Raw genomic sequence first — 144,179 nt, 5'->3', positions numbered from 1 at the left:
CAACCGGTTCCACAGAGACAAAGCAGAATGGTGGTTTCCGAGGCTGGACGCGTGGAGAATGGAGAGTTAGTGTTTAAGGAATAACAGCATTTGGGAAGATCAAAAAATCCTGGCCACGAATGGGGTGATGATTGCATGACAAGGTGAATGTAATTAATGGCACAGAACTGCATACTAAGAATTGATTTAAATGGTAAATGTTCATGTGATGCGCATTTTACCACACTGAAAACAAAATTAAATAAATACTGGGAAGTAAAAAGCACACTAGGTACTACCCAATAACTGAGTTAGCAGGGTAGATGACGACTGCATGATGATGCCAAAAAAAATTCACATGATGAAAGAAATGAGAGAAAAGATGAACGTGTGAAATGAAGTCCCTGCTATGTAGTGAGGAGGTGGACAAGGCAGAACTAGCAAATTAAAATAGTGGAAGAAAACAATGAAGCAGAGGAATTTTGCCGATTTCAGGAAGAACATCTGCATGGGAAATGTATGTGTAGGCTCTTTAAGTAGGATGAATACAGACAATGGCGTATGTCTTAGTGTAGTTCTTTCTGAAGTCCATTCAGGAAAATACTAGTCCTATTTGATACTCAGGGTGAAAAGAAAGGACAACTACACATGAGCAAATTTTGGAAATAGAATGAACATTATCATTTTCTCAGCGATTTGTGAAACCTATGAGCCCTGAGAAGGCCTGTGGTGAAAAACATCATCTTTATCTAAGACAGTATCTCCCTGGTTTGTTTCTTTTTTTTTTTTAAAGATTTATTTATTTATGCATACAAGAACTGGGATACAGGCCAGTGGTGTGGGGGGTGAGAGGATTCACCAGAGACAGAGTGGGGAACAGTACAGGCAGACTGACTGAAATCCACTGCTGAGGGCAGCAGCAGGGAGACAGGAGAGGTCTGTTACATCATATGGGTAGCTCCCTGGCTAGCTGGGGATCGAACTTGTGCTGCAGAGGCTGAGGACAGCTTCATAGTGCTGTGTTTAACCCCTTGTGCCATCAGGGAGGCCCTCCCTGGTTTATTTCAACAGAAGACCTATGCATGTCTTAAAACATGTTTTGAAAGACTAGTATGATTGAAAGTACATGGGATTTTTTTTCAGTTGGGGTTCCTGGACTGGGAGTGCCAGTTTTCTGAATCTCACTTCTCTTCATTATAAAACAAAAAGAGTAATAATTATTATTATTTTTTAAAATTTTTTTAAAATTTTTTTTATAGAGGCATGTTTTATTTATTTTTATTTGTTTGTTTGTTTGTTTTTTTGTTTATACATGCACTGGGTACAGTCAGAAGTGCGGGAGGGTGAGAGAATTCACCAGAGCCAGAGCGGGGAGCAGAGCAGGCAGAAGGACCGAAGTACACTGCTGAGGGGAGCAGCGGGCGGCAGGAAGGTCTGCGCACCATGCGGGACCCTCCTCCCGTGGCCAGGAAGCAGCCGGGGATCGAACCGGCGCCACTGAGGCCGCGGGCAGCTTCGCAACCCAGCGCTCAACCACTGCGCCACCTGGGAGGCCCAAGAATAATAATTATAATAGCTGTCTTATAGGATTGATGCTGGAAGTTATGACTGTTTGGCAAAGTAATCCATTAGCTAACTTAACTAATGAGTGAACGAACTAACTAAATAACTAAGTAACCAGTTAACTAACTAACCAGTCATCACTTATTGTGATACTCATATAGTAAAGTCAGATCCTCAAAGAGTAAGATTATGAAAGGACACAATTTGAGGGGAGATAAAAGATAAAATGAGGCATAATTGGGACCCTGGTTGGCCATAGTCATGTTTTATCACTTTGATACCTGAGAGTTAGCGTGTGTGTGTGGGGTGTGTGTGTGTGTGTTGATGATGAGTTGCAAGAATTTCCTTTTTTAAAAATTTTTTTTAAAAAATTATTTTTGTATAGAAGAACTGGGGTGTAGGCCAGAGGTACAGGGGTTGAGACGTTTCACCAGAGACAGAGTAGGGAGCAGAGCAGGAGAAACTACTGAGAATCTACTGCTGAGGGGAGCAGTGGGCAAGACCAGAGAGGTCTGCTGTGCCATGTGGGATGTGGGTCAGCTCCCTGGTCAGGGATAGAACTCAGGCCATTGTGGTAATAGTGCTGAGACTTAACCCCTAGGCCACGGGGGATGCCCAAGAATGTCTTAATAGATAGAATTAAAGACACATTTGGGGGCCTCCCCATGGAGCAGTGGTTGAGCGCTGGGCTGCAAAGCTGCCCGAAGCCTCTGCAGCACCAGTTCGATCCCCGGCCCCTGGGCGAGGATCCCACATGGCGCCCAGATCTCTCCTGCCGCTCTCGCTGCTCCCCTCAGCAGTGTAGTTCGTCAGTCTGCTTGTTCTGCTCCCCACTCTGGCTCTGGTGAATTTTCTCACCCTCCCACGCTTCTGACTGTACCTAGTGCTTGTATAAATAAATAAATAAATAAATCTTAAAAAAAAATAAAGTCTCCTTTTAAAACAATAAAAAAAAAATAAAGATACATTTGGGATTAACTGAACTGTGAGGCAGTGAGGGATTACTCTTACCAATAAAATAACCCCAGTGATCTCCTGAAGCCCAACACTAGCCAGGGAGAATAATCTGCCTGGATCTTTGTTTCGTTAATTATGTTCCTATATAAACTGCTAGAGGGATCTAATCTCTTTTTTGAATATGAAAAATTCCCTTTGCAAAGTAAAATTCAAAGAGGACTGTAATCTTGCTTGTTGCTATTCATCAAAAGATGACCTTGTCAGTACTATTGACCTTGTGAGTAACACTGAGATAAGGATTTTTAAGAATTATGCATACCCTGGGTTTTTCCTAAATGCATATAAAATAGCTCAACATATGCAGATAACCTTGCTTAATTTGATAGACAGCATCTGAAATTCTGTCCTTGAGTTATTATGTGAAAGTCCTGGTCTTCAATCTTCGTGTGGTTTGGTCCTTGAATAATTAAAATGTCATTGAATAGTTATCCCTGGTGGTCTGTGTTTTCCCAGTAGATTTTTCTGGGATCTCACCTACAAATAAAGTTTTACCTTTTGCTGTCCCTCATCTTGCCACGTTAATAGACGTGAGGCTTTTGCAGAAGTGTTGGCCCCATGAGGTGGTCCCTGATGCTGTATCAGTCGATTTGAACGGATTACCCTGTTGAAAGACTCACCATTGGCAAAACACAGATATTCATTCTATTGTAAAAACAGCTTCACAACATAACAAGTGGAATTCTACAGCTTGTTGTGTAATGGATTACACATATTCATAGTTCACATAATCATAAATATGGTATAGCAAGAACTGGTTACAATACAATAGAGTACTTAGCTCTTACGCTGTACTGATATTTCTCAATTCTAGGTCATAGTCAGGAAAAGAGAACCCAGCCTAATGGAATTATCCCCTGGGGTGACTAGAAATCTCTCTTAGCAAATGGTTTCGATTTGGGAAGTACAGTTTGTGAAATATAATAGCTCTATGTTTTATAAAGATGGCCCTTGGCATTAAAAGGAAAAAGCAGAATATATCTAAGAAAAATCCTTAAAGGATTAAGTATATACATATTCATGCATCTTAATTTTCAATGCTCTATCAGTTTAATGTTTTCCAGGTGTTGTGGATATAAGGTCAAATTTGATCTTGGTGTATAAGAATATGAAACTTGGGGATACGGTGTTTTCTGAGGTAGCAATTGTTTTTGATGCTCGTGTGTTCAACTTTAAAAGATCCCAGACAAATAATTGCAGACAGCACAGTTAGAAGAAAGCCAACTTCTGAATAAACAGATGGAGGTTTTGCTGAATTATTCCCATATTCATAGTCTCAGATCAGGTTTCACGTCTTCTTAAATGTGCATTCTTTGAATACACAAAATGTTATGTCCTTTTGCACCTGCATCCCTATGTTTATAGCAGCACTATTTACAAAAGCTAAGCTATGGAAACAGCCCAAATGCCCAAAAATAGATGACTGGATCAAGAAGATGTGGTACATATACACCATGGAATATTACTCAGCAATCAAAAAAAAAAAACACATGCAGTTTGCAGCAACATGGATGGAGCTAGAAGGGATCATGCTCAGCGAAATAAGTCAGAAAGAAAAAGAAAAATACCAGATGGTCTCACTCATAGCAGGAATTTAGAAAACCTAAATAAGGGATGAGGAAAAAGACTAATTAATACAAAGTAAAAATCAAAATCAACAAGCAACTATAAACCAGAGACACACTGGGGGGAGAGAGGGGCAGGGAGAGGAAGGACTAGGGTCAAAATAAGATGGGGGTGCAATTGTGGATGGAGCAATTGGACGGAGCTAGAAGGTATGATGCTCAGTGAAATAAGTCAGAAAGAAAAAGAAAAATATGGACGGAGCTAGAAGGGATCATGCTCAGCGAAATAAGTCAGAAAGAAAAAGAAAAATACCAGATGGTCTCACTTATAGCAGAAATTTAGAGAACCTAAATAAGGGACGAGGAAAAAGACTAATTAATACAAAGTAAAAATCAAAATCAACAAGCAACTATAAACCAGAGACACACTGGGGGGAGGGAGAGGTGGGGAGAGGAAGGACTAGGGTCAAAATAAGAGGGGGGTGCAATTATATGGGGAATATAACCAAAATGAAAATGCATACATTGTGCAAAAATGAAAAATGATGTAAGAATTATATAAAATAAAATATTAATTAAAAATGTTATGTCCTTTTATGTTATGCAAAATTAAAAAAAATCAATAATGTAACTTGAAAATTAATATAATAGTAAAATAAATTCTATATCTAAAGATGTTCTTGCTGCTACGGGTGATAAAATAAACTTGAGTCTTGACTTGCTTTTCTATCCAGGGGAAGATGAAAATTTGAGCAGAGAATAGGTCAATTTCAGTGGTAAGCTTGTGGCAAAAGAGAAAATAATATTTATATCTATAGTAATTTTTAGCAATTAGCTAATGTGATCGAGCCAAACTTGATTTTAAAAAAGTCCCTTAGGGAGAGACTGGAAAAGTTTGAAAATCATTACGAACACAGTTTCTTGTTAGATTCAAGATGGAAAATTTTGGCTTCATCACAGGAAAATGCTGCTGAGTTCAACTTTCAGAAAAATTAATTATGATTCAGTGATCCCTTTGAAAAGGCTTTTCACAGAATATAGAACATTAGCACCAAGTCTCAGAGTTATAGTGAGTTTTGGATGATGCCAATAAAAATATGTCTCTTGGACACTTGTCATGTGACACTCGGCACTGTATTTTGCATTAATTTTGAAAAAATGCAGACATTTGACTGATGTGGATTTTCTTTTTCTTTTTTTTTTTTTTAAAGATTTATTTATTTATGCATACAAGAGCTGGGGTGCAGGCCAGAGGTGTGGGGGGCGAGAGGACTCACCAGAGACAGAGTGGGGAGCAGAACAGGAGGACTGACTGAAATCCACTGCTGAGGGGAGCAGCGGGCGAGACAGGAGAGGTCTGCTGCGCCATGTGGGTTTCTCCCTGGCCGGGGATTGAACTCATGCTGCAGAGGCTGCGGACAGCTTCATAGGTTGCGTCTTAACCCCTTGCGCCACCAGGGAGGCCCTGATGTGGATTTTCTAATTTAATTCTCAGAACAACTAAATGAAGCACTGTTGTCTTGAATGGAGAGATAAGATGTAGGCATAGCTTAGGAACGGAGGCCGACCCAGATCAAATCGCTTGCCCAGGAGGAACAAATCCAGCCAATGAGAGACCAAGTATTAAACCAGGAGCTGCTGCATTCAAAGCTTTCTGGTCCTGATCAGAATGTCACAGTTCAGTACCACGAAGCAATGATATGGTGGTTATTCCTTCTATTAAAGCATTAAAATGTATGTCCCTGGGAAATTTGCCAGACTCTTCTGAAAATTACTTTTTACACTTTGCAGTGGTAAAGCTTTTCCCCTGGTTTTCACCAAGGAGATGCCACTGCCTGTACCTCGAAAACCTGACCTGGTCTCTGTGCAAGAATTAAACATCTTACTATAGATTTATTCTTTATCTGCATTGACAGGCCAGTATTCTCAAATAAAAATTGAGAGAATCCTCTACATTAAGTTTCTTCATTGAATTTTCCCAAGAATATTGATCATAAAGCCTGAATTTCTGGTGTAGTGTCAGTAAATATTCCAATCATTTTTCCCCACTTTATTCACTTGAAATAATTTTGACAAAGCTTCAGATATGCTATGGGACTTTGACAGCATCCTCCAAGACTGCAGAAATCTGTATGTATTTTTCCTTTCTGATAATGAACAAAATGTGGAGTATAATTTTACTTCAATAGACTCATCACCACTAGTTGCATAAAGGATGATATTTTTTCTTTGTAAATTGTAAATTTAGTGTTGACGCTAAGTCATCATTTTAGCATTTAACCTGGAATCAAACAACAGATATTCTGAAGACTTTTCATTCAGACTCAGCCTTATTGAGAAGCTCCAGTTGTGGCATTTCATTCTTTTTTTTTTTTTTTTTTTCTAACAAGCTCAGTGGTTAAAGGAGGGGCTTCATAAGAAATTTCCATAGACTTTGTAGTTTCTTACCTATATTTCTAACACCAGCTGATCTTTCACAGTGCAAGCCCTGCTTTGCAACAAAGCATGGAATTACAACAGATCAAACAAAAATTCCTGCATAATCTTGGTTGTGAAAAAGGCTTGTTTGAGTTTTCATTAGAATTTTGTTGCACCAAGTGGGTCACCAGTGTTTCAGACTCAGTGTCCACTGCATCTGCTTCTTTGCTGGTTGTGACTGACCACTGATGGCCTGAGCAATGGGCAGGCAGATTGCAATCCAGTGTCTCTGGTTCACACATCCCAAGCTTGGCCAAGCTGTTAGCCTGGAAGATGTCCCCCAAGTCTTGAGCACCCGTTTTTTATCAATAATTTGTATCAATAATTCATTCCTTTTTTATTGCCTTACAGTGACCCAGGGCATGGCATGACTATGTGTGTTTACCTTGAACTCATGCAGAGTCTGTGGTTGTTCCACAGTTTGGATAGTGTGACTAAAGTCACTATGACCCTAAGTCATAAGACAGATGACATAGTCTATGGACATAGAAGTCTATAGACACTATAGATTTTTGGCTCCTATCTGCTGCCAGAAAACACAGTTGCTGGGGTCCTCACTGGTGGCCTAGGGGTTAAATCTCAGTGCTATCATCCCTATAAACTGAGTCTATCCCCAACCAGGGAGCTGACCCACATGGTGTAGCAGACCTCTCCTATCTCCCCTCTGCTCCCCTCAGCAGTGTATTCCTTTTTTTTCTTAGCAGTGTATTTCTGTGGATCTACCTGTTCTGCTCCCCACTCTGTCTCTGATGAATCCTCTCACCTCCTGCACTTCTGGCCTACACCCCAGTTTTGTTACACACACACACAGGAAAACAACTGCTGGGTCATAGGGTAGTGGCACGTTTTGTTTTATAAGAAATGACCAGTCTTCCAGAGTACCTGTCATATTGTACACTCCCCCCACAATCTAGAAGTTTCCCCACATCCTTCCCAGTGCTTGATGTCAATAAGTTTGATTTTAGCTGCTAAGGCAGGTCTATAGCAATATGTCATTTTTGTTAGTGTGTTTTTAATTTGCATTTTCCTACTTAGTTGACTCATGGGGGTTAATCAAATTTCCATGTGCTTATTTGCCATCTGTCCACTCTCTTCAGTGAAATGGCTTTTTTGTGTCTAATACCCATTTTCTTTATTTTAAAAAAAGATTTATTTATTTATGCATACAAGAGCTGGGATATGGGCCAGAGGTGTGGGGGGTGAGAGGATTCACCAGAGACAGAGGGGGGAGCAGAACAGACAGAGGGACCAAAAATACTGCTGAGGGGAGCAGTGGGCGAGACAGGAGAGGTCTGCTGCTCCATGTGGGTAGCTCCCTGGCCAGGGATTGAACTCATGCTGCGGACAGCTTCATATTTTGCATCTTTACCCCTTGCACCACCAGGGAGGCCCTAACCAGATTTTCTTTAATCGTAGCTTTGAAAAATCTTTATATATCTTGATAATGGCCATGAGTCCATGGCTGGATTTGTGGCTTACAAGTATTTTCTTCCACTCCGCAACTTGCCATTTCATCCTCTTACCTGGATCTTTCACAGAAAGATTAAATATTTTTAATTTTGATAGGGTCTCATTTATCAGTTTATTGACTGTACTTTTGAGGTCAAGTTGAAGGACCCTTTGTCCAAACTCTAATTTCAATGATTTTCTTTTAATTTTTCTTCTGAAAGTCATACAGTTTCACATTGAGATTCCTATTTTATTTTGAATTAATTTTGGAATAAAGTGTGAGATTGAGGTTCAATTTTTGGGCTCTGGGAGGTCCAATTGCTCTAGTAAAATTTAATTGCTTTTCTCCTCCTTCCATTAACTTGCTTTTGCACCTTTGTGAAAAATCAGTTGGGTTTATGTGTGTGAGTTTTTTCTGGGTCCCTGGTTCTGTTTGAGGCAATCTGTGTGTTATCTCCCCATCAATACCACCCTCGCTTAATTACCATGACTTCATAGTAGCCTTGATATCAGATAACAGAGTGATTCCTTGTACTGTAGGCTTGTCCTTGGAGACAGTCTAAGCTGTGCTAGAACTTCACACATAAGCTTTAGAATAAGCTACTATAGTCTGGAAACTTGCTGATGGTTTGGTAGAAATTGCATGAAGCCTGTAGCTCAATCTGAGAAGAACTGACATCTTTACTGGAATTGCCTCTTCCAATTCATGAACTTTCATTTTTAAGTTTTTTTAAATTTCTTTCACTAGTACTTTCAATTTCAATATACAGATATATACATAATTTACATGTAAATCTAATTTTTAAACTTTATTTGGAGCAAGTATACATGATAATATTGTAACTTCAGTTGAATTGACTTTCGTGCGTTTAGATGATTTTTTTAAAGATTTATTTATTTACACATATAAGAATTGGGGTGTAAGCCAGAGGTGTTGGGGTGAGAGTATGCACCTGAGGGAGTGGGGAGAAGAACAGGCAGATAAAGGGAGCAGCGGGAGAGGCAGGAGAGGTCTGCCTTGCCATGTGGGTTGCTCCCTGGCTGGCCGGGATCGAATTTGTGCTGCAGTGGCTGGCAAAAGCTTGATAGCACTGTCTGTAACTCCTGCACCACCAGGGAGGCCCGAGATTATTTTTAAAAAATTGTTCCTTGTTTAAACATGTCTTGTGGTATTATAACTATTCTTTAGTTGCTTTGTTCAACACATGTGTCTAGGAAACTTCATGTGTCTAGAACTTTCTCAGTGATGGGCACAGAACAATAAGAAGAGCAGATGATGTTCTTGGCACTTGTACTTACATTCCAGCATGGGGACAGGATGGGAGAGGGAGAGGGAAAGGGAGAGGGAAAGAAACATAAAATGAATGTATAATGTACCAAGTGGTGATAAGTGCCATTCTGAAAAATACTGCAGGTCAAAGGCAAAATCACTACTATATAACTTGTCTCTCAAACTGGGACACTTTCAAGGGTGAAAGATGACGCTGGCCAAATGGCCGTGATGCCAGGGCTGTGAACTGGGGCTTCCTCCACAGATAGGCTGTGCATTTGTCTTGAAATCATGGACCATGCTCACTGGGTCGGTGGCTGCTGCTGACGCCTCCTGGCAGTCCGCAGGGAACACATCTGTAGTTGACCATTTCGGTTTGTGAGCTCGTCATGAGGGAGACAAGTGAGAAGCACATCACAGAGAAGTGTGGGCTGTCTCGGCAAAAGGGAGTTATGAGGGGGCTCATTATCAAATGTGAGCTTGAGTGAGGTGCTTTGGGGGAGTTTCAAGGAATTATGGTTCTGCTTTGGATTGGGTCCTATCAGAAGGTTCACACAATGCTATGATTGCCTTAGTAATCTTAATTTTCTCTTTTTAAAAAAAGATTTATTTATTTATGCATACAAGAACTGGGGTACAGGTCAGAGGTGCGGGACAGGGGGTGAGAGGATCCACCAGAGACAGAGTGGGGAACAGAATAGGCAGACTGACTGAAACACACTGCTGAGGGGAACAGGGATGAGACAAGAGAGGTCTGCTGTGCCATGTGGCTTGCTCTGTGGTAGGCCGGGGATTGAACTCATGCTGCAGAGGCTGCGGATAGCTTCAGAGTGCTGTGCTTAACCACTTGTTCCACCAGGGAGGCCCAGTAATCTTAATTTTCTATGTAAATTGGAGGAAACAAAGTGGCATAAGGCCAAAGTGGACATGGGTAGAATCACCTTTCAATATTTATTTATTTATACAAGCACTGGGATACAGTCAGAAGCACGGAAGGATGAGAGAATTCACCAGAGCCAGAGCGGAGAGCTGAACAGGCAGACTGACAAAGTGCACTGCTGAGGGAAGCAGCAGGCAGCAGGAGAGGTCTGCGTGCCATATGGGCCCCTTGCCTGGTGTCTGGGGATCAAACCGGTGCTGCAGAGACTATGGACAGCTTTGCAACCCAGCGCTCAACCGCTGTGCCACCGGGGAGGCCCAGAATCACCTTTCAAGGTAGCAGGAGCAAAGACAGTGCTTGAGAGAGAACCCCGCTCTGTCTCTCTCATCTGCTAACAGAGTGGTCTAGCTTTGTGTACAGCAGACTTGTCTAATGTTGGTGTTCCAGAAACTTTATATTCAAAAGAGAGTGCCTTTGCCTGCCAGTTTCAGCCAGCACAGCTCCGAGCCCACGGCAGACAAGGGTTGCTTTTTCCTTCCAGCATTTCATGTAAATTTGTCAAGACTTCTCACAGGAGAATAGTTGACCAGAAGCCTGAAGGATGTGATAATGAGCCCCGGGATGCACTAGGGGCACAGCGTTTCTGCATGGGGAGCAGCAGGTGCTGGGACTCTGAAATGGACATGTGCCTGGTACGTTCGAGAACATGAGGGAGATTGTGTGTGGCTGGAGAGCTGAGATGCAGTGTTAGGAAATCAGGTTGGGGGCTGGTTGTGGTCCAGATCACCAGGGGCAGGGGGGAGGTGGTGGTTTGCAGGCATTTGGAGGGGATTTACCTATTGTTGAGATAGGAAATCTTAGGATTATTTTGGGTAGATTTAGTAAAAATGAAATCAAATCCTATTTCAAACTAAAGAATATGCTCACTGTAGGGTAAAGAAAATATCAGGCTTTTCTGCCCTTCCGCCATCAGGATAGATGATGGATCCTTGTCCTGAATGCATGCCTGATGGCGGGCACCTGGAATAGGGTGTGGGCATAGGTAGATGGGATTCAGCTGAGCTAGGACTGTGCTTTTAAGGGCGGCGTCACGGGGGGACGCCAGCAGCCCCAGCAGCAGCAGCAGCAGCAGCCGCAGCCGCAGCCGCAGCCGCAGCCGCAGCCGCAGCCGCAGCCGAAGCCGAAGCCGAGAAGCAGCAGAACGAACGCTAGAGAGCCCAGATAGAGTGAGGACTTGCTGGGGGCTGGGAGGCCTGCCAGCCTCCCAGCCCCCCAGCCAGCACCCCTGCCTGCCATATGCCTGGTGAACCCCAAATAAAAAACCTGCAAAACTACTGAGGACTCTGACTCCTCCTTTACCCGATCTGCATGGGATCAGAAAACCTGCACAGTGTCCTGTCCTGCCCCTTACAATTGGCGTAAGTCGGCAAGATCCATGCAGACGGGTATTGGAGCCCTCCGAAGACCTGGAGGGACTAAGGAGAACAGACTGTTTGCCTGTGATGACGCTGGAGGCGCCATGGCGGCACAGAAGGTGAACAACGCCCACGAGCTACAGGACGAGACCTGGCGTGAAGGAGACGCCCAAAAGGACCAGCCAACGACACCGGAAAGGACCAGCCACCAACACCGGAAAGGACCAGCCAATGACCCCTGAGGCAGCAGGCCGTTGCTGACGCAGGGAGAGGCCAATGGACTTGAACTGATGGACTGATGGACTTGGACTGACAATCCCGCCAGAAGGCGGAGGACCTTGCAGGTTGATATGTTTTGGGACACTGGGGGTGGCCAGTGGGCCTTGATGGCCAAAAGCAGCCTGTGTATGCCCAGCAGCCAGGTGGAGGAGAAAAGCCAACTAAGAAAGCAAAAGCTGGTACTGATGATAAGTTGAGAAGCCCTGAGCGGCTGTTAAGCAGCCTGGGTATGCTGAAGAACTGTGAGTCTCGTAAAATCACCTGTGGGTGATGCCCTGGTCATTCTTGAGCGAGGGTGAGGAGCTGAGGAACCTGTCCTTGGGGGACGGGTGGGGAATGTGGCTTGGGGTGGAGCCCAAGCTGAATGCAGAGTTTGGATCCCCAACCCATGTGATTGTGCAGTGGGTTGGCTTGAGTGCAGGGGTCTGTGAGTCGCATTGGTGGCCGTGAAGGCCGAGTGTTGGAGCGACTGCAGACAGAAACCCTGAGGGTTGGCGATTACCCCCAACAGAATAAAATTGCCAATCCCAGAGCTAGTGCATCCTGGGGGTGGATGCTGTGTGTGCCTTGTAGCCTAGACTACAGCCAGAGAAGGCCAGGAAGCCTGACGGCTCCTGGTATGTTATAGCAGATGCCGTGTGTGATTTCCCCTCCCTCGTATGAGCAGTGCCTTTGGCAGCAGATTTGGTGGCTCATCTGCTGGTACCAATGATTGTCTTTTGCACTTGGTTGGTGCCCTGCCTGGACTTATTTGTGTTCTGTTGTATTTTGTTATTTGATGTATTTGCTTTTGTGGGCCATGGCTGCATTGTTTGTTTGCTTAGAAAATTGTGTATATATGTATAGACTGTATGGCAGAAAACCCTGAGGGGGTGGACTGTAGGGTAAAGAAAATATCAGGCTTTTCTGCCCTTCCGCCATCAGGATAGATGATGGATCCTTGTCCTGAATGCATGCCTGATGGCGGGCACCTGGAATAGGGTGTGGGCATAGGTAGATGGGATTCAGCTGAGCTAGGACTGTGCTTTTAAGGGCGGCGTCACGGGGGGACGCCAGCAGCCCCAGCAGCAGCAGCAGCAGCAGCAGCAGCCGCAGCCGCAGCCGCAGCCGCAGCCGAAGCCGAAGCCGAGAAGCAGCAGAACGAACGCTAGAGAGCCCAGATAGAGTGAGGACTTGCTGGGGGCTGGGAGGCCTGCCAGCCTCCCTGCCTGCCATATGCCTGGTGAACCCCAAATAAAAAACCTGCAAAACTACTGAGGACTCTGACTCCTCCTTTACCCGATCTGCATGGGATCAGAAAACCTGCCTTGTGCCCTGTCCTGTCCCTTACACTCACCTTCAAATAGAAAACACATGATTAGTTATGACATCCACTGATTTATTCACTCAACAAAAATTTTGTCAGTACCTGCTGAGGTCCAGATGACTGTCCTAGGTGTGGGTGATTTGAACTGGCAACGGCACTGCGGGCAGTTTCTGGACAATTTCAACAGGCTTGTGTGGAGACATTTTGCACTGACAAGCAATTCACAGACACCAGCAGGTGTCAGAGAATTCAAGTCCATCTGACACCATCTACACCAGAGACTGTGTCAGGTTTCACGGGGGAAGGGAGCCCCCCCACCATCCCCCACTGCAGCTGCCCACAAGCAAGCCCAGGGAGCCCCCACGGCTACTTGGGCTTCTGACCAGCTGGCTACGGGTGGGAGGTTCCCACATCCCTTCTCAGATTCCTGGTGCTAATGGTTAAACCCAGATTATTATCTGTGCTTCTGGCCAACTGGCTGTCGATCAGAGTGCTCAGTCACTCACCTCAGGTTCAGTTAATTTGCTAGAGAGACTCACAGAACCTGGGGACCCTGTTTACTCACTAGATCACTGATTTATCACGGATACAAATCAACAGCCAGATGGAGGGGATGCACAGGGCAGTTGGGGAGTGGACACTCCCCAAATTTCCATGTATTTGTGAACCCAGAAGCTCTCACCTCCTGGGCTTGTATGGAGGCTACATTGCACATGCACAATTGCTATTTGATTAAATCCTTGGCTATTGGCAATGGAACTCAAACTTTAGGCTTTCTCCCACCGCCTGAAGTCAAAGGGAAGATTGAATATTCCCCCCACTCTTCAGGTTGGTTCCCTAGCAAACTTATGCTTCTCAGGTGTCTTTCAGAAGTTACCTCATTAACATAACAAGACGCACCTTTATCACTCACCACACTTAGAAATTCCTAGGAACTTTTTTTGGAAGCTGTAAGCTAGGAACTGTGGGTAAAGGCCAAATATATATGAGAGCTCTATTTTGGCACCAGAATGATCAAATATAGATATTTTCTATAAATCACAATATCACAAAGGACAAGGTGCTTCCTGTTACGGAGTTTATATTACAGTAGGTGAAACAAGCAAAAAAGAAGAGTAATGTGGATGTAACCCTGGGGCTGAAGCCAAAGGCTATTTTTTTTTAAATTTTTTTTAAAAGATTTATTTATTTATTTATACAAGCACTGGGTGCAGTCAGAATTGCAGGAGGGTGAGAGAATTCACGAGACAGAGCGAGGAGCAGAACAGGCAGATGGACAGACGTAGTACACTGCTGAGGGGAGCAGCGGGCGCGGCAGGAGAGGTCTGCATGCCATGAGGGGCCCTCACCTGCAGCTGAGGATCGAACCGGTGCTGCAGAGGCTGTGGGCAGCTTTGCAGCCCAGCACTCAACCACTGCGCCACTAGGGGAGGCCCTGAAGCCAAAGGCTATTACAGGTGGCATCTCCAAGAGGGGGGGCGCAGGTGAGGATGAATAGCCCCAGGCGGAATATGGACAAAGGATGCTGGGGGTGGAGACCTGACAGGGAAGAGAAGGGACTGCAGGGGCAGCCCCCCAGATGCAGTGTCTTGGGATTTTAGCATCTTGGGATTTCAGCATTTTGAATCTTCAACAATTGCAGGGCCATCCATTCCTGCTGTTGTAGGCCTCCGAAGAACATGGAGATGCTCCAGCAGCCAACCTCAGAGGAGAAAAGTTCAGAGGCTTTGCAGGTAGCTGAAAGACTGAAACTATTCCCATCGTTGCTGCGGGTACAGCCTGGCAGGGACGGAGAAGACCCGGAGCTGGGGCTTCGCTGAACTGCGTGTAAGTGAGGCTGTTTGTTGGGTCACTTAGCCGCTGCAGCTGCTGTTTTGAGTGTTCTTGTCTGGTGTTGCGCTGGGGCATCTTGGTAGCTCTGGGAGCATCTTTTGTTGTGTCTTCTGCTGTCTCATGGGTTGGACCCTGGCCTACAGTCTGACTGCCATGTGCCCCAGGCCCCAGTGGTGGGAAGACGCCATCTTGGGAGCCTTTTGTTTAGAACTTCAAACACTGGACTCGGCTTCAGGTGAGGTAAACAGTCATTTGTGGCCTTAGTGACTCTTTGTTTTCCCTGCTTTGTTTTATAAATCCCATTATTGTTGTTCTCTGAGCCTGAGTAGTCTTGCAATTGTGCACAAAGGTGAAGAACTCAGTGGCCCATAAAATGTTTGGGCATGTCCTTGGCCAATTTTAGTGCCCCTTGCTGTACTGTATCATAATTTCATATAGAGGTGATAGATCTCAGTACAATGAAAATAATGTGGGGTGATGACGTACAGTATTTGAGTGGGAGCGTGAAGAATTACTCATGTAGGATTGTCCAGGAAGAATTTGCTAAGAAATGATATTTGGGCGAAACCTTTGAATATTGCAAAAGAGTCAACATTTTAGGGAGAGTATGTGTAAAGGTCCTGAGATAGGAAAACCTCAGGCATTTTTGAGCTGATATAAAAGCCAGAGAAGTGTGAGAACCATGAATAAGTGGGGAGCATTGGGAGGTGACAATAGATCCCAGTGAAGAGAGAAGCCACTGGAAGTTTTTAAGAAATGATATAAAGCTTTCAAAAAGAGAAGTGATATTGAAACTGGAGAGTTGCCTTGGGCAGTGCAAGCAGCAGCAGTGCTGGGCATTTTACTGCCCACAACAGTGGCCCCACTGGGGGTCTGTCAGAGACTTCTGTGCACTCTGTCACTTACCTCTGCCAGCAGTGATGGTGGACAGCTCTGGTTCTCTGGATAGCACCTCAGGGCAGGCAGCCCCTGGCTCAGGGCTGCAGCGGGAAGCACGGGGTCCTCTGGGGCCAGCCATAGCACTGTGGTTCCTCCAGCTGCAAGCAGTGGAGAGGCCCATGGCTTTGGTGCCTGGAGCGTGGAGTGGACTGTCAGGTATGAGTTGTGAGCTGATTGGTAAATGGTCCAGTCAGACTGGTAGGCGAGGGGTTCTGGGAGAGGAGACAGGGCAGGACAGGCATCAGCATGGGAAGGAGCTCGCTCACTGGACTCTCACAATTGCTGGATGAACTGACTCCTGTGCTCTGAGACTTGCTCGCTTGCTCAGACTCCCTGAACTCAGTCTGTTAGGCTGGACACTTGCTCTCATACTGGATGCTCTCACACTCGTCCAGCAGCTGAGCTCCGAAGGAAGAGAAGTTGAAAAGCTTTGCAGAGACTCTAAAGAGCTCTGCGGAGGCCAGGGCCTGTGGCCTGCATCCAGCCTGCCTCTGAAATTGTCTGAAAGGAGCACCCAGCCCCAGGCCTGTTACCTCAAAGAGCTGTTGTTGTTGGTGTGGCCAACGACCCACAGAGAGCTGTAATGCAGGTGATTGGCAGTGTCCAGGCCAGCTCCAAGAGCTGTTCATTGTCCATGCACCTCCCGGTGCTCTGTTGTTTCTGGTCCAGTGTCCAGTGCTGTCCATCCCAACATTTAGATGGTGGCTTCTGCAGCATCATCTCAGTGGCCCCACCTGGGGAACCTCCAGCTGTGGTGAGTTGGACCCTGGCCTGCTGCTTGCCACGAGAGCTCCAGGCCCTCGTGGGCAGTACAGAACCATCTCAGATGAGCGGCCTTTTGTTTAGGACTTCTGGACACTGTGGACACTATGCAGAGTGAGACGGCCAGTTGCTTGTGGCCTTGAGAACTCCTTGTTTTACCTGTTCATTAAATAAACCCTATTGTTGTTTCCTGAACCTGTGTGGTCTCACAATTGTGCGCACGGGTGAAGAGCCCGCAGTGACCGCCCTCTGCTGGGCACTGTCCTTGGGCACTGGCGCCCCATCGTCCTGTTTCAATATCATCTGAGTTTTTGAAAAGATCGCACTGACTATGGAGCACAGAATGGATGGTGGGAAGCTAAAGTAGTTGTGCAGGTAGGAGACGGAGATGTATATCTGGAGCGGCTGGTGGGTTTGTGGGAGATACGTAGATGCAGGGTAAATTTTCGAATGTTAGCTCTCAGGACTTGCTGTTGATTCCATCTTCTCTGCTGGGAGGGGTTTCCTCACTGTAGTGGCAGGAAGGGCGCAGAGCAGGATCTCTGTGATCTGAGCAGACAGGGAAAGGAGAGTCCTGGAGCCCTCGGTGGCTTTTTCAGGCTTTCATTGAGCTTTTAGCAGGTACATGGCAGGCAGGGTCCAGCCTCCTGGTTCCCCACGAATCTTGACTCTTACTGGGCTCTCTGGCATTCTCTTGTGGTCTTTTTCTCTCTCTTCTGCTTCTCTTTCATTCTTCTCATTCTCCTGCTCTTTCTCCTTTCTCTTCTGCTCTCTGTAGCCATGACGGCACCCTTATAAGGCAGTCTCAGCCCAGGTATGCCCACCTTTGCACGCCCACATCCCACTCCAGGTGTCCGCCATCAGGCACTCATGCAGGTCCACAGGGATCCACCATCAACTCTAATGGAAGAAGTGTGGAAAAGCCTGATAATCACTTACCCTACACTCACCCAGCGGCATGTGGTGGTCAGGACTAGGGAAGCGCCACTCGCTGTGGAGTCCAGAGCTGCTGCTGGACATGAACAGGACAGACCCTAGCAGGGACTATTCAGCCCCCAATGTCAGTGGTGTCAAGCCTGAGAAACCCTGGATTAGATGTTCAACTAATGGGATGGGAGGAGAGAGGAGGAGCAGTTTAGCATCCTGCCTGTGGTGGGCAATTAAGTATCACTCTGGGCAAGGGTAAGTGTAGGTATTTCTCTGTGGTTTTGCCATGGTGCTAGATTCTTCTTTCTTTTCTATACCTGGTTGCTCCTTATGTTAAAGCCAGTTGGGCAGACACTGGGGATTAGTAACAGGTTACTGTTTCACCCAAACCCAGAGAAGTCAAGCAGCTCCGATTTTCACTTGCAGGGCTTCCTGGGGCTTTCTAGGGCCTAGTTAGGGTGAGGGTATCAGAAGTGGGTGAACCTGGGCTGAAAGGCTGGGCATATAATGGTGGCGTCATGGGGACGCCAGTGGTAGGGGAAGCAGAGGTAGCAAAGAAACAGACCATGAGACAACACCAGGGAGCCCAGAAATACTGAAGATTCACTGGAGGCTGGGACGCTGTAGGGTAAAGGAAAAATGTCAGTCTTTTCTGCCCTCCCGCCATCAGGATAGATGATGGATCCTTGCAGTCCTGAATGCATGCCTGATGGCGGGTACCTGGAGTAGGGTGTGGGCCTAGGTAGATGGGATTCACCTGGGCTAAGACTGTGCTTTTTAAGATTGGCGTCACGGGGATGCCAGCAGAAGCCAAAAAGCAGCAGAACGAAAGGAGGAGCAGAGAAGCAGAGAGAACGCCAGAGAGCCCAGATAGAGTGAGGATTTGCTGGGGGCTGGGAGGACTGCCAGCCTCCCAGCCCCCCAGTACCCTTGCCTGCTGTGTACCGGGTAAATCCCAATAAAAGACCTGCAAAAGCCACTGAGGACTCTGACTCCTCCTTTACCCGGTCTGCATGGGATCAGAAAACCTGCTCAGTGGTTCAGTCCTGCCTCTACAGAGGCCTACCAGCCTCCCGGCCCCCCTTTGACCTTGCCTGCCATGTACCTGGGTGCCACACTGCAAATGGCGTAGAAAGATCATTAAAAGCCTAAAAAAGCCACTGAAGGGCTCCAGGAGCCTTTACCTGTCTGCCCGGATCATAGAGATCCACCTGCTCTGTGCCTACTGGCGCTACAGAGAGGTGTGGGTAACGACTCCTCTCAGGAGAGGAGATGCTACCTGTGTCCTGGAAATCCTCCTGGGAGGATGTGTCATTGGCTGGCATCATTCTTAGGTATTCTGGGGGACAGGAGGGAGCACAGAAATCAAATCAGCTGACAATGTTTGAGGCTCTAGTGCGCGGGAGAACATGAGACTAGACTTTGCAAAATGGGTTGAGGGAACAGTGAATGAACAAACAGACATGTTGGTGAGGTAATGTTAGTGAGAAGAATGTCTGCTCTAAATGGGTTCTGCAATCTGCCACATAAAGATAATACATATTCTTAGTGCATAAGTATGTCAATAGAAAATAACTTTAATATAATTAGTATGCAAAGGAGAAAATATAATTAAAACAGTTTCCAATTAAACACCCAAAGTTACACATCTCCAGTCAAACAGGGTTGGCCCAAAGTAGGGCCACTGAGGCCTGAAAATTTGCCACAAGTCTAAGGCGCCTTCTGACCCATGGGAAAGGGGCAGAAGGGACTGGGCAATTCTGAAAGGGAAGTAGCAAAATCAAAATACAAGTCAAGGTAACAGCTGCCCTGTCAGTTTCCCACGGGTCTCTCACCCTCCACTCTTTCAAGTGTCTCCTTCTGTGTCCCCCACATCCCTGGTGCAAATCCAAGGCCAAGAAGCAACTGTGGCTGCTTCTTCACAGGTCTCTCTGCTCCACACGCCTCCTCCAAGCCTTCTTCCTCCAGTCTTTTCTAGCTTCTCACAGCTCAGGTCCACCCTTCCTTGGGAGGGGCAGGGAGGCTGGAACCTCCCCTTTCTATGGAGGTTACAGAAAGAGAAAGTAGACAAGGCAAATCACAAGAGCCCGTAGGAGATGTTCCAACTACAAGGTGCTGGAAGTTTTTTGAGCAAAAAATTCACCTGACAGTGACATTTCCTTCCTGGAATGTAAATAATAAGTCTAACTGGGAAATTCTAGAAAATGGGAAAATGAATGTTTTTCTCTCCCTCTTCTCCATTCTGTTTTGAGCTTATGAAGGTGGAATGAAAAGATTAGATATTTGTGCTCTAAGTATCTGAATGATGTATTTTGACTTCATGTCTTGTGACTTTTTGTTTTTATTATTTTTTAAAAGATTATGCATATAAGAACTGGGGTATGGGCCAGAGGTATGGGGAGGGGGTGAGAGCATTCACCAGAAGCAGAGTGGGGAGCAGAACAGGCAGATCCACTGAAATCCAATGCTGTGGGGAGCAGCGGGGAGATAGGTGAGATCTGCTGCACCATGTGGGTCAGCTCCCTGGTTGGGGATTGGACTTGTGCTGCAGTGGCTGCAGATTGATTTATAGTGCTGTGTCTTAACCTCTTGTGCCACCAGGGAGGCCCATGTCTTGTGACCTTTGAAAGCTGACTTTTTGCAGTAAATAAACATGACCCTCCCCCTTAAATAAAGAATACGTAGACACCATAAGCTAAAGTCTGTGACTTTTGAGCTGCAATGAGAATTTTGGAGCTTTTGATATTTCTGTGAGTATGAATTAGATGATTGAGAAATCAATAGTGGCTGAGATTTCCCTTCATTCTGTTGTCTATGTCATGTGCCCTGCTGGAGAGGATACTAGATTGTTTGGAGATTGTTAAAGGGAGTTTTGAATCTTTCTCCAAGTTTAGAAAGGCTTATTATACACAGTTCCTTTTAAATGTTAGCTCAGACTGATGAACACCCCAGGCCATTCTGGAAAAGTTCTGAGAGGTCTCAAAGGCGGCTTTGTTTCGGCCATCTCCACCTCAGGAACACGTAATTCATCACGAGGGTATCAAAGGTGGTATATTCTGTCCCTGTAACTTAGCTTCCCCCAGCAGGCACCAAATGCACATTGGAAATGACTGATTCTCTCATAGGTTGAATTGTGTGCACAGATACACACTCACACCCTCACACTCACACACCCTCACAATGTGTTCTGAGATTTGCTGCAGAGAAGTCTTGAGTTCTGTGTCAAGGTTGCTGGTGAGTCTTTCTGTAAATGGCAAGAGATAATGCAAACAACAAAAAGACAGAGACAAGGAAACTATTACCTGATAGGGTCCATTTTTTGAATTCTACGAAAGGGCTTTCTGGCTGTTTTCCACACAAACTAATCAAGGCTTGTTGAGAAAGACTATTCTCAGAGCACATGTCCCTTAAACCATTTGACATTTTTCCCAGTATGTTCTTTCCATTAGGTTTGCTTTTACTTGTCTTTATCAAATATAATGACTCTTCTTGAAACTGCATCTTTAAATCACTGATGTAAATAGTGTATATAGAATTAAAACCCCATGGAAATTGGAGCAAACTGCTTATTTAAGCATATTATATGCATATCAAAATTTATCATGAAATCCAAACTACGAGTGTCCCGAAAGTTGATCATGTGTTAAGAAATATCTATGGTGCCTCATTTCTTTCTTTCTTTTTTCATTTAAAGATTTATTTATGTATACAATAACTGGGGTGTAAGCCAGAGGTGTAGGGTAAGGGGTGGGGTGAGAGGATTGATTTGCCAGAGAGAGCGAAGAGCAGAACAGGCAGATACACTAAAATACACTGCTGATTGGGGGGCAATGGACGAGGCAGGAGAGGTCTGCTGTGTCATGTGGGTTTCTCCCTGGCCAGCGGGGGATTGAACTTGTGCTGCAGTGGCTGGTGATATCTTGACAGCGCTGTCCTTAACCCCTGTGCTACCAGGGAGTCCCCTGGTGCCTCATTTCTTAAAGCTCATGACTATTATCCTGAGTGCACAGCAGCAGAAGACTCAGGTTTTAGTAGCGTCTGGTGTCTCTGTACCTCCCCAGACACTACGTGTTCCGGATGCCTGCCCATTCCAGAGAGAATAAGATATATTGGTTCTGCAGTAAGATACCAGAAGCTCTGAAAAAGGACTCATGTGTATGTTGCACGTCTCATTGGTTTTAAAAAAGACCCACTGTTCTCCAGAGCTTGGGCAGGGCAGCAGAGGAAGGGCCTGCTGGTCCAGTTACTGTTAGATTAGATTAGATTTGATTTGATTTGATTATGAGGAAGTAAAATAGGTCCCAGAATATCCTTCGGGGTTTCCTGTCTTTCTGTGAACCTCACTGTTTCCCCACTTGAGCAAAGAAAGGCAGGATTTCTAGCTTTTCTTTTCCCCAGACTCCCCTCTTCTCCACCCTCTGGTTGCATTTCTGTGCCCATGGGATGCAGGGTGACTGTCACTGCTTCCTTAGCCCATCTCAGGCACTCTTGTCACCTGGTCCACCATGGACATGTCTACCACCAGTTAATGTGTGTAGGGTAAATGGATTAATCAGGCTTTTTATGTCACTGGCCTCTATAGCTATCCCTTGCGGCCTTGAGCATGTTGTTGCAGAAAGCACTTGGGAGTGTGAGCTTGGGGCACATATGCTTGATTGTGGACACCTGGAGCATGGGTATGCACATGTGTAAGTGTGCATACCTGATCCTAGAGGCCAGGGCAGTAAGGGCAGCTTCTGGAGGACGGCTACGAGAGGACGAGTAACTACAGAAGAGGCAAGACCATGAGAGAGCCTAGAGAGAGGCCAGAGAGACCCTAGAGAAAGAGTAAAGATATGTGGGGGTCTGGGAGGCTCCTTCCTGCCTGCCTCCCAGCTCCCTTTCCCTGTCCAGGCCTGCCTCCTTGCATACCAGCCTCCTTGCATACTGCCCGGTGCACCTGTGTGCCTGGTTCCCGGAGAGCATTAAGGCCTGAAAAATCCACCGAGGCCTCCTGGACTCTCCTTATCCATCTTCCTGAATCCATAGTGAACCTGCCCTGTGCCTGCTTGCACAACAATGCGGATCTAAATTTATTGTGCTAGAACATTCTGTAAGTTTCAGGTATGCATTAGACATCAATGCCTATATGGACCAATGCTAAGTGCATGTCTTCCAAAGAACAAAGCCTTTGCTTGGAATACTCTTCAACTTGATACTTATTGTGATAATATTGTGTGTGTGTTTGTGTGTGTGTATATAATCACTGTATTTTCATGTTAAATTTACACAGTGTTATCAATCACAGATCAATCTTGGGAAAAATAAATTCAGTAAGCTGACACAGTACAGTCCTTGAAGGATCTGTCTCTTGGTGGTATAGAAATTTACTGGATATTTCTCTTTCACAGACCCTGGCTTACAGTTGCAAATTATAAAACATATACCTGAAGCCTGCAATCTCTTAAAAGTTAACTCATTGTGTTCACTTTCTTGATGTGTCATATGACCTGAAAGAGTGCTCATAAAAATACTGAAAAAAAAAAAAAAAAAACCAAACAACTCCACAGAAAGTTCAGAGTATAAGCATTATCTAGACTAGCTCGTTTCATAGCAACTATATTTATTACTAGTGTTTATCCAGTATTGACTGAACATGAAGCTCCAATATGTAACTTTCTGAAAGTTTCTTTAGAAAAAGAGAAACAGCTGGAGATGATAAATCCATAGTTATCTAAATGTTTTAACATAGAAGTCACTTGTGGAAAAGTAGGATGTCTTAAAAGTTCCTCTAACCTTGGACACTTGTTCACTATTTCAGAAACCATCAGAAGAACAGGAATGGCTAGTAATTATTTAAAATGATAAATTCAATGTTAAGTGTTGGCTGGTTTAATACTCACTAATAATGGTGATGACAATGATGAAAATGGTGGTGATTTGATAACGTGATGATAAAGGACACTGTTAACAGTTTAAGAACTATGAAAAATACACTCTACTAATGTTCCCATGAAAACAAAATGTTTTAATTTTAAAATAGTAAAAATAGATCTATCATATAGCCAACGATCGTCCTCTGATCTGTCCAAGAACAAACTCTCATTTTAGTGCGTTTCTACAGCCCTATGTCCATTGCAGCACTATTTACAATAGCCAATTTATGGGAACTACCTAAGTGCCCAAGGACATATGAAAGAAAGGATAAAGAAGATGTGGTGTAGAGACACAAATGAATACTACTCAGCTATAAAAAAGACGAAATCTTGTTATTTTCGACAATGCAATAGAACTAGAAGGGATTACTCTAAGCAAAATAATTCAGAAGGAGAAAGACACGTTTCCAGGATTATGTGGAGTATAGAGAAACACAGATACACTCTGGGTTCCAGTCAAAGCCATCTCTTCCCACTCCTTCTGTTGCCTCACACAGAGGTCTAGTAATTAAGCCGATGTGAGGAATCCAGATTCCACAGGAACCTGCTGGCCGGAGAGGCCCAAGGAGTTCTAAGCTCTCGGAGTGAGACTGGGAGCTGTGGAATTGTTGTGCCCCTTCACCAGTGATGCCTGTTTCCCTGTGATACTGAGCTTTAGATTGAGAAATCTGTCTTTTTGTTATGAGATCAATAGCCTTGTTTTCCTCGATTGCTCAGTTTTAGAATGGTGTTTTGGTTGGAGTCCCCCTTTGTCTGGGCTAGCAGTAAGAACACATGTGAGTAGGTGTGAGTAGGGGAGCAGCCTGTTTACAGCTCTTGAATCCTGAGCAAATCTGTATCCCCTTGGGTATCTGAACAGGAGACAGGAGTGTTACCTGGGGAAGGACAGGTGTCCATGGATCAAGGCTGGTTTGGCTCCTTTCAGGGTGTCACTAGAGGACTCTGGGGTGTAAATGAAAATACACGAGAGTCTCTTAATTTCCACCAGGATAATGAACTTGCTTATTGCACAGTGGCCTCTGGACTCCAACACTGCAGGGTCTTTCAAAAGAAGAGGGACGTGAGTTTCCATGAAGTTGGGGTCTCTCTCCAGAGTTTCTTGGGAGTCCAGGAATCTGGACTCTAATTTGGAAGACCATGTCCCTTCCTTCAAGGGGTGAGAAAAGTTAAGAACGAGATTTCCAACTGAAGGCAGGGGAGGCTGCGTTGCTCAGTCTCCCATCAACTCCCCCAATAGAACTTCTGGTGTTAGAAAATGGACCCAGTGGTTTAATTAAAACCCAGTAAGTGGTAACTTATCTGGGACGAGTTGAGGGACTGAGTGCCACTTGGAGAGTTGCCGAGATTTTTATGATGATCTGGGCTCCTGCTTTTGCCTTCTTCAATCTTGGTACAAAGATAAAATCTTGCCCTGCCTCCCCCCATTAAAAGCAACCAGGCTTCCCTTTGCACCAGCCTTTCTCCAAAGCCCTGCAGACACCCCCCCTCCCCCCACCCCTTTACAATTTCATTCTCCTGTCCTAGCCGTTTGCCCTGGAGCCACACTGAAGATAGCCATTTCTTTCTGTTTCTCCAATGTGCCAAGTTTGTTGTTTTCCCACTTTAGGACCTCTTAAGTGGCTATTTCTTTTCTTTCTTATCTTCACCTGCCAGACTCTATCTTGTCACTCTGACTTTAGCCCCCAAGTCCCTCTCTGAGCAGCTTCAGATGGCTGTCAGGCAGGAGCCTTCCAATCTCCTAGATCCTGTTCAGTGGTTTTATTTCACATACATTACACTATTTTATATACTTTTCACTTTCTGGCTTCTGTTTTCCTGGTGTGTGTGTGTGTGTGTGTGTAGACACATGTGGATGTCTCCTGGGCCCCTTCAATTTCCACTTCAGGATAGCAGAGGCCTGTCCTGTTCACAACCTTCCCCCAGTGGCAGAGGCCTGTCCTGTTCACAACCTTCCTCTAGTGGCGAGCGCTGTGTCCCACATAGAGTAGAAACTCAGTAATTCATTTATTAAATTAACTGACTGCATATAGACTGTGCCAGTATTTGGAATTCTTTACAAGTTATCAGCATTCCATTCAAGCCTTTCATTCAGAAAGCCTTCATCCCTCTCCTAATCTGATAAACTAATAATGAATAAAACTTGCTGAAGCACTAAAGTATCCTGAAAAACATTAGTATGGCTATATTTTTTTCTCTCACATACAAACATTTCCTCTAAGACAGCTCCAAGCTTCTACCTGCTTTGGGATGAAGTGGGGATTAGGTCTTTAGGGAAAGAAAAGAAAATCATTTACATTATGACTTTCAAATAGAATCTTGCAGCAAACCAGTGGCTTTAAAAGCCAGAGACTGATGAAAGAGGAAGGATTTTCTAGGTACCCACAGCTCCCATTTAACAGTGAACCATTTCACAGAAGCTTATACGTGGGCACTGACTGTGAGGGACAAGAAGGGAGGTAAATGAAGCTCACAGACTGCCAAGGGAAGGTGAGGCCAGGCCAGGCCAGGCTTTCTTTTCTGAACACGGCTTTGGTCTGAACACGGCTGCAGAGAGCACATCACCCCAGCACAGGGCACGCTGGGCTGCTCTTTTTTTTTTGTGCTTAGCCTCTGTGTGTGGGGTGTGGGGTCTCCCACACACAGACAGAATGAAACCGGTGGCAGGCTCAAGGGGGTCCCGGCTCCAGCATAACCCGGCTCCAGCATAAACCTGCTCTAGCTCAGTCCTCGGGACACAGGATCTCAGGGGGCAGGAACTGGCAGAGACAGGGCAGGTGTGCAGGGCTAGCCCAAGGGCGCTTCGAGGAGGCAGCACGAGCAGGCAGAGCTGGGCTCCAGCTGAGTGGAGGAAAACACTCCAGGTGTGTGAACCAGATGTCAACCAGAGTTGATGCCTGCAGAAGGTTCTGGAAAAGACCGGTTTGTGATGCTTCAGGGGATCCAAGAAGTGGCACAACCTCCTTCCTTCCCAACCAAGAGATTATGTGAATCTTCCTGTGCCCTAAGTGCCATCTCTGTAAGGGGCGAGGAGTCTGAGGCAGCACATCTGTGTCTGTGACACCCAGGGCCTGGACTAAATTATGGGCTGGGGGGTCTTACACTGACTTGGGCTCAATATCTCCCTTCCCTGGCCCCTCTCTTCACCTCCGCTGCCCTCCCTCCTTTCCCCTCTCCTCCTTCCTTCCTTTTCTTTCACGCCATGTTGTAGGCAAGAGATTTGAGGAAGGTCAGTTTAGTTTTAGACAATAGTTTTAGACTTAAATATCAATCTACATTTTTCTCTGAGCATAGAGTGAGTTAATTGTGTAACCTATTTAATAATGTTGAGCTGAAAGTCATTCTTCGTTTTGATGCCTTCATGCTCACTGAACACAAAATACCTTCTCTGGAAAATATGAGACTAATAATACCAGCATAGAATCTGATTTCTTAAGTTTATCACTGTTTTGGTGAATATAAACATGTGGAATAAATTCAGAAAGACATTTAGCTATTGAAGCAAAATATTCAGCTTAAGAATTCAAGGTTATGCAACTGAAGACTATGTATATGCATGTATATATTTATGAAATAGATTTTCTGATTATAGAAGGCATGGAAATTAGGGTGATTTGGATCATGGACCAGATCTTAAAAGAAACAGACTTAGTACAAATTGTTAGCATTTTGTATATGTTGTTCTTTGTAATCGGGCATTATTACATGTTTGATGTCCAATACACTTCAAATATTCATTTAATTGTATTGAGAACATTTTCCATTGCATTAAAATATCTTCTAGAATAGTTTTTCCTGTGTGTGTGATATGTAACAATGTATACATTTTCTGATATTCGACCAAATCTCTAATGATGGGTAATAAACTTACCAAAACATTTTTTTTCTGCTACAAATCTGTTTACACCTAAAATTTTTTTTAACATAATAAATTTTATTTTTATATTCCCCCATACAATTGCAACCCCCCATTCTGACCCTAATCCCTCCCCTCCCCCACCCCCAAAAAGTGTCTCTGGTTCACAGTTTTTTGTTGATTTTGATTTTCACTTTCATATAGTTATTCATTTTCCTGGTCCCTTATTTAAGTTTTCTAGATTCCTGCTATGAGTGAGACCATCTGGTATTTTTCTTTTTCTTTTTGGCTTATTTCGCTGAGCATGATCCCTTCCAGCGCCATCCATGTTGCTGCAAATTGCATGTGTTTATCTTTTTTTGAATGCTGAGTAATATTCCATGGTATATATGTACCACATCTTCTTGATCCAGTCATCTATTTTTGGGCATTTGGGTTGTTTCCAAAGCTTAGCTATTGTAAACAGTGCTGCTATAAACATAGGGGTGCAGGTGTTCTTTGGAATTGATGTTTCTGTGTCCTTTGGGTAAATCCCTAGGAGTGGAATTGCTGGATCATATGGAAGCTCTATGTTTAGTAGGTCAAGAAATCTCTACACAGCTCTCCATAGTGGTTGGACCAGTTTGCACTCCCACCAACAGTGTAGAAGAATTCCTTTTTCTCCACAACCTCGCCAACATTTGTTGTTGCTAGTTTTTTTAATATGTGCCATTCTCACTGGTGTAAGATGGTGTCTCATGGTAGTTTTGATTTGCATTTCCCTGATTACAAGTGATGTTGAACATTTTTTCATATGTCTGTGGGCCATTTGCATTTCCTCTTCAGAGAAGTTTCTTTTTAGCTCTTCTGCCCATTTTTTGACAGGATTATTTTCTTTGTTGTTGTTGAGTCTCATCAGCTCTTTGCAGATTTTGTGATCAGTCCTTTATCATTAGAGTTGTGTGCAAAAATGTTCTCCCAGTTGGTGGGGTTTCTCTTTGTTTTGGTTATTGTCTCTTTTGCTGTGCAGAAGCTCTTTAATTTGATGTAGTCCCAGCTGTTTATCTTCGCCTTCACTATCACTGCTTTGGGTGATGTGTCTGTAAAGATGTCTTTGATGTGCAAATCACGTAGTGTTTCGCCTATATTTCCTTCTATGTATTTTATGGTTTCAGGTCTTATGTCTAGTTCTTTAATCCATTTTGAGTTGATTTTTGTGTATGGTGTGAGGTAGTGGTCAAGCTTCATTCTTTTGCATGTAGCAACCCAGTTTTCCCAGCACCACTTATTGAACAAACTTTCTTTGCTCCAGTGCATAGTCTTTGCTCCTTTGTCAAAGATTAGTTGACCATAAATCTGTGGGTTTATTTCTGGATTTTCTATTCGATTCCATTGGTCTGTATGTCTGTTCTTGTTCCAATACCATGCAGTTTTGATGATTATGGCTTTGTAGTATAGTTTGAAGTCTGGGAGTGTGATGCCTCCATTTCCTTCTATTTTTTTTCATACACCTAAAATTTTTAAATCAGTCAGTCAAAAGATGGTAACAGGTGAACTAGCTTACATGAGGCTGAAATTTATACTATTTGTTTTTTGCATAGAAGTGCAGGGGTGTAGGCCAGAGGTGTGGGTGGGTGAGGGGATTCACAAGAGACAGAGTGGGGAGCAGAACAGGCGGATTCACTGAAATCCACTGCTTAGGGGAGCAGGGGGGAGACAGGAGAGGTCTGCTGTGCCCTGTGGGTTTCTCCCTGGTCGGGGGTGGAACTCAAGCCATAGCACTGATAGCCTGAAACTTACCCCCTAGGCCATCAGGGAAGCCCCTGAAATTTATAGCGTTAATGGATTCACCTGCAAACAACATGCATTTTCTCAAAATGTTTAGAAGCATCTGCTTTAAGCTTCCATATAAAAGCAATGAGATTTGACATACTTTAAATTTTGAAATTAGTCATAAATATGAGTCTCTCCACTATTTATATAATTTGTTTTTCAAATCAAACTTCAATATGCCTTGTTAAAATCTTGCTTTTATTTTTGTTTTTAAATTCAGAAATATGACATCACATTTCCAATTTTAAAAATTAAGTGAAAAAATCTGCAAAAGCCACGTTTTTCATTGTATTATTGGTAAGGGATTTTTGTGATTCAAAAATCATTCATACAATTTAAAATAACCTTTATGAGAGTCTGGCAATCAAACAGTCTTATGGGTTGAAAGTCAATTCAGCAGCGCTAACTCTTGGCCCTTCCTTCATATGATGTATTTTAAGAGTTAGTGTGGATAACTGAGTGGATTTAAACAGGAAGTGAGTTTCTTTTAACGTATTCCAGAAGTACTATTTTTCTCTAATAAAAAATAGCTATCTTTGTAATTAGCTTTAGCTACTGAAATCAAACCCAGAAGCCAGAGGCTCAGGCTGCTGCTGTGGGAACAGGTTAGTTAGGGAAAAGTCATGTGCTGGGTAAGGGTAAAAAAGGAGATTTGTGGTTTGTTTTTTTAAAAAACAGGAAATAATATTGAAGTTATAGGCTCTTTAATTAAGCACTGACTTTGCACTCTAGAAATTATTAATACATTTAAGACAGTTTGCAGTACATTTACAGTATTATAATAATACTAACAATCTTCAACTCAATATTGTGATTTTAATGGTAACATCTCCCTATCTGCTCCAGCCAATGCCTGCGTCTCATTAACTACTGCACAGATCTCCGACAGAGTTAATTGTCTCAGCCTGTTCAAAGGCCAGGAATTACTTGCAGGGAATTAAAACACTGTGTTAGAAACCAAAAACACAGATAAGGGCGTAACTACAATTTCAAGGGAAGAGACAAGACCTGGGCAATAAACAGAGTGAGTACAGGTGGAGAAACACAGCCGTTGTTTTTTCAAGTGCCGCTTCAGGTCAGTGTAAACCTTTTGAGATATAAACCGAAAGTGGGATTAGCTCAGGAGCCATGAATCCAGTGCCCGGACTCAGCTAGCCGCTATCGGGTATTTAGATGTTGGTGGCTACACTGGAAAGTGAATATGCTGGCAGAAAAAGGGACCCCCAGGACAAAGTATGACTAACAGAATCTACAGGAGCCCTAGGGCTGGATACACACGCTCTTTCTCCCAGTATTCCTGGTAACGGGCCGTGGAAGTGGGCCATGCTGAAGTTTAATAGACCGCTTGTGCAAACAGGATTGGAGAAGTGTTGCTTAAACTCTAGGCCTGCTTCTTAAAACCTATGGCCAATTTATTTTTTATTTTTATTTTTATTATTTTTTTTAAAGATTTATTTATGCATACAAGAACCTGGGTACAGGTCAGAGGTGCAGGGGGTGAGAGGATTCACCAGAGACCGACTGGGGAGCAGAACAGGCAGATTGACTGAAATACACTGCTGAGGAGAGCAGCAGAGAGACAGGAGGGTCTGTTGCACCTTGTGGGTCAGCTCCCTGGCCAGCTGGGGATTGAACTCGTGCTGCAGATGCTGCAGATAGCTTCATAGTACTGTGCTTCACCCCTTGCGCCACCAGGGAGGCCCAACTTTGGCCAATTTAAAGCAAGTTTAGCTGACCCTAAATTCATGTGCTTGGCACTGCTCAAAATGTTAGGATACATAGAACCTGTCTTCAAAGGAGAGTAACACCCCAGAAAACCAAGGACTATAACAGTGGAAGAATTATAAAGGGATGAACTTGGTGCTGGAAGGAGGAGGCTGGTGAGGTTCCTGTGAGGGAAGCAGGGAACTTGGTGGGGTTCTGAAGGATGAATGGAAGGGAATCAGATGAATCAGATGTCCTTTATGCAAAGGGACAGCAGCATTGAGGGGCTTGACCTGCTTGGGGGAACACAGAAGACAACGAAGGAGGCTGAGGAGACAGGCCATTGTAGAGCCTCCTGTTTCTTGCCAGGAGCTGGAGTTCTATCCTGAAGGCTGTGCACTGGAAGACATCCGATGGGGAGAAGAGACTATGCGGTGGAGATGAGACACTCATCCAGAAGAAGGACAGTGGGGAGACGGGTATGTCTCATTGCACCAGCCCAGTGCACCGTCCATGTGGCTGGTGCTGTGGGTTTTCGAGGCAACAGGCTCCAGCCCTTGACAGTTCTCTCCCTGCCTCTTCAAAGCCCGCTGCGCTGCTCATAACAATAAGGAATTTCCATTGAGCTCTTACCACATGGCAGACAATTCTAAGATTATGTAATTCTCTTAACAGCCCTCTGAGAAAAGCACGTTGTTACCTCCATTTTCCAGGGAAAAAGAGGACTAAGAGGGCATTACACAGTTAAGGGACAGAAACTCAATTCAGAGTCTATTTTTGTCAGACGTCTCTGCTCTCACCACTGTCTTCAAGAACATGACTTGTTGGGTAATTTCTCTCCTTTGCCCTGATTACTCTCCCCAGTTTTTAGTGTTTCCGAATTTCTGTGCTGGGCCTTCCTGGTGGCACAAGGGGTTAAGACGCAACCTATGAAGCTATCCACAGCCACTGCAGCATGAGTTCAATCCCTGGCCAGGGAGCAACCCACACGTTGCAGCAGAACTCTCCTGACTCGCCCGCTGCTCTCCTCAGCAGTATATATATTTCTGTTGATCTGCTTGTTCTGTTCCCCGCTCTGTCTCTGGTGAATCCTCTCACCCCCCACACTTCTGGCCTATACCCCAGCTCTTATATGCATAAATAAATAAATCTTTAAAAAAATAAAATTTCTGTGCTTATCTATTTCTTACAATTTGTATTTTGTTCTAACTTTGGGGTTACATTTTACCCCTCATGTTCCACTCACCTCCTTCCAGACCCCCATGCTGATACCCCATTTACTTCCCTTTCCCACCCCACTTCCTTGTCCCATTCCCACTGGTAACCAGTAAATATTTTGACCAAGTCCAAGATTTGTTCTTGCTTTATTTTGTCAGTGTGTGTTTTTTGGCTATTTGTGTCCCACAGATGAATGAAACCATCATTGATATCTTTCACTTTCTGACTTGTTTCATTTAACATAATCACCAAGGTCCATCCATTTTGTCCCCGAAGTCACTATTTCACCTTTGGAACAGGATGCGGTATTCCATTGAATGTCTATTCCTCGTTGCTGGCTTGTGAGGAATGGGAGCATTTCTCTAAACTACCTTAAAAACCAGGCAGACTCTTCTTTAATTTTATATTCATTTCTTCCCAATATGTTGGGGTTGGTGACTTTGTTGTGAATAGCTGCTAGACATTTGAACGAGTCTAACAAACTATGAGGGTCACCATAAACTTAACATACACGTTAACCAGGTGACAGGCCTCAGACTCAGATGCTCTGAAACAATGACATGAAAAATAGGTTGCTTTGGGAGGACAATGGAGGAGACACATGTGTGGGGCTCTGTCTGGTGGTCAGTTCCCTCATGGGGGGTCTTGGGGTGCAAGAACAACCTGGGGGCAGAATGCAAAGTGGAAAAGAACACAAAGAAACAGTCACTAGGAAAAGTCTCTTTTTGCAATATTTAAAAAAAATTTTTTTAAAAGATTTATTTATTTATGCATACAAGAGCTGGGATGTAGGCCAGAGCTCGGCTATGGGGGGTGAGAGGATTCTCCAGAGACAGAGCAGGGAGCAGAACAGGCAGACTGACTGCTCTACTGCTGAGGGAGGAGTGGGGAGACAGGAGAGGTCTGCTGGGCCATATGGGTAGCTCCCTGGCTTGGGATCCAGCTCGTTCTGCAGTAGCTACCCATAGCTTCACAGTGCTGCATCTTAAACCCTTGTGCCACCAGTGAGGCACCTCTTCGCAATATTTTCAAAGGATGAAAAGTGACATGTGGTGGGTGACATGACAGACAAAAACAGTTGTCCAACCCTCCCTCCCTCCCCTTGCCCCCTCTCTCCTTCCTTCCTTCCTTTGTCTGTTTATCTGGTTTATCTTTGTCTGTTACCTGGTTTATTATCTGGTGGTTGTTGATATTGTTTTATTGCTGCCATCTAAACTCTTCAGAGGCACATGTGCTCATGCAAAGAAAATTACAGAAATGAGATTCTACATTACCTTTTTTTTTTTTAAAGATTTATTTTTATTTATTTATACAAGCACTGGGTACAGTCAGAAGCGCGGGAGGGTGAGAGAATTCCCCAGAGCCAAAGTGGGGAGCAGGGCAGGCAGAAGGACCTAAGTACACTGCTGAGGGGAGCAGCGGGCGGCAGGAGAGGTCTACACGCCATGTGGGACCCTCCTCCGGTGACCGGGGAGCAGCCGGTGATCGAACCAGTGCTACAGAGGCTGCGGGCAGCTTCGCAACCCAGCGCTCAACCGCTGCGCCACCGGGGAGGCCCTACATTACCTTTTCTACAAGAAAAGGTAAAATACTACCTTTTCTTGAAACAGATGAAATATCCTAATAATTAAGACATAAGGATATCAACTTTGTATTTTTAAAAGCTTTTGTGTTTGGGATCCCTGCCTCAGTTTTGTGTTTATAATATCAATCCAACCTAAGGCAAAAAATTAACAGTATTTCACATCACTCGGAAAACTTCAGGACTTGCCCCAGTCCCAGACACAGAGATTTTGGTGGCCTTGCCTTGATGAGGCTGCAGAATCCAGTGTCTAGAATGGAGTTTGCTGCCCTGGTGATTCCAGCAGGCCCAGACTTGCTCAGTTCCCGGGAGCTCCCTGCGCACACCGTGTGGCTCCACCGAGGGACACCAGGTGACACAGAGCCAAGGTCTCTGCAGGTGGCTGGACCCTGGGCCAGGGAAGAAGCAGACAGAACTGCTCAGGAGTCTGATTTTCCTCAACAACAAGGCCAAGCATCATTGAGGCTGGGTTGTGCAGTAGTCAAGTGTCCAGCCTGAAATCCATCTCTGGTAATTATGTTGTTTTTACTTAAATTCCTTTGTGTGTTCAAATAGAGAAAGTCTGTCTCCCTCTCCCTGTCAGTGTCACCCCTGCCCACATATTTCTTGTGTTGTGGGTCATGCAGTGTTTTAAGTTCAGCTGTGTCCCATCAGACAGGTCGGATTATTTGATTTGGGGAATCTTTGCAAATGAAAGGTGATAAAGAATAACAAGCCGTAGATACTGCGACATACCACTTATTTCAAGTAGTTTGGAAAGCAGGGCGAGGCATTATATTATCAAAGTTTTGCTTTATCACACATTGAGATTTAGCTAAATACTTGTGAGTATTTTAAAAAATTAAATAAGCAGAACTTTGAAAATGGAGTAAGATTTTTAGAAGCGCTCCTAGTTGGAAAAGCCCTGAGATTAATCCTCTCCCAAAGCTCGGGGCTACCATCTCTGTGATGTTTCTGAAGTTTGGATTTTCATACCTGGGTATCTTTGTCTACACATCCCCGTGACCCAGAATTCACAGAGAAACTGGGTGCTCTTTCCAGTTTGAGCATCAACTGGATCTCAATGGATTGAGGTATATGAAATATGTTTATTGGAACATTTAGCATCTCAAAACCAAAGTTCTTTCCTTAGCAGTAATCAGCTGGCTGCGGATTGCAGGTAAATTATGACTCCTTAATGTTCAGTTTTCGCCTTAAATGGTTTAGGTGACCAGCAGCCACCTGAGGAAGGGACTTTGTGTGCAAATACTTTCTGGAGATTGTGCATGCATGAAACAAATCTCTTTCTAAACCCATGCTGACTTCAGAAATAGCACACATCCTCCTCACTCGATTGCAAAATGCGGACAACTTGCATTAACAAGTTGTGTCCTGAGTTGGACTGGCTGCTAACAAGTTGTATGTCTTTGGAAGTTAATGTACATGTCAGAGGCAAGGAAGGAAAGACATCTGTTCTGAAATTTCATAAGAGAAATTTCCATCCCCTTTCCTTGTTGGGTCTGTCAGCTGGGTGTGGACTCGGTGAGCACTGGGCTGCTTCTGGTAGATCTTTGTTATTTCCAACAGCTGGCTCTTAATTTCGGTTTTTGCTTTGAGGCATCAGGGACAGGGCTGGCCCCATTAAGTCTGCCAGGATGGGAAGGCAGAGATTTGGGAAAAGGTGTCATCCTGAGAAAGCCCTGCTTGTTTCAACACGGATGAATCATGACAACATACATTCTAAATGGGAAAAAAAACAGTGGTAAGGAATTCACATAATCTGATATCATTTATGTACATTTTGAAGGTATATTATATTTTTATGGTTATCTATATACTTTGCAAAAACACACATTCATTGGTAAAAGGATGAACAACTCAAGCAGAGTGGTTATTTGGGGGAAGGAGAAAGCAGACAGAACTGCTCAGGAGTCTGACCCAATGGGGTGGGTCAGGGTGAAGTGAACTGTGGATGTATCTAGATTTTTTTCAAAAAGGAGAAGATAAATCTGAAGCAAATATAGCAAAATGTGGGTGCCTTTACACTCCAGGTGTATGTGCTCTGTTCTGTTCTTTGGGGATGCTTAATAATTAAAATTTACAAAATTTAAATAAGAGAGAAGTCACAGGAGGCTGTTGATATACTTGAGTTCATTTCAGAAAGTCTTCATTGAGAATGAAAGGATGTAGGGAAACTGAGCAAGGGGTTGGGAGGGAAAAAAAAGACAAAAGTAGCAGGTGAACTATAGATCTGAGGCCTACCTGGGGGTGGGGGTGGGGAAAGAGGGGTCAAAAAGGGGAGGGAAGAGCACAGGGGACCATGATGATGGTTCACGGGTGATGTGGTGAGAGTTTTATGGGGACTACACCTGGGGGGAGAAACAGACATTGTACAAAAATGAACAATGATGTAAATAATATATATATATATATATAAAATAAAATAAAACATATAGAAGAGAGAACCTACTATGTATTAGGCAAAAAAGAGGTGATAGGGTCCAGAGCCTCAGGATTCCGCCAAGTGGAAAGAGAGTGTCATAAACGCCCCCTGAGTATGGGGCTCTTGACAGGGCGGGAGGTAAACGTTGCTAAGTAGAGTGATTGATCTGTGACAAGACTCCACCGGCAAATGTTGAGGAAATCTAGTCCAGATGAGTGACAGGAATAATTGTGCCTTGAATTAAAAATAATTTACTTTCCTATTTAATACTTCACTGAATTGCTAAAGTCTCAGAACAGGTCCTCAAAATATAACCGACAAATGGAATGTATTGAAATAAATATTTATTATTTACTATATTTACAGACGGTTCCCTTCTCATCCCTTCCAAGCCTGCCTTTGCTTTAAATACTTTTATTGCGGTAACATGGGGTTATGGCATCATCTAAGCGGGGGGACTGTGTACTAACCTGGTTCTGTGCATAGCACCGTGACCTCTGCCTGGAGCCCGGCTTCCTCCATCATCACACAGGCCACCTGCCCAGCCCCATCCCCTGTGGTCACTGACAAACTGTTCTCTGTATCTCAGAGTTTATTTTTGTTTTGTTTTCTCTCTTTACAGTCCATACATTCGTGTGAAATCATGGGATACTTGTCTTTCTTCTGACTTATTTCACTTAGCACCATCCCCTCCCAGTTCCATCACGGGGTTGCAAATGGCAACATTTCTTGTAGGGCTGAGTAGTTTCCATTGCATCAAGGCACCAATCCTCCATTGTTGGGCTGTTCCTATACCTTGGCTATTGTAAATAATGCTGCCATGAATACAAGGGGCATAGATCTTTTGAGTTAGTGTTTTTCTTTTCTTCCTTCCAAGTCTGTCTTTTGATTTTTTTTTTCATGGAAACGTTGTCTCCTTACTAGATAATCAAATCTTAACAGAGATTGGATTTTCATAACCAAATCTGTAGAGCTTTTGGTCTAGTCCTATGTGAACAATAATGATGTTTCAATTTTTATTGAATGCTTGCCATATTTTATAATAAAATGGTACACTTAACCCCAAACTCAGTGTTGGGGCCGGACACAGTGGGAAGACAGCTAAAACCTACACTGCCTGAGACATGCAGATGCGGTGCATGAAGGGTTAGGGTCAGGTGGGCCGCAGATGAGCCTGTGACCTTAGTTCCTGCAGGTCGCATTGCTCGCTGCCCCGAGGCTGGCAGGGTACCCTGGAATCTGAACCAAGCCCCATTGCTTCTCCTTCTTGAGAAAACATTAATGAAAAACATGACAGTTTTTTTCCACCTAACTATCATCCAAGGAGAAACCGGCACCAAAGTGTGCATTCCACTGTTGGGGCAGATAGAAAACCAGGAAAAGATAGTTTAATCTATTCACAGCCGTACTTGGTGGCGAAGATATTTTCATCAACAGTTGTTAAAAATAGAACAGTAAATATTTGACATCTCAGTTTTAATTAAAACAAGCACCATGTAGTACCAGGGTGACAGTGACAAGCTGGGACCCTGACACAACAGTAAAGAGGGGCCCCAAGAGTCACAACAGGAGATGCCCCATAGGAAGCCCCTTCCTGGCGCCCTCATGCTGTCACATGTCATTTGCCGGCATCCGTGGCCTTAGCTACCCACAGTTTGGGACGCAAAACTCAGACCCTAACCACAAACTTGTTGTGGAAGTTTTACCTGTACCTGAAACAACACTGATGGTGATGGAGGAAAGAAAATCAGTCCCCAGAAGCACGTGCAGCCACTATGGTTGCTATTTGCTAAGGTGACGGAAAGTGAAGTCTCGTTTCCAGATGGCAGCTGTCCACTGTAGGCCACAGGCAAAGGGGAAGCAGAGTGTGTGCCAGGCACAGAGTGTGGCAAGGTCACTCTGTGATGGCCCTGCAACAGCTTCCAGCAGAGCCTTGCAACCCCACCTGCTATGTCCAGTTGGGGCAGCACCAGTGTGTGTGGGAGAAGCTGGTATGTTCAGAAACTGGAACAAGCCAGTGGCTAAACCAGAGGAAACGGTGAGTCTTGGGAGGGGGAAGGGTTGGGGGTGTCCCTGGAGAGAAAGGAGGAGTATGCACTTGTGGTGGGCCTTTGGGGAAGGGGCTTCTCCAGGGACCGTAGCTGCACCTGTCATGGCTGCTATGAGGACAGCATGAGAGTAACTGAAGTGATCTTGAGAGAGTGGGTGGCACGTGTCTCCATGAGTGTCACCTACTGTGGCTCTTGCTGGTCTGACAGTTGTTACTTTCAGAACAAGGACATGAGGGCCCTGGGTGGCCCTTGGCATATAGGTCTCGATATGCAACGGATAAATGTATGTTATTTTATTTATTATTTTATTTTATTATTTTTCTTTTGTTTTGAAGAGAATTTTTTATTACTTTTAAAATTATTTTTTCTTACATTATTGTAGTCCCCATAGTTCTCCCCCCAGTTCTCACCCATGAAACATTATCAGATTCCCATGTGTTCTTCCCTCCTGTTTTGCCTCTCCTGCTGCACCCTTCTTTGCTGTATGTCTCAGTCCTGTGATTAGCTTGTTAGTTTTGACTTTTTCTTGACCTTTTGTTTGGTTTCTCTATAATCCACATATAAGTGAGACCATCTGGTATTTATCTTTTTCCTTCTGACTAATTTTGGATAGCATGATCCCTTCCAGCTCTATCCCCATGTTGCCACAAATGGCATGAGTTTGTCTTTTTTGATTGCTGAGTAATATTCCATTGTGTACACCACAACTCTTTGGTCCATTAATCTATTTTGGGACATTTGGGTTGTTTCCATATCTTGGCTCTTCGATAAACATAGGAAAGCAGGTTTCCTTTTGAATTAGTGTTTTTGTGTTCTTGGGGTAGGTTCCTAGGAGTGGAATTACTGGGTCATATGGTAGATCCATTTTTAGTGTTCTGAGGAATCTCCACACAGCTTTCCACAGTGGCTGGACCACCTAACTGAATTTTATTTGTAAAGGATCCATCTCTATCCTGAGACCATTGGGGAAGATTTGGCCCCGGGGACCAGTGATAGGGGTGTCTCGATTTGTAAAGTGTCCTGATCACTTTGTAGAATTTGGAGAAATCACACATCATCTTACATTTTGAAATTCCACAGAAAGCTGCTTCCTTCCATATTTTAGGGCTTGTCTTTTTTCTAGAATGAACATGCCCTGGGTGGGCATGGATTTTTAATCTTCTTTCTTCTTTAAATATAGCAGGCAGTCTGGGGCAAGCTCATCTATTCTTATTTAATCATAAACACAAAAAGGTAGAAGGAGAGCTAGATTCTATGTATGATGCAATTAAGATCTTTGGTCTTTGAACATATTAAAAATATCTTTAGGATATTCCAGTTATATTGCCATTTGCCTTTTTTATTGCCTTTAAGTCTTGTGACTCTGTGTTAGGAGAGATATTGAATTGATTTACTTTTCACACATGAAAAATTGATTTGTTCTTCACTGCTTTCAGAATATGTGGTCACAGGTGAAGGGAAAATGCTGGATGGGCAAATGTTCACAACAAACTTAAGGTTTAGATAAATACCGGATGTTATGAAAATTCATTAGGGTGATGAAAGCCATCAAGAAAAAATTAAAAATATACTAGTTCTCTCTGAATTCATGATTGATTTTAAATAAAAAGCATCCTATTTGATAAAATACTTTGCCTTATATTGGCAGACTTAAAAAAATTATCAAATGAATTCATTGTCAGTGGAGGATTTACCTGTGAGGCCAGTGACGGGCAATGCTGAGTCTGGACCCATAGCAGCTAAATGTTCATTTCCTGTTGATGGCTGATCTCCCCAGCTTTGAGAGGGGAAAGCGAATCAGAGCAGATTTCCTCTCTATAAACTAAGAAAATGCTAAAAATTCTGAACGTGTTCTATTGTAACAGAATACCTTTTTACAAGGATTTCTTTCCTTTACTATGCTCTTACTCGATAGCTTTTTCCCTGCTGGGCAAAAGCATATATGAATTTTAGTTTATTTTTAATAATTAACACACTTGTGCATACACTAAGGTATTTTGATATGCAAAATATGGGTGCTTTGACTTAGATGAATTTTCAAAGCTAAAAAGAGACCCCACGGGTCTGAGAACTACCATTAGGAAAATGAGATTCTTGTTTACATGAAGAAATTTCTCTTTTTTCTTTTTTTGTGTGCATATGCATTTACATAAAGTAAGCAAATATATAATGCCATTAAAAAAGATACTGCTGAGTGTGCTATATTTTAAGGTGACTTTTATGTGGATGAATTTTGCAAAACTTTACAGCAAAATGACTTGAATTGGAAATCCTCTTGGTAACTTGATGACTTACTGAACAGTCAGGGACATAGTTTTTCTAGCCTCTTACTTTTTTCATATTAACTCCATGATTACAAAGATTTGGTATATCTCCTTTGCTACCATTTTGCCCTAAGTGCTAGAAAAAAATGCCTTTCTGGTACACAGGAGTGGTTCCTTACTAAGCCTGCTCCTAGTTGAATATGTAAATGAATATATTGATGTCACTTACTTCATTTATAAATGAAAATCCTAAATTATTCATAAATAGTAATTGCCTTTATTTATTTATTTTTTTTTCTGCTTGCCACTCTGTCTGGTGAATTCTCTCACCCCCCACACTCTGGCCTGCACCCCAGCTCTTACATGCATAAATGAATAAAATAAATTTTTAAAAAATAGAATAGGTATGCTTCTATAGTCCCAAGCTATACAGTATTGTAAACCAAATGTTACCTTGATTAAAAAAAAATCAATTTTTTAATCTATTCCTGGCTGAATAAACTCTACAATGCAGCCCATTTCTACTGGGCTCGTTTATTTTTTTATTTTATTTTATTTTTTTTAATAATTGCCTTTAATAAAACTAAACACTAGTTGAATGAGTGACTAATTTTAGTTATAAATAAAAATGCCCAATTATTGATAATCTTCCATTTATAAAAAATGAACTGCATACGAGTTGAAAAGTGACTGGATTTCATTTATGAGTAAAAAATTCAATTTATAAATGACAACTTATAAAGAATGAACTACATACTAGTGTGAATGAGTGAATATATTTCATTTATAAATAAAAATTTCAAAGTATGTATAAATAATAATACCATTAACAAGAAATAAACTAAGTACTAGTTGAATGGTGAATAACTATATTCATTTAGAGCAGGAGAGCAGGCAGGTGTGCTGCAAATGAACATAGCTACTGCACCGTTTGCTTTGAGGTTGAAAGTGGGCTGGGTAGGCTGTGACAGCCAGCCTCGCAGGCTGGGACCTTAGTCCTGTCTCCCCAGACTTTTCAATCGCAGACAGGGCCTCAGGACTGTGAGCGATGGCGCAGAATGGGCCCTACTCCTGCTTCTCACCCAGGTTCTCCCAGGGTGCTCGGTCCACTAGCCACACCAGCCCACCTGGCCCCCTTGTCCTGCCTGCTTGCAGGCCCCATCACGGGAACTCTGGGCTGCCCTGGCTCTCTGCACCCCCAAGGCACTGCAGGCGACTCTGAGGCAGCGGCTCCAGCTTGAGGCCAAAGGTCTGGTCTGCGCTCAGTCCCTCTCATCCTTCAGCTCCCCTCAAGTCTCCAAGCTTCTTCCTGCCTGAGACTTTCTGCATGCCCTTCCTTCCTGCAAGGAAACCCTTCCCTCCCATCATGCTGCTGTCTCCACCTTTGCTTGGCTCCAGGGCTGGGTTTGAGAGTTGCTCCCCGGAAGGGCTTCCCTGACCAGCCTCAGCCTCTCACACTTCCCTGCCTGTTTCTTTCGTCATGCACTTGCCAGAACTTAAATGTTATGTTTGTGGAGCACCTTCTTCGCTAGACAGCATCTTCATAAACACAGCTCCCGCTGTAGGGAGCGAGCTCTTCTTGGGCACCCAGTGTTTTTTGGCTACATATTTGAGGAATGTAACTCGGCCTTCCTCATCTGTGCAATTGTGTTAGCTAAAAAATCAAATCAATACCAAGAGTCATTATGAGATGGAATTCGTTGGTGGCCTTGAGTGGTGAGGATGCTCCAGCTTCATGGCATTAGGTCAGAACAATAAAGGCCCTACAGAGATGGCCACCTATGTTGTCTCACTTTAATTCTTACCACATTGCTCATGAATTCAGCTCTGTTTTCTGGATGAGGAAAGTGATGGCCAGAGACAGAGTCCCTCAAACTCAGGCGGTTCAGAAGTGGCAGCACTAGGAGACCCACAGATGTCACTCTGGCCTCCGCAATTCCAAGCCTGATCCGAGTTCTGGGGAAAGCAGTGGCTGGCCTTTTAATTTTCAATGACATTTTGAGTATGCCAAGGTCAAAAGCAAAATAAACATGAAAGCCAAGTCCTTAGATTGATTGTGAGCTGCTAGTTGAACAGATGAAAGAAAGAAAGTCTACTTTGCCTTTCAACTCCCTTGCATGGGTTTGTGTACCGAGTAATGCGGCATCACCTTGGAAGCATAAACAGCCATTTCCTCGTTTCTCTGGTTGTAATGATGTACAAATTGGGCTATTTCCTTTTTTCCCTTCCTTCAAACAAGATAAGTAGGTATGTGTTTGACATAAAAAGCCTCTTAAAGGCAAAGGAGTATTTAGTTGAGCAATTTGTGGGGGAGTCCCCTCGTTTGTGGGGGAGACCCATCCACTCCACTGCACAGGGAGAACTATGCAGTGCAGAGCAGGATAGAGTCAGGGAGGGGACTGGCTTCCAGGTTCTTCCTAATCATCTGGAAGGCTGAGGCTGGGTTGTTGGAATGACTCCTTATAATGTTATGGTTTGAAATTTTTAAAAGTTATATTAAATATAAATGGCATATATATGTACAAATGGGAGAATAATGCAGTGGGGAAGGTGGAGGATAACTACTACATGTGATGGACAGAAAACATCAAGAAATGGCCACCCAGCATTTGGGACTGAAGGTGAATCTGGGATAGGGGGTGCCCGGCACTGGCATATTTCCACTGTGAGTCAATCACCATGTTACTGCAGGGTGTAGTTACTGCACCACACCGGGATAAGCACTGGCCAGTTTGACAGAGTGCTCACAAGGTGTGGTTAACTCTCCAAAGACCCAGAAGGAGCAAAAGGGAATCAACAAGTCCTTGAACAGAAGGAGAAAAGGTCAAAACCAAAATAGAATACTCAAGATATTGGGATCATTTCATCTGGAGAACAGAGACTCTGAGAGTGGTGGAAAACCTGCAGGTAGAGAATTCCTCCCATTTCTTATAATGTGGAGTTTCTCTGGGAGCAAATGCCTGGAGGGAGACCAGGTGCAGGATGCCAGCAATGGTGCATGTTCAGTGTCACTCTGTGGGGATACTTTGGGGAGCTAAGAGGGATGCTTGTGTCCTCTCTGAGCTTACAGTCCAGTTTAAAGAAACACAGCACAGGGTGACAAGTGCAAAGACAGAAGCCCCAGTTTTTCTGGGAAGCAAACAGGCACATACCTGACTAGCCGAGATTCAAAAGAAACTTGTGGATATCTGAGAGATCTGCAGGATACAGGGCAGGGTTTTATGTGTAGCTGGGCTAGGCTCTGGTGCCCAGTTCATTCATCAAATGCTGTCTAGAGTTGCTGTGAGGTGTACAGGTTTGTCAACGACAGCTTTTAAGGTAAGCTTACCCTGGATGTGATGGATCTCTTATAATCAACTGAAGGTCTTACTGAGGTTTCCCAGAAAAGAAAATTCAAAACAGAAGCATCAATTTTTGCCTGAGCTTCTAGCCTGCCAGAGCTCTCCTGGGGATTTCAGATGGACTTGCCAGTCCCCAAAATTGTGTGCACCAGTACTTTAAGATAAATTTGTTATATACTTCTGTCAGTCTGTCTCCTGTTGGTTCTGACCCTCTGGAAAGCCCCACTAAGACAGTGCCTTAGTCATGTAAAGTTGGGCAAGGACTGGGGAAGGTGGGTGTATGTGGAAGGTAACAGTCCCAGGAAGAGCCTGGAGTGAAGTGAGTAGCCAGATCAGGAAGCGTATAATAATGTGACCTAGAGTTTGGAAAGGTTTGAGGGGACTGAGAGGATCTGATTCACATTTTAAAAAGGACATCCGATTATATTATTATTGAGAGCAGAAGTCGAGAAAAACATGTTTCAATTCCAGCAGGAAGGAATTCCTAATAAGGAAGACTTTTTTTTTTTTTTTTTTTTAAAGTAGAGGTGCGTGTGCTGAATCTATTCTGGAATTTTAAACATCATTTGGCATCTTTTCATCTCTTCTGGCCACAGTCTTGCCAAAGGTTTACAGGGTCATTTTTAAAATAAGGACCCTACCTCCTCGGGTCCCCAACTGTCCTGGGGAAGTTTTGTAATGGGAAAACACTCTATCAGGCAGAGTAACCTTTCTGGAAGATAAACTCTCAGGCATCAGTGGAGGTGAGGGTGGGAGGTCAGTGGTGATTCTGGCTGCTAAAATGGGAAGGAAGAGAAAGTTTACAAAGGGGCTGAAGTTCCCCTACAGCAAGTGCATGGGGTGAAGACTCACCTAAAGCAGCTGCGCCCCCACACTACTTGCATTCATTCCCTGCTCCACCAGTTTTGAACCTACCCTGGTGGCCATCTTAGCAGCCCTCACTGCAGTAGAGTCCAGGTGGGGTCTGGTACCTGCCCACCAGGATCTTGATGGGGAGCAGTAGGGGAGCGCCCAGTGCTTTTGGAGGTCAAAGATCTCTCACCCCACTGACTGCACTTTGATATTTCACCACCTCTGTCCCCAGCAAGGGGCCTCACCCTGAGAACATAACCACTGTGCCCTCTGCATCCTAGATGCCCTCACCCAGGCCATCCTTTCTGGTTGAGAACATTCTTTGGATCAGAACTCCCTGTCCAGGTTCAGCACCCTTGGAGATGGGGTGTGTGTGTGTGTGTGTGTGTGTGTGTGTGTGCACGCACGCGCTTGAGGCCACATGCCTTCCCCAGGCTCACACTGCAAACAGGTAGTCTCCTTATCACCACTCCCCACCTCCCCCCGGCACCCCCCCCCACCCCCCGCAGTGCCCGCGCCCATGGGGGCATTTGGCCTTGCCATGCTGAAGGGTGGGCAAGGAGGGCAGGATGTCCTCTTGCCGGAGTCCCATGCCCCAGAGCTGAGTCCCACACAGGCAGGAGATGGGGTGGAGCCCCGGGGGCCTGGCCCTGAGCACCAGGCACTGGGGAGGGGGCCGCATTAGTGGAAGGGTTGGTGGGCGCCTGAGGCGCAGGTGAGCCAGGGCTGTACCCACAGGCAGGAGAGGGGCTTGGGAGCCCGCGGCACCCGCGCCGCCGATGAGGGCTGGGTTATAAGGGGATGGGGGGCAGAGAGGCGAGCCCCGGCGGGGGAGGGGGCGGTGGGGAGGGGCGGGCGTCGGAGGGAGGAGCGGGCAAGGGGCGAGAGGCTCGCCCCCGGCCAGGAGCGCGGGGCGGGGGGCGCGGGGCGCCCCTCCCCTCGGGGCGCGGAGGCCGGGCCGGGGACGTCGCACAGAGACATGCGGCGCGGGGCCGCGCGAGGCTCGCTCACGGCGACCGGGGCGCACGGCCGCCCCGCCGCCCCCGCCACCCCGCGCCGGGGCCGGGCCAGCGACGAGCCCGGGGCGGGGCGCGCGGCGGCTGCGGCGGCCGGCGCGGGAGCCGGGGGGCCCGCGCGCTCCGGGGGACCCGGGCCCGGCAGCGGGGCAGGCGCGCGCGGGGGCGGCGGCGCCTGAGCCCGACTTGGCCTCGCCTCGCCCTCGGCCCGGCCCGCCGGCGTCCCCTCCTTCCCGGCTCCGCGGCTCCTCGCGCTCCCACCCCCTCCCGCGGCCACCCGCTCGCGCTCCCCACCTGGTAAAACAAAGCCGGGGACGATGCCTGCCCGAGCCGCGCGCCGCGCGCAGCCCGGCTCCGAATGAGAAGTGAGTACAATGGCGCGGGGGTAGCCGCTCCCAACGGCTTCTCCCAAACCCGCTTTGAATGCCGCGTGCCCCATGCTGCCGGCGCCGCGCGGGAGAGAGCCGGCTCGCGCGCGGGAGGTGAGCCGGGCCCGACCCGGCCCGGCCGGGCGGAGGCGCCCCTCGTGCCCCGCCGAGGGGCGGCGGCGGAACCCGGGCCCGAGGCAGCCCCCTCGGCTGCGCCCCCTGCCGCTCCCGCCCGCTCCGCGGCGGCCTGGGGCCCTGGCCTCGGCCGGGCCGGGTGCGGGCCCCGGGGGAGTTCCGAGCGGGAAGGAGGGTGCGCCTGGGGGTAGCCGCCCGGCGGGGCGTCCGGTGACCCGGGTCACACTTGTTGCCCGGTGCGCGGTGGGACAGGCGGTGGTGCTGAAAAGAGCTGCCCTCTCCTAGCGCGAGGCGCCTTGGAGGCCGGGAGCGGAGCACACAGCCCTGGGGAGCCGGGCCCTATCCGAGGGATCGCGCGGGGCCGGGGGCCTCGAAGCGCGGTGGTACCCGTGCCCGGCGTGCATGGAAGGGGCGTTTTTGATTCCTCTTCCAAGGAGCCCCCCTTCCGGATCGGAGCCTGCGGCCAGTGCCAACGACGTGGAGCTGGAAGCCAGGGGTTCCCTTGTCAGGAGAGGGAAGGCAGTTGTTTTTATTTTGGTGTTTCCTCAGTTTCTGTCCATGCACTCTGCCAAATATGCAATACATGGAGATTTCTGATGATGAAAAAATAGGGCGATGACTGAAAGGAATGAAGCTCGATAGGAGCTGTTATATAGCTCTCTATTTCTGTGTGTCTATCGATCTGTCATCTGTGATCTGTCAATCTAGATGCAGATCTGTCTACCTGTGAATTCTCTCCAAAAATTTGTCTCCCTACCCCCAGAACACATAATGTCAGTGTCTTAATTTGGCATTGGGATTTGGGAGCTTCAAGATCAACAGTCTTGGGATTTCTCAGTCCTGCAGACCAGAATCCACTGATGGGAAAAATCAGAAATCTGAGAGCACAGGGAACTGGAGAGGAAAGGCTTGGCAAGCTCCCTTCAGAGAGATAATGTGGAGTGTCTATGTGAACTTTCTGTTATTTTTATTCCAAAGATGGAAAGATGACTTAATTGTCGCTTTTGTGACTTTTATTTTACACCCAGACTCATTAAGCAGCTTTGGGGGGGGGGGGTTGGCTAGACAGCAGATGACGGTGATTTTAGCTGTTATCAGCATTTCTATTAAAAAAAAGGTCTTTTTAAAAAATAAAACATTAAACACTTGCCCAGTGCTAATGTTGAGTACAGTTGCCTTTATAAACAGGCATGTTAAAGTTGTGTACAGTCTGTGGCTGTTTGGAGCAGGTGGCTGCCTCAGGAGGGAAACATACCTCTGTGTAGCAGGCTGAACCCCAGAAAGTTGCTGGAACAGCTTCAGGGATATGGACTGTCTAGTTGGAGCCATTAGACCTCTGACTTCATGTCTTCAAAGTCAGAATCATCTAGAACTTTGCTGGGTGAGGAGCCCTCTGTGATCTGCCATCATTGGAAACATTTAGATCTGGAGCTTCAAACAGCTTGGTTGCAAAACTTTTTTAATGGGCAACTGATGATTTCTGTTGTGAGCTCAAGCTGTGGTCGTCTTGCATGGACTTGCAGCACGGTGCTGCTGCAGAGTGTGTGAAAAATTAGCCACGTGAGAATCAATACTCTTCATTCTCCTTTTATCCTCAATCCATTTCAGGTGCCTGTAGGCTACTGGGGTGGAAGTCCTTACAGATTCCATATAGAATTACCTACAGGTGTCTTTTGGATTATTACTTTGTGGCTTCCGCAAACCTGTATTACGCCCCCTAGTGTTATTGTGCTTATAGCTATGATAGTTGGAGAAGTAAATGGATAGTTCTAGTTGAGGGGCTGATGTTTTAGTCCCTTATTCAGTCCCCTTCTGTTAACCCTTTTGGCACCAGGATGCCACTGCAATCCAGAATTCTGTACTAGATGCCTCTTTTCCCTTCTGCAAGCAGAACTTCAGTATCTAGATTTCTTTTTAGGAATCCATTAATGATGTTTTTGAACCACTGAAATGAATAATGAATGGTTTGGGGTCACTTCAGAGTACATGGGATTCATAGGAGAACAAGTATATCCCCTCTTATGGAGTAATTACCTCAAGACGGTGCTTGCAGGGGCTAAGGTGTGAGAGAGGTTTTAATTTTTTTTTCTTGATAATGTTCACTGTTGAAATGGAAAACATGCTATTTCTTAGCAGCAATTAGGATGGCGCGAAAATGGGTTGCTATACTTTGTTTTTTTAAAATATGTCAGTACTTGAACAACAAGATAGACACCAGACTGAGTCATGAGTCCCCTCTGAAGTTGAGGGAGAGACGTGCTGGGGTTTCGGGTATTTCTTATTCACCTACCAGGGACTTGTAGTATCTTACTTTGAAAAACAATGCTGGGGTCCCCAGTGGACTTAGAATCACTTCCTTTATTATAATGAATTTTAAAGTAAAAAGAGACTGTTTGCTTGATCGCTTTAAGTTCTCGAGAACCATAGAGTCCATGTGCTGTCTTCCTATTTAAATACCTGGTTTGGAGCTGGCACCTCCTACAGAACTCACTGCATCTTGGTTGATCGGCCTAGTGGGCAGATGGATGCCTAGAACTGAGGTCATTGGGAAGAAGACCTCAGGCATTCTTTTTTTTTTTTTTTTTTTTTGGTAAGTTTTTTGGCCGCCTCCTTGTTTCTTCCTCCCGTCTGGAAGCCTGATAGTGGCCGAGAGCTCAGACCCAGCCCCTTTTCTTGCACCTGTACATAATGAGGTTCTGGACGCCTGTGGTCGGAGCCCTCCCGCTTGGGTACCAGAGCTTCCCCCAGGAGGACAAGCAGACTCGCCTCCGCTGCTGCTGAGCAGCCGTCGCCTCACCCCCCTCACCTCCAGCCTCTTTCTCTGTCCTTGCCAGTGGCGGCACCTGATCTGCTGGATCCTAAATCTGCTGCTCAGAACTCCAAACCCAGGCTCTCTTTTTCCACGAAACCCACCGTGCTTGCTGCCCGAGTGGAGAGCGACACGGCCATTAATGTTATGAAATGGAAGACGGTCTCCACGATTTTCCTGGTGGTCGTGCTCTACCTGATCATTGGGGCCACTGTGTTCAAAGCCTTGGAGCAGCCGCACGAGATTTCCCAGAGGAGCACCATTGTGATCCAGAAGCAGACCTTTGTGGCCCAGCATGCCTGCGTCAACTCCACTGAGCTGGATGAGCTCATCCAGGTAAGGGCCAGAGACGTTGCTTCTCTGCTTCCCCTCCGGAAAGAGTCAGCGTCAGGGCACAGCCGCTGGCACAATGTTGGGGGTGCCTGCGGGGCCCTATTCCACTTTCCTTCTCTCCAGGGACTTCTGTCCAGAGTGTCGTTGCCTCCTGACCATGCGCCTCCCTCCTCCCTACATCTTCTTTCTCCTTTCCCTCCCCTCTTCCTTTGCTTCCTCTGCTTCTCTGCCTTTCTAGAGTATTCTCTCTGCTTTTCTGCCCTTGTAGAGTTCTGTATTCTCTCTGCTTTCTTTGCCTTTGCTCTGTGTCAGAACTGCCAAGGGACATGGGGCTCCTTGCCAGATCTTGGGGGGGCAGATGCCTGTGGGTGACTGAGACACTTTTCTGCGTCCAGCAATGCAGGAGGCAGGGGTCCTGGGGCCCCAGCGGGGCCCCTTCCAGGCTGGTGGCCTGCACGGCTGACTACTTAGTCCTGCCGGGGAGGCCGTGATAACTGCCTTTGTAGTTAAGGAGAAGTGATTAATCATTGCTTCTCTAAACCCCAACTAAAAGCAATTTGCTACGACACAGGAAAATGGAGTTTTTGAATAAGAACTAATTTAGTTTTAATTTACTCTGTCATAGCCAAACAATATCCTGTGGAAAAAGATCATTTTGTTTTAAAAGTCCCACCCCACAAGAACTGCAAAGTTTCAGTTTGACTCCTTGGAAAAGGCTGTATTTTTGTGGTAGATTTCATTGGCCTGAAACAATTTGTTGGTCAAACCAAGATTCTTGGTCAAGAAGAAGCCCTAGAATTTTCTCTCAAGGAGAGGTCTGGCTGGTGGTTGAAGACAGCTCAATTGTACACATTCATTTTCTTCTAGAGCCTGCCTTTCTTATCTGGTTTAGGTAAAATTGGATTGAAAATTGAGTCAGCCTCTGAGTGGAATTTCCTCATCTTATATTCACTTTTGCATCATTGAAATGAGGTGCAGTCGATTGAGGGAAGAAATTGTTATTGGTTTGAAGCCAGTTTCCTGTGCCCAGACCATTCCTCTCTTTCTCCTTGCCACGGATCCCCTCATTCTCCTCTGCCTTCTGGAGCCTTCTTTCTGTGCCATCTATACCCAGATTTCAGTCCAGTCTGAAGAACATCAGGCTAGCCTGGCACACTCACTTAGCTCCTCCCACACTGAGCCACTGCTGCACCTCACCTGTCTGGCTTGCTGTGGCAAGTCTCCTCATGTAGGAGCGCAGGCACCGGGGTGATGTCCAGGTCTGGCCCGGACCAGCAGACAAAGGCAAACAGCGCAATTGTGAATCGCCACAGTGCAGCTCAGGGAACGCTTATTCTGTGCTATAGTCTGCTGAGGGTGCAGTGCATCAAATAAATGAACTTTGCTTCATTAAAAAATACTTTACGCTTGAAGGTTCTGACTGGTCTCTGGACTCTCGGACCACAGATCTTGGTTTGTGTAAAGGCAGCATCTGCCAGCATCACCAGCACCACCAGCGGTGGGGGGCGTGCCCTGCCTGGCACATGCTGTTCTAGGCGATATTGATATTTTCAGTATTTTTTAAAAGATTTATTATTTATGCATACAAGAACTGGGGTACAGGCTGGAGGTGCAGGGTGAGAGGATTCATCAGAGACATAGTGGGGAACAGAACAGGAAATCCACTGAAATCCACTGCTGAGGGGAGCAGCGGGGAGACAGGAAAGATCTACTGCGCCCTGTGGGTAGCCCTCTGGCTGGGGTTGAACTCCTGCTGCAGAGGTTGTGGATAGCTTCACAGTGCTGTGCTGAACCCCTTGCAACACCATGGAGGCCTGATATTTTCAGTATTGACCGTAAACGTGCTGATTTCTTTGTCCTCAGCGCCGCGCTGCCTGGTCCTTCATCCGATCAGTTCTTTAGCATTCTCTTTGCGCCACATCATCCTGAGAGTGCTGGAATTCTTGGATGAGCCCCCACTTTCCTTGGGGTTTAGAAGGAGAGCTCAGGGAGTCTTGGAGGTGGCATGAGTAGGGATCACAACTGAACTTTGGGATCAGGTGGGGTGTGTTTTAGACTGTGGTTGGGCACTTGTACTGGCATCGTTTGAACGAGTGGTCCAAGCCTCCAAGTCTTCCATGGTGCATCTGGAGCAAAGGACACCTATGAACTGGGCCACTGTGGAGAGGGATGGGGTGACCCCCCTCCTCCTTTTATTGGGCTGAGGCATCTGATTGAGGTGACTTTGCATTTGTGTCACCTGAAGTGAGGTGGTTGGTCTTGGGCCGGGAACATTGTAGAACAATGTGGGAGAAACCTGTGTGATTTGAAAATGCTCCAGCACTTCAGAGCCACCCAGACTGCTTCAGAACTATGACAGTGATGTGGAGGTCATGCAGGTGCAGACATACTGTTGTGGCAGAGCCTTGATTTTGATACATTATTTTTGGCAAACACAGAGCTCAAGACATGCCCCAGTTTTCTTTTTTCTGTCCTGCATGGGCAAGCACTGTACCTTTATTGATATTCAGTACTGAGTATGTATTTTGCTACTTATAAATCTCATGTATTTTGTGTTTTTCAGTGCAGAAGTTGCCCATTATATCTCTTCCCTTTGTTATCCTGTAGTTTTTTTTTTTAAAAGATTTATTTATTTATGCATACAAGAGCTGGGATACAGGCCAGAGATGTGGGGAATGAGAGGATCCACCAGAGACAGGATGGGGAACAGAACAGGGAGACTGACTGAAATACACTGCTGAGGGGAGCAGCGGGGAAGACAGGAGAGGTCTGCCTCGCCATGTGGGTTTCTCCCTGGCTGGCCGGGGATCGAACTCTTGCTGCAGAGGCTGTGGATTGCTTCATAGTGCGGTGCTTAACTCGTTGCATCACCAGGGAGGCCCCATGTTACCCTGTAGTTTTAATCAATTTTTTTTCTCTTTGAATATAATTTCTTTTGCTAAAAGAAGCCTTGATGATGGCATGGCTTCAGAGATCCAAGCAGAGCTGAAGCAGGAGGTGGGCAAATCAGCCAGTGACCACTTGCTAGAATCCTTCATCAGTCTCACAGAGAAGGATTGTCTGTGATTCTCCTAGATTTCTCCTAGATTCCCAAGTGTTTTGAGCATCTTGACTTCCAGCTCTCATGGAATCTTAGCGGGTGTGATGTCAGGGTGGAGAAATAGATGGAAACACTTCGCAGGCTCATGAACACCACTGACAGGAGCCAGAGTTTAACAGGCACCTACTATGGGCAAGGGCATCTTCTGACCCCTTGCACGTATTCTCTCATTTAATTCTCTTCAACACTCCCATAGGCAAGTGCCTTCTTACCCGCATTCATGTAGAAACCGAGGCAGAGGGAGTAACTTTCCAGAGGGCACAGGGTTGCTCCTGTTCCAGCCAGAGGACAGATGTCAGAGCTCTTGCTTTTGGCTCTGCATTTCCTGCCTCTACAACTTAGTAGACCCCAGAGTCCCCAGTGAGCTCCCGGTCCTCGTGTGCATGGTGGATGGCATGGTGTCACCCACTCTGTTCTTGGTGCCTGTCATAGAGCTCAGCCTTCCATCTGTGTAGCCAGATGAGGGGCTGTGTCTCTGTGCCCCCTCCACAGTGCTTCTTCTCTGGGGGACCCACCTGGCGGTGTCTCTGGCAGCCTATGGTGACCCAGCAGAGGCAGGCTCGACTCTGGTGTTCCTGGTCTTCACCCCATGCATTCCCATGTTTGCTGAATCAAATCTGGGATTAAAAAGATGGGGCACAATCTAGGATATCCACATCGATAACAGAGACCTCTTGGGAGATTTGATTTTAGTCTTCTCGTTTGAGCACCTCCCAACATGTAGGGAGAGGAGGTGTCCTGTCTGTTTTAGGGTGAAGAAGTGGTCACCTCTGCCCAGGGTCAGCTGGCAGCCTCGGGTCTGGGTCTTTGTGGCCTTCCTGCTGGGTTGGCTCCTCCATGCATGAATCTTGCTCTGCAGTATGGTTTTCCCTGCTTCTCTCACTGGTACGTGTGGAGCACCTGCAACGTGGTGTCCTTGGCACCAGGTCTGGAGCCAAACAAAACTATGGAAAAACACAGGCCAGGTCTGAGGCCGCTGGTCCTCAGAGTCAGAGGAGGTTGTGCGGGAGCTGCGAGGGGGAGGGAGCTAACCGCTGGGCGAGGGCTGGGAGGAAGTTGGGTTCCAAGATGGAGGGAAGGAGCCACAGACAGGACAGACAAAGGGGCATGGTGACACCTGGGCCTGTGCCCCCCTAAGTGGGGAGAAGCGCCCTTGAAGTGCTGGATGCTAGGGACGCCGGAGCTGCATGCCTACCTGGAAGGCCAATGAAGCAGCTATTTAAAAGAATGTTATTTTATGCTCACTCTGGCATCATTCGTTCATTCCCAAGTGTTTCTCCAACTCCTACTGTGTGCCTTGTCCCCGATGCTGAAATTCAGTGGAGAGTAAAACATGAAAATTCTTGGCCTTGGTGAGCTTCCTTTTTTTTTTTTTTTCTTTAGGATGGATTGTATGTGAGATATCGTCAGTCTTACCAGGGGAAATGAGCAGTGTTGGGGGACAACAGGAAATGCAGTTTGGTGTGGGTGATTCCCTACATGGGCTCACTGGGAACAGATGAGCCATGAGGTCAATTTTATGTAAAGTGGCTTCCTAGGGAATAACTCCAGGGTAGGGACCGGCCCTCCAGGAGGCTAGTGATCCCACAGGTAGAGGCTGCAGTGAGCCACTGGGGAGGGGCTGGAGCCTTTTGAGTGGGGCAAGTTGAATGGAGGCGGTTGGTGCTCCCTGTGGCTCCCCAGGATAACTGGCAGCTGCGGTGAGAACAGACTGTGGCGCGGGATAGTAGCAGAGGGACAGCCCTGCTGTGGCTGTTACAGTCCAGGTGCTGGCTGGCAGTGGGACGCGGAGGGTTTGGGCTGGACAGAAGGAGGTGGCAGCGGGAATCGTGAGATATGGTTAGATTCTGAGTATGTTCTGGGGAGTCTCCCTGACACATGACAGTGCTGACAAGCAGGCACTGGGCTCCCTGGGCCCTCAGGCTGGGCTGACAGCAGCTCCTCCTCTGTGTGTCTCTTGCCTGTCCCCTCTGCTGGGCAGGCTGATTGGCCGAACAGCTCAGGCCAGTTCCAGGCCAGCAGCCTGTTTAGGTTGAGGTGCTAACAGCGGAGTTGCAGAGTAGGATGCCGGAAGGTGGGGTGGGAGGGCGCTGGAAGTAGGAGGTGGGGTCCGGTGGGGGCTGCAGTTGAGGATACACATTTAAACCCACATTAAAGAGAAAGAGGCATTTAAAGTCATGTTGTCAGATGATGTCGCCTGGGGAAAGACTCCATTAGGACCAGCAGAGATTCTAGTGCGATCCCAGGAGCCTTGTGCTGTATAGAGGTTGCTCAGGAATAGAAACCAGAATTCACCTGAATAAAGGATTTGTGAAGCAGATTTCAAGGCTGTTTCCCTTGTTTTAGAAATTGGACTCCCTAGGTTTTATTATTCTTTTCCTTAGGGGACCCTATACATGAACCATTGAAGAAATGTGTCTCCAGGCATGGGGGTGTGGGGTTTTGAGTAGGGGAGCCTATGTGTGTGTTAAGCTGTGGCTGTCTCGATGGCCAGTGGGGTGGTGACAAGATGGGGAGCAGGCTTAGCACTGAGCATGAGAAAATGCACATATGATCCACTAGTCTGCTCCTTATGGTTGGGGGAGCCCCCAGGTTACAGTATGTATTTGGCCTCAGGTTAGTTTTAGAAGGGTGTAAAGGCAGGCCTCAGAGATAGTGCAGGTGATTCCAGACCACTGCAGTAGAGCAGCTGGAGCTTTGGTTCCCTGTGCGTATAAACGCTGTGCCTACGTTGTATGTAGTTTTTAAGTGTGCAAACAGTTCATGTCCCGAAAACCAGTGGACAGACCTCAGGTGTGACACAGGGACAGGAAGTGAGCATGGCCTTCTGTAAACAGCGTCCACTCCGCTGCTATTTCATTGAAATTGGCCAAGAATTTTGTAGGATTCTTTAAAGTAAAACAGATTTACCTGTCCTGGGAATCCTTCTCTTATTGGGTGTGGAGGAAACCCAGGTGTTGACGGCAAAGTGAGTAGAATGCATAGAACAAGAGTGAGGAAGGATGGGAAGCGACCTCTGAGAGTAGAGGGGCTGGCCATGTGCCATCTTTTTGGTCATTCTGCCCGCCCACTCCACCCCTCCCCTTATCATTGGTAAGATGTCCCCATGGATTCGGTGACACCCTGATCCTTGGTGAGGGGCGAGGTGCTGTCCTCTGTCTCTGTCAGCTGTTTCTCTGCCTTTCTCTTCGTGAGCATTCATCCTGGGCTGGGTCAGAATTAATCTGGCCATCAAGACAGCCACAGCTTAACACACACATGGGCTCCCCTACTCAAAGCCCCACACCCCCATGCCTGGAGACACATTTCTTCAATGGTTCATGTTTCTGCCTTTGCCTCGGTGGAGGGACCCAGAGCCGCCAGCGTGCCCTCAGACCAGCCCCTCTGGGCGGCAGATCCTGCCTCAGGACATGACAGGAAACCGTGTGTGGCTCTAATTTACCTAAATGACTTGAATTTAACTACATTTCATCTTGTACCTGCTCTTGAGATGAATGTCTTATCTTCTACTCAGTATGATTTTTCTTTTCATTTGTTCTTTTAAAAAATTATATCCCTTCAGTTTGAAGCCATTTGCCTAGTGAATTTGGCAAATGTGATTCCCTTGTGAAGAGGGGATGTTGTGTCTCTCACCCAAATCCCTTCCCACATTGAGAATTCATGCTCACTGAGCTCTTCGGGTTTCTGGAACCACTGGGGCTTTACTTTTCCTGATCGTTTTTCAGCCTCTTCCTGAGCCCTGGCAGTGGCCCTCGATTGTCTGAGCTTTCCCTTTAGGGCCTGTTTTTTGCTCGGTTAAAACTTTGTTCAGAGAGCATGGCTGCCCTTCAGCCTGAGACCCGCTTTCTGGTTAATCAGCTCTTCTCTGTTCCTCTCACCATCTCTAGCCATGGCCCGTGTAAAGGTGCCCGCTGACCCTCCTGGCTCTCCCAGGCAGGCAAAACACTAAGTTGGAAAGGGGAGTCCCAGTTACTTCTCCCCAATCCACTGGTTTTCACTGGATGAGGAGGAGCCTCTACCTTCCTGGCTGTGTCTTCATCCAGGCTTGTGCGATTTTAAACATTGAATTGGTCATTTCGTAGTCAGACTGCAGAGTGGTACCCCACACCGGGATCTTCCCTTTTAGTCTTAAATGAAAACATTGCAGAATAAGACACCTAGACCTACACCTCTCCATTCAAATATGGATTCATTGTATTTTCGCTTAGAATGCATGTTTCATTATTTTATTGACTTTCTCCCACTTGTCCCATCCCCCACCACCCCTTAGCCTCAGGGCACCACCCCTTACTTATTGACGCCCACCGGCGTGTGGAAGTATTTTGTTATTGACTGATCGTCCTGTATTTGTTTTTATCATTCTGCCTTGCTTTGTGACACCCCATTCTCTCAAACATCCTCATTTTGTTGAAGACAGCTGCATCCGTCTCTCCCGTGGCTGAAGGGTGCCCCTCAGTGTGGACAGACCATGTCTCCTCGGGCCGGTGGTCTCTTGATGGCATTTAGGCTGCTTCATGTTTCGCCTGTGCTGCTGGCAACTCTATGAACGTTTGGGTTTTGCATCCATGTTTCATGCTTTTTGCATAGATGCCTGAGAGGGGGATTGATGAGTCATATGGGTGTTTCTATTCTTAGTGTTTTAAGTAGACCTAGATCACTTTCTGTAATGGCTGCACCCCTGTCCAGCTCCTCTTTCTCCACAGCCTCTCCAGCACTTGTTGTTGGGGTATTTTTCAGTAGGTGCGTTGTCTAGCTACATTTTTTAAAGCGTTAAAACCTTTGTTTTCAGGTTTCTAACCAACACACCCGTGTTTACCAACATACCCATGTTACAAGGAATCCATGTTTATCAATCTTCAGTAGATAACCTTCTTCCAATTATCTTCATCTTGTGAGTTATCTTTCTCGTGTCCCCTCTAATAGCCATTTGGTGAAATGAGCTTGCTTTATGGAGACCTGCTTGCTTTTCTTCTATGATTAGCTAGACTTGCATATATATATATATATATATATATATATATATATATATATATATATCTTCAGAAATATTCTTTATGTGAATTCACTCTGTTTCACTGTTAGTTTTTCTTAGAAAACCCCAGTTTGTTTAGAACTGATTGTTCCATGTAAATGGGAGAGCTCTAACTAGTGTATCCTCAGTGTATAATAATGTTGAGTAAAAGTGCCCATTTTGGCAGACTGCTGGTAAGCTTCTAGAGGATTACCAAAGCTTCTAGAAGGATGGTGTGCTGTCTGGTGATGAGACAGTGCATTGGGAGATGAGATAGCAGGGAAGGTTGGGCTGTGAGAAGGGAGAATGTCACATGCCGTCACCCAGCCCCTTGACACTTGACCAACCAAAGAGCATAGTTATTGAATTTTCCATTTCTAGGGTCTCAGCACCACTTCTTAGATATTGTAAAGTTCCCTTTCTGAAGTTATGCATCCATTTTTCTTTTGTGAAAACTCACTTGGGGTCTCATCAGAAACTCCTAATTGCCAAAAAGGATGTGTTCCTTTGGGAAGTAAAGACTTCTTCTTTCCTATCACAGCTGTTCATGGACCATAAAGGGTGTCTGAAGACACTCGATTTCGTGACAGACGCAGTGATACCGATGCTCTTCTCTTTGGACTTGAGCTTGCAGCCCAGTGTGGCGGGGACTGGAGAGGAGCACCTGAGATTCTGGGGTGAACAGGCTGCCTGTGTTTGTTTAGACATTTTGGTGTTAAACCAGTGGTAGGGAATCTCACTTCCCCACATTTGTGGAGGTGCTCAGGGTGGCTCTGTGGTTACCTAGAGTCCTGTGCCCTGGCTCGGGTGCTGGGTGGGTCAGGATTTGCTAATGGAGTCCAAGCAAGGCAGGTCCAAATGGTCTAGAAGGATCCACCAGTAGGTGGATGCAGAGTAGCTTGTGTTTTGTCTGGCAATAAAGGGCAGGTTTTATTTTCATTAGGATAGCCCTGGGGGTGCTCAGAAGTCACATTCTCTAATGGATGGTATTTCACTCATGCAGCCTCATCTTAGGTTCTCAGGACTTAGTGTTTCTGGAGCCAGGGAGCCCCTGTGGATATGGAGGGGGCTTGCTAGCCTTGGCATTAAAGCTTGCTTTGATGATTCTGCTTCTTTTGATAAAATGAGCAATTGCAGAGCTGGCTATGAGGAAGTTAAAGGTTGGGGGTGTGATTTTGCTGTTGCTGATGCTCTGGGGTGCTGTTTCCCAGCCCCTGTCAGGTGAGGCAGGTGCTGCTTTTTCTAACCCATAGACACGTCATCAAATGTCCAAGAACAGTGAACAAAGTCACATTTAATCATGGGTCAAAATAACTGATCCTGGGGAGAAAACTGACTCACAAAAATGATTTTGTGAGTCTGAATTTTTTGAACCTTTGCACTCACACTTACTGTCCTGAAATCTCTTTCTGAATCCTCATCCAGAGACACTTTGCATTTGTCCTGATCGAGTATTAGCTTTTGTGGAGAAGGCAAGACAGTTGGTATCAAGATCTGCTCATCTCCAGCAAGAAGTAGTGACAGTGCTCGCCATCGACTTATTCATTCTGTCCGCATGTTACATTATGGAAAGATTTTCTAAGCATGGAGAAATCAACACAAACAGCTCAACCAATGATTCGATTCCTGCTCTCAGGAAGCTCCTACTCCAGTGGGGTGGGAGGGACTTTAAACAAAAACGAATGCCTGAACAGGATAATTTCAGGAAGTTAGATGTCTGAGGACTGCCCAGGGCCTAATGAGCTGGAATGATGGGGCGGGGCTGGTTAGAAGGGTGTTTGCGTAGACAGTTTTCCTTGAGAAGTGAGGCAAGAGTTTGAGAGATGACGGTTGAATGAGCGAGAGTCAGTCCTGGAAAGTCCTTGGGGGCAGCGTCCTGGGAAGAGAAGGCCGCAAATGCAGGGGAAAGCGTCCTCCGAGTGTTTTGAAACCCACGCAGACATCAGTGTGCTGGGCCCTCTCTGTGAGGAGAGGGAAGCAGCCTGGAGCCTGAGAGGCCTTGAAGAGTGGTCTAGACTTTGCATACAATGGGAAGAGAACAATTCTAGAGAGAATTTATTAGAAAATTATTGAAACAGAGAATTAACATCACAGTTGTCCTAGGCAAATAATATGGTGATTTGTTAGGAGGAGTAGATGGGACAAAATTGGGAAGGTTACAGGGAGAAATTTTACGTGGAGGTTGCAGTGGGGATGGTGATGGGCTGGGCTGGCAGGAGGGGGGACAGTCTTTCAGGAAAGGGTGCTGAAAGGATGCAGGTAGTGTGTGTGCTTCTGGGAGGGACGGGGAGCGGGGAGGGGCTGGTGAGGATTCTGAAGTTGGTATCATGTGTTCAAGTCAGTGTGTTTGAGATTCTTGGAGAAGAAGGCAGTGCTAGTGCGTGTGGATGAGCACTGGGGGAATCCTGTTGCCTGGGCTCTGTGCAGGTCAAGCCCTGTACTTCATTTTTATCTTCTCAAAATAAATCCTAATATCTGTTTTAGGATAAAAGAGAGATATTTTACCTACTTAAAAATTATTTTTTATTTAAAACCTTCCTTGTGATTGGTCCTTCCAGCCATGGTACAGCTCATGTGCTACCATAAATAATGGTGTGATTACTCATTCCTTAATAAATGTGGGTTTTCTTTTTCTCTGTCTGGTTAACAGGTTCTGAATTTTCACATCAATTTTCACACCAGAATATATTTTATCAGATGATGACATTTGGCTCTTGATTTGCACATGCCTAAAACTTCATTTCATGAAGGCAGTTTTAAATAATTTAGTTTAATTAAAATTGTAAATAATGCCATTTTGCAATAATGGCGTTATTCCTGAGGCTTATTTTTCTTGGATAGTTATACTGTGCTATTATGCAAAAAGTGTTTTTTGAGAGGACAGGAACTCCTGCTTAATTCTCCATTACTCACTACCTCCCAGCCTTATTATTCCTTGATTCATAACACGCTTGTGTGTTTGTGCCCGTGTATTACACTCTGTGATTATTTCCTGATGCATGATTAAATTACCAGATGCCATTCTTGATAGAGAACTAATAAGATTCCCTACTTGTGGGAGAAGAAAAATAAAATAAGTTATTCTTATATATAAACCAAACTGTGTTGTGTCTTTGTACCTAAAAGACAATTCAAAAAACGAACAAAAGGGAAATTATCAGAAAGGCAGGTGATAAAAAGAAAAGGTCAGCAAAAACTTGGTCATAATGTATCTTGAATTAATTGCATATAACATTGTGAGGCATGAACGCTGACTTTGGAACTTGGAATTTGTAGCAGAGATTGCCTCACTAAACTCTCATTTCAGAACTAGAAGAAACAGTTCAAATCATTTACCTAAGAATAATCCACTAGTTAGTAATGGAACAGTGGACTTACCATCAGCCTCCCCAACTCTACCCTCTGAAAACTAAGCCCTAAATTTTCCCATTTCCCTTATTTTTCTGTCTTCTGAATATCAGCATCTTTCTAGGATCAGATCTAGCTATGCTAACGCTTCTTATTTTGTTGCAGTAAGTGATCCAGATGTTTCATTCTTGCTGAGGGAGCTGCAGTATGCATCCTTTCTCTGCCCTATATAGATGTGACTCTGTTTCACAAGTGTCATCTCAGTTTTCTTGCTGCCTCCTATGCTGGATGAATGAACAGAAACCTCAGAATTTTAGGATTAGGGGGGATCTTCAGAATCTGTAGGAAAACATAAGTGGGTGGTGTCTCTTTGAAGTCTCTTACCACGAAAATTGTCAGATGAAATTACAAATGGATTTCTAAAAAGGAGTCCACAAGTTCAAGTGTCATATGATTCTAAATGCATTCATAAAGGGATATGAGGCTTTAAAATGTTACAAATGATTTATCTAGTGGATGAGCAAAAATTTGATGAATACTTACCCATTAAGTGACTCTTGGGTGCCTACTATGACACCCAATAGTAGTATCTACTACTGGCAATGCTCGAGCCCCCCCCAAAAGAGCCAGAATGTTGGATGCAAGCCCCACTTTTCTCTTTTCCTCTAGGGTGGAATCACTGTGCTGCCTCCTCGGCTCTGTCCTCTGGAGCAGAAGCAGGCTGCCCAGCTCTCTCTGTACTTAATGACCCCAGGCATCAGGAGTATGCTGGACTCTGTTAATGTTCAGAGACAGGCGAGATGGAAACCAATTCCAAATCCAGAGCATTAGATGCCCACACCATCTTTTTCTCCCCCCAAGGAGAGGCTGGGCTTTTTTTCCTGATCAGGCCATACAGAACTGAGGGGAGGCCCACAGAAGATGAGTGTCATGGATCCTCCTAACAGCCTCGCTGGTTTTCTTCTCACTTGGGGCAAATATTACTGGTTCCTAGATTTCCAACTGAGGGTCAGTCTGTTGTTGAATCAGCAACATCTTCCACTGTTTTGCTGATGTCGTTCTGTTTAAGACGTCAGGTTTTAAAACTATGAGCAACTCAAGGCTCTGATAGTTACAGAAATGAGAAAAAAGTTAATAGATATATAAGGTAATTCTTAGTGTTTTGCAAAAAATAATATAGGTTGCCTGGGCTAATTAAACGTGCAGATCAGGGAATTCAGATAATTCAGCACAGATCGGAAAGATAATACATAGTGAGCTGTGTGCAGACATGTAAATAACCAGGGCAGGCATTCCAGGTGGAGAGAAGGTGAGAATAAAGGTTCAGAGGCAGGCACATTCCTGGCAGAGAGGCCAATGCCTGGAACGGGTGATGAAGAGGGTAATTTGTGTTGAAGAAAAAGGCAAGAGAGGCAACAGGGACCGGATCCCACAGGGTCTCGTAGATGGGTGCATGGACCCTGGACACCCCTTAGACCAGCAAGTGGGACCTTGGATTTCACTGGGAGTGAGTTGCAGGACCATGGAAGGACTTTGAGCAGTCCAAGGACACAATCCACCTTAGAGCTTGGAGGGGTGTGGCGGTCCCCAAGGAGAAACAGATGTAACTGAGTGAAGTGGGGAGTCCATTGGGAGATGGTGGTGGTCTGGTTGGGGAGAGAGCAGAGGAGTGATAGCATGAGGTCAGGTTGGGGTATGTTGAAGGCAAGGCCAATGTGACTTGATGGGAGGTGGATGAAAAAGAAGTGAAGAGGGCCTCCCTGGTAGTGCAAGGAGTTAAGTCACAGCACTATGAAGCTATCCGCAGCCACTGCAGCACGAGTTTGATCCCCGGCCAAGGTGGAAACCCACATGGTGCAGCAGACCTCTCCCGTCTCCCTCCTGCTCCCCTCAGCAGTGGATTTCAGTGGACCCGCCTGTTCTGTTCCCGACTCTGTCTCTTGTGAATCCTCTCACTTCCCCACACCTCTGGCCTGCACCTCAGTTCTTGTATGCATAAATAAATAAATCTTAAAAAAAAAAAGAAGTTAAGGATGGTTCATGGGCTTTAGGCCTGAAAAGCTGTAAAAACAAGGTTGCCAGCTACTGAGCTAGAACAGACAGGTGGAGCAGGTGTCAGGGAGGAGCTCTGGGGGATGATATTGGAATTGCCTTCCAGACAGACAGGGTTGGACTCAAGTGAAGACTGTGTTGGGAAGTTAACGGCCTGTCAGTGATGTTTAAAGTCTTCAGTATAAATAAAATGGCCTGTGCATGTGGATGAGTGAAGAGAGGAGTGAAGAAGGGATGAGAAGGCAGTCAGGGAGACTGGGGGGCACACTAAAGTGTAGTGTTCTGGGAACTGAGCGGAGCCCCCTTGCAGCTGGAGAGGAGCCACCATTGGCCACCACCAAGTCCTGCTCTGTGATCTGGAGTAGGCAGCCTGTGCTCTGTTCTGTCAGCCCACGGCCAGGCTTTATAGGTACTCAGAATCAGTGAGCTCAGAGTGTGGCTCCAGTAGTTCTTGGTGGTGACACCGAGGCTATGCTGGACACAGACATGCAAGACCAGGCAGAAGATTCTTTGGGATACATTTTACACATATGGGTAAGATAAACAAGATGTTGCCCCAACTTCAAACTCAGGAATTTTTTTTTCCAATATACTTTTCATGTAGAAGAACTGGGGTGTAGGCCAGAGGTGCGGGGAGTGAGAGGATTCACCAGAGATAGAATTGGGAGCAGAACAGGCAGATCCACTGAAATACACTGCTGAGGGGAGCAGCAGTGGGCAAGACAGGAGAGGTCTGCTGCACCATGTGGATCACCTCCCTGGCTGGGGATCAAACTCAGGCCAGAGCATTGGTAGCTTGAGATTGAATCCCTAGGCCACTGGGGAGGCCCACAGGAATTGATTCTTGAATAAAACATGTGTTATTAGATATTTTTATTGTTTGGAACTTCCAAAGTGTTTTCATACAGAGGTAGCATTACAAAGGTTAACTGTGAAATGCTAGGCAAACGAAGATAATGCAGCCAAGCTATAACCAAGACACTGGTTTGCCAGGTTATTTTATTATTGTTTTTACTTATTTTGAAGGTGTGACCCACGTAGCCTCTTCGTGCCCCAGCTTTTGTCGAAGGTAAATAATAATAAGCCTCTGACTCCTCGGGGATGCCCTGAGGATAGTGGTCAAGGGTTGGTTTATGAGATGCTGAGGCATCTCAGGCCCCGTGCAGCTGTTTTGAAAGAGTTACCTCGGGGGAGAGGGCTGTGTGGGGGACATGGATGCAGAGCAGGTGATGAAATAGGAACAGTGAGTGAGGCTCAAGTAGGTCGTTGCTCCCTGCTGCCTGTGTCGGTGCTCCCTGCTGCCTGCATCGGTGCTCCCTGCTGCCTGCATCAGTGCTCCCTGCTGTCCACACTCCCCTCTGCAGCGCTGGAGAGGTCCCCATGGCTTCCTGAGACTTGCCTATCTGCGACTCTGCCCGGCTTGGCATCCCTGCATCTTCCACCAGCACAAGCACAGTCTTGGTTTGAGTGGATTTTGGGGCAGATGTGAAGACCATCATGGGGTTTCACCCAGCTCGGTACCTCACCAGCCTTTAGACCCTCCTCCACTAATGGGGGACTGTGGGCTCATGTCCTGGGTCTCTAGGTGGCAAAGACCCTCCTGTCTCTTGCTTGTCCCGCGACTTTGGGGGCATCTTCCCTTTCGCATGCCGCTGTGTTCTGTGCCACTTGCACCTGGGATGGTTGTTCTTGCATAAATGAGGATGAGCAATAGAACAATGTGAGTGACTAATGTCAGAGGCATGAGGAGAGGTGTCAGCTTTGCTTTCAGGGTCTCTGGCATGGAGTGGCACTCTCAAGTCAGCCAGAGAGGTGTTGAATGACAGCTACTGGACAGGTATCAAAGGTAGTGAGGTTGTTTCAGTTGGCTTGAAAAGGTTTAAGAAATTCTGTCCTATTCCAGATTATTTGTATTTGGGCAAAAATAAATTTGAACATGTTAATAATTGATTCATGATTATATTTGTGCAAGAAAAAAAAAGTTCCTTTTTTCAACAAAATGAATTTCAACCAACCCAGTGTCTGTGCTGACTGGCGAGTGTGTGAAAGGGAGTGTCCCTGGGGGTGGGGGGTGGGGAGGGGTGGAGGAGCGCCAGGGAGCAGAGGCAGGATTAGTGTGAATCATTACATTTGGAGAAGTTATTCATATATTATTTATGCTGTCTTGATTTTGTGACTTTGAGCCAAGACTATAAACATGTTAAGCAGTTTTGCAAGACTTCCTGTTCTCTGTTACCAAGTCCCACTGAACTGACTCTACAGTGTATTAAGAACTTATACCTGCAGCCTGAGAGCACAGGAGTTCCTTGTGGGCTTATCAATGGTCATTAGTCAAGTTTGTTGAAGGGAGAAATACCTAGAATTTCCCAGGGCATGAAACAGCTGTCCATCAGAATGTTATTGGAATGTTTTAATGTCGTGATATTTCCCCTTTATTGGGGACTAATTTGGTTTGTGACCAGTTTGGTTTAGTCAAATACAAATTGGGTTAACTGGCCACTTTGCTGGCTGTTTGTGTGTGTCCAGAACCTGAGATGATATATTCAGAAAGGACTGGGAAAAAATTCATTTGCTTTAAAAACCTATAATAAAAAATAAAGCCTTTCTGTTGAGACTTGAATAATTTCAATAACTCTTTCCCCTGTGATTACTTTTACATAGGTATAAAATACTTTTTTTTTTGTTTAAACTTGTACTTGTTATGGAAATATAGGCTTAACTGTACTGGGAAATCAAATGAAAGAGATCAGTGACATTTTATTAGGCAAAGTCAATAGAATCTCCAAATTTGGGAGTCTATGGCTATATATATTAACAGAGTAAAACTTTCTTTGTTCCATTTTGGGTTATTTTTTTCTCATCAATTTAGAACTCTGGGTAGCCATGGCGGCTCGTGTCCTTTGCGCCTGTGTCGGCCAACTGCCTGCGGCCTTCGTGCCGCTGCCTCGTGTCCCCATGCTGGCCGCTGCCCTGCCCCTCAGCACCACCCGTGCCCCGTCAGGGCCCTGACGAGGCCTGGGGCTCTGCAGCCCACTTCGGTGCTCATGCAGGTTGTGAGCAGAGCTACACAGCTGTGCCACCAGTACAGCAACGCGCCTCCTCTGACGTTAGAGGGAATCAAGGACCGTGTTCTGTGTGTCTTGAAGCTCTACGACAAAATTGACCCAGAAAAGCTCTCAGTAAATTCCCATTTTATGAAAGACTTGGGCTTAGACAGTTTGGACCAAGTGGAAATTATCATGGCCATGGAAGACGAATTTGGGTTTGAAATTACTGATATAGATGCCGAAAAGTTAATGTGTCCACAAGAAATCGTAGATTACATTGCAGATAAAAAGGATGTATATGAATAAGATAGCAGACCCCCTTTCTCCACTGAGAGAAGATTCAGAAGATGATGGCAAGTGTCTGCAAGTGAGAACACATTTGGCATCATTGCTGACTTTGACAGAGTAATTCTGTTTTGACTTGTATTTAAATTGTCTAAGTGTTTTTTCCCTTTGAAAATAAATCTATAAAACCAAAAAAAAAAAAATTTAGAACTCTGGGCCTTAAAAATTGCATGAATTTGTGTGGGTGAGAGTGGTAACCCTGAAGCAAAATGGTATAAAAATACTGCCTTTGAAGCTGTCTCTCCTTCATCCCGCTCTCCTGCCTACTCAAGTCTTCTTTAAGGACAACCTCTTTTAAAAGAACTTCCTAGGTAGAGTGACTGTTAATTGTATTAAGTTCCAGTCTTGTTCTTCTAGAACTCTCTTTGCTATCTAAACACCCTTTGTCTTTTTCCTGCCACTTGCGCTCTTGTTTCTTTCTGACTTCTCATTCTGTTTCTCTCCCCATACTTTTATTAATCTTGTGGTCCCCCACTTAAGCTGAGATGAGTTGGGAGGGGGCAAAAGCTAGGTTAATAATAGACTATGAATACATCACACCGTGATGTAGAATTTAGAAAAACTCAGAGGAGAACCCACAGGTGGGGACGTTTGGGTTTGTAGATTGACTTCACGGGGGCTTTTTCTGACTCCTTCAGGGTCCCAGAGACTTGACAGGTTGACTGTGTCTCTCCCTTCCACATCACCTCGTCATTTCACACCAGGTTCAAAAAATTACAGAACTCTGTTGTTTCAGGTTTGGTTGTTACCTAACATACAATCTCCATAACAACTTTGTAAATGCACACTTGAACTTGGGTACTGTGAAACAAATCCCTTCAGTGATAGAGGCGTGGTTATGTTCTCTGGGGCTCCTCTGAGACGTTGATGACTAAGAGGTGAGATAGTGATGGGGTGAGAGATTGAGACAAAGCATTGATGACTTGAAAATACCTCAGGACATGCTTATGCTCTTTGAAAACATATTTCATGACTATAACTATTAACGAAACCAAAAATTGAATACACACATGTTGAAAAAAAAAAAAGAAACAAAAAACAACTTTAGGGTCTGTAACTGATTAAAATTTTTTAAAATTCTTATATTTCAAAATGTCCAATAATACGTGTATTACTTTTGTAATTACAAAATGTTCCAAGTGGACAGAATGGGTGGCAGTGACCCCAGTAGGCAGCCGAGTGCCTTTGGCTCCCATCCCAGGGATGGAGACACCTGCATTCATGGTTGTTTCCTCCTTTGAATACTCAGCTTTTGTTTCTACTAATAGGAAATAAATCCACACTTTGAAAGGAGCAAGAAAAAGCTGTATACTTTGTTAGTCTGTGCAGAAATAACTTTGACTGTGATGGTATAACCCCTAAATAGAAGGGAAGACTGCGGGGAGGGGTTGTTATCAGAGGAGCTCTCGAAGGTCTCCTGTGGGGAGGTGACCCCCCGCAAGAACCCCAGCTCCTCCACATTACAAAAACTAAGTTTCTTGCCTTTATAAAGGATGCTTCTTTATAAGAAGTTTCTAATTAATGTGTGGTTCAACTTAGGTCATGCATTACTTAGAAACGCATTCAAGGACTTTGAAAGACTTTTTATGAAGCAGTGAAAGATATTTTCATTCAAGTTGTTTCCAACAAAAAACATCAGATTAAAAATATTACCTTTCTCAATTAAAAGATAGATTCTGGGGAAACCTTGAAAACAAATAAACCAAATTCTAAATATAAAATGATTTAGTCACTTGTGTTCTGCATAAAATATGCAAATGTACTACTTTATCTTTGTCCTCCATGTGAAATCAGAAATATATTTTTTAAAAAAGAAAAAAATTATTGATGCTAGATTTAGAAAATATAAGCTTTATCAATATTTTTAACAGTTAATTTAATTGTGTAAAGCAATTTGGGGATTTCTTTTTCTCTTTTGATTTATGTAGATGCCCCTATATTTTTAATAAAGAAACACGAAACAAGTGTCATTTCCATGTAACTTATCGATTCTGAAAAATCATTATTATAGTGTGTCAAAGTTCATTTATAAAACTGGAGGTGAGAATGTATATTACTGTTGAAAACTTGATATCTGAATATACAAATTTACTGTACAAAATGTAATCATCTTAAATGTTAGATAGTATCCCTTGATTTCTCAGATATTTGCAAAAGTTGGAGGCAGCTTGCAACTTCCAATAAGGATTCACCGGTCAATCTGTGTTTCCTTAGAATCTCCTTCTCAACCTTATAGGATTTAACTAGACCAGCAAGTACACATCCTTCATGGTAGAGCTGTAAGCAAGACCATTCAAGATTCACTATTAACACTTTCCTACTTATGGGAATTAGCTTTAATGCTGCAGTCATAAATATCAAACTGCAGTGCAGTTTAGCTTGTTATTACACACTGTTTATGAAATTTAAGTGCCATTCTTTTGAATGTTGATGATAACATTGCCATTTGATAGTTAAAAAGTGTTTGGATATTGGCAATATTATATGATTCAGTCCAGTAATATCGTTAGCTGAGAGCTACTCTTATAGAGCAATCTGCTAATACGGTTTCCTTTTCTAGATGTTGTTTGCTCCTTGGCAGATTGTTACCAGTCCTAGGTGGTGCTCCATCAGGGAACTGCCCCACACGAAGCCATGGTTTGCTTTAGCTACCAGAAAACCATGTAAAGATGAGTGGAGAAGATGAATGGTACAAAGGATGAGCCATGCAAGTTGACATTGAGTCCTGATAATGCTACCTCATTTGATAAGCATTATGGCCCAAGAAATAGCCCCAGTGATTAAGACTGGCTGTAGAGGGGAAGCTTCTTGAGCAGATGGAGTCTGTAAATAGCATTCCAGACAAAGGTGGCTAATAAAGGGTTAAAAAACACACTTAGGGGCCCCCCGCGCTTCTGACTGTACCCCGTGCTTGTATAAATAAAATAAAATAAATCTTTAAAAAAAAACACACTTAGGAAATTGATAATCAAATGTGGCTCCCTGGCTCAACATGCTAGGTGAGGTGACTGGGCTCCCCTGTGCCTTGTGACTCCCCAGCTTACAGGAGCAGGGGCCATTTTGGATGCTCTCTGGATTCGTTAGCAGGACTTGCAAAGCTGTTCACATCATCGGCGTTGGGTCATCCTTGTGTTGCCCTGGAGCTGGAGTGTTGAGAATGATGTCCTGCCTCCTTTGACAACAGCTCTCAACTATGACTTCACACTGCTGGTGGATGGAGACGATGGCACACAAGCCCTAATGATGCCCAACACTGAAGCTTTTCACTACGTTCTTTGGAAATGAAAGTGTCATTTGTTACTTTGTTTTCCTTGTTATGCATTTTTCAAATCTTTCAAAATAACCTTGCTTACATGGTTGAAGTGGTCATGGCAGTGCTGATTCCTTCCCTAAAGATGGGCCTCCTTTCAGGATGAAGCCCCATCAGGAAATACTGGACATTAAGGCATAAAATTGTATCATATAGAATCTGGCAAATGAATATTTAGGTTACTTTTTGAGGAACTGTGTAACAATTCATATATCTGTATAGATAACACTGGATTTAGCCATTGCACCAATTTAGTGGAAATCATGTCCCTTTTCAAAGGAGAAAAAGATGAGAGCAATCTGGAATATCTGATTAAAAGAAGTTCTCACTGACCCACTTATGCACACATCACTGTGTAACCAGCAAGGCCAATGTCTTGTGCCTGCTATTAGGATTCTTGTATAGTGTAGTTTTCAAATTATTAATGTGACTCTGCTTGTAGGACTATAGGTATGAAAGATAGTTTAATGAAGTCCCGAATATGACATTAACAGAGGAGAAATTTGGGGAAAGCATTCAGGACATTCTGTTTTATTTTGATGAACATGAGCATCTGAGTAGAGGAAAAAAGAGAGAAATGAAAACTGGTGTCACTGTATTTTGAGATCTGCAGTACAACCTACTTTGAAAACAAGACACTCTTCAGGCCTTCCTGGAGGCTACTTCATTTGCAATATCTTCCCTTCAATGTAAAAATAGCTCATCCAGTACCTTATGGAAAAGTTATTCCTAGTCATGGGACTTGACTCCCAGGAACATTTTCATGGCTGTTAGTGATTGCCGTGGGTTCCAAGGCCGTGAAGTCTTGTGGGATTACAAGTGAGGGTGTCTTATCAGTGTTTGGTGTTAAAGCTGAATATAGTTCCAGAACACCAGATGACATTGAGACATCTACTTCTTACAATTCACGAATTAACAAATTCACAGTAGGACTGTGTGACCTTTCATTCTAAAGCCATCGTTGTCATGGAAACTAAGATTTTTCATACTTACTTTCCTGAGTAATTAGTTTTATCATCTCTAAGAGTATAAGCCTCTGAGAGCTCTGTTTCTTAAGTTTAAGCCCATTCTCTGGACTTGCAGCCTGTACTTAGCGTCCTTTCCTTAATGCCTGTTCTGTATTTGTCTATAAACTGAAGAGCAAAATTGAGTGTGAACCAAACCAATGGAGTCTTTTACTAGTTCTCTTGTAGATTTTATATTTGGAAGGCCTTCATTAATCAACACTTTATTAGGATGAAATTATATATTAGGATGACATGCGTAGGAATGTTATATTTCCTTTACCTTAACCTAAGCAGTTCAATATGTTCATATGTTTTCAACGTGACTTTATTGTCCACAATAAAGGAGGCCTTGGGGGCCTCTCTTGTGGCCAAGGGGTTAAGTCTTAGCGCTATCACCTCTAGGGTCTGAGTTTGATCCCATCCAGGGAGCTGACCCACATGGTGCAGCAGACCTCTCCTGTCTTCCCAGTGCTCCCCTCAGCAGTGTATTTCAGTCGCTCTGCCTGTTCTGCTCCCCACTCTGTCTCTGCTGAATCCTCTAAGTCCCCACACCTCTGGCCTACACCCCAGTTTTTCTACACATAAATAAATGAATAAATAATTTTTAAAAATTGCCTTGAGTTGAAAGTGAACTTTAATTATTGATGAAGAAATAGCTACCGTTGTCACAGAACATGGCATGTACAAAAGAGATTTCATCAGGATTTTGTTAAGTGTTCTGATGGCCTGAATTGATGTTGAAATTGCTGGTCTATATCAGTGCACTGGCCAAGGGCATCCGATTTCCTGTGGATGTTGAGCAAGAGACCTTGTACAAAAATACAAAATACATTTATAAGGCTATTCCAGAAAAAGAACCTCATGGTAGACTCATTCTTAAAGTGATTTGACATAAACATAGTCCCATCTCAGGCCTCTGTTGCAATAATCACAGCTCTGTGATAACTATTTACAACCCACACATTGCCAGACATTACCGTTTCTGATTATAAGTCTGCGTTTGCTTCTTTTGCATTTAAATAATTTGTGGACCTTATCCAAGTGTTAGGGTAGCATCATACCTTATCATTGGAAAGGAAAAGAAGAGTCTAAAATGTTGGTGCTGGCCATGGAGGCTATAATAAGTCAGTTTTGGGAAAAATTAGCTTACCTATAGTCAATGAAATAATATTATTGAATGGGGTGCAGTGTAATCACATGCCGTATCTTTTCTCGTCTGTAGCTATACCCCTTGTATTTTCAGTTATCTTGTTTCCCCATTGCCTAGGGCCATAAACACTTGATAAATATGTTTTTGAATGAATGTGTTGAAGAGATATCTGTGAAATATAAAAAAAAAATTTGATGTCCCTCCCAACCCCCAATCCCTTGATCTTTACTGAAGTGTTAGTTTTTCTTGGGCGCTAGAAAGCTAGAAATCACCAAGCCCATACTCACAACACTCATGTATACATTCCTGATATGTTTATTATTTTCTTAAAATATTATTGAAAGATATTTTTAGCTGCTGCTTTTGTTTTCATCTGTTCTTTCCATTAGCTTGCTCTCAAAATTATTTAATCAAATCACACTTTCTTGCCAGCTGTCTATATATTTAATCATCAAACACTGAAGCATTAAGGATTTTATGTGACAAAACCCAAAGATATCTTTTCTCATAATTTTTATTTAAAATTGCTCTAGAAATACTGGCCAATGCAATAAAAGATGAAAAGTAATAAAATGTAGCTATTGAAAATTGCAGAGATAAAATGCCATTACTTGTCAGCTATAAGCTTGCTTACTATGATTTTCCAGACAGAGAACAAAGTGAAGCAAAACAACAGAAATAATTAGGGCTCTGGACAGAGCAATGGTCATCAAGATGTGGTTCCAGAGCTTTTAATGGCCACTTTCCCAGTCCATGCTGAGATGTTCTTGCCTTTTCATTCTCATTTCCTCACGAGTCTGCAGTGGGGCTTTCTAGAGTTCATGAGATGCACTAGCTCACCCCGCAAATTGAATGCAGAAGCTTATGTTTGGATCTGTTTTCTATTGAGTCAGACATTGAAGAAATTTATAAAATTATAACATGGTGCCTCTCTTTTCATGAAGCAATTGTTTTGGAAAACATTGATATTTCATAAAAGTGGGTTACTTATGTTGCTATATAATAGGCTTATTGTTATTGTTGCATAAGTTAATTAAAACATTTGAAAATTAGATGTTCAAACTGATACAGTAAATATTAGTCATTATAACTCACATACACTAAAACTCTTGATGTCTTCAATAATTTTGAGACTGTAAAATGGTTTTGTGATGAAAACATTTTAGAATTGCTATTGCAGAGAAGATCACACAATACAGCAGCTGCAACCAGGTGTAATTTAAGAAGGAAATAGGTAAAATACCTAAGAATAACGTTATAGACCTATGGGAAGTATGTAGAAATTCTCTATCTCAGGCTATTTAAAGAGAGTCAATAAGTGAAACTTCATTCTATGTTCTATGATGAGAAACTCACTATTATAATAGTGGTCTTTTTTCTTAATTTTGAGATTTCACATATTCCAAACAACTGGAAGTATGTTAAACCTGTACAATTTCAATAAAATTTAACTAAATGGCTCTAATATTTATGAAAACATAGTTGGTTAGTAGCTGCAGGAAACATGCTTTTTTGTTAGATTTATTTTATTTATTTATGCATACAAGAACTGGGGTGCAGGCCAGAGGTGCAGGGGGTAAAAGGATTCACCAGAGACAGAGTGGGGAACAGAACAGGCAGACTTGCTCCCCCTGCTGAGGGGATCAGTGGGGAGACAGGAGAGGTCTGCTGTGCCATGTGGGTTTCTCCCTGGCCCTGGATCTAACTCATGCTGCAGTGGCTGCAGATAGCTTTGTAATGCTGAGACTTAATTCCTTGCACCACCAGGGAGACCCCTGCAGAGAACATGTTTTAAATGTCTTTCCTGATATTAAAAAATATATATATATTAAAAAAAATAAAGATAAATAGAATCAGTTATCTCAAAACCAACTTCACCGTGTACTGTGCAGATATGTGTATTTATGTGCATTTACTATATGGTAAAGGAAGCATCAGTGTTAAACCTCACTCACACAAAATAGACACATAAATAAGTATCAATTCAATCAAGATAATATGTCATTAATATCAGAGGTAAAAATATTGCTGGACATTTGTAAATTGTTGGGTGGGGGAGTTGTAAATTCTAATAGTCGACTTGGATAACTATTAGCTGCTATAAATCAAGTGTCTTAAAAATGTTCATAATCTTTAATGTGGCATATTTATTTCTGGCAATCTCTCCTAAAGAAACATCCAGAAAAAAAATAGTTTTACACAACCACACTCTCAACAGCACTTTTCAGAATAGACACATTTTGGAATAGTGTATATATGTCTATATATTCAGCAATAATTAAGTGACTGTGATCTTGACAAGGGAAGTCTGCATCTGGAATAATACTAAGAAAAATTAGAGAATACATGTTATATATTTCATAAATCCAACTATGTGATGAGTACCAGGTATATCTTAATACCCCAATGGTGGTATCGCTGATTTCTGAAATTAGGAATAATTTTTGTTGTCCTCTATGCTTTCTTTATTTTCCTAATGTGTCTTCAATGTTTATAAAATGGTTATAATTCAACAGACTTACACACCAGTCTTCAATTTTAATTTATAGTTTAAGACAGAGCAAATGGATGAGATTTTGTCTTATATTTCAGCTCCTGACTACCTGCTAGTTTCTACTTCTTTGGCAACTGCTACATTTTCACAGTGCAGTTATCATCCATTTGCCAGTAAACTACATCACCTTAAACATATCAGGTTACCTGTCCTGGTTTTAACTCCTTGCCTAACAAATGAGTTCTTTCCAAGTTTAAAACCTGGAAACTAAGCAATAAATATTTCTTTTTTTAAAAGATTTATTTATTCATACATACAAGAACCGGGTTACAGGCCAGATGTGCGGGCGGGGTGGGGGGGTGGTTGAGAGGATTCACCAGAGACAGAGCGGGAAACAGAACGGGCAGACTGGCTGAAATACACTGTTGAGGGGAGCAGCGGGCGAGACAGGAGAGGTCTGCTGCACCATGTGGGTAGCTCTCTGGCTGGCCCCATCAAACCTGCACCACAGAGGCTGTGGACAGCTTCATAGCACTGTGCTCAACCGCCTGTGTCACCAGGGAGGCTCACGATAAATATTCTAAAACTTTACAACAGAAGCATCTACAATCTGCATGTCTCTCCTTTACTGTACAGTTTCTCCCAACATGTTCTCTTCTGTTTTGTGCTCCTGGCTCTCCCCTCCCCAACATCTGGTGATTGCTGGAGGGATGACACTGTCACGTGTCTGCCACTTACCTCCGACCAAGGTAGCACCCATACTAGTGTCCCTGTGGGAATTTGTCAGGTGATGGTCATCTACAGGCCTCTGCTGATCTCACTGTTAGAAGATGTATGAGAATCTGTCGGGATCCTGAGTATCTAGAGATACGTGGACAGACTTAAGCTTGTGAATTGCTGTCATGTCCTCACCCAATCTACTTTGTGGGATGTTCCTGATATGTGTGCCCTGGCGTGGATGCATGTGCTTATGCTTGTTTTTTTGATAAAGCTATTATGTATTATTATATAGATTGTAGTTTGCAGTCTGATAGTTTAACTCTTGTGATACTAAAGAATATTGCATGTTTCATTATTAATTCAGATAAGTTTTAAAATAAGGTGATAAGTGATGATATGAGCATGTTGGTACAAGCTTCATGTAGAGCCAGTCACGATATAAAATATAATTATCTTATAATTTAACTGTCATTAAATTTTTTAGTATAAAGTTTTAAGCTATGTTACATATTTTAAATGGAATTTAAATGATTCTCTTTGTCTAACTAGTCATCTGGGGTGGGATATGTGCTGTTTGATGCATCTATGTGATTCATGTTAACTGATAAATTTCTTTTTAAACTTGCAGCAAATAGTTGCAGCAATAAATGCAGGGATTATACCTTTAGGAAACACCTCCAATCAAATCAGTCACTGGGATTTGGGAAGTTCCTTCTTCTTTGCTGGCACTGTTATTACAACTATAGGTAGGAGACAACTTATTTTGTTTTTTATTTTGGTACAGTTTGTAAGCTAAAAATCATTTGTCTGAGTTTTTTTGCAGTTGGTCAAAATGTTCTACATAAGGTAGAGAAGTAGATTTTAGTAAATTGATTTGAAAAGAGTATGTAAAGATTTGAGCAAAGAAATGATGGAAATGAAGAGTTACTGCTTTAGAATCTGAGTTAAGTTTAAAACACACATGAGGGTGGAAAGCAGTGCAGGCCAATCAGCTGATATTGGGTAGAAATGTCAAGAAATGGCTTGAAATGATGATGGGGGGACAGAAAGTCTTAAATTTTCCTGCATCTTTGATTCGCTCATATAGGAAGAAAGGGTTGAAGTAAGAGTTTGATATTCTTTTTTGAAGTTCTTATGTGACATCACCTTTTTCAGTTTGTGAATTTTAACTGCACGCGTCTGGGTTGCTCCCGTGCCCCTGTGCTTGCCTGTTATGATGGCTGCAGGGCATGCTTTGTGTACATTATGTTTTCTAAGCCCAAATGTATAAAACAAAAGCAGCACTGGGCCTCCCCTGGTGGCGCAGCGGTTGAGCACTGGGCTGCGAAGCTGCCCGCAGCCTCTGCAGTGCCAGTTCGATCCCCGGCCGCTGGCAAGGGTCCCACATGGCGCACAGACCTCTCCTGCTGTGCCCTCTGCTCCCCTCAGCAGTGTATTTCGTCGGTCTGCCTGTTCTGTTCCCTGCTCTGGCTCTGGTGAATTCTCTCACCCTCCTGTGCTTCTGACTGTACCCAGTGCTTGTATACATACATAAATAAATAAATAAATAAATAAATAAATAAATAAATAAATCTTTTTAAAAAAAATTAAAAAAAAAGCAGCACTGAAATAAGAGGATTACACAAACGACAAACACGCAGGCCGCACGGCTTTGCCTTTGAATTGTGGTGCTTGTCATGTCACCAGGGATTCCCCAGGCATGTCCTGGCTTGGCTCCAGCCTGACTGCAGAGGCATGATGGGTGTGTGAAGATGTGTGCTCTGCCCCATGAAATCCAGAGAATGTGCACACAGACCACGGAGTGGACACTGTGGGGTGGGGAGGGGATTCCAAGTGGGAGGAGACAGGGATGCATGAGGGAATGTCCCCTTCACATCTGCTCATGATGTGATGGCTTCTCATGGGCCTGCTGGTTAGGGTGTGGCTGAGGGGCGCCCAGGGACCCCCAAACTCGCACATTCGAAAAGGGTTCGGTCATCTGTGCACAAAAAGACAAAGCAGGCTCTCGGTGCGAAAGAGCCGTGATAGGATGAGTGTGCACGGAGGGAGAAGAAAAGGAAGGAGGATGGTTTCCCCATAGGACATTTGAAGTCACCTGTCCCCTCCAGGGCAAATGCCCAAACAGGGTCGACCCAAGGTGGGCCACTGAGGCCCAAAAGCCTGCCACAAGTTGAAGACACCTTCTGGTGGAGAACCATCAGAAAGGGGTTCTGAAGCAGGTCTCTGAAAGGTGGTACAAAAGGAGCAGCCACATGAGCTGACAGCCCCGTCTCACCCTGTGACTCTGCCAAGTGTCTCTGCATGTCTCTCCTCTATGGCCTCCGCCAGTTCCCCACCGCAGCAGGCCCAGGTTGCAAGTTGGCCATGGGCCTTCTCTGTGCCCACTTGCCCTCCAGGTCCCACAGCTTCCCCTGGCCGCGCCGCTCTGCCCCAGTTCTCAGAAGCCTCCGTCCTCGGGGCCAGGACAATGGCACCCACCCTACCAATGGAGATGTCTCTGTGACGTGCTCTCTGGTTTTTGGGTGTGAATCAAGACACTGAAAGTTTTAATTCTGTTCTTTAATGTCCTTGATAAATTATGACACTGTATAAAGTCTTCAAATCAGTCCTGTTTTCCAAAGCCCTGAATGGAGAGCGTGGACAATTTATGGGTGAACTCTCACTTCAGATTTTCCTTTGAAAAGAATTTATAGGCCTGTCTTGGTGTGAGTCCACCCTTAGGCGTCTTTGTGCCGAATCACTGGCCGTGTTGGCTCCTGCTTTTGTGAGGAGGTCAAAGCGCAGTTCTGCTCTGACATTTCTACCAGCTGGGTCAGCAGTTGTGTCACTGTGGAAGTCTGGAAGAAGGGTGACCTTGATTTCTAACCATAATAACAGGTTAAAAATGGTGCTTAGCCCTCTTGGCCATTTCTACTATGGAAATAACTGCTTTTTGTGTAAACTACTTAGAGCCTGGAAGGGGAAAAAGGCTCATAAGTGGAGTGAGGAATGGTTTGTTCCTGCCCAATAAAAACTCAGAAGCCCAAGCTCTAGCCATTATGACCACCACAGAATTATTCTGCAAGAGACATGGTCATTATGCAGAATTACTGTTGCATCATGTGTTTATAAACAGTCTCATTTTTTGAATCCCCAAATTCAGTAACTTTTGCAGACATATACTTCAATGCATGAAAAAATAAACTATTATTACCAGCCTTACCCCAAATGACAGCCATGAAGCCCAGAAGCTGATGATTCAGGCTGCTAAGGTGTTGCCTGATGGTCACATCTCCCACTGCTCTGTCTCCAGCTTTCCTCTCAATTGGAGCAGGTGACCCTAGATCACATTTATTCCTGCCCTTTTACTCCTAGGTTAAGGCCATCTCCTGTGACCTTGCACTAGCGCATGGTCTAGGCAGGATAAAAAATTCTACCTCTTTCATGAGGAACCATTGGAATCCAAATCATTATTTAATAAAATTCAAAGGATCATTATTAACATTATTTGTGATAATAGCTGCGTGAGTTAGAAGTGGGGTTTAACGGGAATAGAAATTGTAACCCCTAGCACTAGCTGTGTTGCTTTAGTCATTTAAAAATAGAACTTGAGACAGTTTGAGAATTAATTGCCGTAGCTTTTATAGGGTGCCTGGTACAGACAGTGCTTCCTTCTGGGAGTTGCGCTGGCTGCGCTGTCCCAGGCGGCTAGTCAGCTACTTCTCTGTGGAAGAAGCCAGAGTGACCCTTGCTTTTCACTGGAAACGTGCCCACGGGCAGCTCAGTGATACAAAACAGAATATTAAAATCAAAGGCCTCGTTTTAGAGTTTATCTTCATATGTCTACACACTCTTCCCAAAATCACACCTTCCAAACGCCATTCCACAGCTGCCCAGACTCAGATCCCCGCTTGTTTTTATTTTTTTAATTTTTCTTCTCTTCCTTGAACCCATATTCTCTCTTTCTTTAAAATGTTTATTTATTTGTGCAAACAAGAGCTGGGGTACAGGCCAGAGGTGCAGGGGGTGAGAGGATTCACCAGAGACAGAGTGGGGAGCAGAACACACAGATCTACTGATACACACTGCTGAGGATAGCAGCAGAGAGACAGGAGAGGTCTGCTGAGCCATGTGGGTCAGCTCCCTCGCTGGGGATCGAACTCAGGCCACAATCACTCAGTGGTGATTGTGCTGAGACTTCACCCCTAGGCCACTATGGAAGCCCCATTCCTGCCTGTTCTCACACCTTTCCTCCCATCCACCGGCCCACACTGTTTGTTGTGCCTTGAATGAAGGTCGGTCATGTCCTGTTGCACCATTCAGTCCCCCATGTGGAGGTCCGAGCCACCATCCTGTCACGTATGGAGCGTCTCTCAGAACTCCTGAGTCTCCCACTCAGTGCAAAATCCGTATGCTGGTCTCTGCCTTTCCTAGTCAGAAGCCAGTTCCGTGAGGTTAGGTGCTTTTGTCTGTCTGAGTCTCCTCTCAATCTTATCCCCAATGCCAGACACATAGTGGGCACTTTATGCTTGCTTTTGGAATTAAAAGCAAGGAGACCTTCTCAGTGACTATGCTTTATTGGCAATTGCAAAACATTCCATCCTGATGAGGCTAAATTCTGAACTCCTTCAACATATTTTCTTACCAGCTTTTTTTGGTTTCTTTATTCATTTATTTATTCGAAAAAATAATAAACCACCCTCACTCTGCTACTGTCAAAAGAAGAGATAAATTTCTAGACTATCCGCCACAGGTACATCAGTCAGGGAGGCCTTTTTCAGCCTACCAAGCCAGTGCTGTTCCTGGAACTGCCTAGGAGTGTCCACTGGGGTGGGCACATGAATAAGGAAGCAGCAAGGAATGCTTCATGTTCCTCGTAAATGTTATCTTTATTAAGACTGTCAAGAGATTGAGGAATTTTCTAGGAATTAAGGAAGAAAGGATTGTAGGCAGTGGAAGTTCCTGTGGGGCAGACCAGGGCCAAAGGCAGCAGGGTTCCCGCCACAGCTGTGGTGGCACAGGGGAGAGCACAGTCCCTGCATGTAAGCTGACCTGGGAGAGTCGGTTAGCACACATGGAATAACTGAAGAATAAGAGAAAAAAGTCCTGTATCATCGGTGTATGTGGAACCATGGGTTAAGTGCCATAAGAGCTGAGAACAAGGAAAGAACATGTGGGCTGGAACTGGAAAGAAAGGCTTAATTAAAGAATTTGGATTTGAACTATGCTTTTTAGAACATATTTGGTTTAGATTGATGGAGGGGAAAAAGCTCCCCTTTTGTGACATGACAAAAACATGGAGGGAGGAGTGAACTTATTTTTTTTAATATTTTATTTTATATAATTCTTACACCATTTTTCATTTTTGCAAAATGTATGCTTTTTCATTTTGGTTATATTCCTCATACAATTGCATCCCCCCTTATTTTGACCCTAGTCCTTCCTCTCCCCGCTCCTCCCCCCCACCCCCCGTAGTGTGTCTCTGGTCCATAGTTGCTTGTTGATTTTGATTTTTACTTTGTATTGATTAGTCTTTTTCCTGGTCCCTTATTTAGGTTTTCTAAATTCCTGCTATGAGTGAGACCATCCGGTATTTTTCTTTTTCTTTCTGGCTTATTTCGCTGAGCATGGTCCCTTTCATCTCCATCCATGTTGCTGCAAATTGCATGAGTTTATCTTTTTTGAATGCTGAGTAATATTCCATGGTGTATATGTACCACATCTTCTTGATCCAGTCATTTATTTTTGGACATTTGGGTTGTTTCCATAGTTTAGCTATTGTAAATACTGCTGCTATAAACATGCGGGTGCAGGTGCCCTTTGGAATTAATGTTTCTGTGTCCTTTGGGTAAATACCTAGGAGTGGAATTGCTGGATCATATGGAAACTCTATGTTTAGTAGCTCCAGAAATCTCCACACAGCTCTCCATAGTGGTTGGACCAGTTTGCACTCCCACCAGCAGTGCAGGAGAGTTCCTTTTTCTCCACATCCTCGCCAACATTTGTTGTTGCTAGTTTTTTTAATATGTGCCAGTCTCACTGGTGTGAGATGGTATCTCATAGTAGTTTTGATTTGCATTTCCCTGATTACAAGTGATGTTGAATGTTTTTTCATATGCCTGTTAGCCATTTGCATTTCCTCTTTGGAGAAGTTTCTTTTTAGCTCTTCTGTCCATTTTTTGACTGGATTATTTTGAAGATGAAGAAGTCTCTGAGTAGACAGGGATTGTTTAAAAGAGCAGTGGGAAGTGCCAATGACTGATTCAGAAGGGAAGATTTCAGTTGAATGTGATCTGATTTTTGAGAATTTTGTCCCTACTGTAAGTAAGATAGAACATCAGTTTTTTGGCAAGCAGAGTGACAGGTTAAGAGGGACATTCGAAGATGCCTTTGTCAGAAAAGGGGTACGTGGAGAATGGCCGTGGAGGCAGCAGTGAGACTCCCACTTCAGTGACCCATGGGAGGGAAGCTGTGTCTTGGCTGGTGTGACTGGAGCTGGTGTTGAAAGGAAATGCAGGAGACAACATGCTGGGATAATTAGATGCAAGAATCAGCAGGCCTTGGTGGAAAGAGAGAAGCCCAAATGTCAGATGTTGACATGAAATGCATATTCAGGCAGCAGACTAGTAGTTCACAGAGAGGGCTAATCAATCTGTGAAAGGGAGTAAAATCATGGCCAACACTTTATTCCTTGTGTTACATCAGGCAGGCCCACGTTTGTAGTGTCCCCCGTTGATTTTTGTGTATTTGTTGGCTCTGACAGACCAGGAATACAGGTGGGGGAGCTACCGCCTTGGCGCTCATAGGGGTCGGGGAGACCAGCCATCAGCCAGGCGGCGCATTAAACCAAATGGCAGGCACTGGTTTAAAGGACGTCTGTGTGGGATAGCAGAGCAGAGACAGGGGCCATGCAGGGAGTGGGGGGTGTTCTAAAGAAACTGGATTCCAGAACTCTCTGAGCAGGTGACAGCTGAAACCTGAAGAATGAGAAGAAGTGAGGTGTTCAGACCGAGGGCACAGCCATGGCCGCCATCCTGAGAGGGAGGGGGTGTTGGCTTGTTCCAGGCTTGCAGAGGAGGCCCGTGTCTCAGCCGGAGGAGGGGGTATGGTTGGCAGAAAAGCTGGAGAGGGTGTGTAGAACTTGTAGGTCATGGCAACATTCTTAATTCAGAGGGAAGCCTTTGAAAGATTTAAGAGGAGGTGCCTCCCTGGTGGCGCAAGGGGTTTAGAGGCAGCACTATGAGGCTATCTGCAGCCACTGAAGCACAAGTTCAATCCCTGGCTAGGGAGCTGACTCACAGGGTGCAGCAGACCTCTCCTGTCTCCTGGCTGCTCCCCTCAGCAGTGGATTTCAGTAGATCTGCCTGTTCTGCTCCCCACTTGGTCTCTGGTGAATCCTCTCACCCCCTGCATCTCTGGCCTGCGCCCCAGCTCTTGTATTGCATAAATAAATAAATCCTTAAAAAAAAAAAGTTTTAAGCAGAAGAAAAAGATGGTGCCAAAAGCAAGGAAGCTCCTGCCCCTTCCAAAGTCAAGGTGAAGCCAAAGCTAAACCTTTGAAGGCCAAGAAAGCAGTTCTGAAAGATTTCCAAGGCCACAAAAAAGAAAAGAAGATGCCAAATCCCCTGGAAAGAGCCCCCAGGAGGAACAGCCTGACCACCAGGCCATAGCCCCTGACTGCTGATCCAGCCAGGAAGAAGAGAGAATATCTCCTGGAACATTCCTTAGACTGTCCTCTGGGTGTTCTTTAGGACACCCCCCACTCCCTGAGTGGCCCTGTCTCTGCTCTGTTCTCCCACACGGACGTCCTTTAGACCAATGCCTGCCATCTTTGTTTAATGTGCCGCCTGGCTGATGGCTGGTCTCCTCAACACCTGTGAGCACCAAGGTGGGAGCTCCCCCACCCGTATTCCTGGCCTGTCAGAGCCAACAAACACACCTGCTCATGGGGACGTCACGGTCACCCAGTACCATGCTAACAGCTGTGAAGAATCCATGACACTGAGGGTCAAGGTCAGTCCTGCTGAGACCCAGTGGGAGGAGAAGGCGAGTGTCCCATCGGCTTCTGACTGGGACTCTCCAGAAGTTGCCGACAACACTGGGACCCTCTAGACTGACATCAGCTAATAATTCTAAATATATTGTTTTCCGCCATAGCATAAAAAAGGTTTAAGCAGAAGAGAAGCCTGCTATGACGCAGGCCACCTGGAGGGCCAAAGGTGAGCAGACAGACCAGTGAGAAGGTGATCGTGTGAACCCATATACGAGATGTGGGCTGGAACTAAGAACTGAGGATTAACGTTGAATGTTAATCATGACACACGAGAGAGGATGAACTGAAGTGGAGGTAGTGGGAGGGTGAAAGGTGGCGAGCAGGAGAATGAAGAACCAAGTTTACTTTCTTAGATATGTCCTTACCTCTAAGAATAATGTTGTGGGGGCATGCTTCAAAATTTAAGTTATTTTAAAACCGATAAGAAGTCAGACAAATTCTAGGAAATGCTAAGGGTAAAAACGATGTTCTGGGCAACCATATTCTATTTTGAGGTCAACTTTTAAGATTAGAATGAAAGGTAAGATGATTTAATTACCTGAAGCCACTAGAATACAATTTCCTTGGTAGAAATAAATTGGAATGTTGGGGCCGGGATTTGCCCGCACTTATCACTCAATCATCATGATGTCTGAGGCAAGGCCGATAAGCAGTCTGTGCTACAGCAATTTTGAGGTCCCAGAGCATGGCGTTAAGTCCTACGGAAAACATTCCTAGGAGTAAGGTTTCTCATAGTGACAAAAGACTCCTGTGTTTTACCATGAGTCTAGAGATGGAATTCAGCTGTGTCGTTTCTATGTTTAGTTTTTCTCTGCTGTGAACCAGCCACTGGGATTTTCATTGATGGCCTTTTTCTGTGGTGGAATTGCTGATGTGGTAACTGAAGGGGCAGGCGCCTGCTGCAAGCCCCCGCTGATCTAGTTAGCATCGCAGGTGATTGATTAGAGATGCTTCATCGATGGAAATGCTTAAATGATTAGGAATGCTTTCTTGATTAGAAATGCTTAGGAAATAAAGAAAAGGGCTAGAGTCATTTTGACATGAAGCCTCAGGCTTAAAGAAGAGGTCAGCCAGCAGATGGAGGCTGTGTGGACCGCAGAGCCTCCTGCAGGCCTCTAGCAGGGAGTTCAGAGTCTCTCTGTTGGATGTGATAGAAACTGGAACTTCAAGGGTGAGGGGGAAATTGTGTTTTTTTGTTGATTTGGTGATCTCATGAAAATATTATCTGAACTTGGAACTGAATAGGCTTGAAGAGGTGATGTGGAATTTGACAGGCGCATCTCCTGGGAGCTGTCGGCAGCCGTGGGGCTGGGTGTGGCGTTCTTGACCAGTGCCCTGTCCCCCAGCCTTGGCCTGTCTTGGAGAGTCTATATTGGATTTTGGAAACCCATTTTGAAGGAAAGCTAAGGTTCTTTCAGGCAACTTGAAAGGCAAAATAATCTTATAGGGTGACTTTCAACTCTGATTCTATCATTTCACTGCCTTTTTTTTTTTTTTTTTTCCTATGTCACTTTCTTAAAGGAAGGATGATTTTTCCAAAAGAGGTAATTCTGGTGTTGTGTGGCTGAAATGTCAGAAGGTGAAATTAAGAAATTACTTTGGGTTTTTGATTCTCTTCCTCTTCCCATCCATTTAAATTTATAAAAAGGAGCCTATCTCAGAATGTTAACATCGCTGCTCGTTTCTTCAAAATTTTCACACATATGTCTGTTTATTTTCTAAGATAAAATGCACTTCTTAGGGAAAAAAGCTTATGGAAGGCTTATGTTTGTACAATGAGAAATACATACACGGCAGAATTTTTGCATAAATGATGTTGTAGGCACCAAAGCAGTAAGGAGATCTTCTCATTACCCACGTAGCCACTGCAGTTGTGGGGGGATCCTTTCAGAACATCTAGAACTCAAGAGTCCTGTGCTGTGTAGAAGGGAGTTTGGTTGCCCCGGGGATGAGCTCTGCCTGCGAGTGAGGCAGCTTTTATCTTTCTTGGTAGTAGGAGGACACAGGCGGGGGTAGCGTGGATTTCACAGGTGCCGAAGTCCAGAGGGAGGAGGCTGGCCGCTGGGTAGACATATCTTCAAATCCGGAATTGCTTGTATTTTGAAATAAATACGCTTCCATACCTTTCTGCATACTTCTGGAAAGTTTGCAGTGACAGGTTTTTGATCTTCTGAAAACACTTGTGAAATTACCCCAAAATTGAAAGCAGGAAAGTGTCATGAAGTTCATGCCCTTAATATACATATTCTGGTCTCTTCTCCCTTCCCACCTGCTGACATGTTAGCCTATTTGGCACAGACTAGACTTTACAGAGCATCGGTCTGATTGATCACCAGAAATGCAAGTTTGCTGTGAATGTGTTTAACACTAGGTGAGATGATTATCAGAAAAATCCTTTTTTGTGACCATTTCAAGTATTTCTTTTTATAGGGAAGGGATGTAATAAGACTTGTCTGGACCTGTCCACTTTCAAGCTTCCAGCTCAGAATGATGCTGCCAATTTGTTTGCTTCCTGATCCCTTTCCTTGTCCTGAGTGATTTTAGCCTTACTCCTGGGAAATTGGCCTTGTTCTTTACATGGTACCGGAAGTGTAGCCTGATGTTTGTGAAAGATGTCCTTGTGTTGAGTGAGGCTTGTGTGTCAGTGTGGTGGTCGTGATAAAGAGGTGAAAAGGGGTGAAAAGACAAGGAAGTCATCTTGTGACATATATCTTAAATCCAGAAGCTTGAATATATCACATCTGCAAGGATCGTAGATGTTAGCAGGTTAAATATCCTTGAAAATCCATGATTGTGATATCAACTATTTCAACATACACAATAAAATTACTATAAAATATGGTCATAACTATTTTCTTACAGTGATTTTCCTGTGTACATGTCTGCATTTTTCTATCTTTATATTAATCACATTACTATATATGAGAAAAGACCAATCTATATGCACACTTGGATAGTCACAATCATGATTTTAAAAAATAAGCACAGCAAATGACTCAGTTTACTGGTCGAATAAGAAAACGATTCCGTGACACTTGCACAGAAGGAAAGGCAGGCCTTGCTCAGGGCCTGCGCGTCCCTGTGTTGGGTTGCTGCAGTGGGTGTTATGATTGGGAGAAGATGAGGCTCCACTCCCAAATTCAAGGCAGAGAGGGTTGTGGAGCCAGGAGCAGAGGGGGTAGAAAGTGGCTGAGAGGGAGCTTTAAGAGTAAGGGGGCTTTGGGCTCAGATGGCCCAGTCCAGTACTTGAGGCTGAACCTTCAGAGGGATCAGAAATCACCTGGACAGTTGAGGAGGAGAGGGATCCCGATCAGAGCCCAGGAGTGCAGGTCTGGAGGATGGGGGTTCTGACTAAACTGACTTAGCAGGATTCTTGTTAGAACTGGACTCTATGAGGAAGGACACAGGAGCCCAAGGGGTAGTCAGAAAGAGAGTTCAGAAGAACCTGACTAAAGTTTGGTCAAGAAGAAAATTTTTACCAATATACAGTATGGTTTTATTTCTTGCTTTTATCGTTTACGGTTTGATATGCCAAGTATGATCAGGAACATAACATCAGATTACACTGAAGTTCCTATAGGACAATTCTCTTTAAAGTGTGATGTTCAGAAAGTGCTTTGTCATAGAAGTGAAGATTCCAGACTTACTTATAAGCTCTCCAAATATGTAGGGAACTTGAAGCTATTACGATCTCTTGCTGAGAAATAGTTCTCCATTTCCTTGATGCCCTTGAATCACTTTCCTCCCCTTTTGGGTTGAGAGAAGACTCAGATCAGCAGGCACTTAAATAACACATGAACTTGCAGCGATTTACATCAATGTCATTTTATGACACCTGGGACAGACCCCTCTTTACTAACTTGAGCTTCAGATGATATAGTCGATCTGCGTGTGGTAGTCATATTGCATTAAGAAAGCCCTCTGTGAGCGCTTAGGACCCACAACAGTCAGGCACTCTCACTGGGTACCTCAGGACTCCACTGCTGTTTCTGTTCTCCAGGGCCATCTGCACCTCTGTTCTCTGTACTATGCAGGCAGAGCTCGAGGCCCAGTCAACGAGCTCACCCTGCCTCTCCCTGCTCCCTCCCGCCTCCAAGCCCCCTTATCAAGCACCTACTTATAGGGGCGAATGCAGGTCCAGTGTATTTTTAAAAGTGGCATATATATAGGTAGATTTTTCAATAATATTTTGGCAAAATTCCTTTGCTGGGGAATTCTGTCAACTTTTCATGGCCGTTGGGGGTTATAGAAGTGTATCCTTAGCAAAAGTTGTTTGGTAGAAGCTCATTCAACAAGCACCATGAATCCAGTGTGTACCTTCCTGTGGGCCTGCAACCTGGCCTGGCCACCCAGGATTTCCCTTTGTAGGGGGTGAGGGAGCCATCTTGTGAAACACTGTTTGAACTGCAGGCCAAGGGCTTGACCAAGAGGAAATTTGGTGATGTTAATGTCAAACCAGCTCTGACTTGCACAGTGAAATCGATGGCCTGATCTTGGTGTGTCTGTGGTTCCGTCCCGGGTGTGAGTCCACACTTGGGTGCAGATCTGAGACAAGCTGGGTTTGATGAAGAGCTTCTGTGTCCTGGAGCCCAAAGTCTTGCTCTAAGCAGTTGATATGATGGTTTCAACCTCAGCCTATTAACAGTGAGTAGCTGTTTCACCTGGAATCCTCCACATTAATAGGCCTCTCTTTCCACATTCAGGAAGTAGGAATAATTAGTTGTACTTAAAACTCACAGGGTTGTGAAAGTCTAAATTAATCTAGGAGAGGATTAGCACTGGATCTGACAAGTAGCCACAGAGAAGTGTTGCATAAATGATAATGTTGGCCAGTTTTATTACGGCTGGGAAAGAAAATAGTGAAGCGTCATTGCCGTCGCCAGTCTGCTGAAGTCCCGCTTCTTATGTTGCGGACCAGGCTGAGCTCCAGGACTCAGTGCTGGTGGGGATTGCTCCCTGTTTCCATTTTTGTTTTCTGAAAGCCACCCTCCCTGTACTGTGCCGCCCATCTACCTCTGCCAGGGGGCTGTAAATCAGAACTGTTCCTGCAGATATTTAAAATATAGACACATGGTCCTGTTCTCTCCCTGGGGAAGACCAGTAGTTCTGGGGTAGTTTTTTAGAAGTTTTCTGTATGATTGTGCTGGGCACCCTTTTGGTTTAAAACCAGTGATTGAGAAGAGCAATGGCCAACTTTGAGGGTAAAAGTTCTGAAATGAGTACATCTTTTTGTTTGAGAAAAAGAACTGGGGTGCAGGCCAGAGGTGGGTAGTAGGGGGTAGGAGGATTTACCAGAGACAGTGGGGAGCAGAACAGTCAGATCTGCTGAAATCCACTGCTGAGGGGAGCAGCGGGGAAACAGTAGAGGTCTGCTGTGCCCTGTGGGTTGCTCCCTGGCCAGGGATCAAACTCAGGCCATAGAGGTGATAGTGCTGAGACTCAATCCCTGGGCCACCATGGAGGTCCCATGAGTATATCTTTTCATGAAGATACTGTTTGTCTCTTAATGAACATCATGTTCTTCTGGGGCCATATTCCTTCTTCAGCATTTGGTTGGGCTACTTGCTATCTGGAAAAGCTGTGACTTTGACTATCTTTTTAAAAGACTAGATGGAGTTATCATTTCACTTTGATTTCTGGAAGACTTGTTCTTCCTCTTAGGTTGAGCATCATCTGAATATGTGTTCTTCTTTCTTACCCAACCTTTGCCTTTTACTCTAATGCCCCACAACATTTGTGTCCTTCTGTGTCTAAATGAATTCAAATTTTTTTTATTAAAATAATATTTTAATTGTTAGTTTCAGGGATGAATTTTTTTCCTCTTCCCTGTCTTTTATTGAGGTAGCATTAACTCGCAAAACTGTATGTGATCCAGAGAGACAGGTTCACACCTCCTCAAAGGCATGTGCACACACCATGCTCCCCACCAAGCCCCTCCCCTCGCCACCTCCACCGCAGTTAGGGGTGAATTTTTATTTATTTATTTATTTATTTATTTATTTATTTATTTATTTAATGCTTTGGATTTTTTTTTAAAGATTTATTTTTATTTATTTATACAAGCACTGGGTACAGTCAGAAGTGCGGGAGGGTGAGAAAATTCACCAGAGCCAGAGCGGGGAGCAGAGCAGGCAGAAGGACTGAAGTACACTGCTGAGGGGAGCAGTGGGCGGCAGGAGAGGTCTGTGCGCCATTGTGGACCCTCCTCCGGGGAGGAGGGTGGCCGGGAGCAGCCAGGAATCGAACCGGCACTGCAGAGGCTGCGGGCAGCTTCGCAACCCAGTGCTCAACCGCTGTGCCACCGGGGAGGCCCAGGGGTGAATTTTTAAATACACTTTGTACAGATCAAGAACTTTGCTTTTCGGGCCTCCCCGGTGGCACAAGGGCTTAAGACGCAGCCTATGAAGCTATCTGCAGCCACTGAAGCATGAGTTCGATCCCCGGCCAGGGTGGAGACCCACATGGCGCAGCAGACCTCTCCTGTCTCCCCGCTGCTCCCCTCAGCACTGGATTTCAGTGGACCCGCCTGTTCTGTTCCCCACTCTGTCTCTGATGAATCCTCTCAACCCCCCACACCTCTGGCCTGTACCCCAGTTCTTGTATGCATAAATAAGTAAATCTTAAAAAAAAACCTTTGTTTTTCTTGTCACTCCTGAATAAATGTGAAAGTGATACAAAAATATTAGTACAGTAGAACTATTTAGAGCTGAGTGTGTCTATTTAATTAAATATGAAATATTAATAAAACTCATAGATAGTTATTTCCAATTCACCCTATTTTTGTGAACATTGCTGTGGACAAAGCTACATGATATGTGTAAAGGAAGGAAGAAGGAGTAAAATAGAGTCTACTTTCCCAAGAAGTCTATCAAGAAGTGGGACAGGAGCATGTTGAAATGATCCATAATCTCTTTTGAGGAAAGAGAAAATGCTGTGGCTATTGAAAAAGGCAAGACTGGCAGAAAGGGTGGGGTGCGCTGTGTGATGGAAGTGGTGCGCGAGGAGAGCAGTAGGACAGAGAGGATCTCAGTCCATGAGATCTGGTGGATGACTGGCCAGTATCAAGGAACCAGAGGCATAGGGATAAAACATGCACAGAATCCAGAAAGTCTAGTTTGCTTTTGTCAGTGAGTGTTCCTTCCAAGAAAGCGATGAGGTGACAAGAAGTGGTGATTTGTATGCAAAGATCTTGGCACATGTCATGGTTTTAAAGCTACCGAGTCTCGAGATGGAAGCTGAACTTCAGAGAGGGAGCCATTGTGAGATGGGCTTGTGTGCAAAGAGATTATGTCAGGCTGCTTTGCTTCCTGAAGCAGTGGCCATGAGGCTGTTAAGAAACAGGGGAACCTCAACACTTAGGGTGGGGAGCTGCCAGAGTGGATGGAGAGAGCTACGAAGAGTGGTAGATGATAGCTGCGAGTTTCAGGAAGATATTTATTAAAAACATTTTTTATTAATTTTTTATATTGAAGTTCTGTTGGTTTCCAACACTAAATAGATTAGAGATATAGGATCACAGCTCTCCAGGTGTATCTTCCCACCAAAACACCACCAAAACACCCACTCTCTTCCACCATATTGTTTAGATGCCCAATGGAAATGCTTTAGGGCTGGAGTGATACTAAATTTCTTCTTCATTCCTTTTTTCCCCATCCTTTTAGATTTTTAGAGCTTTTTGTTGCATAATTTTAATTAAAAAATTATTGTTTTTAATTTCTGGATATCTTGTGTGCCGCTTTCCAAATAGAACACATACTTCCCATGAACTTGTTTTCGTTGGGAGTATGTTCTGCTCTGGGTGTTGATAGTGCTTGTTACTTAGCATTTGATTCATTCATGGGCCTTTTGTTTGGAGGCTTAGGTTGAGTAGAATGATTGATATTCACCTTTTTTCTCTCTTTTTACTCTTCACTCTTTGTTTATCCAGCCATTGTAGAAAGTCTTGACATGGTATGTTGACAGTTTTGTTCCCGGGTAGAGTTGTGTCAAGACTCTTCTGGGGTCTGTCCTGTGGTCACTGTGTAAAGGTGACAGGTTGAGAGTAGTTATGACCTTGGTCTCTTCAGCCTGGTTGGTTTGCTCTTGTATTTCAGAGATAGAAGTAAACATGGAATACCAATTTTCCAGCCTGGCTTTTTAAGTGCACAGTTTTAATGGGGATGTTTCTCACACACATATTTCCACCCTTGGCTTTTGCTGGAGTGTATCTTGTCCACTCCTGAACCTTCATTAATGTTTATAGAAAAGTTGGTCAATAGCAAAATTAGTTGATTTTATTAATCTGGAATTTTTTGAAGCAATATCCTGAGTCCTCAGTATCTAACACAGTGATTAGCATAGTGTCTATCGAGTAATTTTTCACTGACCAGAATGAAATCATCCTGGCTGCTATAGGGACATTTGCTTTTTCTTGTTTGTATATAGCTTAGCACTCTATGATCTAGAATTGATGAGAGAGAGAATAGTAAGCATGTTTTTTCTTATCTAAATGTTCTCTTCATGGGTTTTGGTAATAGTATAGACTTTTAGGTCTCGTCAAGTGGTTCTAGCTCCTTGTAAAATAATTTAACAAGAAGGCAAGACCGACAGCATCTGGACAAGGCTTTATTAGACTTAAGCTCGAGCAGGAGGAGGAAGTACTGAGCAGTGTTTCCAGACCGGCTCTTGGAAAAGGCTTTTCACGGAACTTGCCTGCAGGCTGAGGATGGGTGACACCGGCAGTGAGTCTGGGGCTCGGCCTTGCCGGGCCCCCACGGTGGGTCCACGCTTCCTCATCCATCATTTGCCTCCTTAGCATCTTACATCTCTACCCAGGGTTGTGTGTTTTAGCATGTTAATGAGACCTCAGTCCTGTCGGTCAGGGTTTTGACCATCTGCACATGTCGGCCTTCTGCCATCCCCCTCTTGGAGATGGTGAGACTATTTGTAGTTAGGCAATAGCCCTTTATCAGGATATCTGGCGCTTTTTGTCCGAGGTGGTACTACGGTGGCCAGGATGTGGTTGTTAATTGGTCTGGTAAGGTACAGCAAGTGGGATGTTAAAACAAGATGGTATTCAGCTCCTGCCAGCTGTGTTTTAGTCTGTCCAGGCAAGATGCTGGCCGCCCCTCTCCTGCTGCTCGTGATTTAATCCACCTGGGCTACCTGGTCCAGCTGCTTAGAATTTTGGTCAGAATTTCTTGTAGATGCTTTTAATTCTGGAAGGGTCTCTTTAAATGCAGTTTCAGCCTGCTGCTGCCTTTATCATCAATGCTGTCAATACATGTAACAAACTGCTGTGTTGTGGGCCACCCGTAGCATCTCCAGTCTGGAGTGTGTGTGCTTCAGCCATGAGTCCACACAGGTCTGCAATTATCCAAAAAAGGTTGCTCATTACTTATGAGTTTTGCCATTGTCATTTTTCAATGGAAGTGAACTTTTCTGTGCAACTTGGCCACTTAATGGGTGTAAGGTAAATGAGGCTTTTTCTGCCACTGGCCTCTGAGGCTATCACCTGCGGCCTGGATCATGTTAATACAGAAGGCGCTTGGGTGTGGCGCACTTGGCCTGATTGTGGACACCTGAAGCATGGGTGTGTGCATGTGTAAGTGTGCACACCTGATCCCAGAGGTGGGATAAACACTGTGGCAGTGGTGGCAGTGAGAGGATGAGCTGTGTGACACAGAAGAGGTGAAACCAGGAGACGACATGTGAAAGAGAATGCCAGAGAGAGCCCAGAAGAAGAGCAAGGATTTGTGGGGCCTGGGAGGCTTGGTTGCCTGCCGACCTCTTGGTCTCCTGGCCTCCAGGTCCCTCTGCCTGGCCTTCCTTGCCCTTCCTGCTGTTCTCTACGATAGGCTTTCTGGAAATATCACAAGTTGACTTGACCAGTAATGTATTGGAGGTTTATCAGTTTGTAGTTATCAATAATTGAAAGTTCCCAGTGCTAGGTATCTTCTTAAGTAATAACCAATATTTAAACAGCCAAGGCAGGGCTAAGGGAGGTTAGCTCAAGTCTCAATGCAAATGTGCAGGATTCAGACCAGCTTTTGTGAAATGATCAAGAGGAGTCTGGGAGGACAGTTAACAGGCATTCAGACCTTTCCTCCATGCTGCTTGGCAGGACCAGTGTAACACGTGTGACCTTTGCACAGTTTCTACTCCCCTTTTGACAGGTAGCATAATTAGACTTTGTCCTTCATTTCCTCATGACTGTGCTCTCGGAATTACGGAATGTGTAGAGTCTAATAAATTTCCCTAAGCACCTTTTCTTAGTTGTTGCAACTCAACAAAGTTGTTAATAATCATAGTGTACCCCCTAAACAGACTTGAGCACCTTCCCACAGCTCAATATCTGGTGAGTGATAATGCACCTGCTGACCTCGTGGGGCTTGAGTCCTGACTGATATCTCTCGATCAGCTAATTTTAGACTTCAAAGTAAATGCTTGGAAAAACCCTGATGTGTGCATAATTTATTATAAACCTGTGGATTTGTATAAGATTGTCAGTATATAACATCTTAAAAGACATTTGTAAATCCACACATCTAATTTCTGTCTGATTTTAAGTATGAATTATATATGTATGAATTTACATGATAAATGGTTTGAATTGTGAAAATTAATAAACAGAAACTTCATTTAATTGAATCCTGGGGGGACTGCAATAGAGTCCTCTCCCTCGCCCTCAGCAGCACTGAGCAGGCTTCTCTGAACCCATAGGAGGAGCCTCCTGCACAGGAAGTGACCTGCTTTGCTACCCTGGGGAGGGTAGAGGTAGCGGGGAAGCTGCTCCCTGCCCAGCTGCGCCCAGCAAGTGGGAGCGGCCCTGCTGGCAAATGCAATGCCTTGGTCCTTGTCCTTGACCTTGCCCTTGCCCTTGTCCTTGTCCTCATCCTCCTGACTCCACTCCCTCTGGTGGTGGCCCCCTTCTCAACTATCACCAAGAAACTTTCTGGCTCCTGGGAAGCACATGTGCACTTGGAAAACACTGACACGTTCCAAATCGCTCTTTGTTGTTTCTGAATAAACACGTTTTACCATGAAATACTGGCTGCCTGTTTGTCGGAGGTCAGCATCATCAGCACAACTGAACCTCAGGTCACCATGGAGCTGACAGAAAATGTGAACCTGTAGGACAGTTCCCTGGCGAGCTTGACGTGGGAGCATTAGCTCTGCTTTGTAGATTGTTGAAATGTTTGCTTATTGGAGTATTTTATGTTAGATTATAGTAAGAGTTTATATTATACAAGGGATTCGTAACCAGTTGAGATCAATGATTGATAATAGTTGGGAATTTTTGAATTAACCTTGAAGTCACTTATTCTAATTACTGGACTTCCTTTTTTTTATATTTAGGATTTGGAAATATCTCACCTCGCACTGAAGGGGGGAAAATATTCTGTATCATCTATGCCTTACTGGGGATCCCTCTCTTTGGTTTTTTGTTGGCTGGAGTTGGGGACCAACTAGGGACCATATTTGGAAAAGGAATCGCCAAAGTGGAAGATACGTTTATTGTAAGTATGATCGTGGTTTTTTTTTTTTTTTTTTAAATTATATGACTTTTCTGTCACCTCAGGTCCAGTTAGACATTCAGTCTTTAGGGTTTTTCCTCACAATTTGTATGTACCTCTAGCATGTAATTCACTGAATCAAATCTTTTTATGCTCATAAAGGAACGAGAAAACCCAAAAGATAAGCAGAAATGAAACAGAAATATGACAGGTTTGCATTCTAGATCCAGGGTCCTGGCCATGTTCTCTTGCTTTGAATTCCCATTTTATCATCTGTGTAATGTGAATAATGGTACTGGCCATGCACATGACTTTGATGGAGATAAAGCTTAATGTCGGTATCAAATGACTGGCAATATATGTTCATTTAAAAATTTTATTTGGTGCCCTTGATTCTTGCCAGTGGCATAACCTTATATAACCCCTTTGTGGAGGAGACAGTAATGTAATGATTATAATGAAGGTTATTATCTAACTTAACTCTGTCATGCCATTGATAGACATTTATCTAAGGGATGTCATTCAGTAGAACCAAGAATTATATTCTTGGGTGGAGGAAAAAGACAAATACTGGATGATATTGCTTATATGTGGAATGTATACAAGCAAAACAAAGGGTCAGACAGAATCAAACCAGTAATTAATCCTAGAACTCTGATTGTGGAATTGAGGCAACTGGAGGGAGAAGGTGTGGAGTGTGGTATGGAGGGCGTGTGCCCAGAGAACCAGAGTGGACTCTGGGGGCTTTGGTGGTGAGTGGGGTGGGTGACATACATTTGAAGAGTTGGGATCTTATACCTCTGAATCGTGTAGTGTTGTCAACTGGTGTTGTCTCAATAAAAAAGTTTTTGGAGGAATTTTAAGTAAAAATAGTAATAAGAAAATTATGGAAGAAGAAAATGGTTGTATTTGGGTGGAATTATAAATGATATGATACTGTGACCAATACATTTTATTTATTAATATTTTTTTTATTTTTCCACAAAAAATTCAACAAGATATTTTTAAAACTATTGAGGAAATAAAGCTATTGGGTATTGTTTTTCACTTTCAATGGTAATTCCAGTTTTTAGCATTAGTTATGTTTCCTATTTCAGTTCTAAGTTAGTGATCAAATATTTTCACTGTTATAGTAAGTCATAGTTATTCCAGAATAGGAGTTTTATCCATTTTTGGTATTATACTTATATTACTTTTTAAGTGTCCTGTTTTATTATTTATTTATTTAAAATACTTATTTGAGGAAGAACTGGGGTATAGGCCAGGAGTACAGGGGTGAGAAGATTCACGAGAGACAGAGTGGGGAGCAGAACAGGCAGATCTACTGAAATCCACTGCTGAGGGGAGCAGCAGGGATACAGGAGAGGTTGGCTGCGCCATGTGGGTCAGCTCCCTAGTCAGGGATTGAACTCAGGCACTTACAGTGCAGTGATAGTGCTGAGACTCAACCCCTAGGCCACCATGGAGGCCCAAGTGTCCTGTTTTTATATTAATCAAGAGGGCAGCCTAGTGGTCTGACCTTGGTCATGCTGCATCACTCATCCACTCATGCAGCACAGCCTTGGAAGCCTGCTGAGTGCCTGGGAATGTTTTTTGTGCTGATTCTACAATAGCGCGTGTAACAGAGTCCCCTGGGTGATGCCTCTCCAGGGTCATGATTTAATGTTCAGTGCTCAGCGCTGCTTAGAGAACTAACAAGCACGGATTCATGTTACTCTTACATAGGTGAAAAGCATGGTGGACTAGAGAAACTTCATTTTGTCTTTCCCACTCTCTGGTTCAGAGCTCTGTAGCTCTAGGAATTGTCAAGCTCCAAAATGCCCTGACTTTGATGGGTGGGATATGACTGATAATGTTCACAGTCAGAGATTATATGGTGGCCAGCCTGAAATGGACAGCTGGAGATAAACACCTGGACATGTCCACGTCACTTACTCCGGACTCTGCGAAGGTTCCTGGATGGAGGAAAATATGGGCCGTGATACCCCTTAGACATGGGGGTGCTGAAACCACAGAGAGTGCTGAGCCCTGTGTCTCTACCTTCCTTCCTATCTTTTCACACCCATGATAGAAGTTAGTTTATAAATTAGGCACAGTAAGAAATGAACAATAACTACTGATAAAATAGAGCTTTCATAACAATACACTGTAACGGAAGTCATGAGGTGGTCTCTCTTTCTCTGCAAATACCATTGTTATACGTGATATTTCAGACTGAGGTTGACCTCGGATAACTGAAGCCACGGTGTGAAGACTCATCCCTGCTTCATACCCTGTTTGCTGCATTGATTTGCACCCTCTAGGGTCAGAGAACAGAGAGCTCACCCTATCCCACTGGATCAGCTGTGCACTCCCTAAGTGTGACAGTCGGTCAGTGACAGGGAAGTGGATGGGTGTGCGAGGAAGAGTCTCCATGAACTTAATAATTTTATCATTTATCCATAGCAAATACTTAACTCATGGCTCAGCTTTCTTACTTCCATGCATTTCTGGAGTGTGTTTGTACCGCAGTCAGCTGTGTGCCTGTAGAACTGAGATATTTGGAAAGTAGTTCAGGTAGACAAAGAGTGATGTCACCTGAGCTCACAGTCTCAGAAGAGCTGTGACTCCCCTGTGGAGGTCCCTGTACGTGTTGTAAGCTGTGTAAGGGGAGAGCAACGACATTATTAGTACTGGTTGCCTAGAACTGTTTAAGCTTTAGCCAGTTTTTGTAAGCAAGTGAAGATGACGTCAGAAGGGAATGAAATACTACTGTCAGATGCTAATTTGCTGACAGCGGTGTGTAGATTAGCTTTGCAGCGTGCAGATAACCAGAATCAATCTCTCTCTCTCTCTCTCTCTCTCTCTCTCTCTCTCTCTCTCTCTCAGAAGTGGAATGTTAGTCAGACCAAGATCCGCATCATCTCCACCATCATGTTCACCCTGTTTGGCTGTGTGCTCTTCGTGGCCCTACCTGCCGTCATATTCAGGCACATTGAGGGCTGGAGCGCCCTGGATGCCATCTACTTCGTGGTGATCACCTTGACCACCATCGGATTTGGCGACTACGTTGCAGGTGAGTCCTTCGCACGCCTGGCTGCCCCTGACCCATGTCCATAGTTAGACTTTCCACTGGGATTCCCAGTGCAAACTGCTGTTTGTGTGCACGGCCTCGGTTGCCATGGCAATGAGCCGCACACTGGGATGCTTCAGGCAAAAGAATTTCATCCCCTCACAGAAGTTCAGGGTCCGGGGGAACCTGGGGGCTCATGGGCATGGCCTCTATGAACCTCGGGCTGGGGGGTCCTTCCTTCTTCCCGCTCTCTTGAAGCCCACCAGTCCTGGCCTCCTGGGGTACCATGGCGCCTTCCATCCCTGCTTGGTCCTCACATGGTCTTGTCCTGGCCCAGATTTTCCTCTGATGGTCTCAGTGGATTCAAAGCCCGCCTACCTGTGGCCTGAATTCACCTGCCCTGAGTCTATCTGTGTGGGGGGGCCTATTTGCAAGCAGGGCCCCATATGAGGTGCTGGAGGTCAGGCTTCAACACACCTTTTTGGGGAGACACAGTTTAGCCCATAACAGAGGCAAAAAAGTGATTCCTTGACAGTGGGGTAAGCAGAAGGGCACAGCTGATCATTTGCTCTCACTCTGGAGGAAAGTTAAATGGCTGCTTCAGAATTTTGTCGCCTCCCCATGATTCTGAAATGAAATACCTTCTCCCTCTCTTTCCCCCCACCCACCCCAGGGGCACAAGATTCAAGTTTAACTTCTCAGGGCTCTTTATTTAAGTCTTTTCATGGGTGAGTTTTAAAAACACCTGTGCACTCAGAAGATGGTTTCTGAGATAATCATTTCATTTAATTTTCTATTCTCCGGGTAGTATTTTTGACCTTAGTTAAAGTGTCCACATTTTTTAATCATTATTTAATTTCTTTTCTGTGTGTAACCTCCCTTGCTTTATTGTTCTATTTCTTGGATTTTACGTTCCTGACATCTCAGCTTTCTTTCCTAGTTCTACCATGCAATTATCATTATTTCCTAATTATAACTCTAAATGAATTATAATGGTGGCAAAAATTAGTGCTCAGGCTGTGTCAGGGATGGTTTTCACTACTTCCCAAAAAGATAAATACTTTCTTTTAAACCCAGTGTGAAAAAAAAATAAGTAATTAAAAAATTTACTTGGAAGCATTAGAAAAACATGTTAAATATTATAGTAGGAAAATGCTATTAAGCTAACCTACTGGCCTTGTTTCATGTTTGGAGAGTTTTATGCTTTCTCCCTGTCTACTGTTACTTCTTGACCCAAACTTCTTACTTAACTATTCTCAGAAAAGAAACTGCATTGTACAGCTTTATAAAATCTCAGAGAAGACTGGTAATGCATCTGCTTCTACTCATTTGTTAATTATGGTCTAACCTGACAAAACCCTTCTTTCTGGGGAGTCAGATCCTTGAAGATGATGGGGTTTGCATGAGCGATGTTTTTCTTTGGGTCAGAAATACTGTGCATACATCTCTCTGCTGGATAGAGACCCAGCGGAAGGAGAATGTACCCCTTTGATGGGATTAATTAGCAACATGCACAGAGAAGACTCCCAGACATTTGAGTTCCATATGAGAAGACTGGCTTGTGTCCTGAAACCCCCAACTTCCTAGCTTTTTTGTCTTTGGACGAAGTGTAAGTGCATAAAGGTAGGAGGCGGTGAGGCCCAGTCGTGATGAGGAATGACACTCATGGTGCGTCCATGACCAGCTCTTGTGCCACTTTATAGATGGAATTTGTGAGTCTCACCTTAACTGTAGAGTATGTGGGCACAAGGTCACAAATCTTCTATTCTCAGGTGCCAAGTCTTGTATTGCATGTGTTAACTTGTCTTTTATTTTAAATTTACTTTCAGGGGCATAATTGACAAAATTACAAGTTATTTAAGTGTCTTGACATACCTGTACATTCTGAGACTATCCTGCACCTGGTAAATTAACACAACCAGAGCCTCACTGATTAATTTGTTTATTAATTTATTGGTGAGAACACTTAAGTTTCACTGTCTCAGCGAATGTCAGTGTTAGAACCCAGCCCATGTGTAAATAATTGACAGGCACTGTCTGTGTGGCAAGTGACTTTCAAAGTCTGAGACTTAAAAAAAGACAGAAATTATAAATAAAAAAATGAGGGTGGGATCCTAAAATAATGTTGTATTTGTGACCACAGTCTAAATAGCCTTAGACTAAAAGAACAAATATTTGTACTTCATGGTTTGGTAGAAGATGAGAAAAAACATTTTTTTAACCTGTCTTGAAGAGATCAACTCCCTGAAACTGGTGCCATGGCATAGAGTCCAGTTCCCAGGAATGTGGGGACCCTGAGTCAGGAGCCCAGGCATAGCTTTGTAGGGACAGATGGTCTCATAAACATCTTCATTATTACCAGGATGATATTGTATTGTTCCCCTCTTTAAAGCCATTGTTTTATTTATGTGCAGAGGTAATAATAAAAATGGCAGAGATTTATCTTGCTAATAATTAGCAAAAGGAGGGCCTCCCTGGTGGCCTAGGGGTGGCCTAGTCTCAGCACGATCGCCGGCCAGGTTGCTACCCACATGGCGCAGCAGACCTCTGCTGTCTCCCCCCTGCTCCCCTCAGCAGTGTACTTCGGTCACTCTGCCTGTTCTATTCCCCACTCTGTCTCTGGTGAATCCTCTCACCCCCCTGCACCCCGGTTGCATAAATAAATAGTCTTTTAAAAAATAATTAGCAAAAGGATGTAAGATGATTAAAGTGACAGACATGGAAAAAGATAAGTTGGTGAAGAGCCAGGCGGGCATTGGGCCTGCATCCCCCGCTGTGGTTCTGTGGCTATTTTGGTCCTGCTGGAGCTGTGGCCATGGCTGGGGCAGCATCAGGCCAGGTCCTGTGCCAGGGAGAAATTCTGGAACGAGAATGTTCATGAGGGTGCGGACCTGGTGAAAACCGAGTAGGAAGTGCCTGCTCTTTCCAAGAGATTTTGGGAAAACAAAAATTGGGAGGTTTTTTTTTTTGAGGGATTTTGGAAAAGAACTTGGGTCCTGTGACCATCAGAGAATTGAGCCCTGAGCTTAATGGTGCCTTCCCAGGTGGGGCAGTTCTCATCTGGGGTCCTTCCTCTTCCTACAGTGCCGCTGCTGGTGACATTCTTACTTCATTTTGGTATTTTTTGCTGGGAAACCAAGAGGCGTTGGTCAGACTTAAACCTCTTGTCTGCCCATCTGGCCGCAGCTGTCAGGGGTGAGAAGGGCCTGGCTGAGGCCCTCCTGGAGTTGCAGGGGGCACACTGGCCAGTGAGTGTTCTGCCCAGTGGTGTGCTCTTAAAGGACAGGAAGTGAGTGTTGGAAAGTGATTTCTGAACAGTTAGGGTGTGGGGGGTGCCCGGGTGCCATTGTTGGGAGTATCTCACGTGGCTGAGAGGCATTTCTGTGCAGGATTCTGAAATAGGGCGCTCCCCTCCCCCAACAAGCAGGACAGGCCATGCAGGTAGATGTTTTGCCTGGGCAAAAAAACACGACAACTGCTATGTCTATGTATTTTTAAATCTTGTTCCCTATTTTTTAATATGTCATAATGCTCATGGCAGCTCAGCGTGACAGAGTTCTGATGCATAAATAAATGTATGTTTAAACTTAAATGCACAAAATGAACATCTTTCTTCTGGTGGCAATATTGAGTTGAAAGCATGTGGAGATCGCTGATGCAGACAGATGTGCCCAGTCTGCACACTTCTTGGTGGGTGGGGCCAAATGTGGGGATTCCAGATTTAGTCATTTTTCTGCAGGATGAGATCCCAGGTCGATTTTAATTTGGTGTTAATGCAGGGGAGGTGTTTCAGTGCCTGGCTGCTCCTTCTGGGGGCCCTTTTTGTCCCTTCACCAGCGTCCAATGTCCTGGAGATAAAAAGGATCTGGACACGCAGCAGGTTCCTGTTACAAACAGTCGGGTGTAGCTGAGTTGGGTGTAGCTGAGAGTTGGCATACGAGGTTGCCTTCCTGTGAAAGGTGAGAAGGAGAAATGAAATTATTTAGCAAAGTGTCTTCTCCCTGGTTTTAGCAGTACCTTTAATATATTAGCAGTGCCTACTAATAATTGTTCATTTGTAGAGGTAAGTTTAAAGTTAATGACAAAATTATATTTGCGAATTCACTGTTGATCTCTCTTTTCAGTTTCTTGTCATTTCATTTTTGATTTGGCAAGTAGTCAGGGTGCTAGCCTCACATACTGAGAATTAAATCAGCCCTTCATGATTGAAATCTAGGAAGTAACATTAATTCTATGGAAGGGCATGAAAGATTGAATATACATTTCAGGCTTTTTACAACTTGTCTTCTAGATCTGTGATTAAAAAAAAAAAGTCATTGATTCATCAACATTGGAGGAAAGCCAAATAAATACCTAATTTTCATCTGAAGAGGGGTGATGCTATACCCCTATATCATGTACAGTGTTGGAAATCAATGTTGTTTCAATGAATAAAAGATGAAGTCAGAAGCCCTGGAATAACTTTGTATCAGTAGTTAAAGCAGATTAATAAAGCAACTAAAGCTAAACAAATATGAATGTTTGTTAGCTGAAATTTTTTTCCATAGTTAAAATATATTAATTTTAACTAAGCAACTAAAGCTAAAATATTTGCTTGTTATAAGAAATAAACTTAATAAAACTAAAATTCAAATGAAATAAAACTTCCTTTCAAAGCTAGTGTTTCCTCGAATATTTACCAGTAGGGTTACAGAGTGACCACACCATTGAAACCCACATTTCCACAACCTGTTTAGAAGCTGCCCAAAAAGTTCTTAAAAGCACTGCATTTTATAAAACAGGTTAGTTCACAGAGATCATGTGAGTGAGTGCAAGCCAGAGGCAAATCTATTTGCATGGGCAGTTCCTTACATTACCACTTTTTTTTTGCATAGAAGAACTGGGGTACAGGCTAGCGGTGTGGGGGTAGGAGGTGAGAGGATTCACCAGAGACAGAGTGGGGAGCAGAACAGGTGGATCCACTGAAATACACTTATGAGGGGAGCAGCAGGGAGACAGGAGAGGTCTGCTGCAGCATGTGGGTCAGCTCCCTGGCTGGGGATCGAACTCAGGCCATATTGGTGATAGCACTGAGATGTAACCCTAGGCCCCCAGGGAGGCCCTACACTACCACTTCTAATAAAACCCCAGAACTTTAGCCCACAATGTGGATGTCCTAGGAAATCCTTGTGGTTGATATTATAAAAACACATTTCCCATCTGAACATGCATTTATTTAGCCATCCAAATACATTTTCTTGGAATTTTGATCAGTGAATTCTATTTCACTAATGGCAATGTTGCCTTTGGCTCACATGTGACTGAGAGAGCTTCCTGGCTCATCAGGTCTTGCACTTGGTGTCTTATCCTCCTCTGTCTGGCAAATATAATTTGGAGCTTTCCCAGGTCAAATTCTTCTGGTGCATTTACCTTTGCCAAATTTTTAAAACTTTTCACAGCTGTGTCATCATTTGCCATCGCATATTTTGATTTGGGAAGAAAATGTATTCTATTATATTAAGAATTTCCCTGGAATGATGTTTTTGAAGTCATTATCGGAAATACAGTTTTTAGCAACCAAACTATTGCTTTCCCTTATAACTGAAAGCATGACTCATTCAGCAGAAGGGCTCAGAGCTTGTTTAATGGAAGGGGATTTTATCATGAAAACATATAAATCTGTTTGAAAACTATGGTAGTTTTTTTCTCGAAACAGCTTGTTCCAGTAAGATCCTCTAGAAAACAGACCTTAATGTTGCCTTAAAGTTTTATAACCGTGTCAGCCATTAAAATTGCTATTATTGAGGGCCTCCCCTGGTGGCGCAGCACGGTTGAGCGCTGGGTTGCGAGGCTGCCCGCAGCCTCTGCAGCTCTAGTTCGATCCCCAGCCACCAGCGAGGGTCCCACACACAAAAAATTAAAATAAAATAAAATTGCTATTATTGAGCTGATCATTGAGTAAAAATTGGCCAGGAATTCAGCAGGTAACAAGGCAAGTCCTTGAGAATGGGGCCCACTGAGGAGCTGTCCCTGCTAATCCCACAGCAAAAATGACTCAGAAAAATTGCCTTGGTCTGAAAGGATCTCTGGTGATGTGCCCGCCAGCCAGAAGCATATGTTCATCATCCATTTGCCCGCTCATTTACTTGGCAAGCACATACTTTATGGCATGATGCTTAGCTCTTAGGTATAATAATTGCACTAGAGCTTGGCCCTTTGGGACAGAATGTTTGAAATCCAGGAGCAAGAATTAAACTAGGTTGGGAACCTTCTTCTCTTCCTGGTAGTATTTTGACATGGGAAAATGTCTGACCAGCCCTTGATTCAGCCAGTGACTCAGAGAACTCACAAGAGAACTGATAGCTGTCTGCATGATTGATCAAACGGGTTTTCACCCAAATGACCAGCAATCCTAGCTGGACAAACCAAGCTATTCAGCACTTCAATTCAGAATAGATAAGAGGAAGCATTGTAGAAAAGCAAAATAAGGAAATTGTTCAGTAATTGATCATTATTGTTTAATGAGGTAGGCAGTAAATTGTACCAAGTTTGGTGAAAAAAAAAGGACTCCGAATTGTTCAATATGAAGACTTAAATAATTTTCTAGGCATGGCAGTTGGTGAGCACTCCTGTGCACCTGCTGTTGAGTTTTCTCCTGCAGAGTGTGAGTGAGTAAGACAATGTGTTCATCTTCCTTCATGATTAGAAAACTGCTCTTGTTCTAGTGGTAGATTTACTAATGTTAGACCCTGCACCTAAAGGAAAGGAAACAAACTTCTTGATAGCTGAAATTGAAAACCTCAAAATACAGATTCAATCACAGAGAGGGTTTCAGTTATTTTTTTTTTTTTTTTTGGTCTTGAGTTTTTCTGACTCAATAGCATGGACGTTTATTTTAGTAAATGAGCCATTGTTTAATACTGAAGTCATATATCCATGTGTACAAAAGAAAATATAATTTATGTTATTGAAAAAGTGTTTGAGAGGCTTTCCACTTGGTTAAATCATTTTAGTATAAAAAAATTCATAGAAGCAGAAAAAATTTCCCCATCTTCCTGTTAAGGTAGGATCACTTTCATTAATAAAAATGAAATTAACCATACCGAAATAATTGTAATCAATATTTGACATCCAAGCTTAAACCCTTACAGACCTGTATAAAGAGAAAACCCTCATTTTCCTTAGAATAAAGTTGTGCCTTTTTCTCCACATCCTTGCCAACGTTTGTTGTTTCCTGTTTGTTTGTTTATTTGTTTTACTATGTGCCATTCTCACTGGTATAAGGTGATATCTTATTGTGGTTTTATGTGGTCTATATACACAATGGAATATTACTCAGCAATGAAAAAAGATAAACTCATGCTATTCTCAGCAACAGGGATGGAGCTGGAAGGGATTATGCTCAGTGAAATAAGTCAGAAAGAAAAAGAAAAGTATTGGATGGTATCACTTATAGGAGGAATATAGGGGAACCAAATAAGGGATCAGGGAAAAAAATAATTATAATAAATTAAAAACAAAGTAATAGGCAACTATAAATTTGCAGGAGAACACTGTGTAAGGGAGTGGAAGGGATAGGGATCAAAACAGAGGAGGGAAGAGTACAAGGGACTGTGGTGATGGTCGTGGGTGAATTGGTGATGGGAATTTTGCGGGGACTACACCTGAGAAGAGAAAGCATGCATTGCATGAAAAGGAAGAATGATGTAAAATATATAAAAAATAATAAAGTCTAGGGAATAAAGTCCTCTCAGTCTAGGGAACCACGGGCGGCTTGGTGTTGACACTTAGTTCAGAATGGCCACTGAGTCTCTAAGTCCAGGCATAGCCTCACTGTCCTTTATAAACACTGTGTGATTCAGAAATTCCATAGGGAAGGAGAAGAGTCCTGTGGAGGGGTGTTGCAAGCTCAAGCTCTGGTGCTGGGATCGGGGGCCAGGGGAGTGTGTGAAGGCCCAGCTGGGCCAGGAGGCTCCATCCATTACAACTGACTTCACGCACGTGGCTTCTAGGTAAGAACTTGAGACACCCGCGTGGACCTACTGTCTGCAGACCTCGCTGAGTGTGCCACACAGGGTGGACAGAAAAGGCCAGGGCATAAGTGGTGGGAAGGGCAGTAGTTGTGGTCATGGCAACAAGCCCGCAATGGAGGCAGTGCCTGTGTGCTGGTCAGCCCTCGCTTGTGGGGTCAGCCAGGCGAGGGACCTGCGGGACTGAGTCCTTCCACATGTTCAGGAGCATCTTGCACGTGACTTCTGGAGTCCACGCAAGTCTGTCTCTTATGAGTTGAGGTTTACTATAGTTGAATTATCTACTCACTGATCAGAGTAACTGGAGCTTTGGCTGAAGCTCTGGACAGATGGGCTAGCAGTGATAGCCTAAGTGATGGAAACATGTGCAGTGGGGCCCAGTTACCCTCAACACCTGCCCCCCAGGCTGCAGGACACAGCAACTTCATCTAACAGTCAGTACATCAGTTGAAAGGAGCAGAGGACCTGGATTAGCAGGACTCCACAGGCCAGAATAAAAGAACCTCCCAGAAGGTACCTGCTATGGCCTTCGGGGCTGTCCTGTCTCCCACTCCTGTCACCGATTCTTTAGCACCAATTCTTAAGCCTGGATTCTGGTAGCAAATGTTCAGGAGCCCCACATGGGGAGAGAACTGCATCTCCTGAACTAAGTCATTAGTAGGTGAATCCACCAAATGGGCCAGGTTCTGGCTGATTTCCTCGTCCAAATGCCTGGGCGAAGTCCAGAGAGAGATGGCACCAGTGGAAAGAGGCCATCACATCTGTTAGAGTCAGAGAGGCTGGTTCTAACTACTTGGAAAAGTTTATGGGATTCTAAACCTTTGTACCTCCACCCCTCTTTGCTATTTTTATTACCATCTGTCTGTTCTGTGATGACTAGCCAGAAAGTTCTTAAAACGGAAAGGACTTGTCTGTATATTTTCAGTGGCGACAACAACAACAAAAAAAACAGCAGTGAGGTGAGCCTCCCTGCCCGGGGTGAGGAGCCCAGGGCAGCTGTGGCACCCAGGCCTCCACTCTGTGGAAACAGAAGCAGCAATGACCAAGAGAATCCAGCCATGCCACACCTAGTCTTCCAACCTGTGGAAACTGGAATAACACATTCATCTTGTTTTAAATTGTTAACTTTGTGGCAATTTGTTACACAGCAAATAAACACTAATACACTGGATTTCAAAGACTTAGTACAAAAACAAAGAAGCGGCAGCAATGAGGGGGTGTAGCTGGCCATGGGGGCATGTAAGGAGCAAATCCAGGAGAAAGAAATGGCCCATGGTTTTCAGTAATGACAGTCCCGCGCTCAACACTCCTGAAGGTAGCAGCGCTAAAATGGATGCTGGTATCTGTCAAGAAATTGATGAAAGTATTTGCTGACTTAGGGGCCTCCCTGGTGGCTTAGGGGTTAAGTCTCAGCACTATCACCTATCACCGCTATGGCCTGAGTTCGAGCTGACCCACATGGTGCAGCAGACCTCTCCTGTCTCCCTGATGCTCCCCTCAGCAGCATGTTTCAGTGGATCCACATGTTCTGCTCCCCACTCTGTCTCTGATGAATCCTGTCACCTTCTGCACCTCTGCCCTACACCCTAGTTCTTGTATGCATAAATAAATAAAAATAAATCTTAACAAAATAATTTTGCTGATTTCAAAATAAAACAACTCCATTTAGCAAGCTTTCTTAGCATGACTCTATTTTAATTTGAATAAGCTTTCTGAATCAAGTGAATTGAATAGTGGAAATTAATTTATAAACCTTAGGTTCAGATATGAATAGCGTTAGGGAGTTGTTCCATAATATCCCTATATGCCCCAGCATCTCACTGGATGGCTGACATTTCATCTTAAGAGTAGCAATTAGGAATAGGAAAACATTTTCCTTCCTGGGCTTGGAATCCACTGAAACCTGTGGGATGAAGATTTTACCCAAATATAGACCTTTTAATGATTAAGCTAATTTGCTCTTTTCAAACTGTGACATCCTGTTTGTAAAAAAGAAGACTTATAAAAAGTCATGTTGAGCATGAACTAACTTCTAAAATCAACATCTTGGTGAACTTATGTGTTAAGTGAGTCACAACTATTTGGATGAAGATTTTCTGGTTTTGAAAGAGAAAGTGCTTGGAAAGATGTCATTTTGATTTCATTGAAATGGAAACATTTGAAAAATGGAATTCACCAGTGAGCCTGTCACATACCAATTTTCCACACACTTTTTTCATGTAGCTTCTGTGAACCTGTGGCGTTGTCTCCCCTTGTGCCAAGTAGTAACCATCATGGGATGCGTTTGGTCCCCATAATCCTTCCCAGAAATGACATTTTAAAAAATGCTGCCCAAGAAAATAATTTTACAATCTCCTGAAGGTCATATTATTTTACTTTGTAAACTATGTTATTAAAATTATTATTTGTCCCTAAAGAAAACTGAACTTCTGTCTACTCACATTATTGGCAATCTCTCTTGGCCTTTTTAATATTTGTGGTTTTTAAAAACAACTTTCTCAAATGTTTTAGTTGTATTATTATTTCAAAAAAGATTTTTATTTATGTATTTAAGAGGTGGGATGTAGGCTAGAGCTCGGCTATGGGGGGTAGGGGGTGGGGTGAGGGGATTCACCAGAGACAGAGTGGGGAGCAGAACAGGCAGACTGACTGAAATCCACTGCTGAGGGGAGCAGCGGGGAGACAGGAGATGTCTGCTGTGCCATTTGGGTCACCTCCCTGGCCAGAATAGAGCTCAGGCTGCAGTGGCTGGCAATAGCTTGATAGTGCTGAGACTTTAACCCTTGTACCACAAGGGAGGCCCTAATTGTATTCTGTTTTATTGGGATAACTTTGGTTGACAACACTGGGTATCCTTTAGGGGTGCAAGTTCATTGCTCTTCAGATGTGTGTTACCACATCTCATCTACCACCCAAGCTCACATTATCCTCCTCCAGGCTCCTTTAATATTTGAAAATACCTAATTTATATAGAGTAATGCTATATTCAAAATTTTGTATTTGGTTCCTGAAGCATACTTGTTAGTTGTTAGCTGTTTCCTGAATGTCTGGGTTGAATTGTGAATTGAGTGCACCCAAAGCCCCTGCTGATGCACCCTGGTCCTGGTGCTGTTGACCCTGTTCCCCACTCCTGCTTGGCCTGTGCAACATGGGATCTGGATCTGGATCACAATTGCATGCATCTGCTGTCAACCACGGTCTGAGAATACCCCACACAGTAAGCTATTTGGAGAGAGAGGCCATTCTCATAACCTCGTTACAGTATATTGTTATAACTGTTCTGTTTTATTCTGGTTATTGGTGTCCACCTTTTACTGGGCTTCCTTTCTAAGCTACCTTTATCACAGGTGTGCACGCATGGGAAGAGACATAGCAAATCTAAGATGCCTGCTGTCCACACCTTTCAGGCATTCATGGGGGTCTTGCAACCTAACCCCTGAGTGGGGGGCCCCTATACTTTTTTTGTTGTCACTATTTTCTCCCCTGTGTTACCTGCTCAGGCACAGGTATCACCCTCCCAAGTGGGGGTCTCTGTTTGTCTAGAGCCTTCCTTTATTTGACAAAAAAACTGAATACCCATCTCTGCCTCTGCTGACACAGTAGCACGAATGGGAAACTATAGAATATGCGTACTATGTATTCTATAGTGCTATGCTTCTCGAGACATGATAATAATCCACAGAATAGAAATAGGGAGCAAGGAAAACATTGTAATCTGGAGAAGCAGTGGAAGGTCTCGTTAGGAAGAATGGACTTAACCTGGTCCTCGAGGGACAGTTAAGGACTACCTGAGTGAGGACATAGCATGGATTGCCTACAAGATGACTGGCCTGCCAGCCAAATCTCGGTCAGCCATTTTGTTGTCTGTATCGTTTACTTTATGAACACAAGGTGTTTTGTACCTCTCTCTCAGGTGGCTCGGATATCGAGTACCTGGACTTCTACAAGCCTGTCGTGTGGTTTTGGATCCTGGTGGGCCTGGCGTACTTTGCTGCCGTCCTGAGCATGATCGGGGATTGGCTCCGCGTCATATCCAAGAAGACAAAGGAAGAGGTGAGAAGGCCGATTGCGCAGAGAACTAGTAGTTAATTCAGTGAAGGTTTCTTAAATCTTTTAATTTACATTTTAACTTTTTAAAATGTGAAATATTGTGTTGGGTGTGAATCTACACAATGGCAGATGGGCAGACGTGAGTTCTAGTCACTAAGTTAACAAATACCTACTAAGCACCTCGAGCCATTTAGGTACTGAGGCTGATTTGAAACAAAAAGAGGTAATTTAAAATATTTTCTTCATTAATTCTTTTTCTTTGCTCTTTTGTTTTATTCTTTTCCTCGAGGACACAATTAAATTTTATTCCATAAAGAAAAATACAATGGAAAAAGGGTTTGTGTCAAGATGTCAGTAGCAAGAAACAATGTATTACATAATATTGCAATATTTTAACCACATCCAATTTTTCTTCTTCCTCTGTAAATAGTGTGAGCACACATGTATATACACATACACACACACACACACCAGCTCTGTGTATATTGTGGCCATTTTCTCCATGTGTAGATTTCAGCTATTTGAAGAGATACTCTCTTATGTCTTTAGCATACCTAGACATATAGAAGGAACATTAGAAATTTGACCCTTGAATTTTGGGGAAATTTGGAACTTAAGTCATGATTTTTGACATGTTATAGTTTGGATATTTTATTGAACTTTCATAGTCACAGTTCCAGAAGTCCTGTCAGTCTGAGAGTGACACAGTAGAGCTCTATTATGAATTCTCCATTTTTTCTTTCTGGGTCTTAGCCAACTACTGGAAATTTCGAGAATGAATATAAAACTTCCAACTGTAGTACTACGGCTTTCCTCATTACCCTCCATTTCATTATCTGGTGTTCACAGGCCAACAAGCATCAATGTCAAAATCTTTGATTGATGCAGTGACATGGATTCTTTAAACATAGGCCCAAAGGAAATAAGAGTAAGATAGGAAATGATAAATTAGTTTCTTTTTACAAGCATTTCCTTCATTTTCTTTGAAGCCCATCAAATCATATCATTAATTCCTACAGTGCTGTGGTAACTAGCAAGAATATGAGTTACCCAGCACTTCCTTCACACAGATCCTATTTCTCAACTGGAAATCCACACATTCAATTTGTACACATTAATCTATGTCTTAGTTGCACATTGAAACCTATATCTTTCCTATTTTAAACAAATCATCAAGACAATATTCTTGACATTCTAGTTTAAATCATGTGAAAGAAAGGGAGAAAACTAGAAAACAAGAGGTGGGTAGGAGAAATATTAGTTGGTGTGGGAGATTTTGGTGTTTTAACTTCAGTGTACTTTTCAGAATCTTGGGATGCTAGGAGAACAAGAGGAGACTGTAACTTGGAAATATTTTGGAAATATAGCTAAAAAGAAAACCACTGAACCATCTAGCCATAAACTGGCTTTCAAACATACACAAGTATTTATTTCTTAAAATAGAGTTGAACAGAAGATACTTTCTGTAAATAGAGAGTTGGGGAAAGTATTGTTTTGTGAAATATGGACACACATAATCTAAACACACTGTATATGTCATGCATGTACAAGCCTGTGAACCACATCAAGAAATTGGAAATCCACAGGGCCTCCCTGGTGGCAAAAGAGGTTAAGTCTCAGCACTGTGAAGCTATCTGCAGCCACTGCAGCTCTAGTTTGATCCCCGAACAGGGAGCTGACCCACAGGGTACAGCAGACCTCTCTTGTCTCCCTGCTGCTCCCCTCAGCAGTGCATTTCAGTAGATCTGCCTGTTCTGCCCCCCACTCTGTCTCTGGTGAATCACCTCTCACACCTCTGACCTGCACCTCATTTCTTATATGCATAAATAATTAAATCTTTTTAAAAAACCCAATAAAACTTTATTTAAAAAAAATAAATGTCTACAGCCATGCAAAAGGGGTCATTAGATAATTTTGTTTTTAACATAACTCAGTAAGATGCACAAGTAGATAAAGCGCAGCTAAGAACATTGTCATCTCACCATATCAGCCCCCCTCTGTTTCTAAACCATTTCAGATAATGCAACTTTTTAGAACTTCCTAAGTGTGAGAAACAACAAGGTTATTTTTCTTTTTCTGCATTGTGATGAGTTAAACTGGTATATATTTGGAATATATGAATATATTTGGAATATGTAGCCTAAATCTAACTTGAAATCCTCTCCCTTAAAAAATGTAGCTCATAAGGAATTTTTATAAAAAATACAAAATCATTTGTAGAATCAAATTTCCAAGTGATAATACTGCAAACCTGCTTTCCCCAAATGAAGGTTTAGGCTAATAATAAGTATCAGTATTATTTCTGTATTATTATTATTATTTTGTATTATTTCTTAAACCATTCATTTTATTTTACTTTTTAAAAATTTAAAACCATTTAAACCATATTGGTAGAGTATAAACATAGAGATTAACCATATATGAGCTTATTTCTTTTTTTTTAATGTTAAGGTATATTCTGTTTCCATTGGAGGCTAATTTGAATGAAAATATTTTATTTGAAAGGAAGGAAAATTAGTTTTTGATACACATGCTAAAATAAAACATTTTGGTATAGCTAATCCACCTGAAATACTTGAAGAGGAAATGGTTTGTTGGAACAACCCTGCCTTATTTCAAATGTCACATGTAATTACAGTTGATCTTCATTTCTTAAGGAAAATTATACCGACCTCTATCATTTTTCCATGGAATATATATTTTATACATATGAGTTTCTGTTACCATGTCGAGGAAGCACTTGTGGCAGGATGCCTGGGGACTGTGTCTGACGTACGTTTGGCCCCAGCTTTCGAAGGGACCTGGGAATATGAGGGGCCTTCGTTTTCTTCTGCTTGTTGTCATCTCACCACATGAGCCTTGTAGGGGGCTGTGCGGGAGGTCTCCTGGGGACTTTACTCAAGGTGGTGATACCTCTTTTTGGGGACAGATCAGGGACTTGGCAGCTCTTTATCATGGCCACTGATAGGCAATGAAAGAGCAGATGAAGCGTGGGAGCCAGAAAGCTTATCATTCTAACTCAGGGAAAAGGGCTTTTCATGTGAAAGACTTTTCATGACATTTGAAATAGGTTACACTTTATCTGGAAACTGTAGGGAACTATTGAAGTATTTTAAGTAAGTGGAGTGAATGATCTTGTGAATAGTGAGAAGACTGATTAGAAACAAAGATGGGGGCCTCCCTGGTGGCCTAGGGGTTAAGTCTCAGTGTTATTACCACCATGGCCTGAGTTCAATCCCTGGCCGGGGAGCTACCCCCATGGTGCAGCAGACCTCTCCTGTCTCCCTGCTGTTCCCCTCAGCAGTGTATTTTAGTGGATCCACCCTGTTTTTGGTGAATCTTCTCCATCCTGTACCACTCAGACACACCTCAGTTCTACTACCCCCCTCCCCCCAAAAAAAGAAAAAAAAAGAAAAAAAAAGAAAAAAAGAAAGCAAAAGAAAAAAATATGGATGGGAAGGGAAGCAAAGCTCCCATGGGTTGAGAGAGAGTGCTGCAGAACATGGACCGTCCAGGATGAAGGGTTGAGGCTGGCAGTGGGTAGTGGGTTCAAAATAATTTTGATGATAGGAGGACTAGGATTTGCTAACTCATTAGCACTGGGCAGTAAAGAGAAAGTGAGGGTGACAGCCACGATTATAGCTTGGATGTAATAATTATGGCAGAACCCAGGAAAATGCAGCGTTCTGATAGAGCAATGAGAACGCCACTGTAGCGTTGTGACCAAGGGACATTCAGGTCACTGATTCAAGTGTGGACACTGGATGTGTAAGCCTTGAGGGTGTGAAGGATGGGAGCTAGGGATAGTTTGGGGTTGTAACCACTACATCATGACAGTGAAGGTCACTTACTGAAGAAGTGTAAAGTATGTTAACAATAGAGCGAAAGTGGAACCTGGAGTAGGACTTTCATGTAAGGGGATGGTGTAGAGACTAGAAGACAAAAAATGAAATAATGTGGCCAAATCAATTGATTCGTGGCAGAATCTGCTGGAAGGGTAAAGGAGTTTGGTGGTTAAAGTAATGGATCAGATTGAATAGAGAGGGGGAAGGAAAGGCATGCCAGATACGATAGCGTGCATTAACAAGGTGATAGAATAAGGCTACTAGAACAGAGGTTGTGCTGCAATGGTAGAAAAACTACAAATACTGTCCTGGGGATTGTGTGATGCAGGACAGGTAACCTAAGATAGTTCTTGGGCACATCAAGCGCAGCCCCCAAGTGCAGCCAGCTCAGTGTCAGGTAGGGAATTGAGAGCCCTCAGTGCACAAGTGGTGCTGGGAGACAGCGCCCCCTGGGGTTGAGAAGTGTGCCCGCATGGCCCTGGGCACAGCCACACCTCAGGGGGCGGGGGCACAGAGTTGAACTGTGGGATGGGTGTCAGAGTGCAGGAGAGGGACATGCTGGAGGTGGTCAGTGTCAGAGTCATCCCTAAATAATTCATTTATGCATTTATTAAATAATCTCCTGAGGATTATATGGTGAGTGCAGTTGGTTCCAGATGTGGTAGTTCTAGGCAGATCTCTTCACTGGAGTGTGCCAGACATGGTGTATTTCCTTACTGATTTTTATAATTTTTGCTTTTTGTTGTTGTTGTTATAGAGATACAAAAAGGAGTTTGGATAAGAAGGTACTTAGACCTTTATTAATTCTTAACATAGCCTGCTTTTACTATTTTTTGTCCTCTCTTCCTTTCTTCGCTTCAGGTAGCATATAAGTTATTGCTTTGATTTCAAACACATTTTTGAGGGGGGGCATTGCTATTTAGTTCAAAATTTTCTCTTTTTTAATTAAAGCAACATTGACTTACAACACTGTGTGATTTAGGGCACAGACCATGCCCACCACCATGGCAGCCAGTTAGGATTTTTCCCCTGTAAGATACTAGCTGTAAGTGGCTGGAGTTGGGTACAGTGTGCTGTGGCCATAGACTTCTCAGGTTTATATTTTAATGCATGTAACCTTTCCTTGGCCAACGAGTAAGAAAGAAATAAAGCAGAATCAGGCAGTATAGCTACATACTATTAGAACTCAAGCATGTTAGGGGACCTGCTCTCCTGTCCCCTAGGACTCTGCTGTGGGGAAAATTCAGAGCAATCAGATTGATCTCATCTGCTGGTCTCTATCTGGTTCTACCTAGTTGTGCCAAGGAGAAGTTTCCTTCTGTGTCCAGTTCCAACCTCAGGCCAGCAAGTCATTACCTATCTAAATAAGCAGTTGGAAGGGAGAATAAAAGTTAGAGAACAAATAATGATATAAGACCTAAAGCTTGCTTTCTGGCAACAGTAACTGTACGTGTCTAAACTATAAATGAATTTTATGACCAGTCACTTCTGTAGAACCAACACCGCAAATGACAGCTCCACAGTTTTCTGTTGCAAACTGTGCATCTTTCTATATTAATATTCCTTAAGCCTACCCAGATTACTATTAATTCTTTTCTTGAATTTGATCCATTGATTTTCTGGTGTCCTGCTGTCTAAACAAATTAGAATCCATTTGTATTTTTCCTGTCATTCATTAAGAGAGAGTATAGCTCAGTTGTTATCCTCCAAAATAAAAACATGGGGTTGATTCCTTTTTTTTATTCTTTAGACTTGGTTTGAATCCTCAGTGTTCATAAATTATAACTTCTTTTTGTTTCAAGTAGTTCACAGAATGTCATCTGGTAATGAAAATTCAGAGTAATTTTTTCCTACTCACTTATTCATAATAGGAAAATAAGTTAATAGTGTTTGCCTCAAAGCACTTTGTAAGTAATTTTATTTTCTTTAGCTAGAGAGCATATTAAGGGGACTTAATGCCTCAAGATTTAAAATTCTCTCTCAACTGCTCTGAGGACTTGTGTTGGGGGCAGTGGTCACCGTGAACATCCCCTTCAAATGCCCCTAGGACTTCCTTCAGCATCTCGAGCTTGCTGTATTCACATCAACGTCAGTCACGTTTTTCAAAAAATCAAACCTGCATGTGTTCAAAGATGGATCAACAAACTGGGTTTGTGTTTAGTGGCATGTCGCAATGTCTCTAGCAGGATGTTTGCGGTTGGTTGGTTGAAGCTATGAGTGGGAAGGAGGTGCCATTTGAAACTGAATCGCATCATTTCATCGCCTGCAGCAGCAGAGTACACTAAAGTGTTCATGTCTGTGGGTGCTCCTGGTCATGGGAGGGCTTGAGTTCTACCTGTCAGTAGTGTGCGTGTGTTGCCTGCATGGGTGCACACACATGCAAAGTCTCCTGGACCCAAACAAGAGCAATGGCCTGTTCTTCCTCTGGTGAAAGTGTGTCTTCCGTACTGTCACGCCGCCTGTTTCCAGACTCAGGTCAGAATCGTTCTCCTCTGTGGATGGGGGGCTGTGTGGATGCTTCTGCCAGTGAGCTGGGGGCAGAACTGGTGTGAGCAGAATGGGGAGGAGGTTCTGTGACCTGGGAGCTTCCTTGGCTCTGGCACTGTGATAGTGGCGATGATGGTGCTGAGTCAGCCTGGGTCCCTGCATCGCCACACGGAGTGTTGTAAGCATTTAGCACCAGTGAGAAATTAGCCTATGTTGCCTTAAGCCACTAAAATTAAGGGGCTGTTTGTTCTAGATTTAATCTCTCTTCTTCTACTAACCTAGAAAGACACATAAACACAAATGTTCTAATTCAAGGATAGAATTAAAATAATAATCACTTGAGAGATTTAAACTTTACGAACCATGCCATTCATCTGCCTGGTGAATTTTATTAGTTTCCAAATGCTAATGGGCTTAGCTTTAGTCTCTGCATTACTAAGATATTGTATTTTTGGCATGTATTTTATTTCATATTCGCTAATGATTTCCTTAACATCGAAGAATCAAGTTAAGAGTTGAAATAAAATAAGTCAACCTGCACTTTATGGAAACTGTAGATGGGCTTTAAATTGTACAGAGGCCAGGTTTTCATGTTCCTGTAAAAAGGCAATCTCTGCTCTCATTCAAAATTGTACTCATTCAGAATGTACTCATTCAGAATTGGGTCAAGGATATTGATTATGTTTTATGTATAAACTTTATGTATAAAGTTTATATATAAACTTTCCAGAAGAAAAAATCATTAACTAATACTGTTTATAACATCAGTAACCATAGGTATGAGAGATCGTATATTATTTTTGAAGTTTATCAGGTTGAACCAGATGAAATTGTCCACATTGGACTACTTTTGACCTTAACAGTCACATTTTTTTTTTTTAATCTTTTTTTTTTTTTCAAGATTTGTTTATTTATTTATACAAGCACTGGGTACAGTCAGAAGCGTGGGAGGGTGAGAGAATTCACCAGAGCCAGAACGGGGAGCAGAGCAGGCAGAAGGACCGAAGTACACTGCTGAGGGGAGCAGCGGGCGGCAGGAGAGGTCTGCGCGCCATGCAGGACCCTCCTCGGTGGCCGGGGAGCAGCCGGGGATCGAACCGGCTCCGCAGAGGCCGCGGGCAGCTTCGCAACCCAGCGCTCAACCGCTGCGCCACCGGGGAGGCCCTTAACAGTCACATTTTTTGACCTTAACAATCATAATTTCATCTGGTTCAAACTAATATTGTATAGAACTGCATTTACAAATTAGATTCTATAAATATGATTTTAGTATTACAATCTGTACATTGATTATGGCATACATTAGGCAGAATCACTTTTTGGCTAGACAAGTCAGGTGCTATTTCTTTATTCATGACTTGGCTAAACTTTCTAAATTCTGTTTTGTTATGTGTAGGCTGTGAATGGAGGCTCTCATCTCAACTCAAAACAGACCAGTTTGTTGACACCCACGAAGACACTCACCAACCTGTCCCTCTTGCACTGGCCTCTTGCATGTCCCCATCCCAGGTCCGGGTTTCTTCACGCTGCTTCTCCTGGCATGGAAACTCTTTCTGGAGCCAGGAAACCAACTTTACTCCAATCACGGATATCCAGTCCGTCTGTTCCCCATAAAACAGCCAACACAAGGCTGAAAATGTTACATTTTTATCTAAGGCTTGAGGGTAGCTTAGAAAAACTTCGTACTGGGTCATCAGACTTCATGGCCCCTGGGTCCAGTGTCTGGCCTCCTGTCGGCCATCTTGCTTCTCAGCCTCTTGCAGGAGTCTGCTGATCACACCAGACGAAGGCGCTTCCCCGTGGAGACAGCTTCCCCATGGAGACAGCCATTCAGGTTATTACACGGGATTGTAGAGTCTTAGTTTGAAGCCTCCGCATCGGGTCGCTACCTGAGGTCAGGATCTTTCTCAGCAGTCAGTGGGACCAGATGTCCGTGTCTGTGATTAAAGACAGACACGCTTCCCACACTAGTTACTTTCCTGACGGAGGGCATCCGCCTCCAGAATATTGGATGGTTATGGTCCCTAAAATATCTGGAGGCTTTTGAGTTTAGATTTAGAAAGAAAAAATAAACAAGAAGTGTCACTTCTTAGAGTTGTCTGTCCCCCTCCACCCGACCCTTCTGGCCATCTGGCCTTGCTGGATGAAGCTTCTCTTTATCCAGCCCTTAGCTGTCTTTTCAGCAAAATGCACTATCTGAAATAAGACTCTGAAGCTGGATAGAAAGTCAAACATATTGGGAAATCTTATAGTACAAAGACATTTATTTCCATATTGGAGACTATGTGTATAAATATAATGATGTTTTTCATGAAATTTCTCACAAATGCTAAAGCTTGGAATGTGTCAGTGGTCATTTCAATTTCCTGGTGCCTATTTGTGAAAATGGGGTAAGGGAATAGATATGTATATAATATATATAATATATAATATAATTTATACATATACTATATATGATAATATATAATCTATTATATTTTATAATATATAATACACACACACACTTTTTTTTTTGAGAGACCACTGTCAGATGTATTCCAAATACAACTGTAATGACTACTATTTTGTATTCTGCACACATTTCTGGATGAACAATGAAGCCTGTAAAGACATAATGTAAGTAGGGCCGGGTGAAAATTGCTGTTCTGATTTGAAGACATGCGTATTGGAGCATGATAAGTGTGAGCTGCCCGAGGCAGTACAGTCTAGTTTGCATGTAGGACAGACAAGGACTGCCTTGGGGTGCTGTTTCTGACGGACAGTCGGGGTCTGTCCTGCCCCCCACAGGAGGAGCATCGCACAGGTGGCTTCGTCCACAACTAATCGGCTTGTTCTTCAAGTTTTGGTTGCCATGGGGTGCCAGCCCCTTTCCTAGGTATTGGGAATGCAGATATAAAAACATCATAGATTTGCCCTCTGGGAGAAGCTCTGGCAAGCAGGGCTGTCTGGGCCTGTGCTCGGCATCCCACACAGGTTCTGCGGGAGAGACATGCAGAAGGCTCTGGGTGTGCCACAGGCACGGAATGAAAATATTAAACCTGACTGGGCACTGACTTCTTGCTTCCTCCCCTATCTTGTGTTCAGTCTCACGGCATTGACCCCAAAATGTCCTGGTCCTGCAGCACTGGTGAGAAAGTGCCTCCTGGTTCCAGCCTCCTCTCACCAGAAGGTGACCTTCTGGCCACCTGTAGCGCCACCTGGAATATCCAGTAAACTCTGAACTGGTCTTCCTGCTTTCTCCCTGCCTGCATACAAAATCTATTCTCAGCCAAGAAGCCAAAATAATCCTTTAAGACAGGTCATAGTATATCATTTCTCTTCTTGAAAACTGCTGATGGTTCCTTTCTCATCTCAAAGTAAAAGTTAATGTCTGTGAAACAGCATCTAAGGTCTACATGCAAACTGGATTCTAGGCCACGGCCGGCTTCTCCACTGACTGGTCCCTTCCCCCTTGCTCGCTCTGCTTTAGCCTCCCGAGCCCCCGTGTCCCTCCCCACCAGGCAGGCCCCTGCCCCAGTGCCTTTGCTCGTCCTGTTCCCTCCAGCAGGAATGCTTTAATCCCCTCTCCTGACTGCTCCTTTCCCAACATCTTCAAAGTCTTTTTTATTAATTTCTATTTTAAATAGTGGAAACAACTTGCCCTCCCAGAATCAATTTTAGGGGAGAGAATTCTTTCCTGGCAAGATACACTTACCAAAATTGTAAATATTATAGCTTTTTACATTTTCTTTTTAAAAAATTTATTTATTTATGCATATAAGAACTGGGGTACAGACCAGAGGTGTGCGGGGGTGAGAGGATGGACCAGAGACAGAGCGAGGAGCAGAACTGGCGGATCTACTGAAATCCACTGCTGAGGGGAGCAGTGGGGAGACAGGAGAGGTCTGCTACACCTTGTGGGTCAGCTCCCTGGCCAGACATGGAACTCAGGGCACCGTGGTTGGCCATAGCTTGATAGCGCTGAGACTTTATCCCCTGCACCACCGGGGAGGCCCCACCTTTTTTCATTTTCAACTTAAAACACTCCTTGGCAGTACCAGCACTGCAGCTCCCATCTTTCCTGTCTCGACCACATACTGAAGAGGAGAGTATTCCCGCATAGTTGAATTTAATATAAGAATTTCACAGTGATTTTAAAAAGATCTTTGGCCTCAGTGAGCTTTCTTCTTTCACACATTGAAAATGATGCTGAGGCGGGAAGGTTGTGGGGGCACGGGTCATGGTCCTCCTGTCCTGGGCTGCCAGGAGCCTTGGCAGACCCCTGCCCTCAGCGCTCTTGATTCTTCTTGCCCTGCTCCATGATTTCATCACATCTACCAACTTCTAACATTCTGTGTCATTTATGCATTTGTTATGTTTCTCCCTTTCTGCCTGTGTCTCTTCCTAGGGGGTGGTGTTTGCTATTTCTCTTCCTAGTGGGAAAGAATGTTTGCTCTTTTACTTTAGCCAAGCCAGGCAAAGCAGTCTTTGTATATAATAGGGTCTTAATAAATTCTTGTTAAGATGAACGAGTAAGAACTTGTGGTGATAAAATGATTCAGAATTCAAAGGAAGGGGTAAACTCAGAATTAAGAAAAATTTGGATAGATTTTAAAAGGGTGTTTTTTTTAATACATATTTTCAGTATTAGCATATTTTGTACTTCATTGAAAAAAGAGCAGAGGGTTGTTTTTTCCTTGCTGTCAAAGCAGAGATAAGGTTTTAATTTTGCTCATTTTTTAATGTTTTCAATGGAACCAAATGTACTTATTTTGGTGGTTTTTTATTCATTATCTCATTGCTTATAGATACAAATTTTAATTAATAATTAAGGAATGATTAATTTTATAATGAAATAGCTTAATATACAAACTGTTTAGAATTTCCAATAGGCCAAAAATTATTCGTGTTTCAGTAAAAATTTTAAAAATTACTGCAAGATAGAGGACAAGGTTTGATACTCTTAAGCTAGAAACTAGATCAAAAGTTAGTCTGAAACTGCAGCAGGGTGACAAAGGAAAATTTCATTTTTAATCCATTGTGATGATTTCTTGGCAATTGTAATATTTCTGTTGTTGGTTTTCTTTTGTTTGAGAATGATTGGTCCTTATTACTCCCCACTACAGCGTCAGTCTCCCTACCCCCATGTGAAATCCTGCTTATAGCAGTTTGTAGTTTAAACACTAGGAATATTTTCCGGAAGGTTTTTAATACTTTTAAATTGTCTAAGCCATGTAAAATGGAAAATTTACTGATTGAAAGGTGAATGAAATGTATGAGTGAGTGAAGAACATGCAGGCAGGAAGGGGGACTGGTCTCTAAGTGCCCAATTTCTGAAGGACCATGTGCAGTTTAATAGATCAGTATGGAATTCTAAAAGAGGAATCAGTGTTTTTCCAGGCTCTCCAATTAGAAAATATAATTACCTCTAATGCATAATGCTAAATAATCTTCTGCTTGTTTTTTTTTTTTTTCAATTAAAAATCCTTGCTCAAAAATGCTAGTTTCAAAACAATTGTTCATTGCAAATAGCACAGGTTTTCTTCTCCCATTGGAACTTAGGAGGAATGTTCTTTTTTGGAAATGGTCTTTGTGAGGATCAGGTTTATCACTGAGTAATTTGAATACACAGCTGGGGAGAGAAGTACTACCCTCGACAGTTTTACACACCAACAGATGCTTGGAGCACTGATTACTTATGCACTTGCACACTGACTTGGATTATATTTTTGTGCTGCATGAATGGTTACATGTAAGATAAAGTTGATGCTGACCTAACCAGGTCCCTAACTCGGTTGAATCTGGTCAAAAGCCAGACTCTGATCCGAGAGATTGTTTCCACAAAGAAGGGTGTGATTAGCCATTGTGCCGCATGGGGAGGGTGGCAAGCAGTGCTCCAGAATAAACCTCTTCTCTGAGTGTCCACTGCAGGAGGATTATACAGGAGAAAAAAGTGTGAGGATGGACAGGCATGGAAGATTTCTTCATTCTCAGGTCCAGGAGTTGCTGGGGCATCTACGGGTTGTTGACCACAGGGCTACTGATGGTATTTCTGGAATAGGTCCTCGTTTCTGTGTTACCAATTAAAATGACCCCCGGGGTGTGCATCAGGCACTGATGTTATCAGCATCTTCAGAAGGAACAGAAACATCTCCTTAAGCATCAGCCACCCCATGGCCATCATGGCCCAATGACTTCAGAGTAGGAGCCACGTCATTATTCTTGATTTAGGTCCAAACTCAAAGTCATTACGCTTTGTGTAGTTTAAGAGGGAAATGCTTGGATATGCTTAATGCTTGATTGAACAGAAGTGATCCTGACTCTGAGACAACAGGAGTCTAATGTCTGTCAAAAAGGAAAACGTCTCATAAGGTCTCACATCTAAGGCAGAAGGGTTGTTACCCTACACTGACCCTTGAGAAAGCCCAGGTGCTTCATGCAGTCTTTCATGTGGTAGAGACTGTCATTAATGGTTTTTTGAAGGAGGTCTAACAAAACATGATGGAGTTAGAATATTATTCTTATTTCATTTTTTTATTACGATAACATTGGTTTGTAACACACACCTCTTCAGGTGTTACTACCACACCACCCCAGTCAAGGTCCCCCTCCTCCACCACAGTCCATCATGCCCCCCCTCCTTTCTTCTCTGCCTTTTCTCTCCCTCTCTGGTAGCCTCAGTTTTACAGTCAGATTTCTGACTGTTGTTTTGGTTTGGTTTTGACTGATGCTTTGTTTTTGTTTCTTTATATTTCACACATAAGTGACACCACGTAGCATCTGTTTCTCCCATTTTGCTTAGCATTATCTCCGTCCACGTTGTCACAAATGGCAAAAGTTATTCTTGTTTTTTATTGTTGAGTAGTATTCAAATGTGCATTATATCTATTTACTTCACATCTTAATTCACTAATCTGTCCTTGGGCACTTAGATTGTTTCTATAACTTGGCTACTGTGAAAAATACTGCAATGAACATTTTATTTTAAATAAACAGATTCAACCTTTTGAAAAAGTTCTCCCAATTTTACAAATGTCACAAGGTATGGAATTATTAGAAATGATGGTTATTGTTAAATAGTAATAGGTTAAAGCCAAAATTCATAGGACAGTACTTCTACCTTAAAAATAAACAGAGGAAGCATTAGAAATGTAAATTTGAAGTTGCCTATAAAACCCCTACCTTTCTAATAAACTGTGGGGTCTTACAGTCAAAAGTGTAGGTTCTAAAGTTATGTTAACTGGAATAAAGTTCAGTGATAGTTAAAAAGTTTACTAGATAATCAAAGCAACTCAAAATTCTCCCTATTCCCAAGGCCTCTTACCAGCCTCCTTGTCTTCTTTTCCTTCAGGTGAAAACACTGTTTGCTCGTGCATTTATTTAATTATGGAAGGTGGAAAATACCAGGGAAAGAGTAAAAAAGAGGGAATTAACCAATTGGTCAGTTTAAAAATATAGCTTGAGGGCCTCCCTGATGGTGCAAAGGGTTAAGATGCAACCTATGAAGCTATCCACAACCTCTGCAGCACAAGTTTGATCCCCAGCCAGGGAGCTACCCACATAGTGCAGCAGACCTTTCCTGTTTTGCCCACTGCTCCCCTCAGCAGTGTATTTCAGTCAATCTGTCTGTTCTGCTCCCCACTCTTCTCTGGTGAATCCTCTCATCCCCCACGCCTCTGACCTGTACCCCAGTTCTTGTATGCATAAATAAATAAATCTTTAAAAAAATAAAAATCTAGCTTGAAAATCTCCTTAAACTACTAAATTGTCCAACAGGAGACAAGGCACGTATACAACTGTTTTGGGGGGCAAAATATACAGCTAATTGAGAGCCTCAGTAAATACTCCATGGCCTATGTCACACTCACCCTGGCAGTGGGTTATGGTGAGTGACAATGAGCGGGGTTCACTTAGCTGAGTGTCAAATCAAAACCAGCAAGTCGCCCTGGAAAGGAACCTGGGGAGGCTTCACCATTGCTTCTCCCCTCTTCTTACCCTCCTGATGATTCCATGCCCACTTAGCACTTGATATACTACAGGCTTCATAAAGCACCCAGACCAAGGTATAATAGAAACCCATTATAACTCATCTCTCTGTTCAGGGGATACAAAGCCAAAGTAGCTCAAATCGTGTTCTCTAAAGCACAAGGTCATGTCACAGTGCTGTGCATGAGAGTTGGCTTGCCTGGGAGGAGCCATGGAAAGAAGGGGACCCATACTTTTCCCTCTCTCCATAGACTTCTTTACCTTTAGGTCCTGTGAGTAGATGTTCTGGGCAGCCTGGCTGCGTCCAACAAGGGGGAGTGTGTGACCCCTGACACTTGTGCAAGGCATATTGTGGCCCAGCTCTGGCTTTCCTTGCATGATGGAAGTTTCCCAGGCCTCATCCTTACATTAAGAGGCATTTTGCCCTAAATTCTAACTCATAAGCCATAGATGGACAAAACTAGGGAGGGGGGCTGGTGGCTTTTAGTCAGTTGGGGCAAATCTCTGCCCCCTTTTGGGGTCACAGGCTAGCTTGGCTGAGTCAGTGGCAAGCCAGCAACTTGTTGTAATGCTGCACATGTGCACCACCAGCCTTGTCTCGTGGAACCAGCTGGCAGAGCTCCGGGCTTGGAAAAGGCTGCCATGACCGTTTATGGGGGTCTGTTCCCCAGTGGAAACTCCCTTTATACCCAGGGCTCCCGGGTGAGTTCTGAAACATCACAACATGTTTTAATTTTGTTAAGTATGGTAGGAAATACTTTGGAGCAAGTGTTTTTAAATCATCAGTCTACCCCTTGATTCAGTTATTTCTACTTGGTGTGTTTGCACAGCAACCCACCTTTAATAATTTAAGCAGATGATTCTCCTACCATTACTGTCCCTCATCATAGTTTTCACATCATACCCACAAGCAACAAGCAATACCTCTACTTATTCTAATTCATATAAGACTGTGTAAGATTTTTTAAAAAGTACATCAGTTAATTTATATTGTCTTATGAATGAGAGTCCCCTGTATACAGTTTTATGTATACAGTTTTATGGATGAACTCCATAAAACGGATGGTTTGCTTAATTTTTTTTAGATTTTATTTATTTTAGCATAGAAGAATTGGGGTGTAAGCCAGAAGTGGGGGGTTAAGAGGATTCCCCAGAGACAGAGCAGAGAGCAGAACAGGCGGATCCACTGAAATGCACTGCTAAAGTGAGCAGCAGGGAGACAGGAGAGCTCTGCTGCGCCATGTGGGTCAGCTCCCTGGCTGGATATCGAACTCAGGCAGTAGTGATGATAGCACTGAGACTTAACTCCTAGGCCTCTAGAGAGTCCCCCCAAAATGGATAGTTTAAATAACTGCAATGCCTGACTGGTAGGGAGAATGTCCAGGTTGCTCAGCGACATGGGGACTGCAGTAACAACAAAAATGGAGTTTTGTTTATTTCACAGTGAGTGGCTTTGCAATCCCACCTCACTGCATTGCACACTCTGCTGTGTCTAGAAGAAAGATATTATTTCAGATCTTGGTATTAGAATTATTACTTTTTGACACTGTATTAAAACTATTGCTCTTAATCTTTACACAGTTATGTTAATATGTGTGGTATTAAGAAGTAGAGGAATCATGTACTAAAAAAAACAGTTTAGATTAAAGAGACCTTATGAATATTGCATATACTTTCCTGAAAACCGGAGAAAAACATCATGTACCCTTCTGTTAAGATAATGCCTTACTTAGTAATCCTTTTAGTTTAGTTTTTTTTTTTTTTTTTTTGTGAACCTGGTCGGCAAAGAGAATAATTTGAATTGTTCTTTTTAACAGTACAGTTCAACAGTATAATAAGATGTCAATACTTCAGAAAATGAATTAATGATAATTGCCAGGAACAATTGTCTATGCAACCTCTGAAATTAGAATGCAAAGTAGGTTGAGTTATTTTTACAGATTTAACCAGAGTAGTTCTTTCAATCTTTGCTACCTGCTTTTAATATTTCACTTTTTTTTCAAGTTATTAGGTATATAAGCATCTGTGAACCAAGAAAAGTAAATTAAATTCCCATAGTCAAAAGGGAAAGGGAAAAAAGCATTGGTTGAAGATGAGGTAAACCTCTTTATTTTTATTTCTTGTAAAGAAAATCAGTTCATGGCCATTAAATGCTCAGCTTCTCTTCAGAGTGTCTTTATCCATGACACTCTGTCTCCATCAAAAACAGTGATTGCCTCTGCACATACATTTTTTTTTAAAGACAAACTGAAACTCCTTTACGTTATTCTCCAGTACTTGAGTTAGCTGCTCGTCATTGGAAAAGCCTTACAAAACCATACAGTGTTTCGGATGGGAATTTCTCATCCAGTTATGGATCCCCTAGAAGGGACTGGATAACCATTAAGAAGTGATTATCATCCATCATTGATTGCAGATGACCTGAAGAAAAAAAGTCAAGTCAATCAGAATAGAAAATGTAGATCCCACAGCATAAGAGCTGTAGGGGGAATGTGACCAGCCGAAGTCATCTGGTTGTGGAATCCTGGCCTTGGACATGCAGTGAATCTGGGAGGGGAGGGAGTCAGGGGAAGTGATTTGGAGGAAGGGGTGTTAAGGGAAAGAAAATTTGAATTGCTTTTTTACCCCAGAGGACCAGCAGAATGATTACTGCCAGATTTCCAAATTACACCCCAAATTTTACTCATTGCAAAACAAATGGGACAATGCATCTTTGGAAATTGTTGATTTTGAATATTAGCAGTGTTTGATTAATATTCATCTATTAATGACCCGAAGTCAAACTCTACAAAAAATATAGAATTTCAAAGCTAATGGGCAGTCATAATGCTCTGGAGCAGAGACACTGGTTTTCCGATTTAGCAAAATATATGAAAGGTGAGAACATTTAGCAGGACTGAGCTGTGGGTGGCTCAGAAGAGCCAGCAAGAGAATTAGGATAAATAAATCATGGTGGCCAGAATGATTCCAAAGTTGAGGTGCTTCACAGACTTATACTGGAAAAGTAGACAGCAGGTTGCAATGAGATAATGCTCCACCTCCTGTGACTGTTGAATTTTCTAGAAACAGGACTCATGGGAGAGCATGGTTCAAGGTTGCAGAGCCCCAGGCACCCTCAGTGGTGGTGCTGCCAGGGACCCCAGGTGGCCGGGAGCCTGTGCCTTTTGCTTGGTGGAGAGGACGCCCCTGGTGACACTCGCCTGGAATCTAGTTTCTTATCAAACGTCAGGCTGGCATTGGGGCTTCTTGCCTCAGAAAGAGATCAGAGGGGAAAAAAGCACAAGTGTACTTGTCCTCACACATGGCCTTTACGCTCTTGGGAAAACATGTCACTGGCATTTTGCAGAATTGTTTAGAAGAAATTTTTTTTAAAGATTATTTATGCATACAAGAGGTGGAGTACAGGCCAGAGGTGCAGGGTTTGAGAGGATTCACCAGAGACAGGGTGGGGAACAGAACAGGCAGATTGGCTGAAATACACTGCTGAGGGGAGCAGCGGGTGAGACAGGAGAGGTCTGCTGCACCATGTGGGTTTCTCTCTGGCCGGCCAGGAGTGAACTTGTGCTGCAGAGGCTGTGGATTGCTTCATAGTGTTGTGCTTAACCCCTTGCACCACCAGGGAGGCCCATGTTTAGAAGAAATTAATCTTGAAATGCAGTTGATGAAAACTGTGGGGTACAAAGGAAATCATCCTGGACCCCTCTGGTTTCTCATTGGGCTGCGTGAGCAATCGGAATGGCATCAGATAGGTGAATGAGCAAAAGGCAGCTTTATAACCTCTTTGTACGTGTAGCAAGAACAGAGTGGCTCAGCCTTCCCCCGGCCCTCCCACCACTGTCTCTGTGCTGGCACCTGTGGCCTTTCATTCCTTGGGTTGTTACCCATGTGGATGCCCGGGCCAAGAGCCGTGGGTGCAGGGCATGCGCACCCTCCCTTACGGATGGCTGGGCCTAGAAGCCAGAGAGTACGGGCGTGCATGTAAATACGGACACCTGAGCCAAGGAGTGGGCCTGAAAGGGGTTCGTTGGCCCCCGGCACTCACAGTGTCTTGACTCTGGGGCTGGGGGCTCAGCTGCTGCCTCCCGGCCTGCTGGTCTGCCTGTGCCAGTCCCATGATCCAGCATTAAAGGCACATAGAGATACCAAAGGCTCCAAAATTCTCTCTTCATCTGCATGAATCAACTATGTACCTGCCTGGCCTGGCATGGCTGCACAACAGTATGAGATAAGTTAACATGGTTGTAAATGCTAAAGAATAATGAGGTGGACTGGAGATATCTATTTTGCTTTTAGGGACGTGGGTTGTCAAGGGCAGAGAGGAAGAAAGTTCATGACAGACATGTAGGGGGTAAGCTTATCCTTGTTCTGAGAGTAAAGATGAGCTTTGTAGAGAGGTCTTTGATGATAAACTGACACCTAACTATAGCCCCCAGATTCTACATTCTTCTAGGTCCCAAAACGGGGAGTAGTGACTCTTCTCCAATTAGGAAAAGGGCAGAAACTTAGGACTTGATTTCTTCTGTTAGGGAAGGCAGAGGACATAGACAAGGAAGGAAGCTTCTCCTGCCTCCAGAGCCGCTTCAGCTGACCTCCAGTTTACAAATGTAGAGGACACGTTTGGGAATAGAGCCATCTTCTCTGGGGATGTGGAGAAAATCCTACTGGCCCTTTTGGGGGAGTCATATAACCAAGCACTTATAAACTACAACTTAGTTATTTTTCAAGCTGAGCACACTGAAAATTCTGTTTAGGTTGTGTTACATTTTCTGTTACTAAGAAATGACTACCACATTGAAGATCAGCCCGGGGCAGAGACTGATAGGAGGAAGATCCTTAAACACAAGAAAATCAGAGGAGGGAAGCATTCCTCCTCACCCACAGGGTTGTCGTAAAGTGTCGGGAATTTAAAGTATAATGAATATACTTTCCTAAACAAGGTGGAGTTATGATTCAGAAATAGACTCACACACGTTTTCTGTTTTCTTTACAACATAAAATATGAAAGACTCCTTCAAGGTATTTTTGTACTTTGACATCTAGATAGGAAGCCCTTCCTTGTGGGGTTCCTCAGGGTTGGAGTCTGCACAGGTGGTAATAAAATGTCAGTGAAAGGACATTTATAAGGAGAAAACTGCTTCTAACATTCTGCTGGGCAAGTGTCCTTGTCTTCTGACCCAGTGTTTCCACTTCTGGCAATTCTTGGGCATATTGGCAAAGATAGGTCTGGGGGTATTCACTGAGGTGTTATTTTTAGTAGCAAAAAAAAAAAATCCTTGTGAATGGTCACCCCTAGAGGCACCTCGTGGCCATCTTGCTGTGGAGGAGATGCCAGGGGCCTGGCTGGGAGGCAGGGTGGGGGCCACTGACAGGAAGGATGGAAAGGGCCTCTCTGCATGGCCTCAGGACTAGGAAGGCTGATCTGGCCAAGTGTGTGCCAGAGTCCACATTCTCCAGCTTTTGTGTTTCTCAGAAGCAGACCCAGATAAACAGCAGTTAATTCCTGTAAGGATGATACGAGTACAGTAAAAGATTTTGAAGTGAAGGTGGGTGACATCAGATGAATGTGTGCATGATTCTGAATGGATGTGGGAGAGTTGATCCGCCTGAGCCAGCTTCCTGGGTGCCCTCAGAGTCTCCACCCTGGGTGTATGTACGTACCACACACTCACACCTCACACACACGTCACACACATTCACACACCACACACACCCACACGTACACACTCACACGGTGAATATACCCATATTCACACATTCACTATATACACATCACACACACCTCACACTGCACACACACACATACCGCACACGCCTCACATGCCCACATGTACACACTCACAGTCACAGACTTATACTCACACACTATGTACATATCACACACCTCACACACACACCACACATGCCTCATATACCCACATGTACACACTCAATAATACACTCATACTCACTATATACACATTCACACTCACCTCATATGCCTTGCACACCCCTCACACAGCCATACACTTACACTCACACACTCACTATGTACACACTCACAAACACACATACTCACACATTCACAACCTCATAGTCACACATTCTCACACACACACTCACAGATCTGTCCAAATCCAGGGACATGTCAGATTAAGGTAGATGTCGATCTCTAACCCCCTTTTATCATTCAGGCCTGCAGTATTTTAGTGCCTGTTTTAGTGCCTCCGGCTGCTGTGACAAGATTGAACAGGCTGGGTGATGGCTGATGAAGAGCAAACGGGCAATCCTCTCTCTTAGTTCTGGAGAGAGAGAGAGTCAGACCCATGGCCCCAGCACTATGGGGTGCGGGCCCATGTCCTGGTCCATTGTCTGATCCTCCTCCTTGCTTCCCGTGGTGGAGGGGGAGGGGCAGAAACTCCTGGTCCTTTCTAGAAGGATTCCAATCTCATCCATTCCTCTCTACCTCTTAGCTTGATCACCCCCAAAAACCCCCCTCCTAACACCATTACCTCAGGGCTTTGGATTTTAACATATAAATCTGGGAAAGAAACAAACATTCAGGCCATAGCAGAGACTATTAATTATATTTCCCATATCAAAGGTGAAGCAGAAATCAACAAAGATTATAGGAAAATTCAGTACATCCAGAACTGCAGTATTTCTTTGCCAGGGAAGAAAGAAACTTTTGTTCTCTAAGAAATGAACTCAGTGGATCTCTCAACTGAAAGCAGAGTGCTAGAGAGAAGAAAATGGGTGATGCTGCTTGTGAGATGATTCTAGAACATTCTTGATGATTAAATTCTGGTTGGGTAAGAGGAGGATTATAAATCAAGCATCCTATGGGTTGAGCCGTTGCTCTCTTTAGGTTATGAGAGCGCAGACAGGACTCCACAGAGGAGGAGGAAACATAAGCATGTGCTTAGAAAAAAAAATTGGCAGTTTTTGTTGCTTTAACCCTCCAGAGAGAAGTATGAGGTGGCATGTAGGTAGGTCCTGCAGCAGGGAGACAGGCATCCTGCAGGTATCGGCAGCTGAGGAACAGGCAGCTCAGACAGGTGGAGACATCTCCTTACCTACCATCATCCACAGAGAAACTGTTGGTGGGACTCACCCTTGTCTGTATGGGCCTCCGGGTGGATTTGCCAGTTTACACCACGTGGCTGTCCCCCCGAAAGGAGCGTACTTTTTTTTTTTTTTTACATTCCAAAATTGAATGTTTATTGTGGTAACTGATATGCAGAATATTTTTAAAAGAATTTTCTAAAATCATTTACAGAAACCATCTTGAGGAAATATTAAAAGCCAAAATAAGATTAATTTTAGATGCTTAATTCTAGAACTCTAGTGCTCCAGAACCAGGGTCTTACCTCAGGGACTCCAGACTTCTAAAGGTTCTCAATTGTAGTATGTCTTGAACTGTTTACTGCATAACTAAAAAGCTTGATAAAGCCATGGCTTACCTTTTGTAATGTAGAGAATAATTTAAATCCTACATTCAGTTGGATCCCTTCTATTTGGGATATGATTCAACCAGAAACTCTGATTGGCATTGATGGATTTTATTAATAATGAGTGAAAATAAACTCATTATTGTTTAATAAATGCAATTTAAATGTAGATAAAGATTTTCATAATGAGAGGTTTAAAGGGAAAGTAATGAAAAAGACTGGGAAATGCTCCAGGTAGACTATAGATAACTTTATTCAAAATGATGGAATCTACCTATAAAATTACTTTCTTTATATTTATCTCTATGATAAGACAGCCTAAAACACCTTGTGTGCCCAGTTAACTTTACTTTTCACAAATGAGAACACTTAGTCTGTGAATCTATTATTAAAGGAAAAAAAAAAAAACATGGTTGAAAACCCCTCAAATATGAACAGCTAGTTCCTCTATAGAGAAAATGAAAAAGGACAAGAAAAAGGAGAGGAAGAAGAGGAAAGAAAAAAGCAACTTTCTGTTGTTTGTCTGGAATGATTTTTATTTGTCCCTAACATACATGGATTTTGTTCTTAATTATGAGGTATTCACTTAAAGTCCATGTCCTCTGAGAGACCGTCTGTGACCAACCTAGCTAAGGTCACCTGTCCACCCCCTTACTTCTCATATATCTTTCTTTACTTCATGGCTCTGATCACAGCCTGCAATTATTTGGATTATTTATTTTCTTATTTGTGTATTATGATTTTCCCCACTAGAATGTAAGCCCTGTGAGGAACACGCTGTTTGTCTTATTCCTCAATACCTAACACTTACTGGGCCCTCAATTTATTGAATGAGTAAATAAACGAGAACCAGCCTCTCTATTTGGAGGTCTCCTGTTAATCTGTTAGACTCTTCATTTATGGGTCATCTCGACAAGAGCCGAAAGGAGCGTACTTTACAGCTGTTCAGTGACTGATGGGGCAGGCGCTCAGCTCTTCCCCACCCATGCTGTAAAGCCAGGCTCTTGGCCTGGAGGGTGCAGCCAAGCAGCTCAGCCAGGAGGTGCTGAGCTCACATGCAGCCTCTTTCCCTCTGTCTTGCTGCTTCTATTGCCTTTTCTGCAGCAGAGCGCTTCTTAGTTAGAATGAAAAAAAAAAAAAAAAACACAATGTTTTAAAATGGTCTGTGTTGCCTTTTATAGCAGCCCTCATGCCAATAACAGAATTCATGGGTGAACCTCAAACACCAGGCCAGGGGACGTGAGTCAGGCAAAAAAGATGAATAGAGTGTGATTCTACTGACATGAAGTCTCTAAAACAGGCCAGTGCAGAGACAGCAAGTAGATGCGAGGTTACCAGAGGCTAGGGGTGGGGGCGGAGTAGGAAGTGGGGACTTGAATTTTTATGCAGTGATGAAAAAATTGTAGAAATGGATGGTGGTGGGGCTCGCACAGCTCTGTCTGTGTACTTAAGGCCATTGGATTGTACTTGAAAATGGTTAAAATGCAAGTTTTATGTTACACGTATGTCTATATATAACACACCACACTGAAAAACACATAAGTTAGGAAAGATTCATGCACAAAATATCGGCACGTCTGGTGCCTCTGACACAATCTGGTTCCAGAGTTTCGTTGAGAGGTTAATCTTCCAGCTGAGTGTGCAAAGTGGACTCTTGGCCTGCACACCAGCTGAGGCCAGTGCCCAGTGCTTGAGTAATCAGAGGGCTGTGCCCCTCTCTTTTTTTTAAAGATTTATTTATTTATGCATACAAGAGCTGGGGTACAGGTCAGAGGTGCAGGGAGGTGAGAGGATTCACCAGAGACAGAGTGGGGAGCAGAACAGGCAGATCCACTGAAATCCACTGCTGAGGGGAGCAGCGGGAGACAGAAGAGGTCTGCTGCTCCATGTGGGTAGCTTCCTGGCCAGGGATCGAACTCATGTTGCAGAGGCTGTGGATACCTTCTTAGTGCTGCGTCTTAACCCCTTGCGCCTCCAGGGAGGTCCCTATGCCCCTCTCTTTAAAACACTCTGATGGGAGGATTTGAAGGGAACTCCACTGTTGCCGACTGTCCTGTTGGTGTCTTTGTCTGCTCCAGGTAGGGGAGTTCCGGGCTCACGCTGCCGAGTGGACGGCCAACGTCACTGCCGAGTTCAAGGAGACCAGGAGGCGGTTGAGCGTGGAGATCTACGACAAGTTCCAGCGGGCCACCTCCATCAAGCGCAAGCTGTCGGCCGAGCTGGCCGGGAACCACAACCAGGAGCTGACCCCTTGCCGGCGGACCCTGTCTGTGAACCACCTGGCCAGTGAGAGGGAAGTGCTGCCACCCCTGCTGAAGGCTGAGAGCATCTATCTGAACGGACTCACGCCCCCCTGTGCGGGCGAGGAGATCGCTGTGATTGAGAACATGAAGTAGGCATCTCTCGCAGGAGCCTTAGGCATAGCCAGAGGTGAGGACGTCTCTGCTCGTTAAGGCTGTTGCTGGTAGCGTTTCTTAAATTGTGCGTGAACTGCAAAGGAGGGGGATAGATACACCCATCCTGGTCACCTGCCATCAAGAGGATTTGGATTCCGAGCCAGCACTGTCTGTCTGATGATACTTTCTTTGACACATGGAGTGAACACCCAGGCCTGATGCCCTTCTGTGCCCAGACTGTCCACCTCCTCTTCTCCTGATGTGCCATATGCCTCAGAACGAGTCCTGTGTGTTTCTGGTAATCACGTAGCTTCGAGGGGTCAGCCCTTTACTATTCGGGGTGTACCTAACTGAGCCTAGAAACGGACCGTTGTTGGATGACAACAATTTTTATGTAAATGGCGAGAAATTCTTATTCAGTCTTTTACCTAAGAAATTTTCTGTCAGTGCCTTATCTTAGGAAGAAACAGAACCCCCCTAGCTAATGTGTGGTCTCTCTTTCCCCACTCCACCCCCAGGCTCACCTCCCTGTCCTTTACCCAGAGCTCAGCTGGAATCCCAAACCATGTGGAAAGAGTGTAAAATGACTGAATGAGGAAGCCTGAGGAAGGGGCAGATGCCAACTTAGATGGACATTGAGGCAACCCTCAGAGACCCTAGCGGTCAAGGCACTGCAGAGAAATGGGGTACAAAGGTGGCCCCTCCGAATATTTATTGGACTCCGCTGCCCATGGTACATTAGTACCAGGCCAGCAAACATTGGCCCCTCCCAGACGGCCCCTGTGTTCCTAGCAGTATTTGGAATTATCCTTTATGGATAACTATACATTGGTAAATGTAGAAGAAGAGTATCTATGCACATATGTAAGTAATCTGCAGGGAAGCTGTCCTGCGGTCTCCGGGAGTGATTAGATGGTGTGGATCGCCATCTGGGCAGAGAAGAACGTGCTACAAGCACTTGCCAACGAGTGCACTGCCAGCATCTACTTTCTGATGTACGAAAGTCATGTAATTTTCTTTTGGGGGTGACTGTGCCTGGGGAGGCAGATGATGCTGCAATTGGGAGGGGTGTGGTCCCAGCCTCCGGGGCTCACACCTCTGGCACACAGCATGAGAATGGAATTCTGGGCAGGGGTCACTGTGATTTTGCACATGGGAAAACCTAGATTGCAGACATCACCTCTGATGTTCAAGAAAAGGCTCTACACCACAACTGAAATCTCGAGAACCTTTCCTTCTTAGATAGAAGTGCTGATAACCCTTTCTAGTTTAATTTTATAGCCTGTAATTCTTGGGATGTTTTCAAGACTCAGAAGAATTCAGCAAAGGTACCCAGTAGCTTGCTCCGCTGTCCTTTATTTTCATATTACTTCTGCTGTACATTGTATATATAATTTTTAAAATGCAGAAAGAAAATGATTTCCCTAAATATAATTACAAAACTTATTTCTTTTACTCTTGGGGGGTGGGATTTTCTGAATAAGTGGCATTCAGTTGAGGGTTGGAAAAAAAACAACCCAGGATCTTAAAAAAATACAAAAAATTAACAGATGCTTATTTTCCAAAATTTAAGCTAGAAGTATAAATATTCAGTTAACTTGTTGAAGGTACTTTTATAAACTTAAAAGAATCTGAACCAAAATCTTAGGAAGTCAGGCTCTCATAGAAAGGAAGCTACATCCATTTCTTCAGTGACTGTTCTGAAAGTTGCCATGGTGGGTTACACCATGTATAAACTGTGAATTGTATTGATAAATAAAGTTTGTAATTAAAGCTGTATTTTCTGAGTCTCCTGCTTGTACTGAGAACCTGGTTGTGGCTGGCTGACAACCCCACGATGGCACTTCCTATGCTGAGTTGCTTTTGGCTCCTTCATTCACAACATTCAAGAAATGGATTTGAGGTGTTATCACTGCCCTTGATAAATACCCTGGAATGTTCTTCGTGGCTGTTCATCAAAAAAAAGTATTCTGAATTTCTTTTTTTTTTTTTTAAAGATTTATTTATTTATACAAGCACTGGGTACAGTCAGAAGCGTGGGAGGGTGAGAGAATTCACCAGAGTCAGAGAGGGGATCAGAACAGACAGACCAACAAAATACATTGCTGAGGGGAGCAGTGGGCACAGCAGGGGAGGTCTATGCACCATGTGGGACACTTGCTGGCGGCCGGGGATCTAACCGGCGCTCTAACCGGCGCTGCAGAGGCTGTGGGCAGCTTCGCAGCCCAGCGTTCAACCGCTACACCACCGGGGAGGCCCAGCATTCTGAATTTCAATTTTGAAATATGGTATTTGAAATAGCATTTACATTCAAGATCATTTCTATGAAATGGGGATACATTCATGTCTTATGTTTTCATGCTTGTCCCTGTTTTGACTTTGAAGTTGGGATGCCTAGAACAGGCCCTGGAATGTTTTTTGTAAGAAAAAAACACCTCTCGGCAAAATTGAGACCTAAAGAAGATGGTTGTAACTATCTTCTAGGCCTCATACCCCAAATATTTGGCCTCCATAAGTTGTCATTCTCTTTTATCAATTTATTCATTCCTAAACAACTTGATTCTTAATACATATCCTCAGACTGATCCCGGGCATCATTCTTAGGACTGGAGAAAATCTAAGAAAGTATATCACTTTATTTTTATTTTCTTAATTTTTATTAACTTCTTGTAGAGAGAACACTGATAAAGATTTTGATGTAAGTCTAGAGTTGTTTTGTGAATTTCTTTTATTACTGGACCAGTTTAAGAGTGAATAGTCTTATCCTGAAGGGTATTGGAAGAAAAAAATAAAAGTCCTAGAACCAGCAAGGATCGGGGATTCAGATCCAGATTCTAAGACATGGATTTTAACTGCCCCTCTCCCCACCCACATACACCCTGAGGACTTGTAAGTATAAAAGTGACTGGGACTTGCAATTTCTTACATAAATCTGTACACTTTGCTAGAGTCCATGCCCACACACTTTTCCAATAACATTCTTGCTGTGCAGGACAGAGTGAAAGTTCTGAGACAAAGAGGGGAGTCAGTGACTCGTCTTGTCCTACGATAACAGGCCTGCGTTTCTCCCTCCAATTCTAAGGACCCTGTGTCATAGGGAAAGCTGAGTCCCACTTCACTGGGCGTAGAAATTCAGAATTATTTGATTTGGGGGCTGGCAGTCCAGAGACCAAAGGAAAGTTCAGATGGAATAAAATAAAAACCCAAATGTGTAACTTTTGAAGACTTGAGATAGCTCTTTATGCCTAAAGACTGGAGGTCTAAATCAGCATTTTGTTTTCCTTTTTTGGAAACATTTGTGCTATGCTAGTAAATTTATCATTTATTTGTGGTTTGCATCCCTTATTAAATTTGCTTTTATATAAAGTAAAAGATGTCTCTATTGGCTCATAACTTCATTAAAATTAATATATTTTCTTTAACATGAATTTACTCAAACGTCCTTTCCTGGTCAAACTTAACGGGCCTCCCTGGTGGCCTAGGGGTTAAGTCTCAGGCTATCACCTCTATGGCCTGAGTTCCATCCCCTGCCAGGGAGCTACCCACATGGTGCAGCAGACCTCTCCTGTCTCCCCGCTGCTCCCCTCAGCAGTGGATTTCACTGGATCTGCCTGTTCTGCTCCCCACTCTGTTTCTGGGGAATCTCTGCACCCCCTACACTCTGGCCTACACCCCAGTTCTTTTATACAAAAGTAAAGTAAAAAAAACTGAACTGTCTTGGCTCATGCTCACGTGTCTACTCAAGATGGTGTGGATTAACACTTGTTTTGGGAAGGGAGGCTGAAGAGTTATCTCGACAGGAAAGAGCTTCATAAGCTCAGGTGTTTCTTTCATCAAGTTATTCAAGTTTCACCAGCTGCTTCCCCACCCCCGTCAACTACACCTTCCTACAAGGCAGGAATTTGTTTCAGTGACCAGTGACCAGGAGTTCACAATCATTTGTTTGGCTTGACACCATTTACTCACTAAAATCTAGCTTTCACCCATTCTAATAGTCACAAAACCACTTGCTACTTTCCAAATATTAGCATTATACAGTATTTTTTACTGTTATACTATATGCAACTCTGTTATACAACCACTTTTCTCATTTATTTCCTGTCACTGCTTTCCAAGTATTTCTACATGGACCAGAAACTCACTTCCTTTCCCTGATCTTTCTCTTCTGCCCTCTTAGACTTTGATTTCTCCCTGAGCTCCAGTGCCATCTTGTTAACTCCTTTTGGGTAGATCCATGCCCCTTATCACCTTCCCCCAGTGCTGGCCCCTCTTGGTGTCACTTATTTCAATCAATGGTACCACCATCCATCTGGCTGGGCAAAGCTCCTACAATTCCATACCCACCTAAACCCAAGCCCTCCTGACTAGGATTCTGAATATATCTTGACTCTATATGTGGCTGCTACCTTCATCCAAACCACTGTCATCTCTCTTGCGTTTGCATCATTCTCATGCTCATGCTTGATGGCGGGTGGCATTTTCAATATGCAAACCTGATCGCATTAGGCTCCAGTTTGAATCCATGGATCATCTTTGTTATTTTAGAAGACCAGAATCCTTCAAATGGCCCTCAGAGCCTTCCTTGGTCCAGCTTTGCACTGCTTACAGACCCACATGTATCCCCTCTACCTCTCTGTATCCCAGCACCATCAGTGTTATCTCTCGATGCTGGTGTTGCTCTGTTTGCTCCCTTTTCTGTTTGATGTTTTTCACCTAACAGACTCCTATTCATCCTTCAGAAAACCCAGCTCAGGTATCATTTTCTCTGATAGGACTTCCCTGACACAAACCCAGCTATCTTTATAATATGCTCTCTAAAATCACCTTCCTTTCTGTGGTTAAGCATTCTTCACTATTACTGGATTATTACCTCTCTTTATTTAGACTAAATTGTAATTCATTTGTTTCAGTTTCCTACTATATTCTCTAGTTCCTAGCAAAGTGCTTGTACTAGGTGCTCACAACAATAAACATGATGAACAAATGAAAAACAGGGATTAAACTGTTGTGACCATAATGTGTGTAAGATTTTCTCAGCTCCACAAACATTTCTTTCCTTTCCCTGGATTAATAGCAAACAGATACTAGCTATTTCTCCTATTTACTGGTGATCTGGTGAGTAGTTACTCATCACATAGGGAAAAAAATCAAATCCAATTCTTCAAATAGACTTTCCATTTACTTGTCATTATGCACATTTACTCCTTATAAGCAAGGATTGTGTTATTTTCATTTCCAAATTTTGGCTCACAGCAGATAAAATCAAAGCTTTCCAGTTGTAATTTAATCTTGAAAATTTGTTAAGAAATTAGAAAATATTTGCTGACATTAGTAAATGGCTGCCTGTTATTAGCTGCAAGCCAAATACACATCACCCCTGCCAAATAAAATTCAGCTTTTTCATGCTTAAACAAATTTATAAGCAGTCTGGGAAGAAATCCATTATTTGGCACATTTTGAACTATATCCAATAGAGAATATTAGTCATTTACATGATATAATTTTGAAATTAACTCTTAGAATAAACATTGGTTTTCATTCAATCAAAGCCTGGCTTCTGTATTCTATCCATTTCCATACTATACAATTATCAGAGGAGATGCTGTGGATGGTTTTTATTATCTTTAAAAATAAAATTAGACTTTACATGTATTGACATTAGGCAGGATGTTTCTGTATCTTTATTAAAGTTTTAAATGAGTGTCAGTAAGTAACAATACCTGGCCCAGATACAAATTCTAGGGTCGCTCCAGTATTTCAGAGGGGGCATGAGACACTCCAGTTGCTTTTGGGACATCTGACCCTCTTACCCCACAGGCTGGTGGTCCAGGAAGTTTGAGATGACCAAGCTTTAGAAATCACCAGTCAAGTGTGCCAGCCCCTTGATGAGTGCATGATCTGCACAGACTCTGCTCAGATTGCCACATTGACTTTTCAAGTGTCTTTAAAGCGCCGACCACCAGAAAGACAAAGCCAAATGCAAAATCCTTTCTTGAGCATGGGAGCAGCAGGAGAGGCCCGGCAGCAGCACAGAGGGTGGGACAGGACTCTGCCAGGAGCCCTGGACAGAATCTGGGAGACTGAGGAGGGAGGAAAGGAGAGGGAAGGGCTGGCAGGTGGGGAAAAGTGCCTCAATGGAGGCCCCAAGGAGAAGATCTCAGGTAGAGGTGCCACGAGCCCTAGACCATGCTCCCTTCAGAGAGCAGCCATGGGGCCGCCTGGGGCAGCTGTGGGCAGTGGCCCCCAGCCAGGCCTGCTGGACAAGCCCTTGCAGTCACCATGCCTTCACCTGCGAGGAGGGTCCCACCTAGGCTCTTGGCCTGAAGATAGATGTAGAATTTGGCCGTGGAAAGTCCTTTCCAACTTTAAAGTTGGGGGTGATGTGATTAGAGCTGCACTTTCATTTATTTTTGAAAATAGCAAGTACTTTATCAAGTATTATTAATTTCAAACTTTAACAAGGTGAAAAGAAATCTAGTTTATGTGATAATTTGTACATAGATATGTCTTGGGCTTATAAAAAGATGCATCAAAGCCTTAAGACAATGACAGTCTTGTGAAACAAAAATGATCAAATACTGGATGAATCAATCCAGTTTCTGTTTCCATAGCTATGCTGCCTCCTCCTTTTCTCCGCATCTTCTGCACTTCTAGAAGGGTCTCTCAGGTGTGGTGTGGAGGAGGGGAGAGTGGAGGTCTGTAGCTGGAGGTCAGAGGACCCCTCTGTGGTCCCTGAGGGAGGGATCGGCTCTGATCCAGGGGAGTGCAGGGATTAGGAACTTGGAGCCAGGGCGAGGAGGAGATAGTTTGAGGTGGGGGACTGAGGCTTGGGATGTAGGAATCCCCGAAGTGGAAACCGTCAATGCACAGTCAGGTCACACAAAGAGGCTGGGGCCAGGGGGTGCCAGGTTGAGAGATGGACAGGGAAGCCCCGCTCTCCCCAGGCCGTACATCCCAGTGGGGAGCAGAAGCTGTCCTAGTCAATCCTGCCAGATAAAACACCCCTTTTTAAATGCTAACCCAGTTTGCAGGGATGTATGTAAAAAACCCTCTCATATGAATTAAATCAAGCTTAGAAGATTCTCTCCCAAATTGTGGTGAATAGAAAAGCTTCCAGACAGTGCCAGCTGTCTCCCAGGGGTAAAACTGCCACAAGTTGAAAAGCACTGAACTGAATGATTGTATCTGCTGTCGTGGGGATGCACCCAGTATGTTAGCCACGAGGGCGTTACATACCCCGCCAGGGAAAGAAGTAGGTGAACAGCTGAACACACACAGATGAGACTTACCAAATGGGAAATGCTTTAGAAAATTGAAACAGGACTCAAGGGTATATTAGCCACTTGAGGACAGTGTCCAGTCAGTGCAGGACAGGTCATAAGTGCAAGACCACTCAGGCTCAGGGAATATTTTGTTGTTGTTTGTTTGTTTGTTTGTTTCTTTAAAGAAAAAACCAGGGAAACAGTTCCCAAGGCTTCAAGTGGCCGGCTCTCTCACCCCAGGTAGTGTCCAGTTTCTGGAAGTCCTAAACAAAAGGCCGCTCATCTGAGATGGCGCCGTCCCACCAACAAGGGCTTGGAGCTCGTGGCAAACAGCAAGCCAGGGTCCAACTCACCTTGGCTGGAGATGCCCCCAGGTGGGGCCGCTGAAATGACACCGCAGCAGCCACTTTCTGATGGTCAGGATGGACAGCACTGGATGCTGGACCAGACAGCAATGGAGGCAGCAGCACTGGGAGGTAACAAATGACCAACAGACATCCTAGGTGACCTGGACACAGTGCTGGTCACCTATGCACAGGGCCGGGCAGCACTGGCCAGGAGGGGGGTCAGCAGTCACCTGTGTTATAGCGTTGTGGGGTGTTGGCCACACCAATAACAGCAGCTCTTTGAGGCAGCAGGCCTGGGACCAGGTGCTTCTTTCAGGCGATGTCAGAGGCAGGCTGGAGGCAGGTCAGAGGCAGGCTGCGGACCCCGGCCTCTGCAGAGCTCTTTGGCTTCTCTGTGAAGCTTTTCAGCTTCTCTTCTATCCTTGGAGCTTGGCTGCTGGATGCGTCTGATAGCACCCAGACTGAGTAAATGTCCAGACCAGAGCACCCCTAGCAAGTCCAAGCAGGCGCAGGAGTCCAAGTGTGCACCTCAGAAAGTTCAATAATCCAACCCTGCGAGTGTCCAGTAAGTGAGCAGCACACACGACCCAGGCTGACTCCTGCCCTGCTTTATCTCCTCTTTGAGGGACCCACCCACAGCCTGATTGGACGGTTTCAGTCCTTGACTGACTGTACCATTTACCAGCAGCTCATAGTGCACCTGACGGTCCACTCCAGTTCCAGACACCAAATCCACAGGTCTCTGTACTGCCCGCAGCTTGGGGAGCCACAGTGCTGGAGCTGATCCCACGGGATCCAAGTGGCTGCATGCCCTGGGGTGGCCCAGTAGGAAAAGTGCTGCCATCTTCCATCACTGCTGGCCTTTGCCAGCAGCCTGGGCCTGAGCAAGCTGCTGCCAGCACTGCCTGAAAGCAGTGGTCTGGGGCCAAGCTTCCAACCCTGAAGCGGGTGTCTCTAGTTTCAGAATCATTTGTTCAAGCAAAGGGAAGGAAACCAGTGAATGAGGGAAGCTAGCTCACCTGCAATCTCTTTTGAGTCCACTGGTCTTGATTCAAGTGCTAGAGGGCTTCCCTGAATACATTGAGATGGAGTGGAATTAAAGCTATTTTGATGCTGTGGCTGGAAATGCACACCTCACCCCAGCGCTCACAGGGCAAGCAGAGCCACCTGCTTTGCTTGCACAAGCCCCAACAGGTTTGCAGTTTGGAGGTTAGCAGCCTGGGAGTAAGCCTTTCTCAAACTCTTTCATCCAAAGAGAGCCATGGAATCTTTGACAAGCCTCTCCCCAAGCTTGTTCTCAGAGGAAGTCTGCTGCTGATGTGACCTCCCTTCAACAGATCTCACTCACATCTGCATCCAGGTAGCAGTTTCCTTTAGCTTAACAAGGCTCTTTGAGTTTCAGTGGAGGAATTAAGAAAAGCACATTTCTTATTAATTTGTGAATGTTCCCCCCATGGCAAGGCTGAATTACAAAGGCTTACCATTTGCAATCAGCTCTGGAACATGACCTACATTACAATGAGGAACTCTAATTTTTATGAATTATTTTGGCAATGTTTCTAACCAAAAAAATATCTATTTAATCAGATCCTGATCGTTTTCTGCCAAGTAAGTGTAGCAATGCCTTCTGCACCCTGCAGGAGATGCACCAGAAATCAAAGCTTTGGAAAGCTTTCAACTTCTGTGCCGAGCTTAGTTCGCCAAGTGTATCTGGGTTTTTCCAAATTTCTCTAAATTGACTGCTCTAAAATTGTTATTTAACTAGGTGGGGCTGATCTTTTATCAATGTGACTGTGAAGAACCAAAGCTCCATGTCAGTCTTTCCCAAAAATATTTGGTGAAACATACCTGTAGGGTAAGTGATTATCAGGCTATTCTGCCCTCCCACTATTAGCATTGGTCTTGAATGCATGCCTGATGGTGGACACCTGGAGTAGGGTGTGGGTGTGCAAAGGTGGGCACACCTGGGCTTATAAGGGTGGCATCACAGGGATGCCGGCAGAACCAGAAGAGAAGAGCACCAGAATGAAGAGAACCAGCAGAGAAGCAGAGGCCATGGGAGAACACCAAGGAGCCCAGGAAGAGTGAAGATTTGCTGGGGGCTGGGAGGCCTACTAGCCTCCCCTGCCTGCTGTGTACCTGGTAAGCTTAATAAAAGCCTGAAAAAAGTCACCGAGGGCTCCAGGACTCTCCTTTACCTATCTGCTCTGATCATAGAGATCCTGCTCTGTGCCCATCCTGCTGCTACAATACCCATGAGGACTCATTGGGTGGTGAAAAAAAAAAGATCTTTGGTTAAAACAAAGGAAGCACATTGGGGATACACTGTAAGTAGATCCTATGCCTTAAAGACCTGCAGCTGATGCCAGCAAGCTAAAGGTTTTGGGAAGTCCTGCAGTAAAGTTCATATTAGTTAATTGCCCCCAAACTTAGCAACTTAAAACAGACATTTGTTATCTCAGGAAACCAGAAGTGACTTAGATGGGTGGTTTCTGGATCAGCATCTTCCATGAAGTGGTAGTGAAGTCGTGGGCCAGGGCTGAAGTCATAAAGTTTCCACTGAGGTGGAGAAGTAGATTTCAAATGTGGCACCCTCTCATGGCTGATTGATTTTTATTTATTTTTTTATTTATATATATTTTACATCATTGTTCATTTTTGAACAATGTTTGCTTCTTTTTAAATCCCCTCCCTCAGATATAGTCCTCATAGAATTTCCTTCACCAATGCATCCATGCACCATCACCAGAGTCCCCCATGCTCCTCCCTCCCTTAGTTTCCTCAGTCTACTAAAAATGGAGCTACCATATGTCCCAGCAATTCCACTCCTAGGGATCTACCCAAAGGACACAAAAACATTAATTCAAAAGGAAACCTGTACCCTGATCTCTCTC

At 44.1% G+C, this 144,179-nt stretch overlaps 1 protein-coding gene and 1 pseudogene across 2 annotated transcripts; both read left to right on the top strand.

Annotated features, from left to right (window-relative positions):
- Window positions 1-45,927: 45,927 nt before the first annotated feature.
- Window positions 45,928-135,474, top strand: KCNK2 (potassium two pore domain channel subfamily K member 2). Of its 2 annotated transcripts, none has more exons than XM_054689933.1 (7): window positions 45,928-46,054; window positions 49,027-49,337; window positions 75,547-75,664; window positions 94,288-94,448; window positions 97,314-97,500; window positions 109,420-109,559; window positions 117,285-118,162. In XM_054689933.1, exons 1-7 carry the CDS (start codon window positions 46,048-46,050, stop codon window positions 117,660-117,662), a joined length of 1,302 nt encoding a protein of 433 aa, XP_054545908.1. In that variant the 5' UTR covers window positions 45,928-46,047; the 3' UTR covers window positions 117,663-118,162. The 2 variants fall into 2 exon arrangements, with proteins under 2 accessions (XP_054545908.1, XP_037353795.1); XM_037497898.2 differs by lacking the exon at window positions 117,285-118,162 and adding an exon at window positions 133,359-135,474 and having other exon boundaries at window positions 45,935-46,054.
- Window positions 65,729-66,390, top strand: LOC119234851 (acyl carrier protein, mitochondrial-like; annotated as a pseudogene).
- Window positions 135,475-144,179: the final 8,705 nt, after the last annotated feature.

This window comes from Talpa occidentalis, unplaced genomic scaffold, assembly GCF_014898055.3.
Source record: "Talpa occidentalis isolate TD23 unplaced genomic scaffold, MPIMG_talOcc4v2.1 talOcc4.8, whole genome shotgun sequence".
Lineage (NCBI taxonomy): Eukaryota > Metazoa > Chordata > Mammalia > Eulipotyphla > Talpidae > Talpa > Talpa occidentalis.
This window is presented reverse-complemented; position numbering and strand designations above follow the sequence as displayed.

Excerpts from the sequence above, each read along its gene's own strand:
- KCNK2 (XM_054689933.1), top strand. Across the intron at positions 49,338-75,546 it reads AGCTGGATGAGCTCATCCAG|CAAATAGTTGCAGCAATAAA; the intron begins GTAAGGGCCAGA and ends TTAAACTTGCAG. Across the intron at positions 94,449-97,313 it reads AAGTGGAAGATACGTTTATT|AAGTGGAATGTTAGTCAGAC; the intron begins GTAAGTATGATC and ends TCTCTCTCTCAG.